The sequence below is a fragment of the Vigna unguiculata genome, chromosome 3, assembly GCF_004118075.2.
Source record: "Vigna unguiculata cultivar IT97K-499-35 chromosome 3, ASM411807v1, whole genome shotgun sequence".
In the NCBI taxonomy this organism is placed as follows: domain Eukaryota; kingdom Viridiplantae; phylum Streptophyta; class Magnoliopsida; order Fabales; family Fabaceae; genus Vigna; species Vigna unguiculata.
The window spans coordinates 2,351,862-2,457,808 of NC_040281.1; the positions used below are offsets into that span (position 1 = coordinate 2,351,862).

Here is a 105,947-nt window from a genome sequence, read left to right on the forward strand (position 1 = left end):
AAACAAAAAGGACAAATTGCCTCCAACGTGAAACTTTTAATTGTAACATAAATTTAAGTCGTTTTTGTTGCATTAAGTAAATCCGCATACATATTGGTATTGTTTAGGGTAACTCTTAAAGAAACAGCAGGAATATTTTCAACTAAAAAATCACCAGAGAAAATTGTGAACCGAATGTGTGTTCTTTGAAAGATAGGCATGACACAAGCAACCAAAATTACCTTGCCATTTGAAAACTGGACAATACGTCGGGAAGTTGGTAGAAATTGAGCTATGTGGGAAGCCTGTGATGGGTTTTCTTCTTGAGGTTTTACCTCACTGCCATTATGATCTTCACCACTTTTTTCATCTCTTAAAGAAGACAGTATTCTTCCTGCATAAGAATCAAACACATTATAAGCTTAATGATTCACAAAAGTCGTTGAAGCATAAAAAAACATTGATATCAAGCCCCAACATTAGAGAACTGTGGTAATATTTTTCATCTAAAGAACCACAACTTCACACAGTATCCTGATATGATATGAATAGAAGCTTAGTACCTACGATATCTGTACTGGAAACTCCTTCAGTACGCTTAATTTGCTTGTAACGACCAGCTTTCTTTGCTGCAGCATATGCATCTGTTCCGTCTGGAAGCAGGCACGGATCATCACCATGTATGACATAGTCAATTTTGTATTCATGAAAGAGACGATCCAAGAATTGCTCAGTAATTGCATAAGGAGCATCAGTTATGACCTCATCCACCCATTTCAATCCACTCACAAGGGCAAGCCTGAAAGATAATCCATAACCCAGTTTTCAGAATCACCAACACAAAAGCAGAGGCACAAATACATCACTTTAGAATTGAAAAGACAATACAACATCAAATTTTATACCTCTCTGACATAGACAAAACGGGTGGCCCTTTATTGGCAACGATCTCCTCATCACTCACGAGACCCACAACCAATTCATCTCCTAGAGCCTTTGCTTGTCTGAGAGCATTGGCATGGCCATAATGCATCAGATCAAAACATCCATCCATGTAAACCCGAATGCGCCTCTTTCCAGATTTCTTCTTGTGAAAAATCCCCAAATTAGACCAAGAACATGGCAGTGACAAATAAGGAACACCAATCCCACCAAAGTAGCTTGTTGACAACCCCAGCAAGGCTGCTGTAACCATTAGACCCCCAAACACGCGAGGGTAGTAGTTTACCCCTTCCCAAATCCAACTGTTGTGTTCGTAATCCATGTCCTTCTTATTTACTTCTCTCTTTTTTTCTTTTTCTCAGAAACTAGTTATTACATATAAGAGGAGGCACAGACCTGCAACAAACCATCGTGTCAAAACATAATCAAATCCGTTTTATTCTCAGAACAAGTACAATTCTCAAGCACAATCCCCACAAACATTACTGGTAAAACTCAATGGGGAAAATAATGCTCCAAAAATGCAAAGAAAAAAGTTCAATTGCCACCCCCAACTAACGAAACAACCATTTCCATGCAAAATCCATACGGAAAACGAGAAAATTAAGAATTGGGGCATTCACATATCCCTGATCTAGCTCTTAGCAACACCAAAAATGCAGCTTTGCCGAAATGAAATTTAAGAGTTAGAACGAATCTTCGGCAGCGTACGCAGATGCAAAAAAAAAAAAAACAAAAAAGTCCAAACTCAGAAATAACGACAACCCACCTGAGATCCTGAATAAAAAATGAAAATTGAGGAGCAACAAAGTGCGAAAATGAAGATGGTAAGAAGAAAAAAACCGAGTTTGACGAGATGCAATGGCCGAAAGCAAAGAAAAAATTATAGATGGAAGAAACAAAAACAAAAGATCGAATCAGAACCTTTTTTTCGTTGCTTTTTCCGTTCCCTTTGTGTCTGTGTCTCCTCGCTCTTTCTCTCTCTCCTCCTCTGATTCGTATGGAGGAAAGCTCGTGGTAGTTTTTTGGTTTGCAACAAAACTTTGTCTGAAACAAAATAGGCTTCGCTTTTTCTAAACACAGACGAAACAGCAGAAATATAAATATCGCAATCTTAGCAGTCAATTATATAGGCCAATGACTCTTTTACTCCTCCAACTTATGCTATTCTCTTTTCTTCCTTCATTCTTCTAGAAATCTAATTCTTTTTATTTTCTATCAATCAAAAGTAATTAGAAATGAAATATTAGTCCCACATCGGATGGACCCCTCCTCTCATATATGTGGCTGTGTCTAAATACTACGCCTCATAGGACACATTTTGGGGCAATACTAATTGCGTGTTAATTCCGTGCTTTTTTTATATATGTTCTTTTCAAATTATTTTTTGATGTAGTTAGTCAATCGTTCATGTGGGTGATTTTAATACACGTGTGACTTGCGATTTCAATGCTCATTTCTGCACGTGTAAGAGCCTCCATATTTTTATTATTAGATTTTTCAAAATTTAATTTTATGTGTTAAATAATCTATTACAACAGATTATTTTATTATATATATATATATATATATATATATAACAGAAACTTAGTTATGTATTTTTGTTATCAAGTTGAACAATTATAACATAACTGTATAAAAAAATGTATATAATCAGGTTGAGTACACGTAACGGAGACAAAGTTATATATTTTTCAGATTAAGTTGTCTTAAACTAAATGGAAATCATCAACTTGGAGAGCTGAATAAATTTTAAAACTAAATGAAAATCTTGTACAAATTTAAGTTTAATAGGAGTGTAAGGTGAGTTTATTTAATTAAAACTATAATAATATCTACACTAGATCTACAGAAAATAAAGGAGAAGATTAATGTACGATTATTTTGTGAGAAAATTGTAAGTTGAGTTATAAATGGTTTATATATATTTATATATATATATATATATATATATATATATATATATATATATTTTGTCATTAATGAATAGTGTACAGATTAATATAAAATAGTAATATATTATTACCTTCAACTAAAAATGATAAGACATTTACATTGCTATACCTTTCTTGATATTAGAAAAATCTAATAGTAAAAATTTAAAAAGAATTCATATAAAAAGTTAAGATATTTTTTTAAGATATTAATTTTATGAATTTTTTTATATATTATTAATCTTTTTATTTCTTCTTAATATTAACTCAAATTCAAATTTAGATTTCTAGTGCCAATGGGTAGTAGGCTAATATCCTATATACACATCATCTATTTTATATCTTTATATTTTATTTAATTTAAAAAATATGCATAGGTTTGTTATGCTGAAATTAGTTTATTTTTCTTAAAAAATATTATAATGTAAATAACTATGATTTATAGATAAAATAAAAAAAATTACATTGTCATTTAATTGTGAAAATTCTATTTATTATAAACTATTAAAAATTAAACTTTTAGATTAAGTTGATTATATAAATTAAAATATTACATTTTAGTTGCTTACTAAACAAATTTACTACTTTAAAAAAAATATTATTCTCTATATTTTTTTTTAAGTTTTTGAGTTCAATTCTTACTGTTTTCGTAATAAATAGTGTAAGTAAAACGAGGATGAAATTACTGTAATGTGAAGTGATATAATATAAGGATAACATCATGATTTGGGAGGTTTAGATTAGTTTATTTTAATTATGGAATATTTATATTTCTTGTTTACAAAATTGTTAGAACATGTATAGTTTGGATAATTGATGTTCTATGTGAATTAAACTAGAGATTGAAGGTTTGATTTTACTCTCTAATTTCTTGTTAAATCGTAAATTGGTTTGATCAATGTTGCAAATTATACAAAAGATATATTTTTCATATTTTCACTTAAGAAAAGATTTTTCATATAAGAAAAAAAAAAAGTGTGCCTTTTGTCTTATGGCATTATGATCATTCAATAAATGAAGTATTCCTTCAAATCACCACTTTACCGTTATAGTGAAAATCATGTCAGAAGTATTAATTTTGAGATCTGTAATATTTAGTGTGTTCGTGTTTCCATGTATATTAATTTTGAAATTTTTAATATTTAGACATATTTATATATAAATATATATTACTTTTTTTTTGTGTTATAAGAATTAATTAAATTTAGTTTCTGTATTTATTATTTTTTTTTACAATTCTCAAATTCTATTGTTACAATAAAAATGTATAAAATGAACAAATGCATTATTTTAAACTTTTTTGTTTACTTCTGAATTAAAAGAACATGATTTATCTAAAACGTTTGTTACTTGGTATTTATCATTTGATTTCTGAAAATGAATATCACCTAAACACATGTTAATGATGAGCGAACTCTGCCTTTAACAATTTTAGTGTGATCAGTGTCATATTAATGGCTTCCATTAAGAGAGGCAAGGAATTTTTAATGACATTATTTAGTAAATGCGTGGCTTCTCCAAAAATATAACTTTATATTTCCTTTTAATTCTTCTTTCTTTTAGAGACACAGTAATTTCTAAAAGTTGTTTGTCTTCAAACAGTTAAAAGATTGTGAGTGGATGTTTAAAAAAAATGAAATAAAACATAATTAACAAATTAAAAATATATGAATGATAAATACTTTCTATTTAAACAATTTGAAAAAAAAGACATATAATCAAATCATAAATTTGAGAATAAAATATTAACAATATAATAAATTATATTTTTAACATAATTGTGACAAATATTTTATTGATTTTTATGCATATCCACCTTACATAATTTATATTAGTATCATAAATACATAAACATAATATATATTTATATCTATATAGAAAAGATTTATTTTTTGTGTACATATTTATTTCTCAATTTTATTATTTAATTAGAAGTTTTTTTAAATTAAAATAATTGTTTTATTAATTTTATCGTTAAAGTAACTGTTTTTTAAAGTTTAGTCTTTTTTTTTTTAATTTGATATTTTTTAACTTAACCAAAAAATAAATTTTTGACATTGTTTCCAGACCATGATCTTTATGGTGAAAATTAATCTTCATATAGATGTGCGAAATCTTAGAAAAAAGTAGAGAAGGAAAAAATTTAAATAAATGATGACTTTTTAAATTGAAACTTAATAATTAATTTTTCAATTTTATAAAATTTGTATTCTAATATTAAAATATTAAAATTTTATATCAAATAGACCAATACAATTAATTATTTTTTAGTCCTTACATCACAATTTATATATTTTTTATCATAGATGTTAATAAGATATATACAATATAATTGATTGAATATTTAATATAAGTATACCACAAACATTTATGCATATTTACTTGATATTCAATATTAGTTAAATTACATTATTATTATTATTATAAATATTACTTGTTAAGTTTTTATCATAAAGATAAATATTTAAAACAGTATTATTAAACTAATAAATAAAATAAATTTGTTACGTAAAGAATAAATATATTTAATTTTTTTACCCCTTTATTAGCTTTTCCTTGTTAACATGATTTAATAATTTATTTTTCTCTTCATCCATCATTTCTCTATATATTAATCTCCGTCTTAATGTTAAATTGTCCTAAACTTTTTCTTTATTCGCTTTTCCTTGTTAACATGTTTTTAATAATTTATTTTTCTCTCTCTATATATTAATCTCCGTCATAATGTTAAATTGTCCTAAACTTTTGGAGATACACTCATGTCATGTCATGTCAAATAAGATATATTTAAAAGACATTTGATCAACAAATATACCGTCTTAATTTTTACACTACAGTTTGAAGGAAGATGAAACTCACACCTCGAAAAAATTAACAAAAATGTAAAGTACAAGTATTTCAACACATTTTTTTTTTCTAACACGCCCATCAGTTAAAATTTAATAATAATGATAAAACTATTATGCTTATTAAACAATAAATAAGATAAAAAGAAGTTATTAAGCCAATAGTAATGTAATAATGTTTGGAGAGAATTTGATGAGAAAAATAAAAATGGGAGGAATGAGTTGGCAGAAAAAACAAGCACTGTGTGGTATAAGGGATTGTGGAGTTTGATTCTCTGCTTTCGAGTGCAGCCATGGCTTTATCCCTACCTACCCATTCTTCTCGCTCCCTCCTCCCTCTTCCACCGTCCACCAAACCCACTTTCCCCACCCTCCGCCGCCTCAACCACCGCGTTTCTCTCGTCACTGCTTCCACTCCCCTGCTCCAAGTCAATGACCTCAGAGCCAAGATCGTCGAGTCCAACGTTCAGATTCTCCACGGCGTTAACCTCACCGTTAACCAAGGAGAGGTCCACGCCATCATGGGAAAAAATGGCTCTGGCAAAAGCACTTTCGCCAAGGTTGCTCATTTACCCTGCCCTCTTTCATTCAATTGAAAAAAAAATGTTTTTTGATGGTTGAAATGTGACGGTGCTAATTGAACAATATGCAGGTTCTAGTGGGGCACCCTGATTATGAAGTTACTGGAGGCAGTGTTGTATTCAAAGGGGAGAATTTGCTTGAAATGGAACCCGAAGAACGGTCTCTTTCGGGTCTCTTCATGAGTTTCCAATCCCCTGTTGAAATTCCTGGTGTTTCCAATGATGAGTTTCTTGTCATGGCCTACAATGCTCGAAGGAAAAAGCTTGGTCTACCCGAGCTTGGTCCACTCGAGGTATTGCATAAGTTGATTTTAACATTAAGTCATTTAATTTGAGTGTTTATGAAGAAGCTTATCCAAATAGTACTCTGTGTTTCTCATATATTGTTATGAGGTTGGTTGCTGATATTATTATTATGTTTGTGATTGTTTTTGTGGTGCAGTGTTTTTCTTACCTGATGGAGAAGCTTCAGCTTGTTAATATGAAGCCTGATTTTCTCAATAGGAATGTGAATGAAGGGTTTAGTGGCGGTGAACGCAAACGCAATGAAATCTTGCAGCTTGCGGTTTTGGGGGCGGATTTGGCTATTTTGGATGAGATTGATTCTGGGTTGGATGTTGATGCGCTTAGGGATGTTGCCGGTGCCGTTAATCGGATTCTCACCCCACAAAATTCTTTGATGATGATAACTCATTATAGACGGATTCTGGATCTTTTGAATCCTACACATGTACATGTTATGGTAACTTATGACTTACTATTCATCTTCATTGTCGTTGCAAGTTTTGCAGTTGTAATACGTGTTATGCTTGGGTTTTCACTTTTCGTTATTGGAGTCATGATGCTAGTTCTATCAAATTACTTTTCCTTTTTATTGGGACACTGTCATATTTAGCAATCCCGGGATAGCAGATGAAACTGAAAATACTTTACAATACAGAGCTTACAGGGATAATGACTAGTTTGAAATAATTTATACAGTTTGTATAAATATAAATGATCAATTATTGACAAGTACCAAAGTATCTAGACATGTTCGTTATCAAGCTATAGGTTTTAGCTTTTAAGAAAACCTACACGTAAAATAGTAACGAAGGATGCCGTGACCAACTAAATAGATAGAGAAAAAGAGAGTGCTTTGGTGTTGTTCATGACTCATATCTATGGGTGGGTAGATGTTGGAGCTATTATAACCCTATTTCTAATCAACGGTTGAAAGACAACTGCTTTGTTTCCTAGGTCGTAGGAACATTACTGAATCTTGTTATATCAGAATCTATGTGTGTGTGGTAGTTTATTCTATTGTTTTAGGTTACGGTTGTTGGTGCTATAATTAGTTTGGGTCCATGGGTTGATGGCAAAAGAACTTGAGACTTGGACTACAGAGTCAATAGACGGAGAACATGGACTGATGGAACTAAGGGAACTAGAGAAAACAGTAAAAGGAACTCAGTAGTGTGACAATAACACTAAAAACAGAGATGGATGAGAATAAGTGAACAATGAAAACTAGATTTGATCACGAGAAATCTGGAACTAAGAGTGAGAACTAGATGTCAAATAAGCTTCATCGCTGGTTGCCTGAAAGTGGCCGGAGGATCAAACCGAGGTTGTGAAGTAGTCACAAGATAGGAGAGAGGAGATAAGTGAAGCATGGTAATCATGAACTTTTAAAGGAATTTCTTTAAGCTGAAATCCCTTTTTTTTACCTAAAATTACCTCCACAGATGACCCTCTAATGTTAATTTTGTTGGGCAATCTTAGGATTGTGGACAGCTTCAGCCTAACTGTGCTATACAAATGCTACAGAAAGTGAAATGCTATGGTTATGCATGTGGCCGCTATGAGCTGTTATAGATGCTATTGACAAGTCTTGACACTGTTAAGAAAAATATTTTGTTAAATAGTTGTGATCTTTGGTATTTTGGTAGTTAAGAACATGTTATTAAATATTTAATTTGTATCTTGTTTGAGTTTGCAATAGACATTTACTTGCCTTCTTCTGATAGAATATTGTTTATCCTTCTTAGAAAGCAGTTCTCAACCATGTATGAGAAACTGAATGTGTATATGCATTATGTTTATGCTGTATGCTGTGTGAAATAATATGAATGGACCTTTTCTTTCTTTTTCTCAAAAAAATCAGGACAAAGGGAAAATTGCCAGAACAGGTGACATATCGATGGTAGAAACTATTGAGGCAGAGGGATATGAAACTGTCTCCGCTTCAACATAATACAGCATGTATCGGTATTTTATTTTACTTCAGTGTAAATTTCCTGATCCTGTTTCAGTTTAAGTTCATTTTCATTTATAAATATTTGGAGAGTATCTCTTGCAAGAACATAGTGGGGAATTGACAGTATATATTATTGTGAAATGAAGAAAACTTTCTTACCGGTTGTAGTGAGAGACATAATAAGATGTCACTGATTTGTACTGAGTTTGGGAAATTTCTTTGTTTCACTGCTGGAAGTAGTTGAATACTACCACGTCCTCCTATATATGAAAAACAGACATATAATTCATCAAGACCAATAAAAGTAGTTAAGTTGACTAATCCTAATAGGGAGGCTTTTAGCAATAATCTTTTATTTTGAGTACCTTATAAATTCAAATTGTAATTGCTTACAGATATGACTTTCTCGGTAGTAAAATCTTGGAAGATAAGAAAATCTTTAAATGTTGAATCTCAATGCATCTACATTAGTCTCAAATGTCATCAGTTCTTGTAAGGAGCAGAAAAATATTTTCAATGCAGATGTGAGTTCACGTGCACTACCAGGTAAAATTCACTCACGTTCAGTTTGTAAAGGTCTCTTCCAAATGCTGAGCATTTCCCTTCATTAGTTTGATCATAATAATTTTCAAACCCTTTAAGCTTTTTTAAATATTGTTTCGTGAAGAGGACTTATAAAAAAATTGTTTAATATTTATTATTTAATGATCAATGATATATATGGGTAAAATATGTTTGAATTGACTGTAAGATAAATGACGAAACTATGTAGCTGTTTGTCATTGATTGATCTTATCAAACAACTTAGTTAGTATCAGGTTGTGCAGAGTCATTTGGTACAGAAAAATTGTACATTTTACCATTCAATTTACTATGTCTGTTACATTTTTCCAACAAAATGATGCTTTATTTACTAAAATTGGTAGAAAAAGCATAGTAAGTAAAATTCGCAGAATAATAATATTTGAGCAGTAAAATGTACAAGTAATTCTTTCATTTAACATGACATGCTCGATAAAGTTTCTTAAAATAGCTGTGTTTGTGTTGCAGATGGTGATGCAGTTGCACTAATGTTTTGATTGCTCCTTTCATCTTTCTTGTATCCATTTTCAAAACGGGGAAGCTTCTTGACTTGACTTGGGGACATATTTTCTTCTGGGCATTATTTCCGTAGGCTTTGGTATAGAAATTTCGAAACTATTGAATGGAGGTTTTGAAGTTATGCTTTCGCTTTTGTTTTAGATGTGAGCACTTTTGAATTGTTAAATACCTACTTTAGGATCACACAGCCAATGTTGCTGCTAATGCAGCAAGGATTGTAATATACGTCAATGTTAGCCAAGTTTTAGTTTACGTGCTAAACGCATCTGATGCCCATCTCATGCTACCATTTAGGTTATTTATAATATTTAACATGTTTTTACTTCTCGATATTAGTGGAAAAACGTATTTGACTATAAAAAATTAATGCAAAAGGATTATATTAATTATTTTTTAAGTTTGGAAGTTAAAAAGATTATATTAATTTATTTTTTAAGTTTAGAAACTAAAATATATTAAAATTTTATAATGAATTTCAATTTTATATCAAAAGAGATTAAAATTTTATTTTTTTCATATTCTTGTTGGTGGGCATATTAAAGAACTTAAACTTTTGCATTTGGAATCATGGTTATCTGTACTTGTGCTTGTGCTTTGAGAACATTTATGAATAATTATCAACAAGTTTCATCAACATGCCCTTTTTAAAAGCTGGAATAAAAGAGAGCATCGCAGTGGAAATTGAATTCTGCACGGGTAAAGTGTAGCGTAGCATCTATTGCAGCAGATCAAACAATGGTCTTAATATAATAATTAAGTGTTCCTTTATACCTTTTCTGTTTAAATTGCTGGAGAGTAGTTAGGAACTATGTGGTAGTGTTATGTATAAGAAGACAAGGATGACTGTTAAAGAAATTTTTATTAACTTGAAAAAAAACTCATAAGTAGTGAAGGAGTTTGAAAAAGAAAAGTATTGACGTAGTTTAAATTCAAGTTATATCAAACATACAAGAGGGAGTAACTATTAATAAAAAGAACTATGATAAAACAAAGAATTTTCTGTAAGAAAAAGATCACATTAGGACTCAATCTCTAGTCACGAATTAATTTAGTCGTGAATGTGGTTTCTGGAGACAAAAAAATCTATACATTATTTTATGTTTTTTTTTTTTTTTTTAACGTAGTTTTGATTAGGAATCTAGGGAAACCTTGACATTACATGAACTTTGGAGAAATACTTTGAAAATAAAGATTTCGATTATATAGGAGTAAAACAGTGTATGTGTTGTAATCTTAGCCGTGACCAATACGATGTTAAAAAGTAGGAGAAAAGAAAAATGTCATACTAATTTCATTTTTAAGTTTAAATATCGAGGGTCGATACTAGAAAAACAATGACAAAATTAATGAGATGTGATAAATAGGATATAAACAAGGTTATTAAAATGGTATGGTATACATGTTTGTTTTAGAGTGACAAAAGAAAGATGTGGGTTAACATAAATGAAAAAAATAAAAAAGGATAAAAAGATAATAATAGAGAAGAAGACGTTAGTGAAGTACCAGGAAAAATTACCAAAATGAACTGAAATTGCGATAAATACGTGACGAGTTGACCCATCACGAGTTTAATCCTAGTTGTATAAAAAAACTGTCATATATACTCTATATATTATATATGATTGATGAATATTTTTTAAACTAATGATAAAAAAGTTATTACTATTCGTACAAAAATTTGATGAGAAATAATTCACTATTGTATTTAATATATTTTTGTTATAAACTTTTTTTCTTTCTTTTTCAGTTATTCCCCGTTCCAAGTATCTTATTCAGATATTTTGAATAAGATCGCGATCAAACAATTAGTCTATTTTTAATAACTTTAAAGCAAAGAAAATTGCACTGAAACTCCCATGTCGTTTTTACTTAATAAATGGCCTTAAACTCTGTAATCATCTCATAATACAAATTATTTTCAACCAGTACGACATTATTATTCTGTAAGATACAAAGACAAAATTGATTTCTCAAACGAGAAGAGCACAAACATGATTAAGCAAGAAAAATGGGTGCCTTGTAGAAACCGAGTGGGACTACGCACCAAAAAACTAGAGCTACCTAGTATTTTTTTTTGTATATAAAAAAATTTAAAGCTATACATGTGACCACTAAGATTGCTTGTATAAGGGAAAAAAAAGAGGGCAAAGAAACATGGATTTTGACGTGTGCTAAGCCTTGGCGAAACTGTTTGTATCGTAGTCAATCTAAAAATTAGGAACCAATTGAAGGCAGCGCAAGAATCTTTGACAAGATGAATCCACCCGGGCGTCAAGGACCGGAACAACTAGTTTCTTCATTTCAATTCCAATATACGAATGCAATTGAGCAAACGTAAGCACACCTATCGCCAAGGACCTTGTTGACCTGAAAGAGAGAACCAATACATATCTTATGGTCACAAAATACATTGAAAACAGACAACCCCAAATAGAAAAAGGGGGAAACACTATAAATAAATTACATTCCAGCCTTTTTAAGTCATCATATGACACTTAATTACATCAAAGCAAACTATAACAGCCAGAATAATTATATCATGCCATGTGATTTATTATTTCTAATAATATAGAAGTACTTTAAATCTTACAGGTTCCCTGCTTTTTCAGAGGATGGACTCTGTCCAGGTAGGGAGCAATTATGACATCTAGCTTCACTAACCACAGACCAAGGGCGGATGATGTATGGGGCATAGATGCAAAAGATGCAATGATTTCTTCAACCACACCATTCGGAAATTTGCATTCAAACAACCAGTCCTTATTGATGGCACCAACAAAATCTTCAAGAACCTATAAAATAAAAAATTCATAAGAAAATAGATTTAAGTTAATTTAAGACAAATAGAATTTCAGACACTCCAGAAATTCTATCAAACATAAAGTTAACAATAACCTGTAAAAGCTCCACTAAAGTTGTGGTGCGTCTGAGTCGTTTCACCCATAGTTTATGAGCAGATTTCCTCCAGGCACCAACCAGGGCATCCTCAGGCATAACAGACTGTACAAACAGTGGGGTGAGCATAATGGAAAAGATTATTAATCTTCAAAATGCCCACGTGCTTAAAATAAACAGTAAACCATGTCATGTTTTCAATACAGAACATCAGAAAGTTGGCAAGCAGATAAAAGGATAGGGTAACACATTTGAAATTAATTTACTATCATGCTTATCTAGGATTAGAAGTAACATAACTATAATATTTTCTAGAGTTGCAGCAATATTATTCAACCAAAACCAAGTAGCCCACAGAATGAAGTATCATTTTTTCCCGCACAAACCCCAACCAATTGCATGGAATGATGGAAATTGAAGAAAATTAATGCCAACTTACCTCAATAGCATAAACTGCAGCTTTCAGAGATTGAATCTGTGATGGCAGCACTTTGTGATTAGGAAATGTGTTGTTGTCTTCTTTCTCCCTGCAAGTGGCTATGTGGATCGCATATTTTTCTTCTAGGTCAAAATCAAGCTCAAATGTCATATGGCAAATTTTACAGTGTCTCTCGTCTCGCCAGTATAGATCATGACAACTCTTACATCTGGCAAGAGAGTCCATATAAGACCTTCTACCATATTTTACGACATTGAGATCTGAATAAAAAGAATTCCAAACCCAAGAATCATATTCTTGAACACGGATCCATTTTTTAATCAGATCCTCTACTTTCTTTCCAGCTTCAATTACCACAGCCCCAGCTGAAGGAAAAGAGTCTTTAGCTGTCTCTGTCATGTTCAGGTTGTCTACATCAGATGCAGGAGAATAACTGTCATCTGTGACCATATCCAGTTCAGACTGATCAGAATGTGACATAGAACCCATTCCAGTACTACTATTAACATTAATCCTAGCCATAGATCTGCATAGTGATGTTTGTCTCCTTTCCAATGATTCAATAAGAAGAGCCTCCCGTTTTCCTCTATCGTCCAGAACTGACATCAAGGCACACAACGCCTGCATAGATGCAGGTTAACCAAATGCAAGTAAGTAACACAAAAATAGTAATGCAAGTAAACATATGACTGAATGGTTTACTCTTCCATGTTTCCAACATGTGTAGCTTATATATTTACACATAAGAAAACAAGAAATTCACCTCCACAGTATCAATAACCTCCCAGTGACCATCTTCAGAAGATTCAAAATATATCCTTCTGTGACCAGGATCATCTACATTACATGGGCCCAAGAAAAGCCAGTATCTATTGTACCGACGATCAGATCCCAAAAACACTGATTGAATGGGATGTGACATAGATGAACCGTTTCCCTTTTGGAAGTAAGCTTCATAACTATGGAATCTAGAGAATAATGATGAGGAGTCCACAGTACAGGGATCAGAATTCAAGTGTCCTTTATGGTTCAAAAGGGACCCAGGTTTCTTTATTACTGATCTCTTTATTTTAGCTCCAGACCCTCGTAATTGGATGCTAGAATTGCAATCAGCTGAGACTTTAGACAAATCCTGCACAAAACATATCATTCACAATACAACCTAACATGATAAGATCACTTCACAAAACATCTTAGAGGGATGCAACAGGAATGGGAATACAAAGCCTGTAACTTCAATTTTATAAATTTAAAATTCAGGTTTAATTTAAAGGGAGGGGGAGATAATTTAATGAAACCTTTGCCTAGAAGTTAATTATTTACCTTCATCCTAACGCTGGATCCAGATGAAACAAGATCAGTTAAAGCTGCCAATGCATTCAATTTTTCTTCAATGTTTAAGTTTGAATATTCAATCTCCATCAGTCCTAATAACCATGCTTCTCCGGAACGGCTCTCATCCATTTCCATGTACATTTTCCTCATATTATTTTTATGACTGTTTACACTCTTCAATTTTCTTATACTGGAATTTATTGAATCATTTTCATAATCATCAGCACTGCTGCATGTATCAGTGTCATTAAGTTCATCATCAACACTACCAGAGTACTCCGTATCTGAATGAGATTCATCACTGTCCTTCATAACTGTGCTCATTCGCAATCGGTAAGCACTAGATGAAATTTTTTCAAATAAAGTAATATCACTTGACAGAGTAGAACATATTAAAGACTCAAGTTCCTCTGTAGTGCTGGCAAGGTTTAATTCAACAATCTGTGTGATATCAAAATACAGATGAGTAATATATGTAAAGAATATAATTTAAAAAAAAATTAGAAAACAGTTAGTTGCCTGCATTGACTTTGCCAGCTCAGCCACTTTGCATCCAGTGTTTCCTCTCTCTGACAAGATATTAAACAACTCACTCTTCAAAGTGCCAGGGCATAGACCATAGTTTACAAGAAGATTCAATTCCTACAAAACAAAAGTGAAAGACTATACCTTAAAACCTAAACATTCAGTACTGAACTTGGACTGACATCGGATAAAATCTTATTGACCGACTCAAACAGTTTTATAAATGAAATAGGTGGCAATAGATGTCCCACTGATAGTTCATCTTTTACACTGTCAATGGATCAGAATTAAATCCAGAGAGAAATACAGTAATCTAAAAGACAGGTTCAGATTAAGCACGTGAAAAAAATAATGTTTATTAAATAACAAAATTCACTGGACATTCAAGACATTCAGGACTCCTCCTAGCCACAATGATAATCATACTAAGTCCTCTCAACTCCTCTTCAAATGTATAGCAATATGCCTTCTTTCTTCTAACTATCAAATTTTAACTAACCGTCTAAGGCCTTAATGAGCAGATCTGTCATAATCCAAGCTATTTCAATTGAAACTGCAAAAATTTCATATCTGAGATTCCAAAGTCAGTGTTTTATACATCTGAGAATCGAGCAGAATTTATTGGAATTGGAAACCTGAGATTATGTCTGAGCCAGCTTATTTTTAACTTAAAAGTTACTTTTAAGTTAATGTTGAAAATTATAACTTATAAAATTAAGAATGAGGTTGTTTTTAAATTCTATTTTTTAGCTTAAATCCTTCTAAGCTACAATAAAAATTTGTTTGATAATTTCTTTTGAAAAAGTTAGTTAATTTAAAACATGTTATTTGTCAAATGAAAAACCATATTTATAAAATAAAAGTATTATACAAAATTAATTTAATTTACACAAATTATCTTAACAATCAAAGTAAATATAAATATTAAAAATTTATTTAAATTGCCTCAGAAATAAATAAAAACAAAAAAATTGTACAAATAAGTTAGAAGTGAATGTAAAGTTATGATTTAGAAACTAAATAGAAACAAAGACAAGTCATGGAATTGATAAGGGCTTTGGTACAGAAAAGATCCGCAAAAACCCACTCCGAAGTTGTTTGAGGGTGCTTTTCCAAAGGCTACTTTTTTATAATCTACATTGTAAAATCAGCTCCTAAATTAAGAACTCATACATGAATATTTTTTGGCCCAACTTTTAAGGGGAAAAAAGGTTAAAAAATAAGTTGGGTCAAACACAATCAAAGAACATGCTAAACAACTTCCTCGCATAGTTTAGTTAGTACTCCATGAATCTGATGATACTAAAGCTTTTCAGTAAAGGTTACTGCTAATACAGTTTTATTTTTTAGAGGAAGGGGCAGGGATATTCTCCCTCTCTTAGAAACTGGAAGTTGTGGGTGGCAGAAAGACAGGTATTTTTGAAACCTAATTTTTCCATGACTAAGTGAACACCATATATGATCTAATCTAATCTGAATATTATTTTACCTCAATCAGTCAAAGAAGACAACATACAAAAAAACAGATGTTCACCATTTAGGATGTGTTGTAGTATGGCAAATATAAAAAAAATACACACTAATAATAATCAAAAGCCTCTAGAATGTCTAATTTATGTAAAAAAAGAACACACACAATAGCATAAACATATTCAAGTCAGGTAAGATGTAGAATCGGTTCGTTTGGACTTTGGAATACCTTGTTAAGGACATCTCTCCGTAAGGACCCTTGTTTCGAACCAAATCCAGAAGCAACCAGCACTTGACGAAGTATTTCAATCCAAGTAAGAGAGTTTAGAGATCTTCTCCAGAAGTCCAGGGAATATTCCTGACTTTCAACCTGCCAGATCATTATAAAAGTAAACACGTAATGAACTTGTACTGCACCTAAAACACTATAAAACAATAAGTCATTCTATAAATAAATATTGCAAAACAATAAGTACTTAATAATCCATGACCTCCCAAAATGAGGTAAAGAAAATAAGAAACTCACCGAATGAAGCAATGCAAGAAAGTTACATGATTTATTTAAATGAGGTGAAAATCCATTAGTAAGCTCCACTTCAATGTCAGATAGAAGAAGTGTGAGAAGGGCGACATGAATCTTGCCAAGTAACATTGAGTCCTGGGAAACACATGCAGTAAAGAGAGAGATACTTTGGATGTTAAAATTAGAATTAAACAATAACAATTGGAAATACTTCCAAAGTATAACCATGGGTCAGAGATGGCTTATAACCTTGTCATGAAAAGCTTGAACAAGCTCGTCAAGAGTGAAGGGACAAATATCAACAATTATAGCATATGTATAAATGAAATGGAAAACCTGCAAAAATAAAGTTAGTTCCATGTCAATATCAAGTTATTTATAACGAAAAAAAGTTCCAAAAAAATTAAAATTAAGCTATATAGTAACTTCAGTACACCTTAAAAATGACAATGATTAACTGATCAAAGAAAGAACATGTTGTCAAATAAAAAATAAATCCAGCAGGCTGTAACTAATAAATCCAAAAATCAGTAATAGTTCATCCAAAATTAAACAAAAACCCATAGTGATCTGTCTGAGAAATAACAAGGTACTAAAATCAGGAAGAATTTCCTTCACTTTTACATTATATAATCTATCATGTCCATCACATGTTTAAATTTCAGAAGCATAAACAAAATATGTACAGAAGAAAGAATGTTGACCTTCAAGACTTAGGTAGGTTCTGTTAAAAAAATAATGGTAGAGGGATTCAAAAGAGAACTAGGCATGGTCTTAATTATAATAAAAAAATATACAAAAAAAGAACTTATAGGAATTTTTTTTCTCTACCCTTGCCTCTTGAGTTACTTAATGTGTTCATCACCCTCTCTCATGTACTCTTTCGTTTCTGAAGTAAAAAAAAAACGGAAATAAAACACATTCATTAATTATTTCTGCTTTCATTTCTCATTTGTTTTGATTGATTGCTTAACTCTTGAAATAAAAATATCCGGAAATTTTAGTTTTGATTCAATTATTAATGAGTTCAAGAATTTGAAGAAACGGAGGACAATCGTTTCTACATGTGTGATAGTTATAATTATACTAGATTATGTGCTCATTTTTTTGTTGTATTAATGACAATGATTAAATATATAAATTTTGAATATATCATTTTGGTTTCTCCAAGATTATTGGTCAAGATCCGCCAAAGAACACAAACACTCACGAGTAGAATCACATAGAGAGCACACCAATACTGAGTAAATTTTCTTGAAAAACTTATTATATTCATAATTTTTGATATAAACTACTGCATATTTCCATTTACTTTTATGACCATCTTGATTAAATTTGACATTTTTCTACCACGGCAGTGTTTAGTGCTATTTGAGTAGTAAAGATGCATGTTATAGAAGAGAAACTTTGGTGGATGAGAGTAGAAACACATCTGCACAGAAAGCACCAATAACAATACACGTGCATTAACATAAACATATCTTAAGTCAGAACTGATTGACTGTATGCACCTTAAATAATTTCTTGACAAGTTCAGGAGAGGAGTCCCAAGGTTGCAAATGGATAGGTTTCTTCATCTTGACAGTATCTGGTGGAAACTTCACTAGCGCATCTGTATAAATTATAATGCCACATGCATTAAATGAATGAAATTAATTCGAATCGGAACATTCCAGCTTCAGAACATCACTACTCATTTGAATATAACAAGGAATACTGGTCAACTTTTGTTCCTCCAAGTTACCTTTACAAAGTGAGCAGACAAGCATTCCACTGGCAGCAAGATGATTAGGACACCTAAACAGATCAGTTCCTTCTTGTAACTCCCTCAGCTCTAGCTCTTCATCATCAATTAACATTGAAACTCGATCAACTCCCTCCTCTGATATTGCATTATCAAGAGCTAGTCCACAGCTTTTGTTTGGTGACTGATTCTGAGTCACACATAGGTTCAGTTCCCCCTGCCAGACAAGAAAAACATAAACTTGCCAAACCATTCAACAGTAGTAAACACAAATTCACATTTAACTTTATGGTTACCACTCTTTGCATGGAAATTTTCCTCTTATCCTGTGATTTATTTCTCTTATTCTGCATTTTATTTTTTGTCATTACCTGTTCAGAAAAAAACAATCCAGACCTACTATTATAAACCACAACTAACAAGCTCACTCGTATATTGTATAAGAAGAAGACAAAGTGTGCATAATATTGTGGGTTTAAATAGCTTACATTCCTGTTTACTGTTTTCCGTGACCTGTTGTTTTCATGGATCAGCTTGTGTCCTATAGAATTTGAAAGTAAAGGAACTTCTTGGCCATCAACGCCAAAACCAGTTGGAAGGTCTCTAGCATCAGGATTTGTTGCCCTCCAAACTGTCATCAGACCTTTGCCAATACCATGCTTCTTCACAGGTGCTGTCGCACTCTTGGAACCCTGATCAAAAAGGACTTATGATAAATAAATATAATGGAGTGTCAAAAGAAACATCACAGATCTTTCTTGGAATACTAAAAGTCACCTTCCTCCTTTTTGAGGATCCTTGGTCCTCTTGACAAGCAGAAGTGTGTCTGGGTCCTAATCAACCAAAGAGGTAACGGAAACAAGGCTCGTTATAAATGTTATAATAGGAAGGTGCAAAAGACTAAATAGAATTAAAGGTATACTTAGAATAACAATAGAAATGGCCAAATGGGAGAAGTAAAAAACAATGTTTATTTACTCAGTACAAGTGCACAATGGAAGGAATTAAAAAATAGGGTGTTTTACGACTCCATTTTGAATTGAGGCCAAACAATTTATTTCTTCTGTCAGAAAGAAAAAGTTAGAGAACATTGCAATGATTAATAATCAAATGAAAATTAATATTTTGTTTCACTTCATAATTCCTGTGAATACATACACAACTACGATGCTTAACTAATGACTGTTATTTACTCCCTTCCATGTTCACTCCAATCAACGAAAGGGGTGGTGTTAATTGGAAATCAAAGCTAATTCACCTAATACAAAGTTCTAACTAAAAGAATCATATTCCATCTATACCCCATTGTTCTTCAAAAATTTAGTAAAATATCCACGCACTCATGTACCGTAATATACAGTATTTAACAACACAAATCCAGTGAATCTGATCACCAAAAACCACAAACTTACACTCCCATCTAATATCATTGCTCCACGACTATCGGATACAACAAAAAAAAACAGAGCACTAAGCACTCGGCGCACAGTAGAATAACTATGAATCATTCAAACGCACCAGAAGGAAGAAAGTCGAACTCCTGACCAAACGGAGGACCATCCTTCTGCAACACTCTGTTCACAATGTAATCGGCTGTGAACAGCTCCTGAAGACCTTTACGCTTTTGTGTTTTCTTAACGTTCCGCGACACAGCCATGTCATAATTTGAAACGGAAGAACCGTTTCTAGCAGCAGCAACAACTCGCGATAATTCTTTTCCACCGCCACGCGCACGAAAGTCGTCGCCCGAGCAAGTGCAAGGTGGCACTACCACTCCATTTCCACCGTTATCCCTCCGCGTATCATAGTCTTCCATTACCCTCAGTGTTCAGTGTTTCTCATCTGCGTCAAACAAAAAATGGAAGAGACTCGAATCAGAGTTCAGAAATGAAGCTGAAACGCAACGCGAACCGAATTTGCGGAGAAGATGCAATTCGTTATTGCTGCGATCAAATGTTCGTATTCGTTGAATTCAGTTACGACGGTTGATTCAGTGTTGTGGCGGTGTTTGAGGAGATAATGGAGAAGAGAAAAAATGGAAGGAGAAAGAAGAGTGAGGCGTGAAACGTACCGCGATTGGAGCTTGCAACTATGATTACATGAAATGAAATGAAAGAGGATAGGGAAGGGAGTGAGTTGAAGAAGTGAAAAAAGAAGCAGAGGTGAGGATAATATGACAGGAGAAGTAGGGTTTTGGGTTTTATGGAAGAAAAGAGAAATATCTCTCTTGTTCAGCCAAACAACCCCTTCCCAGCCATTACTCGAAAAGTGTCATAACAAATTTTTATTTCCTTTGGGCTCCGTTTTAGCCCACTCCATCTCGGTCAAAAAAAAAACAACTCGCCTTTTTTTTATTTTCACATTTTTAGGTTTGGGAAACTATAACATAGTATGTCAAAATGAGAAAACCCCATGGTCTATTTTTCATAACGGATTGAGTTAAAAATGTATTGGTTTAATATGACTATTTTTTATGGATTATAAATTATGTAACCACACTCGATCTTGATCTTGATGAATTATTATGTTGATTCACATTATGATATTTTGTTCTTCCAATCTATGTTATATATTTATTGTAGTAAAATAAAAACAAATTAACTTAATTTACTATTTGCTTACAATTTACCTATTTTACCAAAACATTATTATAAATATAGTGATTGAACATTAAAGTGTCAATCTTGGTAACTTGATAAACAGATAAATCAAGCATCTATTTTGAAATAGTAAATAACGACAATAGAAATATATGAAAAACGGTAAAAAACTAATGAATGATTTTTGTTGGTAGGTTACCATAAACCCACCTTTGAGGTTGTTGTTTGAGTTTAATTAAGTTATGAGTTAAGTGATTCACGTTCAATTTGATCTACATTTAAATTTTTTTTCAACCTAAATAGACTCAAATTTATAATAAACTGGATTAACTGACATATTAAAATCTATTTTAATATCTCATAACGTATTCATCAAGGACAACACGTCATGGAAAATTTCTTATAACACATATTAAACAAATGAATCAAAATAAAGTAAATAGATGTTTAAACCAAATAAACTTGCAGTGTAAATATGATAACTAATTTGACAAATATGTGTTTTTTTATGAAATATATGTTAAAAGGTAAGATATAAATCTACAAGTCTTTACCAGTGAATTATTTGATGAAAATAACGATTGTATCAGGATTATTTCCTTTAATTTTTTTCATTTTTGAGAGTCACTTCAAAATCTCATCAAGAGAAAAATACTTTAATCATTGTTTTAAGTTCCTTTTAAATAACTCCAAATTTTTGGAAGAGAAGTTTATGTTATATCCAACTTATCAAGCTTGTCACCTATTATGTGGTATACTTTGATTGTTGGTGTTAGTGTTAATATTGATTTTTTAAATGATTCATGGTGTTTTACTATATACATTTATCTTCTTGCAGGTGCCTTTTATGTTGTGGGATATATAATTTTTTCATTATTTGTTCGGATTCTACCTCTTTTTTAGTTGGGATTTATGAATTATAATTCACACAATCTTCAAATTATTGTTTTATGAAAATTTGTACATACTAGCAAAAGTTGAAATGTTTTAGATATAAGTTTTGATGGTTAATTTTTTGTTACTATGAGAATTGTACTTGATCCATCTTATGGACACGAGTAATCTAAATTATTATATGGATGATGGTATTTAAAGTAATATATGCAGATTATAAAATATTGTAAGAGTTATGATTGTAATATTAAATTTAGGGATAGTTTATTATTTTTTAAATTCAAATTTATTTAATAAAGATGCAAAAGAAAATTATCATCCTTTAATCTACTTATAAATTTGAAATAGAATATATTGTTTTAAACTTGAATAAACCAAATTATAAACATTCAAACTTCATCTTGAAAAATATATATGGATTTCAAATACACTAACACAATTCCATTAGTTAGATTTAAAATTATAACATCCAAATTAGTTTTGTTTACAAAATATATATTTGTATTTATATTGGGTTATTTTCTTAATTTGGATGGAATTTGAATTAAATTCAATTCTTATTATTTAAAACTTTAGTACATTGTTTTTTTAAAATAAAAAATCATGCACATCTTAATCGAATACTAAATAATAAAATTATACAAGTTATTATCTCTGTATTAACCTACACATCACACATAAAGAGAGAGTAATAATTTATTTACATAAAAGGACTCAATATTTGATATCATTATAATTTAATTAAGTACTAACAACTATACTTTAGTAACAGATGTAAAACATGACAAATTGCAATTTAATAAATCATTTTTTAACAACTATGTTGATAATTTGAAATGTTAGTTTATTCATTCAAAGCAATACTAAAGTTAAATTTGTAAATTATAATATACATTGCAGCACATTAATTTGTTATTATTAAATTACACATATAAAAATAAGTAAAAAATATACTATAGACATAACAAACCATATTAAAAATTTCACACAGTTTTAATTAAAATGTCAATATAATTTCTATATAAAAATTTATCTCTGCAAAATATAAAATCTAATTAAAAATTTATAAAACAGTAATGTTATAACTATTTACTTCAAATACTTTAAATAATATTTTTCAAAATTTTTAATTAAACTTTTAATTGTTTTTTTAAATACAATAAAAATTAAATATTAAATTTTAAATTTTATCAAAATTATTTAATATACTATATAGAACTAATTGAAATACATTATAAATAAAATAAAAAAATAATAATATATAAAAAATTATAAAATATTTGTAAATAACAATAAATATAAATAATAAATGTTTTCTTAAACGACGGAACCCTTGTTGTCGTTTATAGGAAGAGGATTTGGCCGGTTCCAAAGAGTAAACGGACAAGTGTGCGAGCGATACGACAACAACACTATAATTAGGGTTTATGGTATTCACCAACTAAAACAATTTGGAGGGAGAGAAACCTAGGAGAGAGAAAAGGGATTTTAGTTTCAATGGCGTCAAGGGTTTCTCTGAAAGCGAAGGGGAAGAGTTCGAAGGGATCCAAGGCACAAGAAGACCGATCCCTGTGCGAGTCTTTGAAGGAGTGGACGACATGGACGATGCGAAAAGCGAAGGTTATCACTCATTACGGTTTCATCCCTATGGTCATCATCATCGGTATGAACTCTGACCCTAAGCCTGCACTTTCGCAGCTTCTCAGCCCCGTCTGATCTACCTCTTCGATTCTTCATTATCAACCACCACTGCGACGGTCGTTTTGTTTTTTCTTTGAATTTATTTTCTTTTCTTTCCCCTTTTTCATATCTGTAACTTCATGAATCAGTTTTCAGAGTGGGGTAGTTTGTTTTGTTTGAGACATTTATTTTGTTCGAGACAATTATTGGAGACGCGGTAGTAAATAATGGATCTTTTATTATAATTACAATATTTAAATATCGTCCCTGTATTTATTCTGTTCAGGTGAAAAATTACTGTGTTGGTTTCTTTGATATCGTTAGGGTATTGGATTTTGCAGTCATGTTTCATGCGTAGAGATTCACATGTTTTATCTGGGAGAGACACTGTTCTTGTGGTTGAGTTGTATCAACCAACCCTGTTCTCGCATTTTACTGCCAATTAAGTTCAAATGATATTTCAGGGTCAAATTTGGGGTTTTTTTCAATTATGCTACTTCTTCTGATTACCCGAAAGTGTTAAAATATTTTTTCATTTTGAAGTAGTTGTTGATTTTCCGTTGTGCCTCAGAGCAAAAGATAAACATTTTTGGGTTTGATTTGAGCAAGAAATATTATAGGATTGAGAAAATTTAATGAAATTCTTTTCTAATAAGTCTAGAGTCTGCGGTACTTCGTAAATTTTATGCTGTATTGCGTTGAATTTATGATCATGAAATTTCTCTCTGGTGATTTGAGAACCTTGTTTCCACATTTCACTACTTTATATATCTTTTATCATTTCCACTCAGAAAAAAAAAATCAGTGAAACATTTCGAGCATTGTTTACTTTATTGTGTTTTTATGTAGCAAAGTAAGTTGTACCAAACAAGCACCTCTGGTTCAATTTATACATTTTACTTCAGAAAACATAGACGTGCTTAATTGGCTTGGCATGTAATTCTAGCTTAGCAGTAGCAGTTTCTATACCAAATTTGGAACATTCGAAATTTGATTGTCTTGTTCTAACACAATGTTTCAGCATGTTCATGTTTTTCAAGCTGGGTCTCCAAAACTCTGTCGAAATGACTGTCAACAGTTATGCACCCAACCGATAAAACCTTAAACGATTAACTTTGTGTTTAGAACCAATCTTGATGAAGTTTGGCAACTTAATAATTAGGCTTAATTCTTCTAAATGTAAAATATTAAAATTAAAATTAAAATAACTAATTTAGTATGCCCAAATTATGTATGAAATTCATAAAGAGATTTTAGGTAAACTTATGAGGGAGGAGTTTAGTAAAATATATTTTTGGGACTAGCAGATTTGCCAATTTTTGCAGGACTATAAATAAACCCTTTCTTCCAATTTAACGTTTTATGAACATTCCAATAAAGAAAGGGAATTTCATCCTGCACCCCTATTTTTCTTCATGCACCCCCAAAATTATAAATTCCTCCCTTCAAGTCTAACTGGTTAAATGGGTTATCATATATATATAAGTGTATACTCTTGACTTTTATTTTGTACTTTATTTTTGTTTATTAGGGTGATTAAGATATTCTAACAAGAACGCAATTATTTAGTTTGTTTACCAATTATCTGTCTTTTTTTAAAAAATAAAAGGTATTACCTAACTTTATCCTAAATATGCTAGTCCATTTCTTGAGTAACTCGGTTTTATTATTCGTGATTTTTTTTTTTAAGTTGGGGTTCTAATACAAAACATGTAAGGATCAGAATACTGAATTATTCACGTGAACAACTTTTTTTTTTTCATGTATTAAATCATTAAGCAAGATAGTCTAGGCACTAATAATGTAAAATAAATTCATATAAATATTCAACCTGAAGAATATTAAAAGTTTGTTGGTAGTAACGATAATTACTTTAAAAGTTATGACAACTTTTTTACTACTATTTTTTATTAATTAATTTATTCTAAACATTTTCATCCAGTACGTGGCATTAAGCTCTTAAATCAGTGAAATTGTTGAAAGGTTTAATATTATTTCAATATGGATAAAGGCTAGATTTTAGGCAAATATGATATAAGTTAGATGTTCTTATATTTACCATATTTCTGTATTTAAAAGAATATTGTATGATAGAATTAAAATTAAGATATGTAGATTATATATATCTGACAAGAAATATTAACATTTAATACATGAAAAGCAATAATGTTAACAAAATTTAAGATGAGCCAAACACACTTTTCATATTACACTTTTTTTACATTTAATTTATTGAAAATCAAAGAATTAGAAGAAAAAATAAATAAATAAAAGCGTCAAATCCTCCAATTTTGATGCTTTTAAGAATTTTACTTAATGAAATAAAATGTGTCAAAGAGTCTGTTTAGTTCATTTAAAATATATAATTTCAGTTTGATTTCCAATATTAATGAAGTGTATCTATAACTATATATAAAGGGGATTCCCTCTTTTGTGTCCACATTTCATAATTCCAACTTTACCCTTTATAATTTAATTATTTATTAAATTTTTAAAATTTAACGGTTACTTTTACAAGTTTTTATAAAATTATTTACTTATCTCCTTTTTCTTTTTTCTCTTACTATTCATCAACAGTTATTTTTCTCTTATTTTCTCCGTACATTTTATTTTATTTTTTATAAATATACTTTTATTTTGTTATTTTGTTTATTAAATTAATAACATTACAATATCATCAATTATTAATATAATTCAAAAAATGCGTACACACAGGCGCGATAGCGCCTGTGTTTACACTAGTTTAATATAAAAAGCGTTATATTTTAAAAATTAATCTTATTCATATTTATTTGAGATATTATTTATATTTAAATTAACTTTTTTTTAATAAATGGTGAAAAGAAGTAAAATAAAATTAGTTAAAATTTATTTATTTATTTATTCTTACTTTATGACTTTTACTCTTGGGCCTCTCGCTCCACTCCAAGCCCACAATCACAACGGAGCAAGCTCGAAGGTGAATAAACTGAACAGGCACTGAAAATTACAAAATTGTGGACACGCGCACAAGTTAGGGTTTCGGCCTGAAAATCAAACACAGTTACACTTCCCCGCGTGTTCACCGTTAGATTCAAACTTCGCCAGTAGCAGCACTCGCCCAAGCTCGAAGGAAATGGAAAACGAGAAGAAGGAACCACCGTCATTGGGAAAGCGAAGAGAACCAGAACTCCCAGTTACAGTGCCAGACACGGCTTCGAAGCTGAAACGACCTCGCAGCGCTGAGCGCACGTGCGTCCACGAGGTCGCCGTTCCGAGCGGTTATGTCTCAAGCAAGGACTCCGAGCTCCACGGAACTCTCTCCAATCCTCTCCACAAGGGTCCCATGGCGAAGTCATATCCCTTCACACTCGACCCCTTCCAACAGGTTTCCATCGCGTGTTTGGAGCGCAACGAGTCCGTTCTAGTCTCCGCCCACACCTCTGCCGGCAAAACCGCCGTTGCCGAATACGCCATTGCCATGTCCTTCCGCGACCGGCAGCGCGTCATCTACACGTCTCCGCTCAAGGCCCTCAGCAACCAGAAGTATCGTGAGCTCAGCCAGGAGTTCACCGACGTCGGCCTCATGACTGGCGACGTCACGCTCTCACCGAACGCCACGTGTCTCGTCATGACCACCGAGATTCTCCGCGGAATGCTCTACCGAGGCTCCGAAGTCCTGAAAGAAGTGGCGTGGGTTATATTCGATGAAATTCACTACATGAAGGATCGCGAACGAGGCGTTGTATGGGAAGAGAGTATAATTTTTCTGCCTCCGGCGATTAAGATGGTGTTTCTCTCCGCAACTATGTCTAATGCGACGGAATTTGCGGAGTGGATTTGTAATATCCACAAGCAGCCTTGTCACGTTGTGTACACTGATTTTAGGCCTACGCCGCTTCAGCACTATGCGTTTCCCATCGGAGGGACTGGGCTGTATTTGGTTGTAGATGAGAATGAACAGTTCAGGGAGGATAATTTTCTGAAGCTGCATGATACTTTTGGGAAGCAGAATTCGGCTGATGGGAGGAGAGGAGGGAAAAGCGGTGGAAGAGGTGGGAGAGGTGGCAATACTTCTGGTGGTTCTGACATTTACAAGATTGTTAAGGTTAGTTTAACACTTTTGTTTGTTGTTGTTCTTGGTCAAAGGATGTTTTACGACTTATTTGGAATGTTTTACGACTTTCTTAGATTAGTCATAGATGAATTTAGAGTTATTACGATTTTCTTGATCCCTTTGGGATGTTTTCTTACATTTTTTTTTTATCTTGAGTCTTTTGTAGTTTGGAAAAATACTCTGCCTTATTAAATTATTGCCTTTCGTATGGAGGACTTCTTATCCCCATTTCTCTATTTTTCTTGTCTCAATAAACTACTCAATTGAAAAAACTAGTGCTCGGTCTTTATTTGAGCTAGTGTGTTTCCTATTTTTCAGATGATAATGGAACGGAAATTCCAACCTGTTATCATCTTTAGCTTCAGTAGAAGAGAGTGTGAACAACATGCAATGTCTATGTCCAAGCTTGACTTCAACACCCCAGAAGAAAAGGAAACAGTGGAGCAAGTTTTTCGAAATGCAGTGCTATGTTTAAATGAGGAAGACAGGTGCTTACCTGCTATTGAGCTGATGCTGCCTCTTCTTCAGCGCGGGATTGCTGTCCATCATTCTGGACTTCTTCCTGTTATCAAAGAATTGGTTGAGCTTCTTTTCCAGGAAGGTCTTGTAAAAGCCCTATTTGCTACTGAAACAGTAAGATTTTATCCAGCTTATGATTTCTTTCTTTCTTTTTCTTCTACTTCTAGAATGAGTCTCGGATGCATTTTTTTTTTTCAGTTTGCCATGGGTTTGAATATGCCAGCGAAAACAGTTGTATTCACTGCTGTTAAGAAGTGGGATGGTGATAGTCACCGATATATTGGGTCTGGTGAATATATACAGGTGAGAGATAATATATTTTTGAGTGATGGTTGTTGTTAATATATTCATTCTGGTGCCCACGTCATTATTATTATTGATTTGCTCCTTCAGATGAGTGGTAGGGCTGGGCGACGAGGCAAAGATGAGCGGGGAATCTGTATCATAATGATTGATGAACAGGTGAGTATTTTGGTGGTCAAATTTGTTGTGTTGCCTAAATTTGAGAGCTTTTGCATAAGATTCCACTATTAGATCTCTATCTTTTTTGTTAATGTTGAGTCCTTTTTTTTAGCCTTATGGTGTGGTGTTCTATCTCCTAGTGTGGGATAAGGCTTTTGTTGTTGGTGTCCAAACAAAAAAAATAGTGTAGTTCCTGCTCCTTCACCAACATCTGAAATCATACAGATCTCTTCTCTTATGTCCAACACAAGTTGGCTTATTTCAAGTATATTCTTAATAGCCACTCCTTTCTTTTATTGTCTAGGAGTTTTAAAAAATAATGATGCTATGTAATAGGAAAAGGTTTAAAAAATAATGAAATTGTGTAGGATTCTGTATTACGTTGATTGGCTCACCTCTCAACTGGTATATGTTTTAAAACCCATTCAATGTTTTAAAACCCAAATAGCCACCTCCTCACACATTCCAGCTATATCTTCTCTCAAAAGTCTCCTGCAACCCTAGACATAGTACTGCACAATGGTTGTGGGCCACCAAAGATGTCCACAAAATCATCACCATACGTGGCCGGAAGAGATTAATCTGAGAGATGGGTGAGAGAAGGGTCAAATGAGTGGACGGGTGACATATTTTGAGGATAGGTGCTCTCCTGGTTGTTACAGCTGGCCACTACAGTCGCAACACCATGGCACTGCTATGGAAGCATTTTGAAGTAGATACCAATAATAGTATTTGTGTCTATACATTAATATGTCGTTCAAGTATTGTACTCACTTTTTTACATAATATTACGCTTTGTATGTCTTTTGAGAATAAAAAATAGAGAATGAAATTATGCACACCATTGAATGTCTTTCTTGCGACTAAAATAGGATTTTTTATAATTGGGAACATGGTAAAAAATAATATCTGTTAAAACATTATCGCAAAATTAATGCAAATTTTTCAATATTTTCGAAATGAGAATTTGAGTTTGACTAAAAGTATTTTCTAGTGGTTTTATATATTCATTATTTATTACATGTAAAACCGGAATTAAGTCAACTTTTTTTTTCTTAATTTATATTAAGTATTAATTCATTACAACCGTATACTGTGTCTATCCCTCCATATCACACATCGGACAGAGTAACATACTGCGTACCCATAGCTGTATAAAAGAAATAAAGCACACGGGGCAAGTATTCAATGACCCAATGCATTACGTTTAGAAAATATCCTTCTTTTTATTACAAATGCATATGCAGGAAGGTAAAAAATTTTATCTAATAAGTTAGTCTGGTGAAGATTCAATGCATAAGCTTGAGTTCGTTTTGAACCACTTTTCAATTGAGTGTTTAAAGCAACACTGCAATTAAATTGGTAAATGTGAAAGAGTTCTTCACAGAAACTAATTAGCTAGTAAAGTATTTTGAATAAATCAAGCCATTGGTTTGAGTTTTTTTTAAGTCAAGTAGTTTATTTAGTGTTATTTTGTTGAGAAAGAACATGTTACTTTTTAGTTGTGCTATTCGTCACACCCTACGAACGAGGAAGTTACTAGGTTGGTTAGTTGTGATATGTATAAATTTGTTTCTCTTTTATTTTCCCTTCATACATTTATGTAAACGGAATCTGTTTATTTTTGGTGTGAAAATCTATTATATAATTTGTGTTCTGTTTTATTTATACCTCACTCATGTGGCATGCCAATGAGACTATAAGTTTGTTTCTGTATATCTTGTTCAGTTTTTTCTTATCTGTTATACAACAGTTCCTTATTTGATAACTAATTAGTTTTACATTGACAAATTACATTTTATATGATTATTTTATGTAGATGGAAATGAATAACCTCAAAGACATGGTTTTGGGTAAACCTGCTCCTTTAGTCAGTACTTTCAGGCTTAGCTACTACTCAATTTTAAATTTGATGAGCCGTGCAGAGGGTCAGTTCACTGCGGAACACGTAATACGAAATTCATTTCACCAATTTCAGTATGAAAAGGTTTATACTGAACCATTTCCTTCAAAATCTTATTAGTTTTTGTTGCACTGAGATCTATATCTTACTAGCATATTCTTATTCTTGTTCAGGCCTTACCAGATATAGAGAAGAGGGTGTCAAAGCTGGAGCAGGAGGTAACTTTGCTTGATGCTTCAGGGGAGGTAATATTTGTTCCTTGGCACCCAGTTTAGTTTTCTTAATTATGTTATGTGTGATATGTTATGTGTAATTATGTTCCTTGGTAACATTTGCATTTTGTTTTATTATGATTTGTGTAGGCTGAAGTGTCTGAGTATCATAAGCTAAAATTGGAAATAGCACAGTTGGAGAAGAAGATGATGGCAAAAATAATTAGGCCAGAAATAATCCTTTATTTCCTTGTCCCTGGTCGATTGGTATGTAATACTGAATTATTATCCATCAGCATGGAAATGATTTTTGAATTATTTTTGTGCTTCTACAGTTTTTCTTTAGCAACAGTGTAAATATTGGTTTGTAGATATATTATATATCTGTTTGTTTTTTGCGCCCCTTTAATGTCTTTGCCTACAATTTGTCATTTTTTATGTTCTTGTTTACTTTGTCTTGTACTTCTTTTCCTTATCTTATGCTTTACTGAGTTAGAATGCACTTTGTAACTTTTTAGGTCAAAATCAGAGAAGGTGGAACTGATTGGGGCTGGGGTGTTGTAGTCAATGTTGTTAAAAAACCTTCTGGAGGTGGTTATATAGTTGATACTTTACTTCATTGTTCACCTTGTTCAACTGAAAACAATTCACGGCCAAAACCATGTCCACCTCGCCCTGGAGAGAAAGGTGAAATGCATGTGGTAAGTTGCTATTTCAAACTGTTACACGATATTTTAGTGTGGAACTTTTCTTTTATCTGAAAAACTTGTTATTTTTTTCTTGGCTGCTCCTTTTTGTAATAGGTCCCTGTTCAATTACCATTAATATCTACTCTTGGTAAACTGAGGGTATCTATACCTTCTGATCTCCGACCCTTGGAAGCAAGGCAGAGTGTACTTCTTGCTGTACAGGAGCTGGTCAATCGATTTCCAGGAGGTCTTCCAAAGCTCAACCCTGTAAAGGTAATTATTTTCCACACAGATGTTGCAAGTTGGTTGTATGTTATTTTTTGTTTTTAATTAGAGTTAGAATAGTTAAATTATTTAGCGATGAATGATCATCAACATTGTTTACTTGGTAGTAGAATCATGCTATTTACGTGAAATATTTGAGAGAAGCTTTTATTAATGTCAACTATAGGAAGAGAGAGACATTAAGCTGAAACAGTATGTTTATGAGACAATAGAAATGCTTGATTTGTATTGGGAAAAAAGAATCAATACATTAAATAGAGATTTTGATATCCTAAAATAGCAAAGATTTGATACTGAAATAAATAAATAAATGTGCTTAATAATACATATATATTCTAGATAATCTTGATTATATAGGATTTGCTATTTTTTTCTATAATTATAACAATCCCCATCTAGCTGGAGTCTAGTAGAATGAACTTAGCTTGATGCAAATATGATCGATCCTTGGTCTCTTGGAGACTTGGTGAATACTTAGGCAATTCTTCACAAGCGTTGACAAATCTAGTGGTGATGTCTCTAGACTTTAGCTTTTTTCTTATGAAATGACAAGCTATCTCAATATGTTGTTTGGTCTTCTTATGAAATAAATAATTGGAGGCAATGTGAGCTTGTTTTTGTAGTTGATCTTGCCACAGAATAGCTAAGTACATACTCTAATAGTCTCCTTTATTGCATTTACTTTGTAACCTCTCTATTTCATTCTCGTTCTGTGTGGTTAAGATTCTTTAACCTCATGATTACTATTGAAATAAAATAAAATATTTTTTTAATATCTAGTCAAAGGTTTGATGGGTGCATTATTTGCCAATTATAAGTCAGAACCATTTAGATTCAGTTGTCTTTATCTCTACTGAATCAAATATTATTTATGTTGTTTCTTCTTTAAAATAATATTTGTAGGACATGGACGTACGGGACTCAGAGATAGTTGAACTAGTTAATCAAATAGAGGAAATTGAGAAGAAAATGTTTGCTCATCCTATGCATAAGGTTTGCTAAATGAACTCCATTTTCACTATCCTTTTTGTTATAAATATGATTTGCCTTTCCTTTGATTTTAATGTTACCTTGATGCTTTGTTACAAGTAGCGCCAAGATGTGGATCAAATAAAATGCTTTGAGAGGAAAGCAGAGGCGAATCATGAAATTCAGCAACTGAAGACAAAAATGCGGGATTCTCAGGTATTGACTTTGCGAAAGTGTCTTTCTTTGCTAGATTTACTTATTAATCCAGAAGACATCTTAGAAGTTTGTAACTGAGTGTGATTCTACTCGACTGTGCCTGTTATGCATTTTTGTGTGTCCAGTATCCATGAGGCTCCGTGCAGATTAACAACTTCAGTTGGTGGATTGTTAATGCGGAGATTTTATTGATGACAAATTGAGTGGACTATTACTGATAACTACAGTCCTTCATTTAATTTTTTGAATCTCCGTTTTCATAATTTAGTTGTTCTTTTGATGGGTTCGATGTTAATAGAAAAATAAAATGTTTAAATTTTCAGCTGCAAAAATTTCGTGAAGAATTAAAGAATCGCTCCCGAGTCTTAAAGAAGCTTGGTCATATTGATGCTGATGGTGTAGTTCAGTTGAAGGGACGGGCAGCCTGCTTGGTTGACACAGGGGATGAGCTCCTTGTTACTGAATTGATGTTTAATGGTGAATTAATATTTGTTTCCTCATTCTGCAATCTGTATAATTTGCAGTTCATTATGTTTGTAATGCGCTTTTCTTCTTTGTCCCCCCATTAGGTACTTTTAATGACCTTGACCACCATCAAGTTGCTGCTCTTGCAAGTTGTTTCATCCCAGGAGATAAATCAAATGAGCAGATACAACTAAGAACAGAGCTTGCAAAGCCCTTGCAACAACTTCAAGATAGTGCAAGAAGGATAGCAGAAGTAGGTGTTTGATCACTTAGCTTGAATCTTTCGGGAATTAAATATAAATGAGATTACCATTTGTTACAGATTCAACATGAATGCAAATTGGATATAAATGTGGATGAGTGTGTTGAATCAACAGTAAGGCCATACTTGATGGATGTGATATACTCCTGGTCAAAGGTTAGTTATACCATATTTTTGGCTTGAATGCTTGCCTACTTTTAAGTCATTTACTTGGCACCAAAGCCTCTTAATGGTCTCCAAGTGGGAGTTTGATCCTGGTTGCCCCCCTCTTCCTCTAGTGAAAAATAATTTAATTTAAACTCCAAATTGGTGGGTCTGTGCATTGTCCGTGTTTCAAACCCAAAGGTCTTCTGCATTTGGATTGATGGTTCCTGAGAGTTTGTAATGACGAATGTTATTGAATCTGTGCTGATTGTTGAAGTCATAATGATGTAAAGAGTTCTTTTCATGGAAGAACAAAATTTGGGGTCAAAAGGCAATGTCACATGTACATATGAAATTTAAATTTTATTGTTATTATTAGGCTTAATTAAGGTATAAATATCTGATAAAGTTGGATATTTTCAATTGAGTCCCTATTAAGATTTTGGGGTATATTGAATACTAAAAAAATTTATACTTTTAAATTGAGTCTTTGTAGTTTAATTTTTCTATTAATTGAGTGATGGGACCGATATCCTGTCCTATTACCTTACTTGCCGCAATATGTTATTTTTGTTGAAAGAGAACCTAATGACTAGTATCTCTAGCATTTATTGTAGTCGGGACTGAATGTAAAGAGTTATGAAAATGGTTTCCATAGTCACTTGAAATTATAAAATAATAAAATCATAAATTACACATTATAGAATTTTATAATTTTAAGTGACTCTAAAAACCATTTCCATAACTCTTAACATTTAGTCTCAACTGCAACTAATGCTAGAAGGAGATATTGGTCATTAGAATCTTTTGCAGCAAAATAACTTGTGGCGACAACTAAACAAGTAACATGGTAAGATGGCAGTCTCGTCACCCAGCTAACAAAAAAAATTAAACAACAGGGACATTTTATATATGTGGCTCTAAAGTTCGTTTTATACTGTAATGCTCGATATGCATATACATCTCAGCTTAGTGCAAATAATGGTGGGTATGTGCTCTCTTGTATTGGTGGGAGAAACAAAAATGAAAGATTCACTTGTTTTGGGCATATTAATAATAATATTGCTGGTCTTTTATTTCAAAATTTTCTCCCAGGGAGTAAATTTTGCTGAGATTATACAAATGACTGACATCTTTGAGGGAAGTATCATTCGGAGTGCTAGAAGGCTTGATGAGTTTCTGAACCAGGTAAGCAAATGTTCGCCTAGAAATTACCTCTTAAATATTTAGCTGTTCATGGCTTATAGAATATATAATTGGCATGCTGGATTATTGTCTAAGTTGTCTGAACACATTTTTAGTCATTCAAATTTGGAAACCATCACGAATCTTAGAGTTCTGATTGTCTTGCTTCTTTCCAGTTGCGTGCTGCTGCAAATGCAGTTGGAGAGGCTGACTTGGAGAAGAAATTTGCAGCTGCAAGTGAAAGCCTTCGACGAGGCATTATGTTTGCAAATTCTCTATATTTGTGACGTGGTTTTCCTTTTGTTCTATTCATGGGTATATCCCGGCTGGCAGAAAGTTTACCATCAAATTCAACCTTTGGGGGTGTACCCACTTCTCTTGTAAGCCTATTTGTGTGTAAATATTTGCATTAAACTTTTATTTTAGGGCATGTTGTAAGGTTAGATTGTGACCAATAGTGAAGGTAGTCAATATAGAATGATATAAAAATCTGATCTTGGAAAACATCCTGTCAATAGGTGTGCTATGGTCCATTTATTTTATAGTATTGCCTTCAGAATCCCTTGCCTGCCTTGGGGCTTGGGGAGTGAGGTGCTGAAGATATTTGCCTGTAATTGCGGAATTTTTTTCAATACAATTTTTTATTGATAGTTCATTATTTTACGTTTACTCAAGCTTCTCAGAATGTGTAGTAATTTCTTTTACGGAAACGCGTCCTTGCTCCATGTGACTCTGTCAAGAGATTAAAAGTAATTTGGTAACTTAATTGCATTTGAGATTTTTCTAGCTTGGATGGTCATGATTTCCAAGCCCACCTTTAGATTTGCCACCGTTAAAGATAAAGTTGCATGAGAGAGAAACTGTCGATGACATTTTACATTCTTTATAAGAAATATGAACAAACAAAATTAATACATTCCTTGAAGTAAGAATATAATACAATTTGAATCAATGGTTTAAGGAAGAAAAATATAGTTAACTCTTTTAAATTTAACAAAAATTTAAAAGATTTTTAACATGCAATGTGTGTATAAAGATTTAATTTTTAGCAAAATTTGATATTTTGGTTTGAGTATTGAGAAAACGACAAATTGATTTAATTTATATAAATTTGGAAAAGAAAAATAAGAACCGAAGGATTATAGATTATGAAGTTGATGAACTAAACTTGTTAAATTCAAAATATATGGGTACTAATCGGGTCAAAAAGGGGAATATAGGAGGCAAATTGTTGAGAAAGAGAAAAATATTTAAGGTTTAAATACCTTTTTCGTCCTCATTTTGACAGAATGTTTAAAATGGTCTTCATTTTTACTGAATGTTTAAAATAATCTTTATTTTCGCAATTCATATTTTATTTTGTCAGTGACGCCGTTTAAATTAGTAACGAAACTATCTGTACAGTACGTAACACATCCTAATGCAACTTAATACAAACAGTGTCACCTATACAATGAGGACCATTTTAAACATTCTGTCAAAATGAGGATCATTTTAAACATTTTGTCAAAATGACCGCAACAAACACTAAGAACATGAGGACGAAAAAGATATTTAAGTCAATATTTAATTATGCGTGATTTCTTTGGTTGATGAGAAGTTATTATTTATTATGTGTTTTAGTTTGAAGTTAGATTGTCTCCTTTGTTTGTTAAATACATTTATCCCTTTTTCCATTTGTCCCTGAACACATTTCTATCTTTTTCCTTTCTTGTGCAATCTTTGGATGCTTGTCTTGACTATCTCAAACACAAAGGAGTAGGATGATGATAGGTGGATGCTAGTTTCATTATTTCATCTCAAATTTTAGAGTAAAATTCATTTTCATACTCACATATAATGAATATAATTTTTTTTCTAAATCTTATGTGTAACAGGTATATTCATTTATATATGTATTTTCTTATTGTTTTAAATATCAATTAACATATTTTTCAGATATCTCGAAAAATAATAGATTGATATTAAAATTGTGCGGTTAATACTTGTAAAATTTTAAGTTTGGTATTCATCTTGTCTACAAATTAACATAGGTAATAAATTTGACAAAAAAAGAAGGAAGAAATAAGAACAAATGAAATAAGTTAAAATTTATTTTTGAAAATTATAAAAAGAAAACAAGTAACAAATTTTAAAAAAAATCTTAAATATACTTTCACTTATTACATCTAAATCCTAATGGGTTTTTTTTTTTTATGTCAATAAAGATTAATACACCATTTGAATGAAATAGTATAGACACAAAATTAAGCATAACAACAATAATCTATTTGAATATAAACAAATAATTTTTTTCTTTTGAATTTTAATATATTAGTAAAAGGATATATATGCAATTATTGTATTATAAAAACAAAATGTCTTTATACCATTATGATAGAAAAATTATACTTATTACAATGAATTAGAAAACAAAAATATTTAATCTATGTTGCATATTAGTAAAAAGATATGTATGCAATTATAGTATTATAAAAATAAAATGTCTTTATACCATTTTGATAGAAAAATTATACTTACTATAATGAATTAGAAAACAAAAATAATTATGTAAAAAACCATCTAAATAGTAGTGTATATGATAAAATAAATAATAATTATAAAATATTAAAAAAGTCATAATGATTAAATGTGCCTCCTATAAATATTTTGAAACAACATATAAAGTTGAGCAAAGAAAAAAATAATAATTAAGAATATGATAAAAAGAAAAAATCTTTTAAAATATAGAAAAACTGATCATATATATCGAATAGTCGAAAATTTGAAAAATAATGATATAATTGTTTCGATGTAACAAATGTTATTCTGAATTTTGTTAAATTAAATACTTTTTAGGTCATACATTTGTTTACGGAAGAATATTTGACTTCTAATTTAAGTGTTTAGCCTCAATTGAGTGAGTAAAATAAAAACTTGTATTATTTATTCTTTTTAATCATTAGTTTTTATTTGATTTGAATAATATTTTGATTCATTGAAACAATTTTTATTATCTATTTATTCTCTTTATCATTAATTTTTATTTTATTTGAATAATTACACAAAACAATAATGTGTAACTAAGGTTATATTATGAGGAAAAATATTTTAAAGATTTTGAGTGAATTTTACGAAAATGAAAACAATTTAGAAAAAAGATGCAAAAGTGTGTATAAAAAAATAACATGGTTATGAAAAAAAAAACTATAATATATATATATATATATATATATATATATATATATATAATTAAAATATATTAAAACAAAAGTCCAAAACGAAATACATAAACATACCATTCTTTATCATACACAAAACACAAAAACATACCATTCCTGTACATATCACAAATTTCTAAATATAATAACAAAACATTACTTACATTAATGGAAAGTAATCATATGTAGATATTGACTTCTCTTACTGCAACATTATTAAATCTATAACTCTTTGATGGAGAGATGTGTTGTACGAGAATTATTTACTGTTAAAGGGTTCGAGAAGTAAGACGAAGTAAGATCATGTCAAAATTTGTATTGGACTAGAATGTTAACTAGACTAATTGGATCAAGTTTTATTTTGACAAATTGAGGATGCTATAGTGAATCAGGCTCAATAGGAAAAGAAGATCCAATTGTAATGGGCCACGTAGCCGTCCATTCTGGTGGAATGATAAAGGATAAATGAAGGGTTGTGATGCAAGAAGATGAACACCCTCACCTTCCAACCGCCAAAGTCCAACTAAACCAGCTTTTGCATTTAGATTTAGATTTAGGCGGAGCTTTCAATTCGGCACCTCCCTCGTTTCTATCGCCTCCCGCATCAAAATTCACACTCCCATCACAACACAACACAAATAACACATTCTCTCTTACACTCACACCATTGCTATCATCTCAAATAGGTAAACCATTACCCTCTCCATTCACTTTGTGTATATATATCTCACTCACACGCCATTTGCCACTGCCTTCTCTGTCTCTTTCCACAGGAAATGGAAGTCACACTCTCCGCGTGCAAGTCCGTTACCTCGCCTTCTCTTCCCATCGCAGTAAGCACTCTCTCGGTTTCTTCCATTTCCCTCGCAAAATCACAATTCCTAATCTCGCAGTAACAATGTCTGTTGATTAATTTGTTCGTTTAACATCGTTCCGTTGCTCTAACTCTTAATTTCACTCTGATCTGAATGGAAAACAACCAACCTAGGGTTTATCTGCGAGGAAGGGAGGGATTAAGAGTTCGCAATGCAGTTTCGTCGCAGGAACGAACAGAGTGAGTTTTCCTAGACAAGTAAGTCAGGTTAGTCACGTTCGCAAACAGCGCCAAACGCGTCGCTGTGGTGCTCTCCACGCGACTTGTAGCGGTGAGAAGATCCTGATTGCGAACAGAGGCGAGATTGCTGTTCGAGTGATTCGAACCGCTCGTGAAATGGGGATTCCTTGCGTGGCTGTGTACTCCATCATTGATAAGGACGCGCTTCATGTCAAATTGGCTGATGAAGCTGTTTGCATTGGCGAAGCGCCGAGTAACCAATCGTATGTTAGGCAGCCTTTTTATTTTTTTAGTTTCGGTTGTTGTTTGTGGTTTTGCTTATTTGCGTGTGGTTAATGTAATTTTTGTTGTTGTTTCTGTTCAGGTACTTGCTGATTCCGAATGTTCTGTCTGCTGCTATTAGCCACAAGTGCACGATGTTGCATCCTGGCTATGGTTTTCTTGCGGAGAATGCTGTGTTTGTTGAAATGTGCTGGGAACATGGAATCAACTTTATTGGGCCTAAAGTGAGTAGGCTATGCAGTGTGTAGAATAGATGTTGGTTTGCTTGTTGTCTTGAAACTTTCCTAATTTAGAGCTTTACGATTGAGTTACCTGGTTTGAACGAGGCTTATACTATCTATCCTATTAAATTTTAAAACTTGCTTCTGTTTTTTAAACTATCTTGAAGCCTGTAATTTGATTTCTAGTTACTATACATACATTAAGTCATACAAATATTTGAAGTATTGGAATATATAGAAACAGTGAAATTGTATGAGGAGGATTTCTGTTTAGTTTTTATCCATGGTTGCTTTAAAGTTGTAACGAGTAAGCTATGGTTGCTGAAAGCATTACATGGCTAAAATAACAGTATTTTTAACCTGTACGGAAAATGTGCTTTTGAGTGTGCTTGAAGAGTTCAGTTTTTAAGCATTTTATTAGTGTAGGCCAAGCCAAAGGTGGCTTGCAAGTTATATATTGTCCCAAATTTTATTTTATTTGAATGAATTGATCTTAATTTTCAATGTTTTCTCTGTTGAGTATATTTAGATAATTTGTTTCATACAGCTGTAAAAGAAAAAATGATTTTATTATTTCCCTTTCAAATTATATGGTAATGCTGAATATTTAGTTTGAACTTTCAGCCTGATAGTATTCGGGTTATGGGTGACAAATCAACTGCCAGAGATACAATGAAGAAAGCAGGTGTTCCCACTGTTCCAGGAAGTGAGGGTCTTTTACAGGTATATTTTTAGAGGCTTGTTAGTAAGTAGCTTCAATGCTAAATTTGGAGGCCAATATCAGATTCTGTGACATCAATTTGATGAATTGAATTTATGGAACAGAGCACAGAAGAAGCTATCAGGCTGGCAAAGGAGATTGGTTACCCTGTGATGATCAAGGTGGATTGCTTTATTATTTTGTATTTGTAGTTTTGTGCCTATTTGAAGCTAATTCTAATGTTTTGGACTGACGTAGATCATTGAACACTTGCATTATGCATACAAAGTAATCTCACGTGTGAATCATAAAAGTGGTCCAGGAAAGCTAGGTTCTTAACAAAAATAATATGTCTGAGTTAGAGGTATCTTCTATGTTGGCACACTCTCATTTGTGTTATATTTTTTCCAACAGTTATAATGAGAAAAGTTATTTTCATCTCCAAGTAGTATAACCCTCCATTTCTAGGCCTTAAGTGTTGTGGTTATGAGAGGTTAGGCAAAAATTGAACAAAATAGTCTGAGTTTCCTTTTCTTTACTCTGCCTTCCTTAAAATAATTTCCAATTTGAAGTTATAACCTTAATAGGGTGAGAATATATTGTAAAAATGGGAAAAAAAGAAAAAAAAGAATTTCTTCTGCAGACTTTTGTAATTACAGCCTACGGGAGGAATTTACACATGTGATGACAAATAGCATATTGCATCCCTTTTGGAACTGTACTACTTTTCTTGAAGTTCTTCTATATAGGGTTTCATGTACATGTATTCAACTTTTTTATCGTATACTTGTGTACATATCCCATTCTCAAGGAAATTTAAATAGGAGGGTTTATGATTCAGGATATTTCTTTCAAAGTAATGATTGCCAATTTCACTTGCTTAGCTCTGTTATTTATTCCTTGCAGTATTGCTAAATGTAAGTTGAACATTGTTATGGGTCGAGTCTTTCTTTGTCCAAGTGTACACTCGGTGTTGGGTTATAGTTGACTCAATTAGACTGGCAAAAAAATGAAAGGGCAGTAACACATTGATCTTGATAAAAATAATAATATTCATTTGTATAAATCAGCCTTTTGGACATGCTTCTGCTTTCCTTTATATATTGCTATAGAACTCTCACGATTGAACTCTATGCTCACTTGTTGCTTAGGATCCACAATGTGTAATTGTGGTTACGTTGTAATTGTTTGTGGCCATGGATAGAGTTATAGTGATGGTCAATTTGATTTTTTTTTGTTAGTGATCTCACATTGACTAGAAATGTGGCCAAATTCTAATATATAAATGGATTAAAATCTTACTTTGGAAGTTGGTTTTGTACCATTGAGTTTGATTTAAATCCACTTTATAAAATAGTGTAAGAGCCTATTCTTGCAATGTTTGTTGAGTATATTATGTCACGAATTATTGGACTACTATTGGATCACCCTTAAATATCTAGTTTGATGCTTGAGATGACCAATCTTTAGTGTGATGGTACTTGAGAGATCCTGTATATTCTAGTTTGTGGTGCATTGAAAAGAAAAGAATTTTAGTCTCTACAGACTTCCGCATGATTCATTTCATTTCTCATTAAATGGGAATTGTGAAGTTCTTCTTTACAGTGTTTAACAATTTCTTGTAAACTGGCAACCATTTGTGTTTCTTAGGCAACGGCTGGTGGTGGAGGACGTGGCATGCGTCTTGCTAAAGAACCTGATGAATTTGTGAAGTTGTTGCAGGTATTTCTTGTTATGTTGTCTGCACTACGGAAATAGTTACAATCTTTAGTTTCTTATCTGTTGTTATAGCTATGGTATGGAAACTGTGATTATCAAGAGTTTGATTTTTTTCAGATATTTTCCATTAAAATTACGTCTACTTTGAAATCATAACACTTTAAAATTTCTTAGTGTGTTTTGTTCCTTTTTTCCTCTTAAAAAAAGTCAGAATCTTAATCAAATTTCTGATTATTTTGAGAAGCAGCTTTGCGTATCTTCTAAAAATCCTACAATTATAACCACCTTATTTTTGTAACCAGTTTTTTTGCAAAAATCTGTTTAAGGAAAAAAACTGAAGTCGGAGTGCTTGCACCTTGAGGACAGTTTTTTACGACATCTATTTTCTAGTTATGTAATGGATCAAGATTTCTTAGTAAAATGCTTGGGGCCAATTGTTAGAACAAGGTTTTGTGGATTTTCTTTCTTGCAGCAATTTTTCTGAAATGAAAACAGCCGTTTTATTGCTTGACCATCTTAATGGATTCTGATGGAAGGTAGATGTTTTTTTTTTATTGTAAATAGTTGTAGGCTAGTAGAGCTTATCCCATTGATGTAGAGTAGACATGCACATTTGGTGATTTTCTTTTTTCAATTTGATTTATTTGCAGCAAGCTAAGAGTGAAGCCGCTGCTGCATTTGGCAATGATGGGGTTTATTTGGAGAAGTACATTCAAAACCCAAGGCACATTGAGTTCCAGGTAATGCTATCTTTAAGGGAATCTGGGGAAAACACCCAAATTAGTATTTACTTAAGAACTTGAACTTTTGCATTTGAGAAATGTAATAATTGATTGTTTTTTGTTTACATCAAATACAAAGGTCCTGATTATCTTGGAGGCTCAGAAGTAGATACTATTGATGTCATTATTCAATTTGATTAACTAAATTCAGTCAATAATGATAGTCTGAAGCCTAAAAAATTCCACAATTTATACTGTTAACCTTTTAAGTTCCTTATTTTGTATTCGTGGCAATTTCACGGATAACACAGTTAATTATTTAACCACATACTCTGGCTATATGTTAAAGCTGGTTGGAAAAAAAAAACGTGATGGTGATTGACTAAACAGTCAGTCTTATAATTGATTTGACAAATTCCTTGTATTAAGTGCTTAAGTCCTGTTGAATTACTTAAAGATTAATACTTTCTGATTGTTGGTGATTGTTTGGAGTTGTAATCTACCCCTATGCTTCATGGATACAGGTTCTTGCAGATAAATATGGTAATGTTGTTCACTTTGGAGAACGTGATTGCAGCATCCAGGTACTGCAAACTGAACTTCATTTCTATCTGTCTGCTTAGTTTTGTATAGTTACGTAAAATGATATTGCGCATAACATAATAACTGTGTTTTCAAACTTGTAATTTGACATAGGAGAACTAATGATAAGAAACTGAACATAAAGTAATTAAAATATGTATGGTATGCATTTCTGACTAGAATTTTTATTTTCTTTTTAATAACTCTGCATTGTGAAAAACTAAAGTAATGTTATAGGCAATAATTGAAGCAACTGCCATCACTGTCACAATGATTCTTTTATGATTTTTTCAGTTATATTTTGTCACTATGGAGTTTCCCATGTATATCTCATATTGCTTGATAAAAATTGCAGATACGTGTGATAAAATGCATGATTAAAAACCTTGAACTTGATTCATCTTGTGTATTTAATATTATTATTAAATAAGTTTTATAGTAAGATAGCAACATAAATAGGTGTTTTGATTTAGTTTCTCTTTTTCTGTTTATGTTGTAGCCATAATGTATTCTGTTAATGGTGTTTTTTCTTTCATGCAGAGGCGTAATCAGAAACTGTTGGAAGAAGCACCGTCTCCTGCCCTGACCCCTGAGTTGCGAAAGGCAATGGGAGATGCAGCAGTTGCAGCGGCTGCATCTATTGGTTACATAGGTGTTGGGACAGTGGAGTTCCTTTTGGATGAGAGGGGTTCCTTTTACTTCATGGAGATGAACACTCGTATCCAGGTTCAAACTAATTTATGTCATTACTTTGTTTTATTTGAAATGAAACCAAGGAATATTTTCAATATTTGTGTGAATAATTTCCATTATTTTATTCTTTTGAGCCAGGTTGAGCATCCCGTGACAGAGATGATTTCCTCAACAGATTTGATAGAAGAGCAAATTCGTGTTGCTATGGGAGAAAAACTTAGAGTAAAACAGGTAACACATGTATATTTTACTTTTGATTCTTTAGAATCTTGCTCTTAATGCATTTTTTTTTTTCTACAGGAGGATATTGTGCTCAGAGGACATTCTATTGAATGTCGTATCAATGCTGAAGATGCTTTTAAGGGTTTTAGACCAGGGCCAGGTATCCTGATGTAGCCTTGATGTATTTCTGCAAGTTTATGTCAGAAGTGAACAAAATATCAGCTTAATGCTTACTTAGAGTGCAACAGATTTCATCCATATTTTAGATCATTTGGTCAATTAGCTTCTCCATCATTGAATATTGTTGTGCCAAGTGCTTGTGTATTATGGTTTTTTTAATCTTTTATTTAAAAAGTTTATTAATCTAAGGAAACTTCGTCCTCAAATAACAGGTAGAATTACAGCATACTTGCCATCTGGAGGTCCATTTGTCAGAATGGATAGCCATGTTTATCCTGATTATGTTGTTCCTCCAAGCTATGACTCTCTTCTTGGAAAGGTGAGCCTATTTGTTCTCTTTTATAGCATTGATTTGTCGTCCTACCCTGGATTGTTATACTACATAATTTATGTCTGTTCCCTATGGACATCAAATATGTGTAACCTCTTTCTGTCCTGTGTATATAAATAGCTGTACTTTTCAATGTAATCAATAACAACATCAATCTATAATACAAAAATATATTTGTCATGCTCCTTTCCTTGAAAACCCAACTGCATTTTATGTTGGCTTCTCTTCTTGATGTCTGGGCTTTTGGATTAAAGAAATGACATGTTATAATAAATAAAAATTAAATTTAATGAATTTGTTAAAAGGAGAATGTATTACCTATTGGTATGTGATTTATAATTGGTCATTTTTCCCCACGTAAGTGGAGAGTGGATGGGTTAAAAAAATAAGAGAGGTTCAAAATATTAAATGAACAGGATGTAATACATTCTAAATGCCAGTTTCAATTTATATTCAATTTATGTTGTGAGGAGGCTTTGATGTGTACTACCCCGAACTTTATGTAAAGTGTGCTTTTTATTTTAAACTCATACTATTATTTTGACTTTGTGAACTTTATGTAGCTGATTGTATGGGCTCCAAATAGAGAAAAAGCCATTGAACGCATGAAAAGGGCTCTTGATGACACAGTCATCACAGGTAAGTTAATTTGATTTTTATGATTGTGGTTATTCTGCCAGTTGCATGCCTGAATCCGAAAAAGACCCAAAACATTCAGATACTTTTCCTTTGCATCATTAAAGAACCAGGTCCTCACCCTCTGTAGTTTGAAACAAATTTTCTAGGAGTTGCAACCCAAAGGATCATATCATTTGAACTTTTTCAGAGAGATCGCTAATTTAAAACACAGTTTTAAAAAGAATCTGAAGATGATCTTGATTCTATTTTAAACCAAGTTCAATTTTGTTTTAAATACCTGTGCTTGCTGTAGGTCCATTGCACTCCTGAAGCCTGAATAGGCTGAAACAATCTAATACTTCTCATTCTCTCCCTGGTCAATATGCTTGCACAAAGAACAAAGAAGTTTGTTTTAAAGAACCAAATCCTCGTTTTCTGTTGTTTGAAACAGATTGCATGAGGTGCAGTTTTCTGATCCAAGAATTCATATCCATTGAACTAACTCCGTTACAAAGATCTCCAATATTAGACCCTTGATTTTTAAGACGATGCTGCACCTCTTGCAATACTTTTGTATATATAGTTTTTTTGGCTGGTAGAATCTAGGTTTAGATGGAAATGTACTATTACAATCTAGATCCTTTTCCACATCAGATGCTTGTCAGTTTGGTTGTGGTAGGTCATGGCTCAGCAGAGGCTGGTGTGTGATGTAGGGTTTATAACTAACCTGATTTTTTTGGCTGGTAGAATCTAGGTTTAGATGGAAATGTACTATTAAGTCTAGATCTTTTTTTTTTTTTTTAAGTTGTACGATTAAATTAACAATTTGAGTCTTGATACAGGAGTTCCTACCACAATTGATTATCATAAACTTATCCTTGACATTGAGGTTAGTGTTGCCTTTTATGAACTTTTGGTAGCATGTATCCTTTAGCAATATTTTCTGTTGGTCAGAAGTGAGTTTAAATTACTAAATCTAATATATGTCATATTTTCATCATATTGCAGGATTTCAGAAACGGCAAAGTTGATACCGCATTTATTCCAAAACATGAGGAAGAGTTGGCAATGGTAAGAATTTATTAATGTCCCCATCAATGGGCTTAAAAATTATACTTCCTTGTTGGTTGGAGTTGCTTCAGAACAATTTTGGTACGAAATACTTTTAGAATCATACACTGAATCCTTCAAGATTATCTATTATCATGATATATAAATTAAAATATCTACAAATTTGTGGCTCGTAGAATCAGGGTTTGGATCACATACCGAAATGTAGTGTCTAGTTACTTGCGCTTCAGTTGTTAGTAAGTTTGGTGTGATAGGTCATACCTCTCATCAGATGTTCATGTGTGTGATGTAGGATTTATAATAAAGCCAGTTTTGGGATTAGTTCTCAATACATATGATCACGAAATGATTGGTATAAAACTATTTGTTTCCCACTGCTCATGACTATGGTGACAGTGTCATGGAAGACTTCTTATTAGACTGTAGTTAACGAAATCATTAGGTGCTTGCGTTATGTCAAAATGCCGTGTAGAAGATGTGGGGCTGCTGGCAAGTCTGTAAACAGAAGACGTTCCTCAGTGATCTTGTAGAATGCATGATAAGAATAGTCCTATTGCTCATAGCATGGAGCATCCTTGCTAATGTATTATTGGAGTTTCTAAACCCACACATTAAGAAAATATTCTTAACTTTCCTGTTATAATAGTTTCTTTTGACATTTTTGTTTGATTTTATAAATTATTTGATTTGCTGTTCTCTTCAAATGCAGCCGCCCCAGAAGATGGTACTGAGCTAACAGGTTGAAGGAACTAGTTGGCTCAACTGCCTGAAGGATGTGATTTTGTGGTGCTGCTTAGTTGTAATCACCTTGTCGTCAGTGCTTGGAAGTTAAAAGTTTTAATGAAATTTTGATAATTAGTCTCGTACATTCTGTTTCTTCACATAATTTTATCGTAAAATCAGTTAATCTTATTTGATTTCATCCCAAATATTAGTGCAAGAAATTGGGAGTAGCTCCTTGCTTTTTTAGTCGTAGTTGTTACATTGGTTATTAGAGGCTTGTTTGTAATTTTTGTATTAAGAGCTCGTGTTAGATACAGTAATAAAAACTTGACATGATTCTAACCGGCTTGGATTGTTATATGGATCAATTGGTGTCGCTAGATATTTAAATAGTTTTCGTATAGATTATCTTTTTCCCACAGTTCTTATTATTTTATTACTTGTATTCAACGTGAAGCGAAATGATTTAATATTGTCGTGCCCTTTATGCTTCGTCACTGAATGGGCTATGGTTTTAGAAAGTAAGGCGCAATTTAAGGAATAAAGTAGAGACAACCTTCACCAAAAAAAGAAAAAGAAAAAGCCAAACATGACTTGTGTTTATTCTGATTGAAATCCTAACAAAATTCTTTTCAAGTGTTTTGTCCAATAGTACATTTAACGAGGTTAATCCTTGAAGATCTGTAGTTTTGCATTTAGTTGGATCAAATTGTAAGCTACATACGACCAGCCACGTATTTTATACTTTCACAAAAATCGGCTGTCGTAGACATGGTGGATACTCTTGTAAGTTTCTCTAGGATAAACTAAGGTAGGCGTTGAAGTGCATATTGCGATTTTCTGAATTGTGGTTTAATGAGCTGCCTAAACATCCCTTACAATTATGCATTCGATGAGCTTGAGCGGGCTTCCTATCCAGACATTCCTGATGTTGACCCGTCACTCATGGAGTCCTACGAGATAAACATGTGATGTTAGTGACAACAATATAAGGTAAAGAAACAAAAACTAACTAATGTCAGTGACTCACTTGAGCTGAGGAAAGGGGGGAGTTTGAGTTGTTGTAGTTGCTTCTGGAACCGAGTCCTGTGGGAGCACCGAACATCATCATCATGGGCATGTTATCGTCAGCAAAGTCTCTGAGTTTATTGAGCTCGGGCACTACAACCTTTCCAAGATCAGGTCTATCTTTTCTTTTCATCTCTGCACACGCCAAGGCAAGCTTGGCAAAACGCAAGGCATGTTCAATTGGCCAGTCCTCAACGGCTGGGTCAAGCATCTCCGCAAAAGTGTCCTTCTCAATAGCTCTTTCAACATGGTGAGTCAAACCCATTGGTGGCTTTGCTGTTATTATCTGTAGAAGCATGATCCCCAATGAATAAATATCAGATTTGGTTCCCAGCATGCCCGTTTGCTGATACTCAGGGTCAATGTAACAGAAAGTTCCAGCAGTTGATGTCATTCGATACTGTGTGACACTGTCTTCAACTGAAGCCGGAACAAGCCTGGCCAATCCCACATCACTGATCTTGCTCACGAAGTTACGGTCAAGCAAAATATTCCCAGGTTTCAAGTCACGGTGCACAAGTGGTTCTGGCTTTGTCTGGTGTAGGAAAAGGAGCCCAGTTGCAATCTCTGCAGCAATTCGGAATCTCAGCTGCCAGGGAAGAGCTCTTTTGTTGCCTCTCCGGAAGAGGCAATCATCCAAACTTCCATTAGCCATATACTCATACACCAAGCACCCAAACTCTGGGCACGCTCCGAGGAGAAGAACCATATGTGGATGCCTTATGCTACTTAGCACTTCAATCTGCATGCACCAATTGCAAAAGCCATTGATTACCTCAAATGACAAGGGATAGAAACACCATAGTAGAGGTTCTATATAACATAAATCATGTACAAGTTTCTGTTATCGTTTTCCATACCTCCTGCTGAAACTGTGATTGTCCCTGAGCTGCATCTGGTTTCAATACCTTCACTGCAACTGGTGTGTGATCTAGTTCACATCTGTAGACTGGCCCATAACCACCTTCACCGACCTTGAGAGAGTTCGAAAACATATTCGTTGCTTCTTCTATTTCCTCAATAGTGTACCTTCTGTACCTGGCAGGACTGTGTGAAAAAATATCTGCAGTCATCTTCTTCTGCCCAGATTCTACAGTCATTCTCTTTCGTGCTTCCAACTCTGCAATTTTTCGAGATGTTTCTGCTGCTTCCATGGCAGCTACACATTTTGCTTTCTCCTTCTCAGCCATTGACAATGCTGTTTCTTCAGTTAATCGTGACTCTTCCATTTTCCTTTGTTCTTCCACTTTCCAACGCTGAAGTTCCAGTGCCTTTTGAGAATAGTGCCAATAAGTCAGTACATATTTAATAGATTACATTTATCAACTTCATGACATGGCAGTGGTATTCTTAGAATTTGCATGTTTCGACTAAATAAAAATCTGTAAGGTACCTTTTGCTTTGCTGTCATAGCTTCCTTGCATGCAGTACTGTACATTTCCATTGTCTGCTTCAGTTCTAGCTTCAGTCTCCTCATTTCAGCTTCCACTTCATCCTATGGTTTAGCGAAGATATTTGTCAAATCTTGGTCTTGAAACGGTTAGAAAATCAATCATGGTTGTTTTGGCGTATTGATTATAAAATATATATGTATAGTGCTTACTGAAGCTGAAAATATGGACGATGACATTGATGTCCCACTGTCTTGTGAACTGAATGAGAAGTCACCATGATCAATTGACTTGGCTCCTGAGAATGAAGAGCCATAGCTTCTCATATCAAAATCTGAGCCTGTAGAAAGCCGGGGATTTATGCAAGAGTCCATATCATCGTAAAATGAAGGGAACATCCTATCAACACTAGGCCTTCCACTGCTCACGAATGAAATATCAGAGTCAGCGATTGAGGATTCGTATGATCTGTAACTTCCTCCTCTACCAGGTCTTGTGAATGGTGATCTGTCAACAGAATATCAGGTTAGTCCTCTCAGTAAGCCCTGAAATCTTTCTGAAGCTTAAATATTCATCAATCTCAAACTCTCGTGTACATCTCCATGGTAGAACACATTGAAATTGGTAATTAGCATTCTTGGTGCTCCTTAAAGGGAAATGATGTCATTACAGCTTATTTGATTTTGAAATTTGAACATGCAAGGTTTCTACTCCAATCACATCACCAATGATTTCTGGTTTTCTTTTGTACCGTGAAGGAAATTTCCTAATATGGATGGGGTGCTTGTGTATTTATATATTTGTTATGAAATTGAAATGTGTCATTTGTTCATAATAACTTTATGTCACTCCAACTACGGATTCACGTGGTACTTACATCATTATTTCGTCTTCATCTGCTGGTTGCTGGCGGGCAATGCATGATGCCTTCTCCAATGATGCTGTCATAGATACATATGAATGCAGTGTTTTATGAACAATTTTACCAAAAATTAGAAAAAAGTTAGACAAAGAGATATAAGCCAAAGATTACAAGAGAAATTGGCATACGTCGTGATAGGGCAGGATTGCGTGTTAGGTGTGGATCCATTCTCCCAGGAGTTTGGAGAGATTGCTGCGGCTGCAGTGTGTTACGAGGTGGAGGTGGAGGTTTAGCAGTAGCTGTTTTCACCGATGCGATTTTTCCTTTGGAAATTATGTACACAGTACAGAATGGTGGTGCCCCTTTCGACACAAGACTTGGAACATCCGATGTCCTAAATCTTCTGTCATGAACAAAATTTTCAAAAATTAGAATTCTGCATTATCATCATAGTTGTACCTAATCTTCTTACGCCAAAGTCTCTCAATTTGATCTTAAAACAAAGTCAAATTCATACAATGTGTTTTTCATCGTTACCCAATTAACCATTGTTGTAATTGCAATATTGTTTTTGTTAATGCTTGTTATATTGGTCGAGATCAAGCATAGTTGTTTGAATTAGTGTTTGATGAATAGGGAATACTTACTTTACAAGACCACTCCTTGAAGGTGCCCCAAGTACCAGAAGTTCGATGGCGAACTTAGAAATACCTTCTATTAATCCCGTGGCTATATCTACGTCATCCAGTAAGACCTCTTTGCATTGTATCTGTTTTAAAACATTGAAAAGGAAATAAATTTAGAGAAAAAAAAAATCAGATTCCGAACAACAACAAAAGTGAATCTCATTTCATTGATAGCAAGCCCTCTTAATGGCATGAACACGCGAAATGAAAGGAGCAATTATGTGTCAGAACTAACACTTTTTCTATTGCAGAAGACTCGAAACGAAGCGAAAAGTTCCTTAGATTCATTGTCCATTTGTTGCATGTATACTCTAGCCACATCATCGTTGCCATCAAGAGGTACAAGATTTCCCGCTGCATTCATAATAATCATTCAAGTCGCAAAATATCAGACAATACATATAGGCATAGAACAATGAATTATATGAAATGGAGGTTGAATGATTACTTGGTGTAGGAATGGAAGATGCTCTTTGTCTAACATAGAGCAGTAAGAGCGCTTGTTCTTTGGGAAGAAGATTATCAACAGCCCATTTTGCTGCATATTGGCTTGTTTTGTTATTTTCAATTGCCACTGCTACCACACGTCCTGCACCTATCTTCTTCTCCTGAATCAATCTTGACATCTTTATTTTTTTCTTGTGAACACTTCAAAGTATTCACCACAGAAAAAAAATTGATGTTCAAGATGAATTCAATCCAACTTCTTGTATTGGCCCCCAAGTTTTCTGTTTATATAGTTAGTTTTGATTCTTTCCAAGAGACAATTTAGTAAACGTAAGTGTACAAATAACTATAACGAGTTGTGACTATTGTCAGCACCATTTTAAGCATTGTTCTTAACTCTAACAGAAATTTTGTCTGCTGTTGCAGAGTGTCAACCCTTTATTAGTTTTTGTTTGTTATTACCCTCCGAAATTAGTGAAATTTGACGACTACAACATCTTGTACATGTTATGTTCCATCACAAGTCACAGCACATAGCGATAATCTTGGGAAGTGGTTGACACTAAAAAAACCATAATTAGTTTTAGGAAGTTAGACATGGCTTTTATAAAACAAAAAATAGTCAATACAAATACATTATGCTACAATTTTTTCACAACACAGACTAAGTTACAATTAAAACATATACTAAATATGGGATTAAAAATACAAGTTATCTTTTATTTAGTTTTATAATGTTATGTTGTTTACACGTTAATTGTATGTACAATGTATGTGCATTTTTTTTCTTGTTTACACGATAATTGTATGTATAATGTTTTATGTAAAGAAAAATATATTATGTTTTACATGATTATTCCATCCAAAACACCTATGTACAGTAAATAACTATCTTTTAAGATTTATTAATTTTTTTATTAGTTGACATTATTAATTTGCATTACCCTTATATGAGATCATATGTGTACTATATGGTCCGGTCTTTCGGCGCTCGACAATATAAATAATTAGGATTAAAATCAATTAACTTTTATCTAACATTAATTATAATATTTATTTTATTGTTTTTAATCGAATAATTCTAGGTTTAGTATCTCATCTCTCAACGAGGCATACTAAAATTATAGCAGGATAAGAGATTTGAAGAACTTAGAAATTATTTAAATGGATGTTTGATCCTACACTTGAAACAAACAATATGTATTTTTTTACATGAGACAATCCTAGTATGATTAATAAGAGTGATTTAATTGTCCTTCTGAGTTGTATACCCAAAAATCAAAATTGAGACCAATGATTAAGCTAGAATCATTTTTATACATGTGATTCAAATTATAGGTGGTAATGAGTGATTTTATTAAAATAAATTTTAAGAAAAAAATTGAATTAAAAATGAATATAAAACGATGATTAAAAAAATGACGCGAAAAGTTTATTATAACAATGAAAACATCTATTTTTAACTATTTTTTGTGTTTATTTTCATTAATAATATTAATTATTTCTTAACTTTTATATCGATTATTTTCAAGTTTATCTTATTTTTTTGTGTTTTCTTATGTTTTTAGTTATTTGTGTTTGTTGTATCTCTAATATCTTTTAAGTTTGTGAAATAAGTAAACATGAAACAATTTTAGTGGAGGAAAATAAGTATGGACTCAAGAAAATATGATTGGACAACAAAAAATAAGACTCACCTATAGAGTTGGGTGACATTGCTTTATCACCGGGGGTAGGGGTGGACAAAAGATCTAATTTTTTTGATCCAATCCACTTTTGCTCTGATCCAATCTATTTAAAACCCATTTTATTAAAAATCCAATCCATTTAAAATCCATTTAATGGATCTAGATTTCAATCTAATCTACATTTTATATATTTTATGGATTGGATATTCATTTTATAAATCAAGATTTTCAAATATGGATAATCCAAAAAATCCAATCCAAATTTTCAATTTAAATTTTTGCTTGGGTTAGGCTAAAAGTTAAGATGGACTAGGCTAAATTCACACTCAAATGGACATTGCTCGACGACCTATACGGATCGGGCAGGCCCGACGACCATAAGAGGTTGGGCGGGCCTAAAGATATGAACGGGCTAGGCGGGCCCGACAAACCGAACGAGTCGATCAGGCCTAACGATCCAGAAAATTCGGGTGAGCCCGATGACCCGAACTGTCAGGCGGGCCTGATGACCTGACGAGTCATGAGGGCCCGAAGACTCGAACGGGCCAAGAGGGCCCTAAGACCCAAACGGGTCAGACAGATTCGAAGATCCGAACGGGCCAAGCGGGCTCGAAGACTCGAACGGACCAGGCGGGCCGGATGACCCAAACGGATCAGGCGGGCCCAAAGACCTGAACGGGTCAGGTGGGCCCGATGACCCAAACGAGTCAAGCGAGCTCGAAGAATCGAACGGGTAAGGCAGGCCCGAAGACCCGAACGAGCCAGGTGGGCCCGATGACCCAAACATGTCAAGCGACCCCAAAGACCCGAACGGGTTAGGTAGGCCCAAAGACCCGAACTGACCAAACGTGCTCGATGACCCGAACGAGCCAAGCAGGCCCAAAGAACCGAATGGGCCAAGCGGGCCCGAAAAACCAAACGGGCACGACGGGCCCGATGACCCGAACGGGCACGACGAGCCCAAAGACTCAGATGGACTAGGATGGGTCGGCTTGACGACTCATACAGGTCCTGTCTAGCGACCTGTACGAAATAAGTCATGTTGGCCTTAATGACACAAGTCTTAAAAAATTCAATTTAAATTTCTTTTATAAAAAATAGATTCTGGATTTTGAACTTGATCCAAATATTTGGATTGGATTTAAATCTTGATCCAAATAATTAGATCTGAATTTTTAAAAATCCAAACTACTTTTTCTAAAAAAAATGGATTTCGGTTAAAAATCTAATCCAATTATTTGGATCTAAAATAGATGTGGATTGGATCATTAAAAATTCAATCCATGCCCACCCCTAACCGGGGGACACATGCTCTAGCATGAAGTGTCAGCCGTTACAATTCCACCTACTAAGAACCTTGAGAGAGAGAGGGCTTGCTTCTTCTCTATGATTCTAATACCGTCTCTATCTCTTCAATTTGTAAACCCTAAGTTTACCATGGAGGACGAAACCTATTTGTTGATATTAGATGTAATAAATTGAATTCTTGTGTAATTTATATTATTAATATATATATATATATATATATATATATATATATATATATATATATATATATATATATATTTCCATTTTAATGGTAGTATTTGATTTCTATGTTTAATGTGTATTGTGCCTTGATCAACCATAGCTTGATTGTTGGCCCTTGAGGTGTTGGAAAATATTTTTTGAACCTATAACTGAAATAAAATATAAATGAAGTTTGTATTTGGAATGAAAAATGATTCATTAGTATTTTTAGACTCTTGATCTTAATGCATATTTGTTGTTGATGATTCAAAGAATTAGAACTTTATGAGTAACTATAGGTTCAAAAACATTAGGAATCTGATTTGAGTAAGTTGTGAGTTGATTTTGACTTGAGATTGAAATTCAAACGAAAATACATGATAGTGAAGTGAATGAAATCTTGAGAATTGTAAATAATTTGATAAATTTTTGTCACACACAAACTGTTTGATAAAAATATCAAAAAGAGTTTTTTATATTATTGTGAATATTATTGTTTAATTGAGTTATGGATTCCAAGAATTATATGTTATGTTCGGAAGGGAACGATAAAATATTTATATGGATAATGAATTTTAAAATTTTAAAGAATTTGAAAGATTTGAAACTTAAGTATCTCTGCTAATTTTTTTAATTTTAATTTCTTTTAGATAATCAAATCAATTTTCTTAAAAAAAATCTTGGATAAGAATTTAACTTCTACGATACGTAATATTTTAAAATATATTTTTAATTTATAATTTTAATCTTAAACTATGTATAAATAAACACTAGTCAATTTTTAAATATTTATATTTCAAAATTTAATATTAAATAATTAAAAAGTAGAAGAGATTGAAAGGAAAGGAGAGAGACTAGAGAATAGAGAAGAGAAGGGAGAGAGACATGAAAGATAGAAGAGAGAAGGCGAAAAGAAAAGAAAATGGAGATATACAGAGATAATTTTTTAAAAAAAATTTAAATGTTATAATTTAAACAACTTAAACCGTTTTTTCATAAATTTATATAAGTTTAATTTATTTATAAATTTGCTTTACATGTCCCATATTTGATGAAAAAAGTTATGAGTGTTCTGAAACAGATTACGTATCCTCTGAAAACTTCATTTTTTTCAATATAAAGTGCAACTAAGTCTTAATTTAATGTTAAATGTGAATTTGTACATACATAGTTTACTTGAATAATTAAAGTTTAAATTAGTCTTGAAAAAAATATGCTTAAATTTGAGTAATTTATTTAAAAGAGTCAAACTTAGACATGAATACACGAATAACTTGTAAGAAAAAGATAAAATATATATAATTTTGGTTATTTCCATTATAACTTGATTTTGTTCTTATTAGTAACTTTTCAAAAATTTCATATAAGTATAGTTTACATAGAACTGCATCATTTTAATAGGTAAATCCTATTGCTTTCATCCCTAAATGTTATCACTAATCATATATATGTATAGTTAAGGAAACCTATGCTTAATCATTTAGAAAATGAATTTAAGCATATTCTGGAAGACAATTAACCAGGCCATTGGTTGTTAATTTTAAGGTGAAGCCGATATGTTTTCCATTGATTTACTTTTTCCTCCATTTGGTTTGAGCAAGCATGATTATTACAGCATGAAAGATAATGAGAGGAAAAAGATGTCTCAGGTAAACTAATCCATATCTGATTCATGTCACTGAGAAGGACATAAAATCGAGGAATGAAGCAATAACTAAGGCAGTCTCAACATTTTCAAGTTGAAGAAATCAATTCTGCATCACTATCATAAGAAATTAACAAATTTTCTTGATCATCATCCCTTGGCTTCACCTCAAGAATTTTTACTACAGCTTCCTTTAAATCCCACCTCTTATCCACATCCGCTTCACAACAATTCAAAGCAATCTTCAAAAGCTTCCCCATCTCTCCTTCACTGTTCTTTGTTGCCCCCATTTCTTGATCAAACACAGCATTGGTCCACTCTTCTGGCACCACTGAATCCACCCAACTTGCCAAACTCACCTCACTCCCTTTACCCTTTTGCAGAAAGTTTGCAGGGAATTTCCCAGTTAGGATCTCCAGAATCAGTATTCCAAGACACCATACATCAGTCTTCTTTGTGATCCTTCCTTGTTGCAAATACTCTGGAGACTTGTATATCACCATGATGTCCTGAGCCAGTTCCTGATTTATCACAGGAACTAGACCATAGTCTGTCAGAAGAGGCTCAAAAGATTCACTCAATAGAACATTAGAGGACTTCAGATTTCCGTGTGGGGCAATTAGGCTTGGCATGTCCCTGTATAGATATTCAAGACCTTTCGCTATGCCTTTCACAATCTTCAACCGGATTGGCCACTCAAGGCTTGGTTCTCCCAGGGATTGGTGTCCTGAAACAAGTAACCATTTATGTATCACTATCTCTACCATAACAAGTAACCAGAACTATATATCATATATGACTTCATTCCTAAAAGGGTTAAATATGTTTAGTCACTAAATTTGGTTGCAAAATTAGAATTTGTTTATGTTACAAACTTTGATACATTTTGGTTTCCAAACTTTAAAAATGAATGGATATAGTCCTTTTAATCCAATGATATTAATTTTTTTTCGTGTTAAATGAGTTTTAGGTTAACATTTGAGCTGAAACGTATCAAATGGTGTAAAGAACTCAAATGTTAGCCTGAAATACCATTTAACACTTAAAAGAAAGTTAACGTCATTAAGATAGAATGACCATATCCATTCATTTTTAAGTTTAAGAATCAAAATGTATCAAAGTTTGAGACTGTAACAAATTCCAATTCAAAGTCTAAAAACTAAAAACATATTCAACCATTCCTAAAATTCTCGGTCTATCTATCAACTTCTTGACTTCAACGAAGAGAGGGACAATTTAGGAATGGTGAAGAGCTAATCAGTTTCAATTCATGAACTAAAAAGGGTGAAAAAAGTTGATAATACACACCATGAAGGCGAACAGCGAGACTGCCATTGTGAACATAGTCTGTGACCAAGAGCTTCTCTTCCCTTCTGTAATAGTAAGCCACAGGAGGAAGCAAGTTAGGATGACTCAACCTTCCTAGCCTTTTCATGTGCTCTTGGAACTCTTCCTTCCCCACATTGTTCATCTGCTTGAACCTCTTCACCACTATTGTTGGCCCATTCACCAAAGCAGCCTTGTATGAAGAGCTGAAGCAGCCACTTCCCAAAATCTCAGCAGAAGCTCTCAGCAACTCTTGCAGGTCAAACATTTCTCTGTCATCTCTCAGAAAAGAGAGTCTCAAGTGATCAGCTCTTCTGCTGTCTGAGGGACTCATTGACCTTGTGGACCTGCGGCTCTCATCACCCACGTCCCTCAGACGCCCTTTGTCCATGCTGCTGGGTGGACTCCCCAATTTCGCTTGACACGGTCCGTTCTTTTTTCTGTGAATGATGAGCACCACTATTCCAATCACAAGCACCGCCACGCAAACAACCACCAATGCCACAACCATGCTCGCAGTGGAGGGCTTCGGTGTGCATGACTCCAATGGGGCACCACATAACCTTTCATTACCTGCTCAGTTCATGTACCGGTTTAGATAACGCAAGTTTATAATACATAAGTGGAGATAAACCTCACCTTACAAACCGATTTTGTTCTGCGAAGTTGATTTAGGTTTAAAATGTAATTCTTTAACGTTCTATCTATTTGTTTATGGGCGTGTTATACGTATGTTGTAATAATGGAATAGGGGGGAGATTGGAATTTGTGGTGACTCACCAGCAAAGGAAGAAGCCGGCATTCTATTAACGGTAGAAGGAATCTGACCCTGCAACTGATTATTAGCAACATTAAACAATCTCAATCTGTTGAGGGGATGAAAACGGGGAATCTGACCAGTGAACTCATTCCCGTCCAACCTCAGCTCTATGAGTCTGGGCAAAATGGTGAGCGAAGTTGGAACGTAACCGGAGAACTGGTTGTTGGAGAGATAAATTTTCTTCAACCACTTCAACCCCTCGAAGGCTCTATAAGGAATCTCCCCAGAAAACTTGTTATTGGAAAGGTAAATAGATTTGAGACCAACCAAGTGGTGAATTTCGGGCCATGAACCCTCCAAACTATTGTTCATGAAACTCAAGGTTCTTAGGTAAGGCAAGGCCTTAAGAGCATCTATGTCAATGAGGCCTTGGAGCCCTATGTTCTCAAGCTTCACGCCCCAAACTTTTCCTTGGTAGCAAAGAATGCCACGCCAGTTGGCATGGCCATCGGTGCAAGGAGGAGTGGTAGAGTTCCAGGAGTCCAAGGAGGAACCGTAGTTTTCCAAGCTTTCTTTCATTTTGAGGAGCAATTCTAAGTCAGAAGCGGCATGAGAGAGAAGAAAGAAGGGTGCTTGAAAAACGAGGAAGATGATCCAGCAATGCCTACCACTCAGTGCCATAGTGAATGGTAGGCACTAGGGGCGGCGTGCGCGCCCTGAAGAGGGGCTGGCCCAGAATGGAGGAGAAATTAGGAGATAGTGTAGAGGGTGCAGAAGAAGAAGAAGAAGAATGAAGGGTTGGAGGGTGGAAAAGTTTTGATGGCATTGCAAGAATGGGGAAAAGAGAGAAGAAAAGGAAGAGCCAAGAATAGGAGTTTTGGGAGAAATAATTTAGGTTGCATGCATGCAGAGAGAGGTTGACCAAGTCTCTTTGTTCTTTTTTCTTGGTCTCACCACAATGGAGAACAACCCGGACAGCCTTCAAATTCATCCCTATTTTTACAACCTTTTTTCTCTCCTCCCATGACTCTTCCTTGACCAAATATAACAACACTCCCACTACCTAACTTTCTCAACCCTTCCATGCACTATAAGCTCTCTGGGTATAACATAATATCAAACACATGGTATGCATCTATTCAATATTTCATGTCACAATTATTATACCCCTTTCTGTATCTATTTCTCAAATCTCTCAACAACACACTTATCATTTTTTCTTATTATAATTAATATAAGCTTCATCATGTGTCTCTGTGTGTGTATACATATATTTGCACAGTAACTTAACTGATAATTTTAACACTCCCAAACGAGTCTCTGAGACATATATAGCTAGTCAACTTCCACACCAAGACCAGAACCAAAATATATATATATATATATATATATATATATATATAGTGTGTGTGTGTGTTGGTGCAGAGATAATAGGCACTTCCTAATTTTTATGTTTAAATAATTGGACCGAAAACTAAAGAGAGAAGATTGCTGGAATGATTCTTGTTATACCTCATTAATTACTAATGAAGTAGTTCTTTTTTGTGCTTCGTTTGGAGCTTCAAAGTAATAATTTTATGAGCTTCAATTGGAACTTCCGAGGTAAAAGGCTGTAGCCTGTAGCACTCCCAACAAGGTGACACCACCAATACCATTTCTACATTTTACTTACAAATATTTGCATATAATTCAGATTCTTTTCTTTAAAAAAAATCAAAATTTTCTGATAAAACTTTCAAAAATATATGTAATTTTCGGTAATTAATTAAAGAAAGATACAATTGACGTTCAATGTGGGGAGAATGATTTATTAATTTATTTTTTAAAAAAGTCAAACTCAGGCAGCATTGCTGATAAACAGGATCCAACCAGTAAGTGATATCTAATTCCAATCGATTAGTGTTTTGTAAACCTATTAATAATTGCTTAAATTAAATCAAAACAAATTTCTGATACAAGTAGAAAGGTTTTTGTAAGAAATAAAATCAATTCTTTGTGCTCGTGAATCTACTCATTCAAACCTGCAGAGAGAACTATTTCCCTTATTTTTTATTTAAATAACACATCTTCTCGTTCATACTTCTCTCTTATTTAAAGCATTAAAACTAATATTCTTACATTTTCCCTTACGCAAGCAAGATTTTTAATTTGGTTCCTCGATGTGTTTTCTTTTAATATTGATCCACGAGTAATTACGAATATAGATTCTTTACTAATTTTTTTAGAGTTATTTTTTGTTGAACATTAAAAATACACTGTATTAATATTTTAAATAAATTTTTAATATATTGTAAAACGTTAAAATAAGTGGTAATCTATTATGAAGACACAATAGAAGAATAAAAAAAAACCAAAGAATCCAAATTCCAGTAAGTACATCCACCACCACTGATCCAAATATATGAAAATAGATTTGAGGGACCAAGAGATTGCAATGTGAGAAATGTACACGTGCATCTGCGAGACAAAACCACATGTAACAATAACATCTAAAAAAAAAGGCTACAATTGATGCTGCATGTTTAAAACAATAATAATAAAAAAGTCTAAATGTATAAGAAAGTCGAGCCAAAATGCAAATTTTGGAAGTAATCTAGGGAAGCTTCATCTCAGAGGATCTAATTGCAAAATATTGGATTAAAATCTGCAAGTGTGACTGTCACTGTAAATGTGATTAGGAATGGGAGTAGAAGGCACAAGGGCTTTACTGTATCAGAATGAAGCAGTTTTGAGGGTTAAATTCAGTGTAGCCAACATCAACTAGACATAAACCATCAGGGGGGGCTGGAGGAGCAGTAGCACGCCTACACGTGGCATCCATCAGCTTTATCAAGGCATCATCTTCGGCACCAGCAGCAGCTTCTCTAATTGAGGTAGCCACAAGCACCCGAACCATCTATAAAAATATCATTAGCTTCAACCATTGCAGTAATTGAAAATAAATAAATAAATAAATAAAAACACATGCAACAGAAGTACCGAGTTTTAGCTCAAATCTAGCACGCCAGTTATTCTAATGAAAGGAACTGAAACTGTGTTTTTACAGGCAAACACAAGAGAGTGATACTTAGAAGAGAGAACTTGAGGCTTTTTTGGGATTTTAATATCCAAAATCGAAATCTATAGACCTAACAATAGTGAAAATGATAAAGACTTTAATTTAGAATATGATGATTGACGATTCCAACATAAAATAATTGTATTGAATTTTGTAGGTGCTTACTAGTATGGCTTGGAAACCTATGACTTATTTTTGTTAAATATGAATGTTATTAATTCGGAGAAGTTTTTATCATCTTTTAGTACATATTTATACGTGTGTGTGTATCCTTTAAATTGATTCATTTGTGTTGAAAATCAACTCGGCAATATTTGATAAAGGTGTTACTCTATGCCATACTATCGTGTCAACTTCTATTCATATTAAGTTACATTAATGTTGCAATAAACTTGTGATGCTTTACTTTTCATATTTACATCAACAAATTTGATTATCTACTTTTTTGTGATACATATGAGAAGCCAAAAACATTCACATGTTTCCTAAATCGAGAGCAAAAACTGCACAACAGTTACCTTTCGTAGAAAGCGATTAGCTACCAGCTCAACACACATAACCTTTGTTTCTTCACCACAGTCCTAAAAATGCCACGAGCGAAATCAAGCATAAATACAGCTCTTCTCAACAACCAAAGTACACAGTAAAACTAAGGAGTCTGAGTAAATCATAGCTAGATGTGATTTTTGAATTACATTAAGGGGGCCAAATGATTTGAAAGACGTCTCAGAAGATGCGATATGGACACATGTAAAAATAACAGGAACATAACAGGAACTCAGCCAAACAGCATAAAACCCTACTCATTGTTACTTTTTGATATGTTTAATATATTTATTGGAAAACCAATGGAAATCCATATTTGCTAAAACTACATATATGCTTGAAAAGAAAGTGAAGAAAAAGTCAAGGGCATATTAATCATGTGAGTAACTAAATATATTCTGAACAAATGAAATCTGTTAACATTGAAAGCCATAGATAAAATTGCATAACTTGCATGTTACGGTAAATCCAACCAAACGGATATCCTAGGAAATATCAGCACATTTAGTAGGAGGCTTTTCAGCACATTTAGTAGGAGGCTGATTGACCAAATTAAACATTTTTGAGTTGAGTTCACTTCAATTCAGAATGAGCCAAGACTTCTAACGGAAGTAATATGATACAGTCTTCAGCTGATTAACAAGATTCCATTATATATTTCATAGTGTGTATTTGAAGGAAACATTACAAAACCATTGCGAACCTAATGAATGAACAGAAGGTTCTCTAGTCCTTTTTTAACATTTTTAGAAGATATAAATCTGATTAAAACAGATAACACCTCAGAAGATTCCCATCTTATATAACATATATTATAAAAGGATTTAATGATGCCTATGTCAAATATAGCTAAAACCCAGCTCAGCAATTGCCCTTATTTCCATACACTTGGAAAAATTTGCCCTAGTTATTCTGAGGAATAATATAATGAATAATTGATTTTTCATGACATGGTTAATGAATATGATTTGAATTAAACTCTTGGTTTCTCAGACATGTTTCTGCCTAAATCACTTTAAGCCAAGCAATATTACCAATCAGCAGCAAGACACATCCACAAGCTTAACCACACATACCAACAGCCAAATGAGTTGAAATAATTTCACTTAAGTATAACAATTCCATGCAACAAAAGAAAGAGATAAAGAAAAGACAAAAAAAGGTAACATGGCACTCACAGCTGTTGGCAGTTTGACTTCCATAGCTCGAGCATGGTAAACAAAACACTCAGTCGGTGGACCTCTGAAATGGAATGACAGTCATCAGCCAATTCAATGAATGGCAATTCCCCTCTTGAAACAACAATCACAAAAGCTTAAACTGTTGAGTGAAGACAAGTGAATAATTTTTGCATTATATTTCTAATAGGCTCCCTCTTGCAAGAGCCCTTTCAACATTGATTCATGGACAATTCATAGACCCACCTACTTGCTGAAATGAGACTTATTTTATAAGAATGAGAAAAGCAAGAATTGAATTCTAGAGATCTTTGCTATGAAGGCTTTGATGTTAGATTGAAAATTTTTCACAGACTAAAAGCTACCACTTAAGTATGATTCATCCGAAACAATAGAAATAATTTAAGATTCAATTCCAAATAATAATTACACAACCATTAAGTTTTGCTACCCTCCCCAAAATATTATGTTGTAGTTTCTATGATGTGCACTGAAGACGAATGAGATAATGAAGTGAGTTGTGTTGGAAATTCAAGGATTAAGCTCTCACTCATTTCTTGAAGCTTTTGTATCACGAGCAAACATCTTGTAGGATAGCAATTTTCCTTCTAATTTTCGCAAAAGCCGGTTTACCTTGCTTATGCTGAACACATAAGATTTCTCTTGATTTTCTATCTCGTCCTTGCTGGAAGAATCATGCATTTCATTATATCTAGAAATGTCACATGACTCCCCATTGTCATTACTTTGGTCCCTGTACCCATCAGTGAGTGGAAATATATAAAGGTAACGCCTCCATTTGGCAGAGAAATTCGGATGAAATACACGTGATACCTACAATAAGTCATATCTTATAAGAATAAGTATTCCATCAAGTATGAACAACAAATAACTCAATTTGCAAGCCATGTTTTTGCTTGTTTTCTTTTTCATTTGGATTCAAGGCAACTGATATCAAATATTAGCTTCCCATTGCAGATTTCCCGAAAAGGATATTACCTCAGAAACTGATATGACTCTAATTTTTCCTAGAGCTGCTTGATTGATAGCATCTTCAATATCTTTAGGCTTAACATCCTTCTTCCAAGTATCTGTGTATAATGAACCCTAGATCAGGGCAAAAAAACTTCACCAAAGCCAATGAATGCTAGAAAAGAACCCACTTCCGAAAGTTTTCTTTCCTTACATGGCATAACACTAATTTAATACATTGAAAAATATGGCCCGGCATGATTAGCGCTATTTCCTACAAGACTTTAAATTGTGCCAATGCAAGAATGTTTTGGTGTTCTTACTTTCTATCTATACATAAAGAACATGGGAAAATATCACTGAAAATTTTAAGAAAGGATTTCTTTGGGCCTTTCAAAATCTGATATCAGGAATTAGTTGTATTTATGTTATAAATGATTTCAATCATGGTTCTTATAGTCCCTATCTACCTTATGACTTAATGCTGGTGATAACTTCTTTCTTTCTTCCTTTATGGTTTCAGTTAAGCTTCTGGTGCACTTGGACTTGCCTCCAAGCTTGGTATTCATTAAAAGAACCAAATTAATATATCTCACATAACCTATAAAGAACTATCCATACTGTAGACAACAGACTTACAAGAACCATATCAAGCAGAAGAACTTCCCACAAAATTTTAAATCTTCACCAGAAAAAAATAAAAAAGAGTATCTCTAGAAAACAAAGTAACCTGACCATCCAAGTTCCCACAGCCTACAAAGAGTTTCCCATATCACTGGAACCCACTGTGAGGAAACAAGCAATCCAATAAAATTCTGCCAGACCAAGGCAGAAAGTACCCAAACAGATTGGAAGAAGAATAGAATCACACTCAGTAGTCCTTTTGGTGGTCCCAAATGTCAAAGATATTACTGTATGTTGATATGAGAAGCCAAAGGCATTTTAGATGCCGTTTGTTCAGCAACGACACGTTTTGAGTAAGGACATGTGAACGTTAAATTTAACCAACCAAAGACATCATACACATCTAGGTATCGAAGAGACAGTATCAAATGAAGTCAGACATTAACATATTTGGTGTAAAAAATTTCCAAATCAAAATGCCTACTGCTGATTGTATAACTACTAGTGCATAAACATGAGGTCAAATGGTACTAAACAATCTTAGACCCAAATACTGTACTTATAAGAAATCCTTTGGGACTCCAGATTTACCTTCTTAGTTCTTGCATGCTGAAATCAGAGTGTGTGACAGTTCATGTTTGCAAAGTCTTGGACACGGGAAAATAATTGCTAATAACAGGGAATTACTTACAGAAAGAACAGACTTGTTGAAGGCCTGTCACACCTTTGTCTGTACGACCAGCAACAACAGCACAACCTTCAATAGGCAAACCTTTATCCTTGAGCAGTTGTGTTTTCTTTTCATCAACAAACTTACCAAGTGACGCTTCTACAATGCTGTGTGAACAAAAATGAGTACAAGAGCAAGAAGCAGAATTATCATCCAATAAAAAGATAAACTGATAGCGAGCATGAAGCAGTAAAGGAGAAGACAAGGAAACACTTGTACCATGTTCAATTGTATCACATAACTATCTCAATATGCATAACAAAATACAAAAAGAGAAAGCCAGTTGTTAAAGGCATCTTATATGTGACAAAAACCGCAATTCCTTATTTCACAACTCTGTAATAACAAAAGGTACTGCATCCAACTAATGGTAAGACGTTCCATTTGCAATAGGCACAAAACTTCAGAAACTGTAAATATAAGAAGAGCAACTTGCCTTTGGACAGTGTTCAAGCCTGGTTGCTTTTGCCACCCATCAAATGAACCCCCATGATACGAAAGAATAATTTTGAACGTCGTCCTCGCCCACCTCCCAGAGCGATCCTCTGATGCAACACTTTCCAACTCACTCTGATCAGAAAGTGCTGCAATTCCAGTATCATTGTGATCAAGAATTGTCTGATAGAAAGCCATGAATTAACATACAAATAGTTAAAGACAGTACTCACAAATACACACCCCTAACCATTCATAAGATTGCAAACATTCCATTTTACACAGAACCTATCAGAATCAGAAATTAGGGTTCAGACACTACAAGCAGTAAATTTTCAAAATTGCCTACCTGGGGTCGGAAGAGAAGTGACAGAGACAAGTTGGCACGGACAATGTTGAAGTAAAAATCATTGACTCGTTGCCAAGGCCTTGCATACATAAATTGGAAACTCTCCCTGAAACCCAGATAACATCACAACACATCCATTGCAGTTAAATTACAGAAATGTAAAACAGAAAATGGAATTACAAACAAGAAAGTTGCATACCTTGCAGTCCATCTTGCGTATTTGGAGGGATCGGTATGGTTGTAATGCACGTGACTTTCAGTTTCACTTTGAACTTCCCTTTGATTATTCATGGACATGGAACGAAAGAGTGACTTCTGCAAGCGATTTTGATGGTTTCTGGGGAAACTGATGAATATATGTTTGGTAACGCCAACAGAGTAAGCACTGAGCATGGAAATACGAAGTAGCAGTGAAAACGAAAGGGAATTTCAATCCTGAATCAATTTCGCTATTTTGTTCATCCACTTTGATTTTGAAAGAACTTTAAGGAGGAAAATATTAAGAATGAATTAAATTGACACTTGTTATTCTTGAGAACTCTTCAGATTATTTCAGACCGGAACATATGATTTCTGTCTTGATAAAATTGTTTAAACAGATAAATGCAATGTATCAAAGTGTAATATTTATTAAATAATTAAGAAAAGTAGAGTATATACAGAAAGGAGGGATATTAATGTGTTAACTGAAAATTTCCGTGAGTGTTGATGTAATTTAACTTTAATAAGAAATTAAAATAATCGAAATTACATGAGATAGATTAAGGAAATGTATTCTTCGAGATCGAAATAAAAAACAAATAAGTAAATAAATGTCTGTGTTAATGAGAAAGATTAATAAAACTTAATTCATTTAGTTTGAGGTTTAATTTTCCTTTTAAACATAACTTAAACTCGTATTTAAATTTTAAACATTGAGACCTGATAAAGTATCAAGTCTCACTCTTTCATGAACCAAACAAAATAAGATATTAACTTTATAAAAACTCATAAATAAATCTCATAAAAATAATGTTTTATAAAGTTATCAAAATAGGTTAGAATTTGTGAGTTAATCTGGTCCATCACATGTTTAAAACGGGTTAGATTAAATTTTTTTATAAATTTCAGTACATGTTAATTCTTGACCTGACTAATTCGGATTGAATTCATTGTGAGTTGCGTTGACTTACCAATATGTAAATAAATTGTCACATAAGTGTATTTTATTATGTTGAGTTTTGCATTTAGATCGAATCAATTTGTTTTTTTAGGCAACACAATGATAATTTGTAATTTTGGTTTGTATTTTGAGTTTAACATCATTTTGGATTGTATTGAAATTTATTTAAATTTTAATCAAAATTTTAATTTAGTTTTTTAGACTAAAGAATAAAAAGATATTTTTAAGTAAGTAAATCAATCTGTTTAACACATCAAATTATGATGGTCCAGATCATGTTCGATTTTTTTTGATTTATTAATAAATGAGTTATATTGAGTTTATTTACTAAATAATCAATCCGTAGTAAATCGGACCGGGTCGAGATAATCCGTTTCAAAAGTTTTATTATTTTATTAAGTATTTTAGACTTTTAGCTACAATATTTTGACATCCATTTGAATGGATAAAAGTATTCCTACTGTGCCACAAAATTTTCTTTTATAGAAAATAAAAATCTAATCAGGAGGGGGTCATTCAACAAATTCACAACTTAATGGGGTATATGACCTACGACAACAATCAGAATAAGTTTGACATAGATGAAAAGGCTCGTTAAAATAAAAAAAAAAAAACAACTTTCTAAAGAAACAGAAAACTATAACAACAAGCACTTTAACAAAAGGACTAATATACAAATTGGTGACTTCATGCTTGAAATTCAACACAACTTATAGGCTTTTTTGTTCAAGGTCATGAATGAAACAATCTTTTCTTCATATTGACCACTTTTGTTCACTCATAAACACCTTTTGAGCACAAATGCTAATTACTGAAAAGTACGATGATGTATACTGCAATCTATAATATTGTCATTACAATATTTATAAAAGATTTCACAACATCAGCAATGTATGCTCCACAACAACATAATATAACATTTGGTTAAATATGTTTTTATTGTCTTAATTTTTTTAAACTTTGAAGCAATTTAATCCTTTCTGTCTTAAAATACATGGATTTTATTTTTTTAATCAAATTTTGTTAAATTTATTCGATGTTTTGTACGGATTTTATGATTGTATTTGAGTTATTTATATTATTTGATATATTTTTGCTTTAATGTTAAGTCAAATATTATTATGAAACATGTTTGAAATGTTAAATAAACTTAATAAAATTTGATTAAAAGTACTAAATTCACGTATTTCAAAAATTGAATGACTAAATTAGTTTAAAATTTTAAAATAAACTAATTTCAAAATTCACTGAAAATTAAGAACAAAAATATATTTAACCATAACATTTTGTATTTATAAAATATGTTATGTCATACCACTTAAAATAATTTAGTTCAACTTTTTGACCTAATATATGTTAATTTCCTTTAATCTCGTTATCATTAAAAGAAATGCCTGTCTTTGGTTTAATTTTTATTGTATTTTCTTTTTTACTTAAATCTTACTTCTTCCTTTTTCCAACATAACATATATTTTAGGTACAATGTTGTAATTAAATAAATACTTGTGCATAAACTTTTGCTATAATATTTCAAGTTCTCCAATTTAGCTGATAAACTATTTTTTTCACACATTATGTTTCATTATCATATTCTACAATGATTTTTGCTTGAAGTAATATGTAAATTTATTATCTTGTAATAAGAACATGTGCTGTAGCAAAAGTAAGAGAAAGGTCTCAATTTTGTTAACATATATGAAATGTTGTTTGAACAAATTTTTTTCATAATATCACATTCTACCTTTTAAAAAGACATATTAGTTTTGAACCACATTGATTTTATCTATTGTTTATATTGTAAACAGTTATTTTAATTTAAAAAATTGTTGAATTTAAAGAAATGACCATTCAAATGATAAAATGGTAAGGTATTTATTTGAATTTAAATTTTGATTGATTATTTTAAAGGATAAAATATTAAAAAATTTACTCCATTAATTGTCGGTCAAAAATAATTTAAATATATCATAATTCATCAATCACCTAATGTTCTTTTTAATACCAAATTATGGATAATAGACTATTGACCATTGTTTAATCACTTTGTAGAAATAAAAACTCTCTTCATCCTTGATTCCAAACTTATTTCAATACATTTAATAATGTTACATCACTTAAAAAATAAAATTAAAAATAATTTAAATATATTTTTAAAATTTGTCGGTTCACATAAAATGCATAAGTTAATTTTCTTTGAAAATTTGTCCAAAAATTAATTTAATATTTTGTATAATGCTGACACGATTTCCCTCTTTATATAATGTATCCGAAAAACTTGACTTGCTTTATGTTAGTGTCTTCCTTTAAAATCTGGAATCACTTTCATAAAATTCAACCTTAATCACACTATTTGAAAATAATAAAAATAAAAATCTTCCTTTATTCTCTTTATTTATGGGTAAGGAAAAGGAAATAACAATGAATTGATTAATTAAAAACAGTTTATTTTGAAGACGAAGGTTGAAAAGGAAAGGAAGGGTTACTGAAAAAACAGAACATAACAGTGTCAAATAAATTAGGGGGAAGAACCCTCGATTTGTGCTTGAGCTCTATCTTTTTCAATTTTTCCCCCTTTTCTTGCTCTGTATTGAGTTCAGTAATTCCAACAACATTACGCAATTTTGAAGCCAAACCCTACAATCAACTAAGCACTTGTAAGTTCGTATTTCTTCGTCTAGGGTTTTGGTTCTTTTCCTCTCAAAATAATCTCCAGAACTGATATTCGCTGCTGATCAGTAACGGATACTATTAATTGCTTAGAATGCGTGTATGCATGCTATTTTGGTTTTGTTTTTGAAATTCGTTTGGAATTGATTCATGTTGTGTAGCTCCGTTTACAATCTGGAGTTATGAGTTCGTCTTCGGCAGATGTTTTTCCAGCAATTCAGGTAATAATGCTCCTGTGTCTTGTAATCTGGATTGATTTTTTTTTTTTGTTCAGTAGATGTTTCCCTCACTTTTATTCGGTCACGAAATCTTCTCTACGTTGAGCGAAACACAATCTGGATTGTTTTGAGAAAGCTTAGGGTAGTGCTATGCTGGGATGCTTATTGCATTAAGGATTCAGAGTACTTTAAATGTAGACGATGGTGTGTATGTTTTAGTTGCAGTGTATGGTTTACCATTTGACATGACGTTAATGGTAATTTTGTTTCGAGTTTGATGAATAAAGTAGTCTGGGATCAAATTCTCAAGTGTTTTTCACTGTATTTTTCCCTCTGTTTTTCATTGGATAAATATATATTACAGGAAGTTATGCTGGAGTTCCGTGCTGGTAAAATGTTTCTCGAGGGAAAAAAGGTTGTTCCTGATACACGAAAAGGGCTTGTTCGAATTGTTAGGGTATGGTATAGTTGAATATTGAATAATAGTGAATATTATTCCTGGTATTTTAAACGCTTGTCGGCCACTACATTTCTTAAAGTAGTTGCTCTTGTTTCAGGCTGAGGAAGGATTAGTCCATTTCCAGTGGCTTGATCGCACACAAAATATTGTTGAAGATGTATCCTTTGTTTTCTGTTTTGTTATTCACTTCAAGGGAGTATCTTTTGGTTTCTCTGTGATTCAAGTATTCTGTAAAGACATATAAAGTTCAGGAACAGAAGGAACCCAAGGCTTATTGGAACAACGACACATTTTTTAACCACATGTTAACATTGTCAATATTTAAATAGTGGAACACTAACAGTCTCCTAGAAGCAAATTAATAGATAACTGAAATCTGGAGATTGAGCTGTGAACTTGTTAATATTTTTTATTGTGCTAAAAATGAAATAAGTCGGTCTCTTTCAACCAGTATAAAAGGTATCTTACTTTTCATGGACTGGGAGTTTTCATTTTTTAACATCTGTAATTTGAAGTTCATTTTTTATTGTGAGCCTCGAATTTGATGTCTTCTGAGTTGTTTTTCCTGTTACTTGCTGACCATTATTCTGTTGATTATTATCATTCTCTTTTTTATGTATCATTGTGAGTCTATAATATATTATGTTGCTTTTTGCTGGATTTTTCTTGACCCAAGCTAACACAGGACCAGATAATATTTCCCAATGAGGCTGTTTTTGAGAAGGTTCCATTGCTTTACTGTCAATCATTTTGGTTTTACTATTTTTTGATGATTACAATGACTCCAATTCTTGGTTGCATAGGTTAATCAAACATCTGGAAGGGTTTACATATTGAAGTTTAATAGCGATGACCGGAAATTCTTCTTCTGGATGCAGGTTGTTCTACTACATAATGTCCTCTTGTCCAGTAAATGTTAACTGTATGACTGGTTCTTACATTTCTATATTATCCTTCACTGTATGCAGGAGTCAAATGCTGACGGTGACTTGCAACTGTGTAGCTCAGTGAATGATTACATTAATAGACCATTGGGTAAGTTGCTCTGTTTGTTAGCTTAAGCAGTCCTTCTGTCATCAGACTTCTTAAACGTCATTTTGTGAAATAAGATTTTGTTCTTAATATAAATGAAAGGAAATTAGTCATGGAAAATATTTTCTAAGTCAATTTTTAAGTAGTTTTGGAAAATATTAAAGTTTACTTTCATTTTGAATTATTGATTTTTCGCTCTGAGAAATTTAGTATATTGGAAATCACTTCTTCCAAGAAGTATACACAGTCCATTGTAATCCACCTGTATTGACAATTCTTTTCAGAATACAACAAAACCACTGATCATGTTTCAAGTGGCTCATAATTTTCATCTAAGTTGTGTGATATGGGTACGGGTGCTTTTAAATCTTCAGGTATGGGTTTTAAATAATATAAACTTGCACATGCTTGGGGGGATCAGTTACCACAGGATGTTATATAAAATATACAAATATAAAGTATGGAGGGTCAAAATCATTAGTTAAATGCAATATTCTCAACATTTTAACTCATGTCAGCAAAAATATCTAAGGAAAACACACATTTGGAAAGCATCCATATGGTTCATTAATAGAAAATCGAACAACTTAACTACAAAAATCGGTACTTTGTGTGGACCTCTGTACTCAAGTGATTAGTGAGTATTGGTTACATACTGATGTGTGATAAGTAGTGCTAACATATATATACCTGGCATGGGTGGCTACAACTAATGTTTTGAAAGAAGTATCCATGTGTCACTTGTTTTCATTGATTGCTTAGGGACCGTAATTGACTGACCCTACAAGCATAACTTCAAATCTCTGATGTTCTTGTATAGTTTTGTTATTGTTTTATGGGAATATACAAGTATATAACTATAGCATTTTATTGTTTATTTTTCATTTGTTTGATCCTTTTGATTGAGTTGGCTCATATTTTCTTGTAATTGGAGCTATATTATATTATCACAAGAATAAGTCTGAGTTGGTATGATATTATCTTAAATATATGAATATCAAATTTCATGAGTCCGCTGCCTAATAGGTGAGGTGATCCCAGGTACTATGATTATTAATTATATATGCAGATGTGTCTCTAGCTGTGGAACAACACTACTGGAAAATTTTGTAGTTGGAAACCTTCTGTTTTGTTTTGGCTCTTGGATATTGTTTTGAATAAGGTCTACAGTTATTTCATAGTGGCATAGACAAATAGATAAATTTATAACATGGAAATAAATAGGGAATTATATACTGATTTACAGAGTTGGGTGAAGAAGAGCCTGAGGGATCTCTTCCACTTCAAGTGTCGGAAGACATGGCTGAGGATGACATCACATCTAGGTATTGATGTATTTTGGATATTTAAATGTTTACTGATGCTATGGATCACAATTAATGATTTATTTTTCTTTGTTTGTTTTTCTCTTTTAATTGATTTAAGTAATTTGCACTTCTTGGTACAAAATACTCTATTTCTAGTTTAGATGAAATTCTGGTGAAGTTCCAACGAAAGTGGGAAATTATGCATGCTTATGCGTTTTGTGTTTATCCAATCTTTCAGATTATCTCACTACCTACTGGCTACTTTATTTACTTCCTATTTTTGACCTATTTGCTAGATACCTCTATTCTGTTAGGGGTGGTGCGCTTGCCAAATCTAATGAGTGGTCCCTCTTTGACAGTAGAATTCAGTGCATATTTTCTACTTTTTAAGTGTATTTATATCCTTTTTGTGCTATAGTGTTTGATTCAAAACCTTACCATTGGATCATGGCTATGAAAACCAAATTGGCTTGTAAGGTGGAGGGTTTCCCAGTGAATTATTTGAAAACGACCATTCTTAGAATTTGAGCTTATACCCAAGCTCACAAAATTGACTTGTATGGTGAGGATTTCCCGAGTTCTATAAGCACTACTTGGACCTTATCTCTAGTCTATGTTAGATATCAGCTCCTAAAGTGTTGACGTCCTAGCAGCTCCACATTAAGAGGCTTCACTCGGTCCTTTTGGCTATTTTAAGACTATTTTAAGACAGTGGCAACCCACTTTGAATAGGGGTCCTTAATGTGGCTTTCCAGCATTCGTTATAAGTCTGGTGCTTAGAATAAAAAGTAGATCTGATTTGGATGTAATATATGCTGTTTTTATGACAAATAGTTCTTTAATGAAGAGACTTAGAGAGTGGAGTTAGATTAGATCTAACTCAATTTTACAAAGCCAGCTTGCATGGTGATATTTACACCCAATCACTTGTATACTATGATTTAGTGTTTTTTTCTGTATATGTGAAATCTCTGAGAACCCCTCATGTGAAGGACTCGTGAAGTTCTAAATGACGCATTGCTTCATTATTCATCTCACTGCTAACTATGTTCTTCAATTTTTTTTTTCCAAGCATGAGGTGATGTTATTTGTGGTCGTAGTAAGTCATGACCGTTCTTTTTTTGAGATTTGGTTAGTCTAAAGTCAAGGGTACACTATATAGGGCAAACTGTTTAGTTATGCTTTTGATTGGAAAATCAATAGTTGGAATGGGATTAGGATGGAACATGGACATGTGTGACAAACTATGAAGTTGTTAAAATCTCAATTTGTTTTTTATTTGCTTATTCTTATATATGGCCAACTGGACACTAAATGTATTGGATTTTTTTTTTTTTGTTGAAAAGAGCTGCAAACTTAGGTATCCCAAACTTGCGTGTGGACGCAACTAGTGATGTACCATCTTCTGGTCGGGTTAGATTGGAAGATCTCCAGAGAATATTGAGTGACATTGGGCCTGCAGGTAACAAATTCACTTAAAAGAAAGAAATAGACCTTCTTTTATGTATTTTTAAATTATTGAGACCTAAGCCGTTATTTTTGTTTTTTTCTGATGAGATGTTTGCAGATAGTATTGTTGATCCTGATGGAGGTAATCTTTCGATACTATATAACTATTCCCTTTGAATACAAGAATGAACATGTCTTTGACACATAATATTGCATGCTATTTTTTACATTCAAAGTTCAAAACTAGAGACTGTATGGCTCATACTTAAGTGCATTTTTCAGACAAGAATAAGTATGAACTAACCAGGATACAATATTTTATCTGCTCAGTTATGGGTAACAATGTTTGGTTCACCACTTGAGTGATATTAAATTTGGGGAGGCTCCGGGGGTGCTTAATGCATGCTCAATATTATAATGTCCAAAGTTCCATGTTTAATTCCAGTTATCATTGCTGGTACCGTGCTTTCTGATTTGGAACTTCTGATTGCCAATTTACAATGTGGTGGATTTTTAGGAATGAGTTAGACTGTTTATTTTCTTTTTTTGGGGCAAAATGTTGGTAAAATAACTCTACTTTTGACAATTTTCCTGTATGTCATTAGGCTTGGGACTTGGCGATATATTGAAGCCTGATCTAATAATGCCATTGATGGAGACATTACCTTTGGAGCAGCGTTTAGCTCCTTACTTACCTGAGGTAGATGTCAATGTGGTAATTGAGTTTTAGTATTCCTTAAGTTACATATTCATGCAATATTATTTGATGCAGGGTAAGTCATCTCCCGAAGAGATATTGGAGTTGTTACAGAGCCCACCTTTCCGTCAGCAAGTAGATTCATTTACTTATGTGAGAATAAAGTGCCTCACTTATCTCATTTTACATTTCTTTTCAAAATATACTTAATAAATGTGTTTATTTATTTATTGCTATAGGTACTTCGTACGGGGCAGATAGACTTGTCTCAGTTTGGAATTGATCCAAGTAAATGTGAGTAGTACTTTCTTAGTCTTTTAGCCCGGGTATTATCGAGTTCTTTTCACATTTGTATTTTCTTCTCTAATCTAGCTTCTTGTGAGGACCTGTTATAATGGGTGCTGATGGAATCTTCATGTTGTTCCCTTTTTCCCTTTGGTATGGTAGGGGTTTGAGAATAAACATTTTTTTTTTATATCGAGTTTGAAGTGAATTGTGGGAAAAGGGACTTATCATTGAACACCACCCTTTTTTAGGTTTTAAACGTGTTGCATGGTTGTCTTGTACGAAATTGGGAGTTTACTATTTTATGCGTTTTTGAGAAAGGACACAAATGAAAAAAAGAAAAGTTAGAAACTATTATCCAATTATTGGTTTGATAATTTAATATTGATGGTAATTTTTTTCTTTCATGGCAGATAAGTTCACAGTTTTGTCTTTTCTTGAGGCACTTGAGGATTCTGTTTCCGAGTCGTTAGAGTCTGAAGAAGCTAGGCAAGATGATCAGGATTTAAGATCTCAATCTTGTAATCGTCATGATCCAATGGATGAATCTAAGTAGAGTGGCTAATTCAGCATCGTTCTTTTTATTTATAGATACAAGAATCATCTCTTGTTTTTATTTTTTGGACATTTTCTGCTAAAAAGAAATTTAAAATTCAGTGAGAAGTTGCAAATGTCATTTGAGAATCTTTTAAGGTTATATAGTGAAGTATTGATCAATAAAGTCTAAGCAATCTGCTTCCCGTTTCTCCATAAAACTTTTTCATAAGTTATACTTACACGTATAATAAATCAAATTTTAAATGTTTTCAGACTTCTAAGCTTAAGTTTCTTTTTATGTTTAGATGTTCTCTAACCCTAGGTTTTTTTTTTTCAAAAATTGTTTTTCAATCCCTCATGAATGCTATTGGTCTCTGTCAAATAGATGTGCATGGATTTATAATTTATGGTAATTTAAATCATTCGCAAATAGGCATCAGTTCAGTCAGTCCCGTATCAACCTTGTGTAGCTTCCCTGGAGCTTCTTTCACGTGGGCAGCTCTAAACTCCACAGATCTTGTATTGCTCTTGTAAAAATGTTAAAGTAGACCCAACTTAGACCGGGGTTGGATTTAGTTTTCGGTATTTGAAAACTTTGGTGAAAACTAAGGCGAATGCAAGTTAGTTTTAGGCAATAATAAAAACATGCTTGAAATTGTTGTCCTTAATGATGATTTTTCACTTTTAAATCTCTTCCGCTCTCTGGTGTGGTGTCTTATGCAAGGTTTCCCAGAGAGATCATGTATAGAATAATTTTCAAATATTGACTTTAGCAATGATGTTTGATATATGAAAAAATAACCCCAAAAGTTTATTTAGTTCCTACATACAATGTTAACTCTACAGGTTTACACTAAATATTCTCACATAAATCATAATTTTTACTTTAAAACGTTTTAAATCCAGTTTTCACCTAAACATTAGTCGGTTCTTTAATTGGTAGTCTTCTGCAAGTCTATTTTTAGATTTTTCCCAACATCAACTACACCGCAAAGTCGCAACTAATACAAATAGCAATTAACTTTAAAACAAATATTTCAGAATAATTTAATCTTTCATAAATAAGTGTAACCCAAAGTTGAACTAAATGTGACTTATGCTGATAGACTGACCTATTCACATACATCCCCACCTATAGGATTTGACAAAAAACATATGCTTTTAACGGAATGCATTTTGAGTGCACACATGTTCAAAAATGTTTTACAACTACTCTGCAAAATATTCCAATAAACAGCGTCCTGATCACTACAAATTGGAATAAACACAACAGAGGATGCTTAAGCCACATAACTGCCTTCGTCAATTCTGCTTAAAGCAAACATCTCATCTGGAAACACCAACCGGACCCACCTGCTCAACATTCTGTAGAAATTTGAATTGCCATCCACATCGGTGAAATTTCAACCTCTGAAAGAGAAGACGACTTTTCGCGAGCACAAAATTTGGTGAAGAAACTACATGAATTAGAGTCATACAAGGCTGGTTCAGCTTTTTCTTCTACTCATGCTTCACACGTGCAAACCCCATCATTTTTATTTTCGTTTTGCCTTAAGTTGGAGTGCCATTGGTGCCCTTGGGAACCTCATAAAGGGTTATACTACTGCTACCACCAGTTTGAAGCATTTGATCTTCCTCATTTTCCTCCCTTGACTGAAAGTTATCGAGAAGTTCAACAACATGGCTCATTAGAGGTCTTCCTTTCGGGTTTTGGCTAAGACATTGGTATGCTAAATGGGCTACCCTTAATGCAGTTTTACTTGAATATTGTCCCTCTAATTTTGGGTCTAAAATTTTCAGAAGTTTCTTATTATGATTCAGAAGCGGGCGGGCCCACTCGACCAAGTTGTGTTCTCGGCTCGGCCTGCTCTTGTCTAATGCCCTTCTACCAATAAGCATTTCAAGTAGTACCACCCCAAAACCATATACATCGCTTCGAGCTGTCAAATGCCCTGTTCACGATGACAAACAGCTTGGTTAATACATGTAATCTCGAAATTTAAGGTTTAAAAAACTGTTGTAAGCAAGAAAACAAAACGTTGTTTTTTTTTTTCTACAGCATAAATAGTTACTTAAATTTAGAAATTCAAAAAGGACAGTCCAGATCCAGTGCCCAAGGTCTCACACTTGTTAGGGGCTGAGAAGGGTAACTATTCCCAGTCATAACCCCGCAAAAAGAGAGCCAGGTTACAGGTTTTGAACCCGTGAACCATAGGAGATCACATGGCAGTAACCTTATTGGCTAAGGCTCACCCTTGTATTCTAAATATTAGAAATAAAGCACTAAAATTTGACTCGTTAAATATGTTTCAAGTAATTACACGTGTTCGTAAATGAGAGACCAAAAGAAGTTGATTTATGTTTTAGAGACTAACGAACATACTAAAACACATTTAACCGCTAAAATTTAACCACGTCTGAGTACTTGGTGCAAAATTACTTCCAACTTTTCATTTATCATTAAAAAGTATTTACCTAGACAGAAAAAGGAAATAAAAAAAAGAAGTGATGGCATATTATGACCTAATTCAAGAAAAAAGTTCAAATATAATATAAATACACTACCAATTCCAAATTTCCAACGTCACAAAACTCCAACAACGGACATAAATCTAGAATCTAAGAAATGACATACTTGTTTCTTTGTCTTAGTCTTGATATTTAGAGAATCCAATTTAACACTATCGAATATGTTTAATGCAATGCATGCAGGCTTTCATTTCCAACAATGAGTTCAGACATCTCCAATTGTTTAAATCACATAAAAAAAATGAATATTTCCACTTTACTTTTATCGTTTTATGAATTCTTAAAATTTCGGAGAATTCAGGAAAATGAAAAAAATCACCATCAACAGCTTCTAGTAACTCACCAGTCATGACATACTCGGGAGCAGCATATCCATATGTGCCCATTACTCGGGTTGAAACATGGGTTTGGTCCCCCATCGGGCCATCCTTTGCAAGACCAAAGTCAGAAAGCTTCGCATTGAAATCCTGCAAGTTTATACATACCTCTATTTATTAGCAGAAACCTAGATAAACTTCACTGGTTTCATAATGGCTCACAAATACACATTTTGAAAACGTTATAGCCTGTTTTTCTACATTACTTTTTCCGAATTTGTTTTTTAAGAAAGGAAATAATTTGGTGGAAGATCTGTGATTTGATCGAGTAGGAAGGTCTTCTATTTATCAAACCAACAAAATAATAATTTACTAGAGAAGGGAATTGTGAAATAAGCATCTTAGGATAAAAAACCTCTAAAAAGAATGAAGAAAATAGAGACCACACATTAGAACAAAGACACATCGATAAGCAATGCTCATCAATCGCTCTGCATTTTAGCCATTGAAAGCCCCGAAAAGAAACCATTATCTGATCACCACAAAGATGCTAAAATAAAATTTTATCCCGGCTCCTAGGTTGAATAGTTATGGAAGACCAAAACAGTTTTTTTTGTCCCTTTGGCATTTTGTCGAAGCTAAAAATATCTATTGATGTTAAATAAAAGAAACTGGTTTTAAGATTAGAATAGAAGACAAACCTCGTCTAGCAAGATATTTGAAGTCTTGAAGTCACGATATATAATAGGTCTTTCTGCACCATGAAGAAAAGCCAGCCCCCTCGCAGCATGTAAAGCAATCTTCATTCTTTTTGACCAAGTCAATGTTGAGCCCACTCCTAGCATCAATATAGAGTATGATGGTTAGGATGGTAAATTAGAGGCAATTTCTTTACCAGTTTTGTCTTTTATAGTTACGCTATAAGTAGAGGAAATGCACTTATGGAATAGAATGGTAAGAATTATAAGTTTATTCAAGGCTTCCGTCTCAAAATGGAGTTTTGACAAAAGATGGAAAATTAATTACTACATGAATTGTTGAAAAAACTGGGAGCCTTATTAGGTTATTAGCAGGTGAAATTTCAAAGAGAGCATTTACAGACAAATGGATCAATTTTTTCCATCTTGTTTGTCAGAATGAAGCTTTGACAAAAGATGGGAAACTCATTGCTACATGAATTGATGACAAGAGCAGGGAGCCTTAGTCGGTCATTATCAGGTTAAATTTCAAAGAGAACATTTACAAATGGATCAATTTTTCCAACATCTTGTTTGGTCATGCAATTAACTCATCATGCTACAAGCCATATAAAAGATAGAAGGCCAAGCATTCCAGAATCACGCAGGAGGTTAAAAATATTGAAGGTCATTACGACTTTGGGACCTTTGCTTCCCCAAAGCAAACTACAATTGAAAAACAGCCACTACAAAAAGGATAAACGGATAGAGAGGGAGGACGGTAAGGTGGTAAGGTGGTGTACACTGTACACCAATTTGAAGCCCAAGGAAGGCTTCGCATGTCAATTCCACAAGGTGGGGTGTTAACATAATTGAGCTAGTCTTTTAGATAAAGAGATAATTATGTAGCCTTCGTCGACAACATGAAAAAGTAAAAGCACAACCTCCTTGTACCCAATTACAGATAATATGTTAGTTAAGAAAATAGTCTCATCTCAGTACATAAATAACCTTAGTCCAATTTAAAAATTAAATACATTATCAAATTTCATGCAAAACTTACTGCGGAAAAGATGTTTCTCCAAGCTCCCACTTGCCATGTATTCATAGACCAATAACCGGTGTTCGTCCTCACAGCAATATCCAATGAGCTTCACCAGATTAGGGTGACTGAATTGACCTAAATAGTTAACTTCAGTCTGCAAAGTAAAGAAAACCATGAAGCTAAGTTCAGTCTTGTACACTCTTTACTTGCATAGACTCCTTTCCACTCTACCCATCAATTCTCATTATCCAAACACTAAATCAAATTCAACTAACAGAATGCACAACAATAAATGGTTCTTCTTTTCAACTTCCTCAACTTCTAACAATGGCAGAAAAACAACCAATTGCAAAATACACCTCACATAACCGTTGGGATTACTTAGCTAGCATATGTTAACAGAAACAATTAAGATAGAAAAAATGGTAAGTCGTAGATGTACTGTTGAGATTCTATACCCAGCTTTCAGCCATCATACTAGACTAACCACGTGTGTAGATATAGTTAGTAAGTGCTTAATAGAAAATGGATGTAATTGTATACAATTATTAATTATTAATGTTTACCAGTGGCACTAATGGATAAATATATATTTCCAGTAGTTAATAATGTCATAAGATTACTAAATTATCTAATACTGATCAACTTTGTCTTCCAGGTAGTTGAGTGTAAAGTACTTGCTGACTAAATGTTAAATATGTCTCACAAGACCACTAATGGTGCTGCATAATTAGTTAAAAAATTTGTTCGTTAAACATGTGGTCAGGGAATGGATCGCAAGTTCAGCATAAGAAACAAAAAAGAAAAACTGTCTAGAGATGTTAACCCCTAGAAGGGATCTCAGTATTTCAACAGATTAGTCCTTAGATTGTTTTCAATACCACAAATTCACACACACAAAAAAGTCTCACAGGTATTTAATACTTTCATAAAATTATTGAAATATCTAACTGTCATTAAATGAATATAATAAATGAATATATGAATGTGTCGTCAAGACACTAGTAATAGTTTAATATGCCTCTCTCAAGTGGTTAATATGTAACGACCTCATTGGGAAAAGTCTGATGGTGGTTGACTGATCATTAAATTCAATTATAACTTAGCGGGTGAACATTGAGTGCACATTTTTTAGCGGGAACATTACAATTTTTATTCAGATAAAACGAGTTCAATGTTAGATGGCAAGCGTAGGGAAAATAAGTTACGTACCAGCCATTCCCTGTCTCCTTGAAATCCTTCACGATTAAGTTCCTTAATTGCAACCTCGGTGGTCTTGTAACCCGACCTCACAGCATGGTCTATGACGCCTTTATATACAACTCCGAAGCCTCCTTCTCCCAAAATGAAATCGGGACGAAAATGCTTCGTAGCGAGCCTCAGTTCCTCGTACGTGAAACTATCCACATTGCTGTATCCAACACCTTCGCGGAGATCTTTGATGTTTATGGAAACAATTGGAGCGGCAGATTCATGACCTACCGATCCTATTTCAGACGCTAATCAACGTCAATCGATGAAACGACACGAAAATTGGATCGGATGGAATTGTGAATAGTAAATCAGAGTTACCTTGAGGCTTAGGTTTGGAGTTGGAATGGGAAACGGGGAGGTTGCTCTTGTCTTCAATGCTAAAGCAAATCCCCATGAATCTGGATCTGGATCGAAATCGCAGAAAACTGCATTCACGTTCCCTTCCGCTGTGGAGTGCACCTACATTATTTCGTAGATTTGAGATGGTTCGAGGGAAAATGGAACCAACTACCAGGAAATTGGAACTGCAAATTGAATTTGAAGAGAAAGAAAGAGAGAGAAAGAAAGGTTTGACTGAGAGAAGTGATGAATGATTGAAGGTTCAATGGCGTTGAGTTCACCAATGAGCGTAGAAAGCGCCAAAACCAAGGGCTCCTCGTCTTCTTTCGATTTGGTCCCGTCTCTGTTACGGAAAATACCCTCTAATCCCATACTATTTACACTCTTGCCATTTCCGTTAGCAACAGTTTTTTCTTTTTATTAAGCAACAAATTAGGGAAATTTAAAATAATGAAAGTCAAGAATTTCATAGTGTAATTAAGAATAACAGTGGTTTTTAAAAAATGTAATAATTGTTTAAAAAGTGTAGTCACAATAATAATGGCCAAAGTGGATGTGCGGTAAAAGTCATTCATGTCAACACAGTTCTGTTTTCAGTTACATAATAAAATTTAAGAATAAACTTCACACAAAAATAAATAAAAAATATGTAATATCGGGATTCAATTTCACTTTATTAAATATATCAGTTCATTTACACAAGCTTTAATGATATACTCGAAATATCAAAGCAAAAAATATTTGATAAATCTTACTTGTATACAGAGTGATTCATTTTCTCTCAATATTTATTTTTTAAATTTATCCTTTAAATAAATATTTTTAAATTAAAATAATAATTTATCGATTTATCTTTTCTTTATTTAATCTTTTCTTAAATTTGACCATTACTTTTAAATTTAACCATTTTTAATTATAAAGTCATTTATAAAATTAACTGATTTGAATTACAAAAACTATATTTAATTATTTTCAAAATTTAGAATTAAAAGACAAAAAAATTTTAAAAACACAGAAAAAATTAAATTTCATCTTAAAATTTAAAAACTAAAAATATACATGACTCATCTTAATAATATATTCGAAACATCACATCAAAAAATGGTTTGGTAAATGATCAAGTAATAAAATATATTCAATAATACTATTGATATGATAATTTTTTTTTTAAATATTGAGCACTTTAAAAAATATTCATTAATAATTAAATTTGATTACTACACGGGTAAATCTTATTTTATCATCAGAACCCACATAATTTATACATTTCACATAAAATTCAAATGTATATCAAGTATATTTAAGACGGGCCTTTCTTAACAAGGTATAATAGTTATAATAGTCATATAATATAAATAAAGTAATATTATTATTAGAGACGCATGTATTTTATTATTATTTTTTATTTAACTGTTTTTAGAATTGTTCATAATTAAATATACTTTTTCTCTTAAAAAATGATTATTTTATTACTTTTCCTTGTTTTATAAATATGGCACCCTAATGCTTATCAATAATAGATGAATTATTGTGAATTTTGTCCACTCAAATTTAGACGTTACTCATTCTCGTGGGTCCACAATTTCAGAGAAAATACAAAATTTGGCATTTTACTTACTATTTGACAGAAGATTTGACAGATGGAAGCGACGTGTTTCATTTGACTAACAGTTCAATTTTAATAAGGAAAATTACCTTTTTTTTTATAATTTTTTTTGTTAAACTTAACAAAATTTCTAAAAACGGAACTAAATTAATTTTTTTTAATTAAAATAAAGTAATAAAATAATTTTTTTAACCTAAATAGAAAAAATGTCAAAATTTTATTAAAAAGTTAACCTATACTAACTCTTTCAATAATACCCCAACGACATTACCATATTTCATTCTTATTTTGTGGAGAGGGTGAGACAAAGTAAAATGGAAAAACATATATTTTTCTTTTACTCTTTAAGTTAATAAATAAACTAATATTTTCTTCTTTTTTTTGTTTTTTTCCAATAATGAAAAATCAAAGTTCTCTAAAAACTGTATCTTTTTACAGCTTTCACTTTTACATTTTTTTGAATGATTTTTCATTTCTTATTTTCTTTATATTTTAAAATTATTTTAAAATGTTACTTTAATCGTAAAAGAAAATTGTTAAAATTAATTCAGTTGTTTAAAGATCATTTTCTTTATATTATTACGTTTGTTACGTGCAACATGAGTATTTTGAATTCTAGTGCATGTATTGTGTCCGTTTTTACTAGATTCACATCTTTCGTATATGGACACGATCTTAGGCTGTATTTAGAACATCCTCGGTCGGAACAAAAAATTATGTTATTAATTTAACTGTCATCATAATGTGAAAGTATGTAGCTAGGTTAGTTGTCTAACCTGCAAATTTGGTTACAAACTCATCTGATAAATACATTAATTTGCGTATTAAGGCTATGCTAATAATCACGATAATCCATGGGTGCATTGAGAGCACTAAAGCATTTGATTTGTTTGAGTAAATACACGACGACGATACTCTCCCAGAACCCATATGGGAAAAATGTTTCTGTACGAAGAGTAGTTTAGAGTACAATTCCTCATAAATACACCGGTGATCTCCTGCACATCACAAAGAAAATACGTAAATCTTTCATTTCACTTCGCATGAGATGAGAGTTTTTTTTTACCTGTTGGGGAAAGTCTCCATCTTCCATCTGTGAATTGATTAATAACCTTATTCCACGCTCAACTGGTGTTGGATCTATCTCAACCTTTTTGACAGTAAAAAAAAATCACACTTTTAAACACAATAGCACGCTACAAAATTGATCTTGTTAGGTTTATACAGGAAGAATTCACTCAGAGATACAACCTATGAAGTTCGAATACGTCTCATCAATAGTTTGTCTCGTGTCCGACCAATACTCGTACGATATGTATTAATCAAGTGTTCAATTTAAAAAACATTTTTTTTTGCTTTTAACATGATTTTGATATGACTCCAATACAATGTTAATAACCACAAATTCAATGATTTTTTAAAAAAACCTATAAACTTGTAAATTTATCACATAAGTTTCTCCTATAATTATAAAAATAAGGAAAAAAAATATTATATGATCACTACTTTTCACTTTTTGGATATTAGATTGATAAATTAGATTCAATTTTGTGTTAGTTGACAATTTGTTAGTTAAAAATTTGAAACTAATATGTATATGCATGTCGTGTCCTATGTTTTTCAATTTAATCGTATCTTCGTATCCGTGTCTGTGTCGTATATGTGTCGTCCGTGTCCGTATCCGGGTTTCATAGGATACAACACCAATAAGATCCGAGCTAAATCATATAAGATATTGATATCACTTTCAACTCAAAATCTTAATACAATGAATTTATGAATCTTTGTCCTTATATGATACTCTACATTTTTATTTTTATCCGACTTCGAACAAAATTATGATATAGTGGGTAGAGATTAGTGTACTAACCTGTCCTGCATCAATAAGGGACATCAAAGCCCATGATGATTGAACAAGGTTTGCTCTGTTGTCTTCTAGATTTGTATATACCTGTTTGGAAAAACAAAACATCTTAGTATATTTCTGTGCAAACAGAGTTTAGTATGCTGTTCAAAGCAATTGTGATTTTCATACCTTGTTTTGGCTTGACAAGTAACTCTCACCCCATCCTCCATTAGGAAGCTGCTTTGACAGCAAAAAATCGCAAGCTTTACGTAAGGCATCACTGTTACGGTAGTTTTTTCCACACTCGGTTAACCCCTTTACAGAAAACCAGGTGCCATATGTGTAGCAAATTCCCCAACAACCAAACCTGAAAAGTGTAAGAGTTGAAACAAACATTTGCTGAATAAGCAAACATAAAACTACTGATACGAGAAAGCAAAAAGACATACCATGACCCATCAGGATTTTGTGCTTTTTCAATGTAATGGATTGCTTTAGAAATGCAATAATCGATTTCCTTTCTTCTGTGTTTTGGGTATAACTTTCTAAACAGAGCCAGTGCCTGCAATGCCGATGATGTGCACTCAACATACCTATTTCACAAACATTTCACACAGTAAGCAGAGACAATATGAGAAAAAAACACTGCATGAACAACAATGCCAGTGTAATCTTACTCCATCTCAATGAGAGTATCTTCAAATATTTCAGTTGGATTGAATTTCTGCAGCAGTAGACACGAGTATATCTCTCAGTTGTGACAATGTCGTGAAATATAACTCGTTTCACGAATTAGGAAAACACATTTTCTTACCTCTAACCAACGGTAGGCTCTTTGAGGCTCCCATGCAGGGAATCCTCCATTGTTGCTCTGTAGTGTTAAATGTAGTTAGATACAAAATCAAAACTACAGTTAAAAATTTCATGGTGCGTTCTAATTATATAGAAAACCACACCTGAAGCGATAGGATCACATTCACAGCATCGTAGAATCTATCATCTTCCATTTTCTCGCCAACTAGGTCAACAGGCATTTGTGACAATAGAAGTGCAGCCTGAAGAGATAAATGAAGTTTTTAAGCACGCATTAATTCAAAGAACTTCTGAAAAATACGCAGTTATATTTTCTTAATAAGTTGGACTAAACATGCATTAAGTTAATCGATTGAATTTGTATGAACCTTTAATCCTTCTGCTGTGCAATCAGAGACTTGCCAACCCTGATCCTGCATTGAGAATGTCCATGCTCCTTTGGATATGTGTCGATGCATTGCTTCGAAGTCACCTGATGGATTTTCACGAACCTTCAATCAAGAAAAGAAATTGCATCTTATGGTTCTGATTCTTAGGATTCTTCACGTTTATGCAAGCAAAACGATTAATTAGAACATGTTATGTAACCTGGGAAGCCTTCACGAAGTGATGTGCTTTCTGAAGTGTAGGTCCATATTCTTCACTCAAATCACATGAAAGGATTGCTTGTATGGCTAATGCTGCATCCCACAGTTGAGACCCAAAACTCTGCAATTTTTTTTCACTGTATTAACATGGTGCATTGTGTGACTAACAGTAAATTTTGCACTTTTCAGATTTTGATTATTCACTTTGACAAGTTTTCCCATAAACATTTGTAGCAGAAAAAGAAAAGGAAAAGTGAAATAAGTTTCTCAGCAAGCTGATACTAACCTGAATTTTCAAGCCATCTTCTGCAAGCCAGAAGTAATCAGGGATTCTGGCTAAATGAAGTTTATATGCCTCTGAATTGGGATTTTCCACCCAACGTGCAATCAAACATAGCACCTGACATAGAAAATTCCATTCAGCATGTGGTAGTCACGGAGGTATCGTATTTCTAGATATATATAACATTAACTTTACACACATATATAAATATTTGACACAATTTTTAACCCAAAACATTAAGAAAATAAGTATATAGATCTTGACTTTTATATTGTGTTTAACTTTGTCTTTTCTACTCAAAGTGAAATTTTTAACTCATACTTGATTATTCCCGCACCAAATATTAACTTTACCTTCTCTACGTTACCAATGCCAAGGTATCTACTATTTTCATCCTCATAACGTATGTGATCAATTGCAACTTCTAGTGCCTTCTCTCTCAGCATGGAAAAGGGCCATCGGTTCAGAAGAGGCTCTGCCACGTGATGAAGAGATGCCCATAACACATCTTGAATCAGAGGATGAGGGTAGTAGAGATCCTCCTGAAATTTCGTATTGGTTAGAGTTTAACTCAGACCAACATCAAACACTTTCCTTGTCGTATTGAAGATTACTATAAATTATCAAAAACAAAGACATTTTGGTATGGAAACAAAAACCTTGGCAACCCTGCTACGGCATTTATTCCAATCGATTTGATCGTAGGGTTGGTTGTACATTTCTTCTCTTAGTGATATGATTAACTTGGTAATAGGACCCACGAACTTCTTCCCATATAAATATGACATTGGCATGTAAACTAAGCGACAGTAGCATAACATTTTCCCTGTATAACATATGCAGAGAACTTCGATTAGCAAATAATTGTAGATATAAAAGAAGCATCTTTCATCGACCTTTCCCTTCCCTGGTTAAATTATATGATTATGAGGCAAGGTAGTAAACCTGGATGAATTGGTGTGTATTTGGGCAAAAGCCATATTTCTGGTGGGAGAGGGTTACACCCTGACCACTCATGAACTCCAAGCACCTGCGTAATTCAAAATTAAAATTTGTTGAAGATTTCATATCGATTAAATTTATACGGTATATAAGTAGCTCCAAACTTTATTTTACACGTCAGTTTTGTAAGTTTAAGTTAGACTTAAGTCCTTAAAATATTATTAGAGTCATCCAAAATCTTTCCAAACAAGATTTGTTTTTTGTTATTATCATATACCATCTATTACTATCTAGTTCTACGCTCGATATATATGTATGTTGATCTTCTGATAAATACATTGGAGATCAAACATCTATAATATATAAGTGATTATAAATCTTATTTTACATATCATTTTGTAGAGTTGAGTTAGACTTAAAGTTCGTATATGTTATACATTTGTATGAATATGTTATACATTTGTATGATTGTGTTTACTACTGTGATAGAATTAGTTAAATTGGCTGAGAAACTAAACAGAAATGGTAAATGATATATATTTGTTACCGTGACCCAGAACTTTCCCCATGATGGAATAGCTTCTAAACCACCATGGTCAAGGATCCATTTTCTGCCTCTAGCCATTGCTCTATCTTCACCATCTTCACGTCCTTCTCCAAGAATTCTCAAGGCAATGTAGCTCAACGCTGATCCAAACATTGTGCTGTGACCCTCTATGTGGGATCCCCAACCTCCATCTTTGTTCTGTCACATGTGACAACACCAATAGGTAATTAACTCAGTTGGAACCAAATTGCATGCACAAATCTTACTTTTAAATGTTTTATTTTCAATTCCAGAGTCTAGCTTATTGTTGGAGGTGTTAGTGTTATTTTCATTCTTATATGCACAGCTTCAGAAACATGAGAAATATACCTGGTGATTATACAAGTAACGAATAATTTCCTTCTGGTGTTCTGGTCCTAAAACAGCATTCAGGGACCCTGTAATATAGAGTGCCATCACCTGAAAATATATATAATTGAGCACATATGACATAAGCTACAATAAAAAAACGTCTAAATTTTATAAATAGAACGTGCACAATTAATTTATGGAGAATTTTAAAACTATATATACTAAAAAATGTGGCAACAAAGGAATGCATAATATTACTTCAAATGAAACCCGTTTTATAACTTAAAAGTAATAAAGTTTAAGAATGATGGTCATTTGTAAACATACATGTATCAAGAAATTAATCAGTCTAATTCAATTACGAATACAAATTAAATATTTAAAAGATAAAATTTTCAAATAAAAAGAAATTAAACGTTTTTAAAAATTACCTTCCAACACTAAAACCACATGATGAGAAAAATGAATATATATATATATATATATATATATATATATATATATATATATATTAAAACTAATAACATCTTTATTGCAAGAGTCCTAATGTAGGATCTAAACTTCCTTTTTTTATATACCACATTATTTTTAAGATCTCATATTTATTTTATTTTAATGTAAAAAGTTTATAAAACTTCATTTATTGATATTAATATATATATATATATATATATATATATATATATATATATATTTTGTTTACATTTGAACCTAAAAATGTGTATTATTATGAAATATTTCTATGAAACAATATAGAAAAATACTTTTATATTCACGTCCTAAAATTTTATTTAACATGGAGAACTTTAAATTTATTATCGCAACATGATTCATGAAATAGAAATAGAGATGGGAATTTATTTTACTATAGTTAATACAAGTTAAATAAACAATCACTACATCAAAAATCATTTTAGTCAACAACACAAAATTTTAAGTTAAACTACAAAAACTGTGGGCTAAAGTTTAGACAACAATTTGTTTAGACGTAGTCTAAGTGAGCGAACTATAAGTAATAGACTATGATTTTCATTACAACAACAATTTTAAAATCGTTGTTTAAAATTTTGATAAAAGGCAACGATTTTAATGTACCTGTTTTTTCAAAACTTCGCATTTTAACATTATGAACTCTTGGCGTTTTCAGAATAAAATAAGAAGAAACTAAATTTTGCATTTTCAGTCAAAAAAAAATGAAGTAAATATTTTTAATCTAAAAACGTTAATTTTTAGTGTATTTTAAACCATATTTTTTTGAATTAACATCCAATTTGTAAAAATAACATTTATATAAATATTGTTTAAGATAGTTTTTAAATCACATTTAAATAAATGTTGTCTTTATTATATTTACACCATAATTTTATATATGTAATCTTATTTTGTTCATCTAAAGTCATTTTTATCGTAACGAATAGATGAGAAAAAAACTAAAGATATATGGAGAAGTGCTAACCAGAGGTTGAACGAAAAACAAAGGACCAGCAGATTCTGCAGGCCAGTGACCATCATGTGCCTGAATCGAGGAATAAAAACTGATACCCCTTCTCATCGTACTAATCAAACCTTCTTCTGTAACATTCTCTCGGTCTCTCACCTTCACTCTTTCTGGAATTGACCCACACGTGTGCTCCTTCCTCAGCTGACACATTTCAAAGTCAACATAGTTGTTTGTCTCAACTTTCAATGACCACAACTACATGCATTAAAAATTCAGAAAAACAACGATACCTGCATTCTGAGTAGAAGGTCACCACTTTGCTTATTGCAAAACCGGTTCTTTCTGAATTCTTCTCTCACTCTTTCAACTTCAGCACGTTCTTCTGGAGTTCCGGCATTCGGATCAAACTCCCAATGTTGTCGCCCGATGAAGTTGTTCACGGAAATTAACCCTTCTCCTCCTTCTGCAATCTTCAACTTCCACATCCTAAGACAAACTCAAGTTACTAAAAGAAGACAATGAAGCTCGGTTTCAAACTTCCAACACCAACAACGATGTTTGATTCAAGTGTTTGATGTGTGACAAAGTGTGTGCATCTAACACTTTATATATATTACCGAACGAATCTCAGTGTGCCACGAGTTTAATTTTGAGTCCAATCTCGACAACATATAAAGGAAAAAGTACCTACTTAGATAGGTAATTTTTTTTCAAAACAACAACCCACTATACTTCATACATACCCACCCACGAAGACTCTGAATAATTCAAGCACGTTTTTGTAGGTTAAATATATTTTTAGTCCTTTAAGTTTCAGTGAAATTTAGAATTGGTCCCTCTTCGAAACTTTTGACCAATTCAGTCTTTCATCTTTGGAATCTTTGGAAGTGTATGGATTTAGTGATTCTAATCAAATTTTGTTAAGTTTATTTAAAGTTTCAAACGCGTTTTATGATAATATTTGAGTTAGCATTTAAGCGAAATCACTAAATTCACGCATTTATAAAGATAAAGGACTAAATTGGTCAAAAATTTCAATGTGAGACTAATTCTAAATTTTACTGGAACTTAAGAGACCAAAAACATATTTAACTTTTTTTTTTGTTTGTTATATGAAGCACTGTCTCAATCTTCGGAATCTCTTTTGTATACATCTTCAAAGAAACGGTGGAAGAAACTAAAACACCAAACGAAACAAAATCTATGCTTTATACGAACCCGCAACACGTCTTTGAAATAATATATTCAAAAACTTTTCAAAATTTCACTTTCAAGAATCATCATAGTAGTAATTAGTTACACGATTAAAACGTTTTGTATCACGATCTCGATAACTAACAGCTCTTATGGGATAGAATAATCTCATTTGACCGGTTGAAACACCTACGTAAATATTCATCCTTACTTTAATGTTGGATTTTCAATGTTCTAAACCCTAGACCTAATTAAATATCAAAAGTTTTTGCTCTATTATATAACTAATCCTTCAACATTTAGTTTAATCAAAAGCAAAAAAAAATTATAAATAAAGTAATAAAATATATTAACAACTTAATATGTGCTCCAATATTAGTAAGTTGTGTTTCTTTTTAGAAACACAAAGTTACTCATGGATTTTTTTCAAACCTAACAAATTTTGTGAGCAACGAGACTGAATTTTAATGTTTCAGACGTGTTTTCTAACTTTAATTTTTGTTACATATCTAATGGATTGGAATATTATAGAGAGTGTTAAATTTGCCTATTTTAATCAGACTAATATATATAGAGATGGTTTTGGCCTAGTTGCTTTCACACACACATTAAAATTTAAATATGATTAAATCGTAAGGCTTGAAGTTAGTCTTTTTTTTAATATTATGTGTTCTTATAAATCAGAATATATATATATATATATATATATATATAAAATTTTATTTTATGCATTTACTTTCTTTATTATTAATATAGAATATTTAAATCAAATTCAACTAAATTTATCAATTTAAATTATTTTTGTGAAGTAGAAAATTTAAATATGATTAAATCGTAAGGCTTGAAGTTAGTCTTTTTTTTAATATTATGTGTTCTTATAAATCAGAATATATATATATATATATATATATATATATATATATATATATGTATATATATATATATATATATATATATATATATATGTATATATATATATATATATATATATATAATTTTATTTTATGCATTTACTTTCTTTATTATTAATATAGAATATTTAAATCAAATTCAACTAAATTTATCAATTTAAATTATTTTTGTGAAGTAGAAAATTTAAATTTGTTTCGTAATGAATCGACCTTGATTATATTTTATTACTGAAACCAACGCATACCAAAATATACAGAACGTGTTTTATTGTTTGCAATTATTGGGTTGCTAGAGATGAAAATAGCCCAAACAGATTTTCCGGGTTTAGGTTTAGCTTTTTAGAACAAAAAACTTTAAGCTTTAAGAAAAAAAGTTTGTCAAACGCATCACAGATTGTCAGTTTATATAACGATAATAATAATAATAATTATTATTATTGTTATAATAATAATAGTAATAATAATATTTTTTTTTCTTTTAATTTAGACAACCCTATTTTTCATTTATTTTATTTTATTTTTTTCCTTTTCTCACTTCCTCAAAATTACTAAATAATCCAAACACATAGTGAACCGAGTTAGAAAAAGAAAAGTGAGGTCAAATCATTCTCCTGAATACAAATAATCACGTGGAGTTAAAAGGTGCAGAGAAAAAAAAAATGTTACGTGTTTTTCTATGACTGTGTTTGTGTTCAGCAAATAGAAAAAGCTTGTAAAGGGCAGCTTTAAGTCAACTATATTATATTCTGTTAGGTTAACAGTGTGACGGTTTTATTTAATTTATACTTTATGTAGATTCAAATATAAAGGAGGAATTAATTAATCTGCATGTCGATTACGGAAGTTCATCGATGCAAAACTAATTGGTTATATTAGTTATTTTTAAAGTATTTTTCTTAAGCATTCTATGTTGAAACTTGGTACAAAAAATATATATAGACTAGAATTTCAACTAATTAAAAGTTTTTTTTTTTTGTATATGATATTATTAATAAGATGAAAATAGTCAAAGGGTTATTTTGAAAAATCCACTTCATAAAGTTTTTTAGGAGAAAAAAATTAAATGAAAATTTTCGACAAACTTTAAAAATGTTTTTATTTTATTTTATACGATTTTTTATATATAAATTAGTTTATTTATAACCTAAAAATCTTAATAGAAAAATTATTTGATTAAATTTGAGTTTAGAATTCGCCGACAATATTTTAATTTTAAAATTTAAGTGTTTTACTTTTTAATTATTCATTATTTTAAATTTTAATTATGAAATCCAATTTTAATTTATTATAGATATTTATTTTAAAAGATAAGAGTTCAGATTATAATTTTAACTTTTTGGTTATTCATGTATAACCATCTCAGCATATCCTTTTAAACTATTTCTTCTTAAACTCTTCAAACTTTTTTGTAAATTTCTGTATGTGATTTTATCATTTTTTATTTTAGACAATGTCACTGAGTATATATGATAGAGAAAGTATTGCTTGTGATTGATCATAAATTTTATTAGAGTAAATTCATTTATATGTTTATAATCTCTATTTTAGTATTTTAGTTTTATATGCTCATAAGTTTTCTAAAGATTATGAGATAATGTTTATTCATCAAGATCAACTTTTGATTTTGAAGTTTTTTATTTTTGAGTTTTTTTTATAGGTGATTAAAGCTCTTAACATATATTTATTTTTAACTATCTTTTATTTTTCAAAAATAGAAGACAAGTGTCCACCAAATAGGGTAGTAATTTAGCTATATTTTAATTGTATCTTAGTTAAAAATGAATGAAATCGAAAAAAATTAATTAATTAAAAGTTGTTGATTAACCTAAGTAAGATAATTTATTAAGTTCAAAATGAATGAAATTGAATAAAGTTAATTAAATTGTTGTTGACTATCCTAAATGAGGATATTCATAAAAGGTATTTTAAATTCAAAACGAATGAAGTCGAACAACGTTAATTATATTGAAGTTATTAACTAGCCTAATCGAGAGAACTTATAAACATTAAATTCAAAATGAATGAAGTTGAAGAAAATTAATTAAATTGGTTGACTAATCTAATTGAAAAAAAAAATCCATAAATAATATCTTAAGTTCAAAATAAATGAAGTTAAAAAAAAGTTAACTAAATTGAAGTTATTAACTAGTTTAATTAAGATGATTTATAAAGAATTTAGATATAAAATTTTGATTAATTATATGTAGATGATACTATTCACAATTAAATTAATTTAAATTTCTATATAACTGAAATTATTTTGGATTATGGTAATATATTATATTTTGAACTCATATTTTTAATTGTATCTTAGTTAAAAATGAATGAAATTGAAGAAAATTAATTAATTAAAAGTTGTTGATTAACCTAAGTAAGATAATTTATTAAGTTCAAAATGAATGAAATTGAATAAAGTTAATTAAATTGTTGTTGACTATCTAAGTGGGGATATTTATAAAAGGTATCTTAAATTCAAAACGAATGAAGTTGAACAACGTTAATTATATTGAAGTTATTAACTAGCCTAACCGAGAGAACTTATAAACATTAAATTCAAAATGAATGAAGTTGAAGAAAATTAATTAAATTGGTTGACTAATCTAATTGAAAAAAAAAATCCATAAATAATATCTTAAGTTCAAAATAAATAAATGAAGTTAAAAAAAAGTTAACTAAATTGAAGTTATTAACTAGTTTAATTAAGATGATTTATAAAGAATTTAGATATAAAATTTTGATTAATTATATGTAGATGATACTATTCATAATTAAATTAATTTAAATTTCTATACAACTGAAATTATTTTGGATTATGGTAATATATTATATTTTGAACTCATATTTTTAATTGTATCTTAGTTAAAAATGAATGAAATTGAAGAAAATTAATTAATTAAAAGTTGTTGATTAACCTAAGTAAGATAATTTATTAAGTTCAAAATGAATGAAATTGAATAAAGTTAATTAAATTGTTGTTGACTATCCTAAGTGGGGATATTTATAAAAGGTATCTTAAATTCAAAACGAATGAAGTCGAACAACGTTAATTATATTGAAGTTATTAACTAGCCTAACCGAGAGAACTTATAAACATTAAATTCAAAATGAATGAAGTTGAAGAAAATTAATTAAATTGGTTGACTAATCTAATTGAAAAAAAAAATCCATAAATAATATCTTAAGTTCAAAATAAATGAAGTTAAAAAAAAGTTAATTAAATTGAAGTTTTTAACTAGTTTAATTAAGATGATTTATAAAGAATTTAGATATAAAATTTTGATTAATTATATGTAGATGATACTATTCATAATTAAATTAATTTAAATTTCTATACAACTGGAATTATTTTGGATTATGGTAATATATTATATTTTGAACTCATATTTTTAATTGTATCTTAGTTAAAAATGAATGAAATGGAAGAAAATTAATTAATTAAAAGTTGTTGATTAACCTAAGTAAGATAATTTATTAAGTTTAAAATGAATGAAATTAAAAAAAGTTAATTAAATTGTTGTTGACTATCCTAAGTGAAGATATTTATAAAAGGTATCTTAAATTCAAAATGAATGAAGTCGAACAACCTTAATTATATTGAAGTTATTAACTAGCCTAACCGAGAGAACTTATAAACATTAAATTCAAAATGAATGAAGTTGAAGAAAATTAATTAAATTGGTTGACTAATCTAATTGAAAAAAAAATCCATAAATAATATCTTAAGTTCAAAATAAATGAAGTTAAAAAAAAGTTAATTAAATTGAAGTTTTTAACTAGTTTAATTAAGATGATTTATAAAGAATTTAGATATAAAATTTTGATTAATTATATGTAGATGATACTATTCATAATTAAATTAATTTAAATTTCTATACAATTGGAATTATTTTGGATTATGGTAATATATTATATTTTGAACTCATATTTTTAATTGTATCTTAGTTAAAAATGAATGAAATGGAAGAAAATTAATTAATTAAAAGTTGTTGATTAACCTAAGTAAGATAATTTATTAAGTTCAAAATGAATGAAATTGAATAAAGTTAATTAAATTGTTGTTGACTATCCTAAGTGAGGATATTTATAAAAGGTATCTTAAATTCAAAACGAATGAAGTCGAACAACGTTAATTATATTGAAGTTATTAACTAGCCTAACCGAGAGAACTTATAAACATTAAATTCAAAATGAATGAAGTTGAAGAAAATTAATTAAATTGGTTGACTAATCTAATTGAAAAAAAAAATCCATAAATAATATCTCAAGCTCAAAATAAATGAAGTTAAACAAAAGTTAATTAAATTGAAGTTTTTAACTAGTTTAATTAAGATGATTTATAAAGAATTTAGATATAAAATTTTGATTAATTATATGTAGATGATACTATTCATAATTAAATTAATTTAAATTTCTATACAACTGGAATTATTTTGGATTATGGTAATATATTATATTTTGAACTCATATTTTCAAAATAAGTTTAATATTTATTCAATATTTGAAAACACCTAAATTAATATATTTTAATAAAATATATTAACTTTTTTTATGTATCACAAAAATAATATATTTTATTCAATTATCAGTAAAAAAGCACTTTAGAATCTTTTTTTTAAGATCATGCATGCTTTTAATGTATCATCGTGAAGAATACCGGTGGGATTAATATATTATTATTATTATTATTATTATTATTATTATTATTATTATTTTCTAACGTTCTACGTATCAACGTTTGCTTAATATTTTATAAAAGTTAGTGTTCATGATATAACTTTTCTCAAAGCATTTAAAGAGAAGAAAAACGAAAACTATATTATTTTTTCCCCAGCTAAAATGTTCTTAGTTATAATTTAATTTATAACCTTTTTATATTATTTCTCTAAAAGATATTTATTAATTAGAGCCATAAAAAATGTTTTATTTATCGAGTGAAATTATCTAAATACAAACTAAATTAATTTAAAAATGATTGTGGTTTGTTAATTTTCACTTAAAACATAACATGTAGAAAAGTAAAGGAAGAATATTGTGTACTTTTTAGAATGGAGTGTGAATCGCACATGGGTTTTTCTTTTCTTTTCTTTTTTCAGTCAAATCGAAAAGAATGTAGTCAATTAAGAATTTGCTATAATTTTTGCTTTTCTTTCTTCATGTTCTTTTTTATTGCAGCTAGAAAACTTTTGAGGTCCTTTTTGCTCAACCTATATGTATCAATTAAAATAGGGTTTATACTTGTCGTTAAAACTATAACTTTATGATAAAGAAATTGTTGCAATCATTTAATAATTAATGAATAATATTTTTTTTACTTTTTGAAACCCCAAATTTTCTAATTATTTTTAAATAGTAAAAATAAAAATAGTATAATTCAAAAGTAGCACTAGTGATTATCATTGTGCTGGATTGTATCTTAGCTCTCAAATTAGAGTAAATTATATTTCAAAAATATAATTAACACAATTCATTAGTATTTCAGAATTTGATTTACAACTTATCATAATTTTTTCAAGATATTAAGGCACATCATTTTTCATATTGTTATATTACTCTTTCAATTGCTAGCTCCAACTCTAATGCTATTATCACCTTTATCTCCTATTTTTACTTTCGTATAAGGGAGCAAAACGGGTTAGTTTGACCTATTTTGTCCTAAAAAATGAGACGGGTCATTATTAAGGTCGAAGATGAAATTGGTTCAAAATTTTAAAGAGATACTAATTCCAATCTAACTCTAATATTAATAAAGGAATTTTAAAGTAACATTAGAAAGTTTGAATATCAAATTTCATCTTTCACTATCCCACTCTCATAACATGTAATCATCTTAATTATAAAAAATAAGGTTAAATATGTTTTTGATCATTTAACTTTCAGTAAAAATTAAAATCAGTCTCTCTTCGAAACTTTAATTCAATTTAGTCATCTAACTTTAGAAAATACTTGGATTTAGTCATTTAAACCAAATTTTGTTAAGTTTATTTAACGTTTCAAATGTATTTTTCAGTTAACGTTAAAGCGGGAATGTGTCAAATAACTCAAATGTTACCATAAAACGCGATTGAAACGTAAGGTAAATCTAATAAAAAAATTATAAAAGGACTAAATTGACTCATTTCTAAAATTGGGGAATAAAATGAACCAAAATTTGAAAGATGGACTAATTTTAATTTTCACTAAAAGTTAAGGACCAAAAATATATTTAACTATAATAAATAAACTATTAATTATTAGATATTTCTCATTAACTATATATAAGATGAATTCTCAAAATATAACAAAGTATGCAAATATCACTTTATGACTCGATTTTGTAATATTGAGTTAAACTTAAAATTTACTTTTTAATATAACATCAAAGTCATTTAAAATTTATCCTTATAAAAATTATTTTTTGTTGGACTTATCAGACCACTTGTTATCAAATAGTTATAGCTCATCCATTAGTATATAATCTCAAACTCGATACGTATATGTGTAGATATAAGTAGGTATGTAAGATTTTTACATTAACAAAAAGTAAAATAAATTTATAATATATTAGTGAATATAAATATTATTTTACAAAATAATTTTGTAAAATAAATTTATAAGATGTGATGTTGGTTGGTATTATGAATGTTATCGGTAATTAAAGTATATATTGTAAACCAATTTGTTAAAACTAAAAGGCTATGATGATGTTGTAATTTTTGCAGGATGAGTTTCACAGGTAACAAGCACATGAATACACGCAAACTAAGACGTGGACGTAATAGTAAATTAATTTTATAAAGCATCTAAATTTCCACATTATTTATGTCTTTATTCTAACTAGCTAGTAAATATCAATCTTATACAAATGTTTCTAGCATGTCCCTTAGCGAGTTATTGGAGTAGTTTGTTTCTTGTAAAAATGGTTAAATGAAAATCTCGAAAGTCATTCGTTGTTGTCTTTGCAATTCTTTTTTGACAAATAAAAGAAAATTAGTGTTTAATTAATTAGTAAATAATTTAGATACTTTTTTTTCGTAGTCTAAATTTTGATAATTATAATATTAAAGATTAATTTAGAGACTAGTTTACAATTTAATAATATTTTTTTTATTCATAATAAAAAATATTTTAAATATTAATAATTTTTAGTTTATAAATTAGTATTTAAATTTATAATAAATAATAATTTTTTTTATAAAATTATTATTATTTAAACACTTTTTCGTAATGATTGATATTGAAAATAAGTTAGTTTGAAGCTGGATAAAAATATTTTCTTCTGCAAATATATATATATATATATATATATATATATATATTATGGTTCCAATATATGTTAAGTTAACGTGCGCATCTAATTATCACTTATTTTATGTCTTAATTATGGAAATGAAATGTGTTCTTGTTTATTTTCTTGAAATTTTAGTAATATATTTATTGTTATTATCGTTATTATTATCACTTTTTATTATATCTTTATTTATTATTATTATTTCATTATTATTTTTAAAAATTTACACATGTATTTATCGTGTTGCAGAGGGAAAAATCTGTAAATCAGAAAACTGTATAACCATTTTATTATAACAAGTGAAAATACATCTGTAGTTACATTTCTATTAGATTAAAATATATATCACTTTCTTTTTCTATAATTTTATTACTTTTATAATTCAAAATTATGTGACTGTTAAAAAAGAAGTTATTTAATTTTTTTATAACATCTCTAAATACATCTGTAGTTACATTTCTATTAGATTAAAATATATATCACTTTTCTTTTTCTATCAGGAAAATAATATAATTTAAAATATATAAATCTGTAAGTACTACAAAATTATGTGACTGTTAAAAAGAAGTTATTTAATTTTTTTAATAAATAAAACTTATTCAATCATTTATTTTATAAAATAAACAAATAAATTATTTTTTTTCTCATTAAAAGGATAAATGTGTATCTTCTTATATATGGTATAGGTATTATATTATTTGGTCCTGCAATATATATATATATATATATATATATATATATATATATATATATATATATATAAAGAAATTAAAATAATGATAATATTATTATTATTATTATAAATAAAGAAATTTTCTAATTTAGTGTACAAGAATTATTTTTCCTGTTTTACATTCAATAAAGTTTTAAAGCTATAACAAAAAAAAAAAAGATTAGAAAAAGACTAGTGATAAAAAATTATACTAAATAGAATATAATGATATACATTATATATGGTTATAAATATGATACAAAATTAACAATACATATATTTTATTTATTATATTTAATATATTTAAAATACATACTCTATTCTTTTTCTTATTATTAATATTAATATTATTATTATTGTACTAAATGTCCATGTTTTGAGTAATATTTAATAATCCCAACTCACCTATAAAAAACATGTTAACTTCAATGTTTTGCTTCCGATATTCATGTCAAACACAAACTATTTATTAACTGCTCCACCACAAGCTCACATGCATGCTTCACTGTTTACACATCTAGGGTTTGCCTTCTATACGTAAATGGTTTTTAAATATAAAAAAGGAAAACATATTTTTCAAAAACATAAAAGAACATATATACTTTAAAAGTGGTTCTTTTTGAGAATTCACCACAATTTATTACTGCATTAATAATAATAAATAAAATACTTAAAGTTATATATTTTTTCTCTAAAAAAAGGGTATTTCTTAAGACATAAGTTCCATAAACTGAACGTACACGATGACTTCCTGTATTGAAAATTCGTTCGTTAATTTTATTTTGTCGCGTTTTCTGCTTTTCTACTCTTTGATTCAGAAAAAAAATAAAAAATAATATACATGCTTCTTTTTTCTTACATTTTTTGTATTGATAATAACAATGGTGTTTTATTTATTTATTTATTGATTTTGTCGTAGAGTAACTTGTGCTACGCGAGTGCTTAGCAAAAATAATAAAATTGATAAATTAGAGAGAGTGGGTGACACGTAAAGAGAAATGTGGTACGCGAGAGCTGAATAATTAGGGTTGCATTAATCGTGAAAACAAGGTAAAGAAAATAAAAATGCGTGGTTGCTTTAGTCATTGACTTTCTCTGTGAAAGAAGATTCAGTGCTTCATATAACTAATGAATTCAACGTACCATTATACTTTTATTTTTCCAAACACCACAAGTCTTCTCAAAAAAGTGTGTGGTCTAATTTTTTATTTTATTTTATTTTTTTAATACTGCTATCAAGACGTGTAACTGCTGTTATGTGATCACTTATGCGACAAAACTTTAGTTTTGAAACCCTACACACACCGCCACTATATATTATTAAAATTAAAAGTTAACAAACTGGCATACTTTTTCTTATAAAGGCAAAGGAAATTTTTCATATTTATTAAAGGAGTTCATCGAATTTATAGCAAATAAAATGTCAAAGAGATTAACACAGGGAAAAGATGTTAGTCGGTAATTGAGTGGTTATCATAACAATTACATTACAACAAGAAATTCTCTATATAGCAACAAATTTTAGAGATAAAAAAATAATATATTAACTAATTTATATACTAATTTATAAATTTAATATTATTATTAATATTATTATTGATATTTAATAAAAAATTATAATTAGATTGTGAATTAGTCATTAGCGTCAACTATTAACGTCAACTATTAAGGTTTAGCTATTAAAGTAATTTTGATAGATAACTTTAACTATCAATTTAAAAGCTAATTCAGAATCCAACTATAAATTTTTATTCATAATAACAAAAATTTTAAATGTCAATAATATTTAGTTTAAAGATTTAATTTGGTGACTGATTCTAAAATTAGTTATTATTTACGTATTTTCTTGTAAATTATAAATTAGACTTGGCATATCGATTTAATATTTACAATCCATATATACTCTAACTTACCAATTCACTTTTTTAATTAAAAATAAAAATAAAAAATAATTTAAAAATTTATATTTTAGTGTTATATTATTTAAAATATATAATAACATAATAATTTTAGTTGTTAAATTGAATTATAACCTATAAAATATTTAAATATGTATATATTTATATTTATATATCAATTTATAAACTAATAATTATTAACTAAAATAGTTTTAATATCTTATAATTAGTCTTTAAATTAGTAACTAAAATAGTTTTTATTATGAATTAGTGTTTAAATTATTCACGAACAATAACTACTAAGTTATAGATATAAGAAAAATTTATCTCTAAATTAATGTCTAATTGAAAAATTGATTTCTAAACATATTTTTTAATCATAAAATTGATATAGTTTATATATATATATATATATATATATATATATATATATATATATATATATATATATATATATATATATATATATATACTAGGAATTCAAGTGTGAGTTTAAGTTCTTTGTTAGAGATGAGAAAGTAGAACACTATATAAGAATAAAGACCTATAAATCCATTGTTTTAAGATTTTGAGTTCAGAATGGTGTCAATACTTTATGTGGTTGGATTAAGATTTCATTGATGTTTGTTCTTTCCGATGAAACTTCTTTTATAAACCTAACAATATATATATATATATATATATATATATATATATATATATAGATATAATGACTTCAAAACAAAAGAAAGTCTTCCAAACTCAAGCTAAGAGAAAAGAAAAAAAAAAACGTTGCTCAATTGAATCGGAGATCTGTTTGTTATACTTTGAAAAAAAAAAAAAGGGAATAACAGAAGACGCCCTGAAAATTTTGAAGGAACGCCGACTGAGTAGTAAAAGCATCTTTTTTGAAGATATGTTTGATATACTGCATGCACATTCATGAATCAGTAACGTAACAATGTCAGCTATTTTCCTTCTTCGGCACAAAAATTTAGGTCAGAAATGTTTTCCACGAATCATTCTTTATCGATTGTTTTATCTCACTCCTTCTTTAAAGATACGTAATCATTTTACATCATCCATTAGTCTGCTTTATCAGATTTTGCATTAAAACCAACAAAAAGAGTTTGCAATTGTACTTAACGGTTAAGATGCTTAATTAATCTTAAAAAGATATGTCTATGCAACTTTGGGGATTTACTTATAAAAGGTGTTATATCTAGTGGTTATCTATGTTTTTATTTATTATTTTTTTATATTTTAAAATTACTTAAAATATCATTATCTTAAAAAAAATTATCACGAAACAAATCTCACACATTTTTGCAGCAGAGAATAAATGACTATACCAAGGTATAGAAATCATTTGCGTATGAACATAGATATATATAAAAAAAGTAAAAGATAAAATTAGTTAATATATAAAAATCTACAAAATCAAAGTAGTTATAGTTTATAATTTTTCTTTATATGTACTTACAAGAAGCTTGTTAAAACAGGATTTTAAATTGAGTTGGATTTTGCCAAACGCGGATGATAGTTTCGTATTTATTGTGGCTAATAAATACGAATTCAAACAATAATTATTTAATAATAGATAAATCAGAGTAGCATTACTTTTCATTAGTGGACTCCGTCACGAACAGTAACTTGAATTATTATATCTTTCTTTCTTTATTTTCTGTTTCAAAGATATTACGTAGGTGCTAAGCCTGATTCCGTTCATGAAAATATTACTAAAATAAATAATTTTTAACTAAACCTTCTATTGTGACACTGAATTTTCATAGGTAAGAAAAATAACTAAACAACTATATTTTCTTTTAATACCGTATATAGAATAAATTACTAATGATTACTATAATGATAAAATAGATTAACCAAATGTTATAAACAATTTATAAGTAAATTTAACTTACCACGATTTAAAGAGAATATTTTTATTTCCTTTTGTTTTGGGACTTCATAAAAAAGATTTGTACGAAAGAAGAAATATATTGAAACCGTTTTTGAAATCCAAAAATAATATGTGGATTCATAGTTGTAAGATTGGTATGTTGAGTATTCAAAAAACTTTCCAGCACATCATTATAGTGTGCATGTACATTCCAATTATACATAAAAATGATATAGACAAAGCACTTTCAACTCATTAATAAGATCCATCATTGTCACCATTTTATAAATAAGGGAATTTGTTTGTTATGACCTTCAGTTTCCTTCTGATAAAAAAATTAATTAATTAGAAGAAATTATATATAGTTACGCAGTGTTAAAAATTTTCCATTTCACCATTTTGATCATTTTTTATGGAATCTAAAATGCCCACATATTTGAGTCTTATATCATCTTGGAAAAATTAAAAAGGAATTTAAAAGTGTTTATGTTGATTAGTTTTCATAGATGAACTATAAGAGATGGTAAATAATACAAATTAACTTATATATTGTAATGAGTCCCACATCGGGGAGGTCACCTTAAAGAGGAGGCCTTATAAGGACTTGGACTCTCCCACTCTAATAGCTAGTTTTTGGGGTGTGGTTCTCCTAAGGACTTATACTCATTACACATATTCAACTACATAATCCCAAAATCTTCTTAATTCTACAAATTGTATTTTAGGTCGTGTTGAAAATATTGAGAAACAATTGAATTAAAGGATGTGTCAAACATGTTGTATGCAAAAAGTTGAAAATGAGACATGTCAAGATAAACATGATCGAAAGGAAAAATCGAGTAATGAAAACGTTATTAAAACATCGAAAGAAGATCACTCGACCATTGTTACTCTTCTTCACCTATATGTGTTTCCTTTGTCTTTTATTTTAATTCCTCCGTCGTTCTATTATCAACAATAAAAATACCA

At 31.3% G+C, this 105,947-nt stretch overlaps 11 protein-coding genes and 1 pseudogene across 18 annotated transcripts in view; 5 read left to right on the top strand and 7 right to left on the bottom strand.

Annotated features, from left to right (window-relative positions):
- The window catches only part of LOC114178629 (ethanolamine-phosphate cytidylyltransferase-like), a 4,022-nt gene extending 1,963 nt beyond the window's left edge, over positions 1-2,059 (bottom strand). Inside the window, exons 1-4 of one of the 2 annotated variants that reach the window (XM_028064639.1) lie at positions 1,846-2,059; positions 885-1,317; positions 543-778; positions 222-373 (exon numbers count right to left, since the gene is read on the bottom strand). In XM_028064639.1, coding sequence (XP_027920440.1) covers positions 222-373; positions 543-778; positions 885-1,243 — 747 coding nt within the window. In that variant the 5' untranslated portion in view covers positions 1,244-1,317; positions 1,846-2,059. Of the gene's footprint in view, positions 1-221; positions 374-542; positions 779-884; positions 1,318-1,690; positions 1,824-1,845 lie in introns of those variants that run through there. The other variant, XM_028064640.1, reaches the window with a different exon arrangement.
- Positions 2,060-5,933: 3,874 nt separating this feature from the next.
- On the top strand, positions 5,934-9,898 carry LOC114178878 (ABC transporter I family member 6, chloroplastic). Of its 4 annotated transcripts, none has more exons than XR_003603391.1 (6): positions 5,934-6,261; positions 6,354-6,575; positions 6,725-7,024; positions 8,429-8,552; positions 8,917-9,067; positions 9,572-9,896. XR_003603391.1 is itself a non-coding variant. In XM_028065013.1 (5 exons), exons 1-4 carry the CDS (start codon positions 5,995-5,997, stop codon positions 8,516-8,518), a joined length of 879 nt encoding a protein of 292 aa, XP_027920814.1. In that variant the 5' UTR covers positions 5,934-5,994; the 3' UTR covers positions 8,519-8,552; positions 9,572-9,898. The 4 variants fall into 4 exon arrangements, 2 of the variants coding, with proteins under 2 accessions (XP_027920814.1, XP_027920813.1); XR_003603390.1 differs by having other exon boundaries at positions 8,429-8,532; XM_028065013.1 differs by lacking the exon at positions 8,917-9,067 and having other exon boundaries at positions 9,572-9,898.
- Positions 9,899-11,462: 1,564 nt separating this feature from the next.
- LOC114177939 (homeobox-DDT domain protein RLT3) lies at positions 11,463-20,806 on the bottom strand. Of its 2 annotated transcripts, XM_028063549.1 has the most exons (17): positions 20,625-20,806; positions 20,072-20,395; positions 19,331-19,386; positions 19,042-19,245; positions 18,850-18,924; positions 18,554-18,770; positions 18,321-18,421; positions 17,059-17,145; positions 16,813-16,944; positions 16,516-16,656; positions 14,811-14,933; positions 14,280-14,732; positions 13,720-14,088; positions 12,957-13,577; positions 12,518-12,622; positions 12,213-12,414; positions 11,463-11,989 (listed from the first exon to the last, which is right to left on the bottom strand). In XM_028063549.1, exons 2-17 carry the CDS (start codon positions 20,367-20,369, stop codon positions 11,967-11,969), a joined length of 3,207 nt encoding a protein of 1,068 aa, XP_027919350.1. In that variant the 5' UTR covers positions 20,370-20,395; positions 20,625-20,806; the 3' UTR covers positions 11,463-11,966. The 2 variants fall into 2 exon arrangements, with proteins under 2 accessions (XP_027919350.1, XP_027919351.1); XM_028063550.1 differs by lacking the exon at positions 18,850-18,924.
- A 2,664-nt stretch (positions 20,807-23,470) lies between these two features.
- Positions 23,471-24,021, top strand: LOC114176837 (mitochondrial import receptor subunit TOM7-1-like). The gene has a single exon (XM_028062018.1). The coding sequence runs from the start codon at positions 23,545-23,547 to the stop codon at positions 23,761-23,763; it is 219 nt and encodes a 72-aa protein (XP_027917819.1). The 5' UTR covers positions 23,471-23,544; the 3' UTR covers positions 23,764-24,021.
- A 2,689-nt stretch (positions 24,022-26,710) lies between these two features.
- On the top strand, positions 26,711-35,784 carry LOC114177733 (DExH-box ATP-dependent RNA helicase DExH10). The gene is made up of 16 exons (XM_028063229.1): positions 26,711-27,814; positions 28,142-28,456; positions 28,541-28,645; positions 28,736-28,804; positions 30,624-30,791; positions 30,881-30,952; positions 31,070-31,186; positions 31,438-31,620; positions 31,723-31,881; positions 32,797-32,886; positions 32,986-33,078; positions 33,402-33,555; positions 33,648-33,796; positions 33,866-33,961; positions 35,045-35,137; positions 35,311-35,784. Exons 1-16 carry the CDS (start codon positions 26,843-26,845, stop codon positions 35,419-35,421), a joined length of 2,946 nt encoding a protein of 981 aa, XP_027919030.1. The 5' UTR covers positions 26,711-26,842; the 3' UTR covers positions 35,422-35,784.
- Positions 35,785-38,759: 2,975 nt separating this feature from the next.
- Positions 38,760-47,853, top strand: LOC114176695 (biotin carboxylase 1, chloroplastic). Its single transcript, XM_028061814.1, has 17 exons — positions 38,760-39,020; positions 39,108-39,167; positions 39,323-39,651; positions 39,753-39,894; positions 40,516-40,614; positions 40,717-40,773; positions 42,242-42,313; positions 42,961-43,050; positions 43,557-43,616; positions 44,155-44,340; positions 44,446-44,538; positions 44,608-44,689; positions 44,922-45,028; positions 45,604-45,679; positions 46,501-46,547; positions 46,667-46,729; positions 47,439-47,853. Exons 2-17 carry the CDS (start codon positions 39,111-39,113, stop codon positions 47,463-47,465), a joined length of 1,587 nt encoding a protein of 528 aa, XP_027917615.1. The 5' UTR covers positions 38,760-39,020; positions 39,108-39,110; the 3' UTR covers positions 47,466-47,853.
- A 480-nt stretch (positions 47,854-48,333) lies between these two features.
- Positions 48,334-52,386, bottom strand: LOC114178253 (annotated as a pseudogene).
- A 4,105-nt stretch (positions 52,387-56,491) lies between these two features.
- On the bottom strand, positions 56,492-60,150 carry LOC114179061 (pollen receptor-like kinase 1). The gene is made up of 3 exons (XM_028065264.1): positions 58,855-60,150; positions 58,057-58,647; positions 56,492-57,475 (listed from the first exon to the last, which is right to left on the bottom strand). The coding sequence occupies exons 1-3, from the start codon at positions 59,513-59,515 to the stop codon at positions 56,838-56,840; spliced, it is 1,890 nt and encodes a 629-aa protein (XP_027921065.1). The 5' UTR covers positions 59,516-60,150; the 3' UTR covers positions 56,492-56,837.
- A 1,073-nt stretch (positions 60,151-61,223) lies between these two features.
- Positions 61,224-67,300, bottom strand: LOC114179062 (tRNA pseudouridine synthase A). Of its 2 annotated transcripts, none has more exons than XM_028065266.1 (9): positions 66,926-67,300; positions 66,727-66,832; positions 66,379-66,560; positions 65,904-66,049; positions 64,616-64,707; positions 64,167-64,450; positions 63,617-63,730; positions 62,411-62,473; positions 61,224-61,730 (listed from the first exon to the last, which is right to left on the bottom strand). In XM_028065266.1, exons 1-8 carry the CDS (start codon positions 67,117-67,119, stop codon positions 62,431-62,433), a joined length of 1,161 nt encoding a protein of 386 aa, XP_027921067.1. In that variant the 5' UTR covers positions 67,120-67,300; the 3' UTR covers positions 61,224-61,730; positions 62,411-62,430. The 2 variants fall into 2 exon arrangements, with proteins under 2 accessions (XP_027921067.1, XP_027921066.1); XM_028065265.1 differs by having other exon boundaries at positions 63,617-63,680; positions 66,926-67,296.
- Positions 67,301-70,240: 2,940 nt separating this feature from the next.
- Positions 70,241-76,730, top strand: LOC114178921 (26S proteasome regulatory subunit RPN13). Its single transcript, XM_028065069.1, has 14 exons — positions 70,241-70,542; positions 70,717-70,776; positions 71,138-71,230; positions 71,331-71,390; positions 71,919-71,957; positions 72,037-72,111; positions 72,202-72,268; positions 73,512-73,590; positions 74,919-75,034; positions 75,140-75,163; positions 75,627-75,721; positions 75,794-75,871; positions 75,958-76,012; positions 76,417-76,730. Exons 2-14 carry the CDS (start codon positions 70,738-70,740, stop codon positions 76,557-76,559), a joined length of 963 nt encoding a protein of 320 aa, XP_027920870.1. The 5' UTR covers positions 70,241-70,542; positions 70,717-70,737; the 3' UTR covers positions 76,560-76,730.
- Positions 76,731-77,575: 845 nt separating this feature from the next.
- LOC114178349 (probable serine/threonine-protein kinase PBL17) lies at positions 77,576-83,024 on the bottom strand. Of its 2 annotated transcripts, none has more exons than XM_028064188.1 (6): positions 82,681-83,024; positions 82,321-82,607; positions 81,127-81,262; positions 80,088-80,224; positions 79,413-79,536; positions 77,576-78,492 (listed from the first exon to the last, which is right to left on the bottom strand). In XM_028064188.1, exons 1-6 carry the CDS (start codon positions 82,754-82,756, stop codon positions 78,092-78,094), a joined length of 1,161 nt encoding a protein of 386 aa, XP_027919989.1. In that variant the 5' UTR covers positions 82,757-83,024; the 3' UTR covers positions 77,576-78,091. The 2 variants fall into 2 exon arrangements, with proteins under 2 accessions (XP_027919989.1, XP_027919990.1); XM_028064189.1 differs by having other exon boundaries at positions 82,321-82,595; positions 82,681-83,021.
- A 2,014-nt stretch (positions 83,025-85,038) lies between these two features.
- LOC114178348 (lupeol synthase-like) lies at positions 85,039-91,672 on the bottom strand. Its single transcript, XM_028064187.1, has 18 exons — positions 91,408-91,672; positions 91,133-91,318; positions 89,695-89,784; positions 89,326-89,523; positions 88,782-88,866; positions 88,496-88,662; positions 88,190-88,378; positions 87,840-87,953; positions 87,555-87,674; positions 87,335-87,457; positions 87,110-87,208; positions 86,968-87,024; positions 86,831-86,877; positions 86,603-86,746; positions 86,343-86,520; positions 86,178-86,258; positions 85,374-85,457; positions 85,039-85,305 (listed from the first exon to the last, which is right to left on the bottom strand). The coding sequence occupies exons 1-18, from the start codon at positions 91,600-91,602 to the stop codon at positions 85,180-85,182; spliced, it is 2,283 nt and encodes a 760-aa protein (XP_027919988.1). The 5' UTR covers positions 91,603-91,672; the 3' UTR covers positions 85,039-85,179.
- Between the last annotated feature and the right edge of the window lie 14,275 nt (positions 91,673-105,947).

Coding starts and splice junctions, on each gene's coding strand:
- LOC114178878 (XM_028065013.1), top strand. CDS start 5,995: ATGGCTTTATCCCTACCTACCCATTCTTCTCGCTCCCTCCTCCCTCTT. Junction 6,262..6,353: donor GCAAAAGCACTTTCGCCAAG/GTTGCTCATTTA, acceptor AACAATATGCAG/GTTCTAGTGGGGCACCCTGA. Junction 6,576..6,724: donor CCGAGCTTGGTCCACTCGAG/GTATTGCATAAG, acceptor TTTGTGGTGCAG/TGTTTTTCTTACCTGATGGA.
- LOC114177939 (XM_028063549.1), bottom strand. CDS start 20,369: ATGGAAGACTATGATACGCGGAGGGATAACGGTGGAAATGGAGTGGTA. Junction 16,945..17,058: donor TTCAAGCTTTTCATGACAAG/GTTATAAGCCAT, acceptor TGTGTTTCCCAG/GACTCAATGTTACTTGGCAA. Junction 12,623..12,956: donor CTGCAGTTTATGCTATTGAG/GTAAGTTGGCAT, acceptor CTGTTTGTACAG/TCTGTTATGCCTGAGGATGC.
- LOC114176837 (XM_028062018.1), top strand. CDS start 23,545: ATGGCGTCAAGGGTTTCTCTGAAAGCGAAGGGGAAGAGTTCGAAGGGA.
- LOC114177733 (XM_028063229.1), top strand. CDS start 26,843: ATGGAAAACGAGAAGAAGGAACCACCGTCATTGGGAAAGCGAAGAGAA. Junction 27,815..28,141: donor ACATTTACAAGATTGTTAAG/GTTAGTTTAACA, acceptor CCTATTTTTCAG/ATGATAATGGAACGGAAATT. Junction 33,556..33,647: donor TACTGAATTGATGTTTAATG/GTGAATTAATAT, acceptor TCCCCCCATTAG/GTACTTTTAATGACCTTGAC.
- LOC114176695 (XM_028061814.1), top strand. CDS start 39,111: ATGGAAGTCACACTCTCCGCGTGCAAGTCCGTTACCTCGCCTTCTCTT. Junction 44,539..44,607: donor AAAAACTTAGAGTAAAACAG/GTAACACATGTA, acceptor TTTTTTCTACAG/GAGGATATTGTGCTCAGAGG. Junction 46,730..47,438: donor ATGAGGAAGAGTTGGCAATG/GTAAGAATTTAT, acceptor CTTCAAATGCAG/CCGCCCCAGAAGATGGTACT.
- LOC114179061 (XM_028065264.1), bottom strand. CDS start 59,515: ATGGCACTGAGTGGTAGGCATTGCTGGATCATCTTCCTCGTTTTTCAA. Junction 58,648..58,854: donor GCCGGCTTCTTCCTTTGCTG/GTGAGTCACCAC, acceptor TGAACTGAGCAG/GTAATGAAAGGTTATGTGGT. Junction 57,476..58,056: donor TCTCGCTGTTCGCCTTCATG/GTGTGTATTATC, acceptor TACTTGTTTCAG/GACACCAATCCCTGGGAGAA.
- LOC114179062 (XM_028065265.1), bottom strand. CDS start 67,119: ATGCTCAGTGCTTACTCTGTTGGCGTTACCAAACATATATTCATCAGT. Junction 66,561..66,726: donor CACTTCTCTTCCGACCCCAG/GTAGGCAATTTT, acceptor GCTTTCTATCAG/ACAATTCTTGATCACAATGA. Junction 66,050..66,378: donor GGCTTGAACACTGTCCAAAG/GCAAGTTGCTCT, acceptor TTGTTCACACAG/CATTGTAGAAGCGTCACTTG.
- LOC114178921 (XM_028065069.1), top strand. CDS start 70,738: ATGAGTTCGTCTTCGGCAGATGTTTTTCCAGCAATTCAG. Junction 70,777..71,137: donor ATGTTTTTCCAGCAATTCAG/GTAATAATGCTC, acceptor TATATATTACAG/GAAGTTATGCTGGAGTTCCG. Junction 72,269..73,511: donor TTACATTAATAGACCATTGG/GTAAGTTGCTCT, acceptor ACTGATTTACAG/AGTTGGGTGAAGAAGAGCCT.
- LOC114178349 (XM_028064188.1), bottom strand. CDS start 82,756: ATGGGGATTTGCTTTAGCATTGAAGACAAGAGCAACCTCCCCGTTTCC. Junction 82,608..82,680: donor CTCCAAACCTAAGCCTCAAG/GTAACTCTGATT, acceptor GACGTTGATTAG/CGTCTGAAATAGGATCGGTA. Junction 79,537..80,087: donor CAAATATCTTGCTAGACGAG/GTTTGTCTTCTA, acceptor ATAAACTTGCAG/GATTTCAATGCGAAGCTTTC.
- LOC114178348 (XM_028064187.1), bottom strand. CDS start 91,602: ATGTGGAAGTTGAAGATTGCAGAAGGAGGAGAAGGGTTAATTTCCGTG. Junction 88,663..88,781: donor ATACACACCAATTCATCCAG/GTTTACTACCTT, acceptor TATGTTATACAG/GGAAAATGTTATGCTACTGT. Junction 86,259..86,342: donor ACTTGTCAAGCCAAAACAAG/GTATGAAAATCA, acceptor TTTTCCAAACAG/GTATATACAAATCTAGAAGA.